Source organism: Amblyraja radiata, chromosome 18 (assembly GCF_010909765.2).
Source record: "Amblyraja radiata isolate CabotCenter1 chromosome 18, sAmbRad1.1.pri, whole genome shotgun sequence".
Classification (NCBI taxonomy): Eukaryota; Metazoa; Chordata; class Chondrichthyes; order Rajiformes; family Rajidae; genus Amblyraja; species Amblyraja radiata.
In genome coordinates, this window is record NC_045973.1 from 15,971,364 (window position 1) to 16,115,542 (window position 144,179).

Below are 144,179 nucleotides of genomic sequence, written 5' to 3' on the forward strand. Positions count from 1 at the left end.
TACACCACTGTATTCCCACTGAACCTTGTCCTATTCATGTTCATGTCTCTTGTTTTCTGGGCATAAAAATAGACCTGACATCATCATTCATGAAAAACATACTTCTGCCTGAACCGACCTAGACCAGACCGAATGATCCACAATAAAACTCATGGAACAGTCTCAGTTAAACTAGAAAACTCCGTTAAACCAGTGGTAGATTATGACTTTTCTTTTGGAGAAACTCAGCGGGTGAGGCAGCATCTACGGAGCGAAGGAATAGTTGACGTTTCAGGTCGAGACCCTTCTTGTCTGAAGAGCGGCTGACTGAGCATTAGATGCACCCACCAGGTTTTAATGTGAAAAGTGAGTTTTGATTTATGAGTCAAAGATTCACGAGTTTCGATTCATGAGTCATTGGGGAGTCACGGTGGCGCAGCGGTAGAGTTGATGCCTTACAGCGAATGCAGCGCCGGAGACCCGGGTTAGATCCTGACTACGGGTGCTATCTGTACGAAGTTTGTAGGTTCTCCCCTTGATCTGCATGGGTTTTCTCCGAGATCTTCGGTTTCCTTCCACGTTCCAAAGACGTCCAAGTTTGTAGGTTAATTGGCTTGGTAAATGTAAAAATTATCCCTAGTGGGTGTAGGATAGTGTTAATGTGCGGGGATCGCTGGTCGGCGCGGACCTGGTGGGCCGAAGGGCCTGTTTTCGTGCTATATCTCTAAACTAAAAGAAAGATTGAACTGTTCCTTTGTGGCAAGTTCTATTTCATGCAGGATGGAACAAATGCCTTGGTGAATCGAATAATTTGATAAGTAGATACAATATTAAAATGAAATTGCTGTTAGGGTTGGGGATCAAATGGGGATAATTTTCAGTTCAATGAGGAATGTTAAACCCATTAAGCAATGTAGAAATAATGATTATAATAGAGCAGCACATAAAGTCAAATCAGAGAAAGTGGTAATGGTAAAATTAAAATCACTTTTCCTGAAGCACAACCCGCTCATAATAAGATGAACAAATTAATGACATGGATTGAACTAACAGGGATTGATCTGAAAATCACAACAGAGGTTCTATGGTTACCATGGTTTTTAACTAAAAGTTGACATTCAATGGACCTTGGTCAGCTGTTAGCATCAACCTATTACGGTTCTCTCAGTGGCACTGTGGATCAACATGAGAATGATTATTTTTCGTGATGGAGTTTCGTTCTTAAAAGTATTTGCGGTAATATCAATTTATATGTTTTCATCGTGCCACGAATCCAAACATCCTGAAGGGGTGACATATACCCTAAAACCCCATCTCTCCCCGCTCCCACCAAGCCCTCTTCGTATACACAACACATCCACAGTTCCCAAACTGTTCTCTCAGTCCCGTTCAACTGCCAATTACTTACAAAGAAAGACACAAAACGCTGGAGTAACTCAGCAGGTCAAGCAGCATCACAGGAGAGAAGTAATGTGTGACGTTTCGGGTCGAGACCCTTCTTCACAATGTCTCTACCCGAAATGTCACACATTCCTTCTCTCCAGAGATGCTGCCTGTCTTGCTGAGTACTCCAGCATTTTGTGTCTATCTTCAGTGTAAACCAGGATTTGCAGTTCCTTCCCTTTTAGTTACCTTCCTCTCATCATTCCCTGCTAGTTAATATTAGAAACATAGAATATAGGCGCAGTAGTAGGCCATTCAGCCCTTTGAGAAAGCACCGCCATTCAATGTGATCATGGCTGATTAACCAAAATCAGAACCCCATTCCTGCTTTCTCCCCATAACCCTTGAATCCATTAGCCCTAAGAGCTACTGTATATCTAACCCTCTCTTGAATATATATATTATAACTGTTGCTTGGTTCTCTTCTTTTGGCAAATATCTCATCTACATTCCAAAAACTCCCCCTTTGACAATCCCACTATTAATCCTTCCAACCTCCAGATTCCTGTCTACTAGCCGAGAAACTCACCAGAATCGCAACGAGCGTTTGCGAACTGTTTCTGGGCAACGTTTTGTCAGCTCACTGCAGACTCCATTCCTCTGACTCAGCATCTTCTGCACTCACCTTATCATTGAAAGCCCATCTCTCAGTTGTTATGGTTCAACGGTTCTTTATTGTCACGTATGCCCAGCATAGTGAGATTCTTTTACACAACCGACAAACACACAGTCGCCATATTCTGGTGCTGTTTACAAAGGAAAAGTCGAAAGTCTAACGTCCGGAACACATGCTGGAAGTATTGGAGCGCCCCCAAACCAAGTAAGTCCCAGGCTGTTGCAGGCCCGTGACCCGACTTGTCCAACCGCCTCTGTGTCCTGGGGGTGGCCAGCTGCAGCCGACCTCTCCATCTGGCGCATTCCTTGTAAAGAAAATAGGTGTATGTGGGTAGTTGACTGTCAATGCAGAATCAATGGGTTGAAGAGCCTTGTGCTGTGTTGCATCTCTCTATGACACAATAAGCTCCAAATAAATGTGTTTGTTATGTTAGAGGCTGCATTCCTTCCTGAGTTATTCAGCCTCAGTGTTTGCTTTATATTGTTCATGAGTTTTACCGGAATACTAATGTAGAAGTGAAGATGTTGCCATGGACACGGTAAGTTTCATTAAGTCTTGGGTAAAGCTGATCTGTCACTCCAATAAGAGCAAAGACCAACGCTGGTGAAAGAAATGGGGGCAGGGCCATGAGACACTATCAGGGTTGCCAATTCCACTTGGACATTATCTTGGAGATCTGCCACGTAACCATTTCAATGGTAGATCTTTGCTTTCCAGACAAATGTTACCCCATCTCCAGTATATTCTTAGCTAATCAAGAAAAAGTTCAAGAAAAATGTAACATGGAGATTTGCATCAAAATTCATCAAGTTTGTTCAGAGTACTGCCGAGGAGATTAACCTTTAATTCTTGGAGATTCCAGAATTGGGCTGAAGGCTTGACAACCTCACAATCCTGACATTAAGAATCGCTGGGAAGTATATGAGACATTCATGCAATAAAGAACAATGTGAGTGACAATGGTAGTTGTGGGAATTACTTGGTCAATTATAATTTTGTGCATCTAGCCTAAAGATTTACCATTTGTGCTTTTCATTTTAGTCCTAAGCATTATGGCCGTGAAATTATTTTTGCAGGATAATTGCAAGGATAAGAGTAACAGATTTCTTGACAATTCCTTTCTCCGTTAATCCTCCTGAATGAAGTCAGGTTTGTGCAGCCGCAGCAACAGCGGAGATAAGAATTTCAGATAAAGCCAGTGAACCTTTGGATCCCAGCATCCTTCAATCAATTTTCCACAGGGTAATTCAAATAGTAGGTTACTAAAGGTGGGACAGGATATTTGCCTAGCACCTCAACAATGTTCTAAAGCATTTTACTAATAGTGATGTGGTTGCTCTAAGAGAAAAATAAGTCATGGGCAGCAAATGAGATATAAGAGTTGATTTGAAGGAGATTAGCTTGCTTGACACTTCCATTCTAAGGCGGGCTGGTGTGCCCGCCACTGTTCATTGCCATTGCAAACAGATGGGTGGCACTTAAGCGAGAAAAGCAATCTCCTTTCTCTACTTGGCTCCCCACTCAGTTGTCCTGGTCATACTGGAAACTTTTCCATGGGGTCAGATGGAAAATGCCACCACGATTGGTGACATGATTCATGATTGGTGCTAGATTCCCTGAGAGGGCACACTGCCATATGCTGCTGAGATGGTTTCATGATCCACTGCCTGATACATCCTCTGATCATCATGAGGCCATAGTCCTTTCACACTGCACAGCTTCTTCTTCTTCTTGCGTATGGCGTGCACAGCCTAAAGTTGTAGGACAACTGTTCTATTTGATCTTATTTGACTGTGCACACCGGGTTGATTGCATTTGTCGAAACAGGGCAGACCACGTGAAGGTTACAATCTCCCACCCCACTGCACAGCTGAAGCAGCAGAAGGCAACAAATGGTCAATGGTTTCTTTATTGTCATGTGTACCAGGTACAGTGAAACCATTTTTTGCACACAGATCGCAAGACTATCCACATACATAAACATAATCACCCAGTTGGTCCACAGAGCCCTTAAGCAAAAGGAGCCATTTTGGTGCCATTTTACAGTCCCAGCTGCAGTTGGCCACAAAGACCCGTTGCAGCCAAAAGGGTTGCCCCTTTGAATATGGAGCAGATATTACCTCAGAAAATCATTTTAGGGTTGCTTAACGAACATATAACGAACAAATTCAGCAACGCTTTCTCGTCATTTAGACTGGGAAGGATATTCTAGTGCCTGACAGTGAACATCTTTGAACATAGGGCAGCACAATGGTGAAACTGGAAGAGGTGCTGCCTCACAGCACCAGAGACACAGGTTCGATCCCAACCTCGGATGTCATCTGTGTGGAGTTTGCAAGTTCTCCCTGTGACTGCGTGGGTTCCCTCTAAATGCCCCAGTTTCCTCCCACATCCTAACAAAATACGTGTTTGTAGGTTAAATTGCCCCCAGTGTGTAGGGAGTAGATGCAATAGTCCCATAACATAGAAGTAATGTGAATGGGTGATCAATGGTCGATGTGGACACGGTGGGCTGAAGAGCCTTTCATGCTGTGTATTTTACTTCGGAGTCACGTGAGTGACTACGTGAAGAACCCGCTTCCAACGCATGCGTGTCGTCTATGGTATTACAAACAGATGCCAGCGCCATTGGTTGGGGAGCCACTAATTGTGTTTCTAGTTGTGGAGGGAGGTGGAAGACAGAGGAGGCAGTATTACTTAACACACGTGGTATTAACTGCCTAGAGATGTTAGTGGCATTTTATGGCCTAAAGTCATATTGCTCAGCAATTAACCACCAGCATGTACGATTACAAATTGATAATACCACCGTGGTGGCATATATAAATCACATGGGTGGAAATATATCAACATCTTGTGATCAATTGGCAAATTTAATTTGGCAATGGTGTATCCAAAGAAACATTTGGATATCGGCAACATACCTACCAGGTAAGCTAAATTCAGTGGCAGACACCAGATCACGCAAATTTAACGAAAACACGGAATGGATGTTAAATAAAAATGTATTTGCTGAAATTACAGCAAAATATGGTAGACCAGATATTGATCTTTTTGCATCCAGGTTGAATCACCAATTACCAACGTATGTGTCCTGGGAACCAGACCCTGGGGCAGAAGCTACAGACGCTTTCTCACTGCATTGGGGGAAATGGCTTTTTTATGCATTTCCCCCGTTCTGCCTCATCAATCGGGTACTAAGGAAAATTCAACAAGATTCGGCTTCTGGGATTCTCATAGTACCCGATTGGCCTACTCAACCGTGGTATTCGGTCATACAGGGGATGGTGTTAGAACCATGTGCCCTTATTGGACATAGCCCAAATTTATTAATTCATCCAGTGACTGGGGGCAGTCACCCATGCCATAAGACAATGGATTTGTTGATTTGTAGAATCTGAAAGACCCACTACACGGCATGGAGCTGTCAGACAGGACTATGAATCTCATCACATCCGCACAAAGACTGTCAACACGGAAGCAGTACCTCGGACACATCAACGGCTACAGTGCCATCAATAGTGCCAGAAGCGCACTCTCCAATTACCTATCGCAAGGAACAGAGCGGCACACGGTGGGAACGCACCCCCTGGTAACAAAACTTATGAGGGGCATATTCAATGCAAAACCCCCTAAAACCAGGTACTCCAGAATCTGGGATGTGGGTGTCGTTTTGAACATGCTGAGGAGCTGGTCGCCCATAACAGCATTATCACTTCGGAAACTGACCATGAAGATGGTTATGCTCATGGCGTTAGTTACCGCACAACGAGTCCAGTCATTAAACAAACTGAGCCTGGACTGCTTGATCATCTCACCTGAGAAACTGGTGTTTGTCATACATGATTTAATAAAACAAACTATCTCAAGGTGGCTCAAATGTGTCCTAAAGATGGCAGGAATAGACACTAATGGTTTTCAAATCTCATTCCACCAGGGCTGCAGCAACATCCGCAGCAAAAAATGTGGAGGACTTTCCAAAGGTTTTATAACAAACCAGTTTTGGAGCCATCATCGTTTTTCTGAAAGTGTTTTACGCTCAATAATATAACTTGCCCGAAAGGTTACAGGGCTATGATTTCAATTTAATAAATTTATTTTTCGTTATACCACACAAATCTTTGTATAAGTGTGTTTAAAAAATTACTAATGATACCTTCTCCCAATACCCAAGGCAGTTGTGAAGCATGGACTCGTTCCACGGCATGAGGTCACAGAGCTTTGAAATCTTCACGTAGTCACTCACGTGACTCCGAAGTAAAATAGTAAGATTAAACGAGAACTTACCAGTTTGAAGTTTGATCTGTATTTTATGAGGAGGAACGTTGAGGGAATACGTGCCCTCCGCTCCCACCCTCCTATGATCATATCAAAACTGGTATCTCTTTGATAATCTTACTATGTTAGGTCATTATAGTTTCTGTGACCTCACACCGCTGCTTTGAAGAATGACACGCATGCGTTGGAAGCGGGTTCTTCACGTATTCCCTCAACGTTCCTCCTCATAAAATACAGATCAAACTTCAAACTGGTAAGTTCTCGTTTAATCTTACTATTTTAATCAATAGCTCCTCAACGAATGGAAAGGTATTTCTCCCTGGCATTCAATGGCATCATCATAGCTCTCTCCCTCAATACCAACATTCTGGGAGTTGGGATTGTCCAGAAAGCTACCTGAATCAGACACTTTAAGAGAGCTGCTAGACATATCTGAGGCCAAAAAAGCCATTCTGATAACTGAAATGCTCAAGTAATGGTCAACAAAGGAAGTCTCTGCAATTCCAAATATAACAAACAATGATTGAGAATGCTCATCGATCAGAACAAGAGAGATTGCAAACACTCAGAGGCTAGGAGGCGATACTGAAATGAGTACTAGAGACTTTAATTCTCTTGACTTACTTCCTTGATGGTACCTTCAAAGGTACTTAGTAATGCCCTTCCGTGATTCAGAAGGCAGCTGCTACATTGGCATCCCAAGGAGCCATATCGTAGTCTAGCATTGCCACTATGGGTGGCACAATAAGGGCTTTCCAACACAACATGTTAACTTTTGTGTGTCTTGTTGCTTTTTCTAGTGTGACTGTATGGTAAATCGAGTTTCACTGTATCATAATTGGTACACGTGACAATAAAATATATTTGAACCTTTGAACATGCACATCTTCATCAACCCCCCCTCTGCCCACATCGCAAAGAGAAGCCTTAACTCTTGTCACATGGAAAGGCAAGTGCAGCTTTCATTGGGTATATTATGAATGGCAAAATGGGTTTGAAGTCAGACACAGTCCTCAGATTGAAAGACAGCCGCTGTGTTTTGCTCCTATGTTGGAGCTGTTGCTGCAAAGTAGCATCCGCATCATTTTGGGCCCTGGATAATTAGCATATTTGATTTATGATCAGAGAAGCTGAATTAATATCACGTTGTCATTTAAAATGCTTAATCTTTTATCAGCTGCAGGATGTTAACGAATTAAATATGAAAGGCTGCAAGCAATTACTGTGTGAGCAAATGCAGTTAATGCTACAGGATTAACAGATTCACCTTTGATTTGTGGAATCTATTCATCATTTTCCTCCAATATGAAAACCAACAGAAATGCCTCAAAGGTGGGGGCAGATCTTGCACCCATCTGAGCTATCAAGTCTCTGGCAGCTATGGTTGACTCTGTATTGTAAAAGGCACTACCTTATTGGAACCAAACTGTCCACAAATAATAGTAGGCCATTGACCTGGGAACAGACACAAGGGAATGCAGATGCTGGTATCTTGCACAAAACACAAAGTGTTGAAGTAACTGAGTGGGACAGGGAGCATCTCTGGAGGACATGGATAGGCGACGTTTTGAGTCAGGACCCTTCTTCAGAATGACTCGTGGAAACGCGATGTCTGAAGAAATCAATCTGAAGAAGGGTCCCGACCTGAAAGGTCGCCTAACCATGCCCTCCAGAGATGCTTTGGTTTAAACCAGCATCTGCAGTTCCTTCCTCCACATGCTTCCTGACCCGCTGAGTTACTCCAACACGTTGTGAAACAGAAACAAGAGCAGGTCATTTAACCCACCCAATCACTTCCTTCCATCCCTATCAACCTGTTACTCCATTCAATTAAATCATGATGGGACCAAAATTAATTAAAATACGTGTCCTTACAGTTTGTGAACACTGGATTTATATACAACACGTCTCAGAGACTCATGATATTGATCTGCAGCTACTGTGGTACTGGAGGCATCTTCTGCTATGCGGGAACTTGGTTTGTGGTAAATCTGTATGGTTGTTAAACTGCTCTGGTATAACTACACAAGACTCCTGCTGGCCTTTGTTTTTTATTTAAATATGATGCCAGGCATGATATTTCCCTTATCATGCATCTGTATAGTGTGAATGGCTTGATTGTAATCATGTATTGTCTTTCCGCTGACTGGTTAGCACGCAACACAAGCTTTTCACAGTACCTTGGTACATGAGACAATAAACTAAACTGAACTGCTCATTATCTCACCAATCCCTGCCCTCTGGCTTCTACATGGGCACTAACCAGGCAACTGCCACCCTTGAGCACCATTGATAAACTTTGACACATTTGGAAAGTTGTTCGGGAGATTGTTCTCTTATACAAGACCTGGGGATTGCATAGGAATGGATAATTGACAGTGAACAATGCAGTAAGAGTTGAACTCATATATTTGAAATAACTTTCCCTGCTCTCTAAGATGCCCTCGGCAATCTTATGTTTGATGCTGACATTGACCTTAGTTATTACTGCTTTGCTTTCTTTTTCCTCCTCTTCATCTCAGAGATTCTTTCTATGATTTGATAATCTTTTGTTTACCTTGAATACTGTTCGTCATTTTCTAAAATAAGTGCATTGACCTTTTTATATAAACAATAAAATATTCAAGTTAATTCTTGTACACAGGCTGAAGTAGTTCATTGCATTACCATCCTCAGATGCAGAGCACTTCTACCTATGCATCCTTATAGAATCATAGAATCATAGAAAGTAGGTGCGAGAGTAGACCACCAGGTCCGTCGAGCCCGCACCGCCATTCACTCATGGCTGAACACCAAACAGACACACTTACCCACAAACAGTAGACACAAGACACAGAACACAAGACACTACCCTCCCCTTTATACCGCTATCACCCCTCTCCACCCCAAGAACCGCGTGATCTCCTGGGGGAGGCAAAAAACCGGATAAAAACCCAGGTCCAATTCGGGAAAAAAATCCGGGAAATTCCTCTCCGACCCCAATCCAGGCGATCGACATTTGTCCAGGAGATCACTCAGGTCTACTATACTAACCATACCTAGGTCCATATCCCTGCCCTCTCCCCGTAGCCCCTTATCCCCTTGGCAGCTAAAAAACCATCTATTTTCGACTTAAATATATTTAACGTTTCTGCTTCCACTGCTCCCTGGGGCAGTGAATTCCACAAACTAACCACTCTCTGGGTGAAGAAGTTCTTCCTCATCTCAGTTTTAAAAGAGCCCCCCCTCACTCTGCAACTATGTCCCCTAGTTCTAGCCTCCCCGATCATTGGGAACATCCTCGGTGCATCCACCCGATCAAGGCCCCTCACGATCTTATACGTTTCAATGAGATCGCCTCTCATTCTTCTAAACTCCAAAGAGTAGAGTCCCAGCTTACTTAACCTTTCCTCATATGTCAATCCCCTCATTGCAGGAATTAATCTTGTAAACCTTCGCTGCACTGCCTCCAGGGCTAGTACATCCTTTCTTAAGTATGGACCCCAGAACTGTACACAGTATTCCAAATGTGGTCTCACCAATACCGTGTACAGCTGCAGCAAGACCTCCGTGTTTTTATACTCAATCCCCCTAGCAATAAAGGCCAAAACTCCATTGGCCTTCCTGATTGCTTGCTGCACCTGCATACTGACTTTTAGTGATTCATGTACTAATACCCCTAGATCCCTTTGCGTTGCATTACAACGCAGCTCCTCCTCATTTAGAAAATAACTTGCCCTATCATTTTTTTCCCCAAAGTGAATGACTTCACATTTATTAGTATTAAATTTCATCTGCCAAGTTGTTGCCCACTCACCTAGCTTATCTATATCCTTTTGCAGACTCTTCCTATCCTCCTCATCCCCTACTTTCCCTCCCATTTTCGTATCGTCCGCAAATTTTGATATATTACACTTGGTTCCCTCCTCCAAATCATTTATATAAATCGTGAACAACTGGGGTCCCAGCACCGACCCTTGCGGAACCCCGCTAGTTACCGGTTGCCATCCCGAGTATGAACCATTTATCCCCAATCTCTGCTTCCTATTCGTTAGCCAATCCTCTACCCATGCTAATATATTACCCCCAATCCCATAATTTTTCATTTTTAGCAATAGTCTCTTATGTGGCACCTTGTCAAAAGCCTTTTGGAAGTCCAAGTATACCACATCCACCGGTTCCCCTTTATCCACCCGAGTTGTTACTTCCTCAAAGAATTCGAGCAGATTCGTTAAACACGATTTCCCCTTCACAAAACCATGCTGGTTCTGTCTGATGAAGTCATGTTTATCCAAGTGGCCCGTTAGCGTTTCTTTAATAATTGTCTCCAACATTTTACCCACCACCGATGTTAGACTAACCGGTCTATAGTTACCCGCCTTCTGTTTACTTCCTTTTTTAAATATAGGTGTTACATTGGCCATTTTCCAATCCACTGGGACCGTTCCTGCCTCCAGGGAGTTTTGGAAAATTATCACCAATGCATCCACAATCCCCACTGCTATCTCCCTCAAGACCCTTGGATGTAATCCATCAGGCCCAGGGGATTTATCCTCCTTCAGTCTCATTAATTTCCCTAATACCACCTCCTTGGTGATCTTAATAGTATTTAGCTCCTCCATTCCTACCGCCTCCTGTTTATCCAGCGTTGGAATATTTTTTGTGTCTTCTATGGTGAAGACTGATACAAAATACTCGTTTAATGCCTTTGCCATTTCCATGTTCCCCACCAACAACTCTCCAGTCTCACCCTCCAATGGACCAACGTTCACCTTAGCCACCCTTTTTCTTCTTATATAGCTATAAAAACTCTTACTATTAGTTTTTATGTTGTTCGCTAAATTCCTTTCATAGCCTATTTTCCCCGTCTTAATTAATCTCTTAGTTACTTTTTGCTGACCTTTAAATGCTTCCCAATCCTCTACCCTCCCACTACCTCTGGCTACCTTATATGCCCTTGCCTTCAGCCGAATACTATCCTTTATAGTTTTACTGAGCCATGGCTGACTGTTCTTACCCTTACCCCTTTTTTTCTTCATAGGAATAAATTTTTCTTGAAGGTTATACAGTAGATCCTTAAACGTACACCACTGCTCATGTACCGTCTTATTCTTGAGTCTGCTATCCCAGTCAACTTTGATCAGCTCAGTCCTCATACCTTCATAATCCCCCTTATTTAGACTAAGCACCCTAGCCTGAGTTTCAACCTGCTCCCCTTCTATTTGAATATGGAATTCGACCATATTGTGGTCACTTGTTCCCAACGAGTCCCTAACTATGACATTTTTAATTAATCCTGCTTCATTACACAGGACCAGATCTAAGATTGCCTCCCCCCTTGTCGGTTCCGTGACATACTGTTCTAGGAACCCGTCTCTAATACATTCAATAAACTCTTCCTCTAGTCTACCCTGCCCAGTTTGGTTTGCCCAATTAATATGAAAATTGAAGTCCCCCATGATTACAGCAGTTCCCTTTTTACATGCGTCAACTATTTGCAGATTTATGTTCTGACTAACAGCGTCACAGCTATTTGGAGGTCTATAAATTACACCCACTAGTGTTTTTTTCCCCTTGTTATTCTCTATCTGTACCCAAGCTGTTTCACTATCCTGATCCTTCAACGCAATATCCTTCCTCTCCATTGCCGTTATTCCCTCCCTTATTAAAAGGGCCACCCCTCCTCCCTTTCTTTCCTGTCTATCTTTTCTAATTGTCGAGTACCCCTCTATATTTAACTCCCAGTCCTGATCCCCTTGCAGCCATGTCTCCGTAATGGCCACGATATCATAACTATATATACTTAATTGCACCGTTAATTCATTTATCTTATTTCGAATACTCCGCGCATTTAGATAAAGCACTTTCAGATGATTTTTACTACCCTTCCTTTCCGTTTTTGCCCCTTTTACATCTAGAGCTTTATCTTCACACATTCTGAGAAACCCCCCGTCTCTTCTTCTCTGTTTATTTCCCTTTTTTTCTTTCTCCTCTTGTGTCCGAGTGCTTCCCTTTTCTGCTTCCTGCCTCCCATTCGGTCTACCAGCTTTCTCTATTTGAGTCCCTCGCCCCAACCATTCTAGTTTAAAGTCCCCCAAGTGACCTTTGCAAATTTCCCCGCCAGGATGTTGGTCCCCCTCGGGTTCAAGTGCAACCCATCCTCTCTGTACAGGTCCCACCTTCCCCAAAAGAAGTCCCAATGATCCAGAAACTTGAATCCCTGCCCTCTGCACCAGTCTTTCAGCCACGCATTTATCTTCCACCTCGCTCCATTCCTACTCCCACTGTCGCGTGGTACAGGCAGTAATCCTGAGATTGTTACCTTTTTGGTCCTTTTCCTTAACTCTCCTCCCAACACCCTAAATCCTCCCTTCAAGACCCCCTCACTCTTTTTACCTATGTCATTTGTACCAATATGTACCACGACCTCAGGCTCCTCTCCCTCTGATTTCAGGATATCTTGGATGCGTTGAGACACGTCCGAGACCTTGGCACCAGGGAGGCAGACCACCATCCTGGTCTCCCGACTGCGGCCACAGAAACGCCTATCCGACCCCCTAACAATAGAGTCCCCAATTACTATTGCCCTCTTCTTATTTTCCCTACCTTTAGGAGCAACAGGGCCGGTCTCTGTGCTGGAGGCCCGTCCGCTGTTGCTACTCCCGGGCAGGCTGTCATCCTCATCCGTACTCAAACAGGAGTACTTATTTGCAAGGTGTACCGACATTGGAGTACTCCCTCGTTCCTGCCTCTGCCCCTTGCCCTTCCTTAGCGTGACCCACATGTCTCCCTCCCGTGGTTTTGGAGTGACCACCTCCCTATAACTCCCCTCTATGACCTCGTCACTCCCCCTGACAAGACAGAGGTCATCGAGCTGCTGCTCCAGGAACCTAATACGGTCCCTTAGGAGCCCCATCTCTCTGCACCTGGTGCAGATGTGGACGTCTGGAGGGACATCCGACACCATGACCTCCCACATCTGACATCCAGAACAGTACACTGCTCTGACTGTCATTCTCTCGCCTTACCCTGGATCCGATACCAGTACAATACAATAGAAACTGCTGGGAGAAATCAGCAGGTATCTGACTCACAACAACTGCTCCCTCTTGCACTGTACCTTTAACCAGAAAGCAGAAATGCTAACCTGAGGTTGCACCCAATCAGCTGCTTCCTCTAGTCTGCTCCCACCAATCAGCGGCTTCCCCAGAAACCCACCCTATGGAGTGTGGAACGTTACGGGATTTGGTAAGCCCTGACCCTCCACCGCTGTCTCCAACGGTCCTGGGTCTCTGTGAGAACAAGCCCCGTGCCCGATTCAAGTACTCACCGCCCTGACCCTCCACCGCTGTCTCCAACGGTCCTGGGTCTCTGTGAGAACAAGTCCCGTGCCCGATTCAAGTACTCACCGCCCTGACCCTCCACCGCTGTCTCCAACGGTCCTGGGTCTCTGTGAGAACAAGCCCCGTGCCCGATTCAAGTACTCACCGCCCTGACCCTCCACCGCTGTCTCCAACGGTCCTGGGTCTCTGTGAGAACAAGCCCCGTGCCCGATTCAAGTACTCACCGCCCTGACCCTCCACCGCTGTCTCCAACGGTCCTGGGTCTCTGTGAGAACAAGCCCCGTGCCCGATTCAAGTACTCACCGCCCTGACCCTCCACCGCTGTCTCCAACGGTCCTGGGTCTCTGTGAGAACAAGCCCCGTGCCCGATTCAAGTACTCACCGCCCTGACCCTCCACCGCTGTCTCCAACGGTCCTGGGTCTCTGTGAGAACAAGCCCCGTGCCCGATTCAAGTACTCACCGCCCTGACCCTCCACCGCTGTCTCCAACGGTCCTGGGTCTCTGTGAGAACAAGCCCCGTGCCCGATTCAAGTACTCACCGCCCTGACCCTCCACCGCTGTCTCCAACGGTCCTGGGCCTTCAGTAATTAAAACATCTACAACCTTGGTTGGGGATAGTGGGAGTGACTGGGAAGGAGGTTACCAAGAATTTGCAACAATAGGCCCAGGCCCCATCTATTAGTTCAGGAAGATAAAACAAATTCCAAGAATTTGTTTCAAAAAATATCCTGTCACCATTCCAACTATTTTTCCTGAACTAACATCAAAAACAGATTAACTGGGGATTTAACTGCTTCAATCTTGGTGAAACCATTCTCGGTGCAAGTTTGACTGTCGCATTTACCGACACATGTTATGCTTTAACAATAAATCATTGGGTTGGAGTCATAGAGTCTTACGGCATGGAAACAGGCCCTTCAGCTCACCCTCCCCACACTGGCCAACATGCCCTAACTACACTGGTAGACAAAATTGCAGAGAAACTCAGCGGGTGCGGCAGCATCTATGGAGCGAAGGAAATAGGCAATGTTTCGAGTCGAAACCCTTCTTCAGACTGATGGTCTACACTGGTCCCATTTTGCTGTGTTTGGCCCATATCATTCAAAACCTGTCCTATCCATATACCTGTCTAATGATGTTTTTGGGATTTGAAAGGCTTGACAAACATGCAATCCAATTTCTTCTTGACAGTGTGACATCGTGCACATCAACTACGTATATTGAGTAGACGATGAAGTAGTCTACTTGATACTTTCTGTATTTATGTGGTGATTGTGGCATTCAGTTTCATAACAAGATACATGGATAGGACAGGTTTGGAGGGATATGGACCAAATGATGGCAGGTGGGACTAGTGTAGCTAGGGCATGTTGGCCGGTGCGGGCAAGTTGGGCTGAAGGGCCTGTTTCCACACTCTATCACTCTATGACTCCAAGATGGTGCAAAGCTGCTTGGAATGCAGGGCAGAGTTGTTGGATTAGTACTGATATTAATGCAATAGCTGTACACATTACTATGGCGATCATAATGTAAATAATGCATATATCAACACATTGTATGTCTCCACTTCAATGCATCCTGATGATATTATAGAATCATTAAATGACCAATCAGTTTCAGTTCAGTTTAGTTTACTGTCACGGTGAAAAGCTTTTGTTCAGTGCTTACTCGTCAGTGTAAAGAAAATACATGATAAGTCGTTTTGTGCAAGGTAAAGCCAGTAAAGTCCGATCAAAGATAGTCCGGGTGTCGTCAATGGGGTAGATAGTAGTTCAGGACTGCCCTCTATTTGTGGCAGGTGATTCAGTTGCCTGATTACAGCTGGGAAGAAACTGTCCCTGAATCTGGAAGTGTGCGTTTTCACACTTCTGTACCTTTTTGCCCATCATATCTGGCTATGAAAGAGCTGTTCATTCAATCCCTCTCTCCTCCTATTTTCCAACAGATCAACAATTGGTTCCTGTTCAGGTACTTTTCCAATCTCTTTTGAACTGTCCTGTTGAATCTGCTTGCACAATCCTTTCAGATGGTACATTCTGAATTTCATTAACTCAGGTAATTAAATCACCTCTCTTCCTAGCCTCCCGAGTTCTTCTGCATATTATTCCAATTGTGCTTAATTTCAAATGTTAATAGCCAAAGTCATTGTTACAAAGATATTTTAGAGTGCATTATATCTCAGTAATAAATCACATTTTGTTCTCTAAACCATCATTTCACCAGAGTCTTGGAGCTCCACACCTATCGACTTACATCAGGCATTGTAACTTTTACAATGCCTTCAGAGTGAGCATCTCCTAATAAAATTTAAGCCCATTCCTTGGATTCTGTGAGGATTTGTTTGTCGAGAGCTTGGAGATCATTATTTCGCCTGGTACTAATGCCAAGAATAACACCAAATAATTCTCCCTCTTAAAACTCAATTTTTACTCTAATAATGAGAAGATTGAATCTTCAGCAGTTTCTTAGAAGAGAAAAAGCTTGATTAAATTGAGCAGAAACACATTCCAGATTACTGAAATGCGCAGACATTCTGAATACACCTTCTGAATTTTAACTCCACAAATATATTGTACATCTTAAGAGATAATTCCAGCCTCTCAGGACCGAAGGATGAAGGTAAATCCAGTCTTAATTTTAAATTGACTCAATTTCATGCTAATTAATTTATGTAAAAAAAGGGAGTTTTAGAATTTGTGGTCTTGGCAGCTGAAGGAATGGCAGATGGTGGCAGACTGATTAAAATCAGGGATACCCTCAAAGACAGAATTGGAGAAATGCAGGTATTAGAAGCTTGCGGGCAGGGGACAATTACGATGGTGGCACGGTGGTGCATCGGTAGAACTACTGCCTTACAGCTCCTGAGACTCGGGTTCAATTCTGACGATAGGTGCTTGTCTGTACGAGTTTAATAGGAGTTTGTACATTCTCCCCGTGACCTGCTTGGGTTTTCTCCGAGATCTTCGGTTTCCTCCCACACTCCAAAGACGTGCAGGTGTGTAGGTTAGTCGGCTTGGTATAAATTTAAATTGTCCCTAGTGTGTGTAGGATAGTGTTAGTGTGCGGGGATCGCTGGTCAGTGCAGACTCGGTGGGCCGAAGGGCCTGTTTCTGCGCTGTATCTCTAAACTAAACTAATCAAAATTACAGATTTAGGTAAGTCAGATAGCAGGTAGGAAATGGTGGAATGAAATAATATGAGGCAGGATGAGGACAACAGAGTCACGACCTCTACAGAAGGAAAAACAGGTTGGAAATGGTCAAATCAGTAGTTACCAAGAGAATGGGTTAGGCCATAAACAAAGCAGGCTTTCATCAAAGGCCATGTTGATGGTATGGAGGTTAAAATAGACAGTGTTAGTGGTGGAGCGAATATGGGAATGGCTTGAATAAGACATACAGGCTGGAAATTGTAGCATTTGCTTTAAGTAGCTTAGGAGAAGTATGGAAAGTGAGGATAGGGTCATACTGTACAAAGATGCAGGGGCCAAGTATGTTTTATTTTTTGAATTGAGAACTTTGTGAGAATGTGCCACAGGACATAAATTGTATCAACAAATGCAGGGGCAGGAAGGGTAGCTATGTAACGTGAATGGGGTCAGTGAGAGCATTTGTTGAGCCTCAAGGACAAATTGCGGAAAAGAACATAGGAAGAAAAAGAAGTGAGTTCAGAGATAATGAAGAAGCACGTGGAGAAAGTGGGCTCAGTAGGCTAGACAGAGGGGTGGACAGAGCCATTAATCAAAGGCTCTGAATCATTCAAAGTCATCGGCTTTCTCGTTTATTGTTACAGAAGTGGAAGAACACGAGGTGAGGCAGTTACAAAGACAGATTGCAGCAGAGAGTAGAAGTTAGGGATAATCATCGCAACTCAGGATGGTCCGAGCAAAGTAAGTGCCTGTGGCCAAAAGCGCTTCACGTGACTCTGCCAGAGACATGTCAATCTATTCAAGATCACATTCTTCGGCCAAGAGATCAGAGATGAGGACTGTACTAGAGTATGCGGGATTATGATTTAAATAGGTTATCATCTCTGGAGGTAAGAATGTGATTAAGTACAGTGGCTTGCAAAAGTATTCATACCCCTTGAACTTTTCCACATTTTGTCACGTTACAACCATAAACGTAAATGTATTTTATTGGGATTTTATGTGATAGATCAACACAAAGTGGCGCATAATTGTGAAGTGGAAGGAAAATGATACATGGTTTTCAAATGTTTTTACAAATAAAAAACTGAAAAGTGTGGCGTGCAAAAGTATTCAGCCCCCTTTACTCTGATACCCCTAAATAAAGTCCAGTGCAACCAATTGCCTTCAGAAGTCACCTAATTAGTAAATAGAGTCCACTTGTGTGTAATCTAATCTCAGTATAAATACAGCTGTTCTGTGAAGGCCTCAGAGGTTTGTTAGAGAACATTAGTGAACAAACAGAACATTAAGCCCAAGGAACATACCAGACAGGTCAGGGATAAAGTTGTGGAGAAGTTTAAAGCAGGGTTAGGTTATAAAAAAATATCCCAAGTTTTGAACATCTCACGGAGCACTGTTCAATCCATCATCCGAAAATGGAAAGAGTATGGCACAACTGCAAACCTACCAAGACATGGCCGTCCACCTAAACTGACAGGCCGGGCAAGGAGAGCATTGATCAGAGAAGCAGCCAAGAGGCCCATGGTAACTCTGGAGGAGCTGCAGATATCCACAGCTCAGGTGGGAGAATCTGTCCACAGGACAACTATTAGTCGTGCACTCCACAAATCGGGCCTTTATGGAAGAGTGGCAAGAAGAAAGCCATTGTTGAAAAAAGCCATAAGAAGTCCCGTTTGCAGTTTGCCACAAGCCATGTGGGCGACACAGCAAACATGTGGAGGAAGGTGCTCTGGTCAGATGAGACCAACATTGAAGTTTTTGGCCTAAATGCAAAACGCTATGTGTGGCGGAAAACTAACACTGCACATCACCCTGAACACACCATCCCCACTGTGAAATATGGTGGTGGTAGCATCATGCTGTGGGGATGCTTTTCTTCAGCAGGGACAGGTAAGCTGGTCAGAGTTGATGGGAAGATGGATGGAGCCAAATACAGGGCAATCTTGGAAGAAAACCTGTTAGAGTCTGCAAAAGACTTGAGACTGGGGCGGAGGTTCACCTTCCAGCAGGACAACGACCCTAAACATACAGCCAGAGCTACAATGGAATGGTTTAGATCAAAGCATATTCATGTGTTAGAATGGCCCAGTCAAAGTCCAGACCTAAATCCAATTGAGAATCTCTGGCAAGACTTGAAAATTGCTATTCACAGACGCTGTCCATCCAATCTGATTGAGTTTGAGCTATTTTGCAAAGAAGAATGGGCAAAAATTTCAGTCTCTAGATGTGCAAAGCTGGTAGAGACATACCCCAAAAGACTTGCAGCTGTAATTGCAGCGAAAGGTGGTTCTACAAAGTATTGACTCAGGGGGGCTGAATACTTTTGCACGCCACACTTTTCAGTTTTTTTTTTGTAAAAAAATTTGAAAACCCTGTATTATTTTCCTTCCACTTCACAATTATGCGCCACTTTGTGTTGGTCTATCACATAAAATCCCAATAAAATCCATTTACGTTTGTGGTTGTAACGTGACAAAATGTGGAAAAGTTCAAGGGGTATGAATACTTTTGCAAGCCACTGTATGTCAGTGGCTGCAGAAACGTTCATGATGAATGGAGGACAAGGACTAATGGGTCAGGATTTTATACAGCAATAACAAATGAATTGGGAGAGAACTTTTGCCAACTATGAACATAGCAAGAATTAGGAGTGGAGGACGAGATAGAGCATGATGGTGGAAAGTAATACTGGGCATAATCAGAGATGACTTCATCATGATTAAGACATTTGGTCTCAAAGAGCAAAACTTCACATTTCTATGTATTGAAATTCATCTATCATACTTATCATACAGTATATATATATTCACTTTATATATTAATCTACATTCTTCCTGCGGGGACCAAAGGCAAGCAGCAACTCTGGCACTATCTCGTCATGCCATGGACCCAGATCACCTCCTCCATCAGGCTATCAGCAGAGAGCAGAGGCCACCCCGACTGAAGTCCCGTCACCCCTTTGCTCCACATGGAAAACAACTCCTAGCATCCATCCAGCCAACTGAGACAAAAGCACACTGGATAGCCACCAAGTGGTCACAGGAGTGGAAGGCAACCTCATCTCCATTACACAGCTACATCTCTTCACCAGATAAAAGCTGTCCAGGGTCTGACCTCCCCAGAGGAGCACGGGTGAAGCTCAACAGACTTTGTACTCGAGTTGGCCGTTTCAATGCCAGCGTGTGGAGATGGGGGCTCCGCCAGAGCCCAACCTGTGAATGCGGAGCAGAACTACACACAGCACTCCATGTCATCTCTGGGTGCCCGCTCTACCACCCACCAAATGGAACTCAGGGCCTGGCAGACATTGACGCAGAGACAGCAACCTGGCTGCTCAACACCCGGCTTGAGATCTAACTATTCCTTTGGTTTATTTATGTTTCATTCACAAGAAGAAGAAGAGGAAGAAGAAGAAGAAGAAGAAGATCTTCAACATCCCTGCATCTCTCCCAAGCTTTATTTAATAACCTAGTGAAACTTGAAACATTGCACTCGGTTCCCTCATCTATGTTACTGCTATCATTTGGACATGGAAAGGGTGTTTCCAGTAATGGGAGAGCCTAGCACCTGAGGGCACAGCCTCAAAATAAAAGGATGTACCTTCAAAATGTAGATGAGGAGGTATTTATGTTGTCAGCAGCTGGTGAATCTGTAGAATTCATTGTTACAGGCGGCTGTGGAGCCCAAGACATTGGATATTTTTAAGGTGGAGATTGATAGGTTCTTGATTGGGTCGGGTGACAAAGGTTACAGGGAGAAGGCAGGAGAATGGTGGTGAGAAGCAAAAATAGATCAGCCATTATTGTATGGCAGAGTAGACTCAATGGACTAAATGGCCTAATCTTGCTCCAATGTCTAATGGTCTTATGGTTATTTGTAAAAAGGTCAACAACTGGTTTTGGGTACAAAACATCTTCAGTCTATCAGCTGAAATATTACCCATGTAGTCTTTCTCCTGGTTTTCTGTCCATTTTAACATATTTAACATATCAACACCAAATCCCTCAGCTTAGTTTCAGGCCACAACTTCTGGTGTGGCACCATATTGAATGCTTTGTGAAAATTCAAACATAACGTATCAATTGGAAAGCAACAGTTTTGCAAACCACCAAGGTTTTTTTTTCAAATCTCTTTGACATAGCCCAATAATCCCCAAAACAGGAAAGTTTGGGTCTTGATAGACAACAAGAAATTACAAAGCCTCAAACGTGGTGGCCACTTCTGGTCACTGGCATCGAGCCGGTTTATCATTCATGGATTCTAACGATGGCTCATGTTTCATTTTTCACTAACCCATTACTATCCAAACCATCATCTGCTCTCTGTTATCATTTTTGAGTTTGTATCCCCATGATCGAGATGCTATTTGCAATTCAGTCTTTGCATCCTCTGCAATTAGGACCATCTGACCACCGAGCCTACTCAATAACCAAATTATTTCTCCATTTGTGAATTGGTTTAGTTCTGTTTAGTTGAGAGATACAGCATGGAAACAGGTCCTTCGGCCCACTGTTGACACCGATCATCAATCATCCATTCACACTAGTTTTATATCATCCCACTTTCTCATACACTCCCTGTGCATTAAGGGCAACTTTTTTTTACAGAGGCCCATTAACCTATAAATCCACACATCTTTTTGATGGGGGAGGAAACCAGAGCCCCCGTAGGAAACTCACGTGGTCACAGGGAGAATGTACAAACTCCACACATCCAAGTTCAGGTCGAACCCGGATCACTGGCGCTGCGAGGAAGCAGCTCTACCCGCTGCACCACGGTACCACTTCAGACAGATAGCAAACATTAGGGAGGAGTGCACAGTTCTATTGGGGTTTGCAGTCTGTTACTGGTGGGGTACATAATAGCCAGGGAAATTACAGAATGAATACTGAATTAACAGTGACACAGCAACTGGCACCAAAATCCCAATGTCAGACACTGACAGGATTCAACCAAATATTGAAATATTAATATTTATGATTTTTTAATGTATTAAATATTTCTTTAAACCATGGATAATTAAGCATTTTCAATATAATCCCTAAAAGGAGGGGAGTAATCTTTCAAATCTGTTTTGTTCACAAGAGGCAATGAAATAAAATCCTTGGATGAGAAAAATAGCGCAGATTTACTTTTTCTTGTTATTTATCACAAAGCTCAAACAATGAGTCACAATTCCACGTGGAGGGGAAAGACTATCGTCCCCTGAAGCCTTGTTTCTCTGAAACAAAGAAGCCCTGCCAACCATTTTCTCGTACAAGTGCCCTTTCTCAGAGAACAAAGGAGGAGGAAAAATATCAGCCCTTTCGGGAAGATTAAAAACTCTCCAGTGCAATGTGATCCATGCACTGCCTGATAGCACATTCAACATGATTGCTAAAAAACACCAGCTAAATTGAAAAGCTGAAGCTGGTTCTGCATTATCAGCCCAGACCTGCCCTGCAGACTTCCCTATCTCCTATTAACACGCTGCTCCAGACTTATCAACCGTACAATGCAAAGCAACAGTTTGTCAAAGGAGACTAATTTTTCACATTGTTTTCAAATACGAAGACATTTCAGTTCAATTGGGGGGGGGGGTGGAGTCCATGGTTTCAAAGGTATTTAGGAATTTTGGTTCCTGTTTCACTTGGCAGAAGGACTAATAACGTAATGCTTTCTGTATAAATTTACCTAACGATTACAGATGATGTCTCTTGCTCCAATATAATCAGCCTGCTTGCAGGCACTTTTGAAAATGGCTTCATGGCTGTTTGTAATGATGGAAATCGATGTAGATAGAGGTGAGCGACATGGTGTAGATGGAGAAAATTAAATATTTTCCAGGGCAAGCACAATCCATAATAAATATATCCTCTGCACAAGCACCAGGACAAAGTCGAGATATCAATTGAAGCAAGGTTAAAGACATCCGAAAGAAAATTGAAGGAGTCAGAATGCAGATGCAAGTATTTTAGCAGTAAATGCCTTCATTTAGCATCTAAATAGAATCCTGAAATTTCATAAATATCACTGCTGATGATTTAAAAACCACAATCAGCCCACAGACACAATAATAATAGTTGAGCGCTTCAGACACAATCTCATTTTGCCAACAATTGGAATAAACTTCCAAAAGAATACTGACCCACGGTGCAGAGATGTAATGAAAGCTGGCTCTCAGGATGGATTTGCGTGGTTAGGAGTTCAACAAATATCCTGACACCGGGAAAGAGATAGCCTCGGTGATTGAACAGACCTTCAAAATAACACACCAGATTTCACAGTACCTTGAAAGCACTGGCCCACGTCAATTCCTCCTCTGACCCTCCACTAGTTCTGATTTGTTGCACTGCTTTATAACTAGGTCGTAGAGTTATACAGCATGGAAACGGGCCCTTCGGCCCAACTTACCCATGCAGACCAAAATGCCCCATCTACACTAGACCCACTTGCTCACATTTGGCCCATATCTTTCTAAACATTTCCTGTCCATGTACCTGTACAAATCCATTTTAAATGTTGTTATAGTCTTTATCCAGAACTATTTTAAAGCTAATGGAACAGTGCTCGCTGGTCCCAAAAGGTTCAGCCACAGACACTTCAGTCACTTGCCCTTCCCAATTTCCTAGGAGTAGATCAAACTTTGCCTTCTCCCTGGTAGGGCCCTCTCCATATTGCCTAAGGAAGCTATCCTGAATACATTTGACAGATTCCACCCAGTCTAAGCCCTTACACTAGAATAGTCTCATCCTATATTAGGAAACTTAAAATTCACGACAATGACTACCTTGTTAGTCTTTCATATGATTGCAATCATCCTAACATATTTGTTCTTCTAATTCCCATTGACTATTTGGGGGCCTTTAGAACACTCCCAGCAAAGTGATCATCCCCTTTTTATTTCACAGCTCCACCCATGTAGCCTCACAAGATGAACCATCAGTAATGTCATCTTGGACGACTGCCGTGACATTCTCCTTAATCTATAAAGCAACATTTACTTGTTTGTTTACTCATTGCCCGTCCACTGTCCACTCTTTCATGAGTGAAAATGTCCTTACAATAGCCGATAGGGACTGCTGTTGTCTCCGTTCACTGGAGTCATGTCCCAATCCGAACACTGTTCCATTTTGTATTTGAGTCTGAAATGGTTTTGATAATCACAATCTCGCCAACTACCAAGATTGCCATCGTAGACCTCCATAAGATGGTCTGATTCTGCTCCTGCCACAGCTGATCTAGGTTGACATCTCATCCAAGTCTTTATTAATGCTAAATTTGACAGTTTAGAGATACAGAGTGGAAACAGACCATCCAACTAACAATTTCCACACTGACCACAATCCAACCCATACACTGGTTCTATCCTACAACCTAGGGATAATTTACAGAAGTCAGTTAACCTACAAACCTGCATGTCTTTGGAAGATAACTCTGAGAAAAACCCACGCGGTCACAGGGAGAACATACAAAGTCCACACAGACAGCACCCAGAGTCAGGATCGAACCCAGGTCTCCTGCGCTGTAAAGGGCCTGTCCCACTTGGGCATCATTTGCGCGTCATTTACGCGACATCATTTACGCGTGATGCGCACGTGATGTGTGCATGGCGTGCATTATGCGCGTATGGCGCATGGTGAGGCGTGGTGGCGTAGGCAGTGACGTGCAGTCACTCGCGGCGCCACAGGATTTTGAGATGCACAAAATCTTCGCGCGCCACCTGTGTGACGCGCAAAAGACGCCCAAGTGGGACAGACCCTTAAGACAGCAACTCCACCACCACTCCATTGTACCGCCTTGACATGTTCAATATATTTCTGGACATTCTCCCAACTTTCACCCTCCATAAACCTGTCATCCAAAACCTTAAAATCAAATCCCTATTCACACTAAATCCCCATCACTGTTAATTCACCGATGGTTTGGTAAACTTTCACTCTGTTTTTAAATCCCTTCATAGTTTCAAGTCTCCCCATCTCAAGTCAAGTCAAGTCAACTTATTTGTCACATACACATACAAGATGTGCAGTGAACTCTGTAAACTCTTCCTGTCCTGAAAACGTCCAAGATCCCTGTGCTCCTGAAATTCCTGGCCTCTTGCATTATGTTTTCAAGGCTTTAGAGTTCTGAATTTCCATCCTAAAATAGCTCTATCCCTCTTTTCAACTTAAAGTCCAGCTCTCAATCTATCCTAATATTCCTTTTGTGACGGTAAAACAAAAATCTTCTCTGATAATGCTCCTGAGAAACACCTTGTGATGTTTTACTGCATTAAATGGGCTGTATAGATCAAAGTAGTTATGCTCATTGTATAGCTCAATATCATACGATTCAGGGAGCCTTTGGCTGGATTTTCAATATCCTCCCTCCAGAACATGAAACTCCTATCCATCCTCTGCACTAGAAATGTAATATTGGCGTTAATTTTTTTTTCACTCTATAAAGCATCATAGAAGCAATGGAATCCAAAGGACATCAGAATTAGTCTTTGATATTGCTTCAGTGTTTAATCTCCAAATTGGTAATCTCCTGACAATCTTCCAAAATAAAATTGATTACATTCCAGTGGAACCTCCACAAATCTCTTTCACGCAAAGAACTCTCAGACAGGAACTGCAGGCAGTCAAATTACAAACAGGCTAAGGTTTTGTCTCCTCAACCATACCAAATGTAGTTATTCTTCATCTCTACAAATTTAGGTTAAAAACATGTATACTACTGATAAACCTGCACAATCTGTTTTGCCACATTCCATGCAGCCGGTGAAGTAACTCTAAATATTTCTACTTCTCCTCTTGATAAAGGTATTCCTTAAAATCTACTGCTTTGACCAAGCTTCTGGTTCCTTTCCACATATCCCTTTCCGCAACACAGCATTCTGATTATGCAAATGCATAGTGTAGGAAGGAACTGCAGATGCTGGTTATGCTGAAGATTGACACAAAATACTGGAGTAATGCAGTGGGCCAAGGCAGCATCTCTGGAGGAAAAGAATAGGTGACGTTTCAAATTGGAGCCCTTCTTTAGAGTGAAAGTAGAGGTGGGGGGGGGGGGGGAGGAAATAAACTGGAGGCGAGAAAAGTCCAGAACAAATCAGTGCCAGCAACAGATGAGCTCAGGAAGGGTAGAGCCCATAATGGCTCATTGTTGGCTGGGACTGTGTGATAACAAGAGGGATACTAGGATGCGACCAGTGGAACAGAAATCAACTTGAGAAATCATTCGCTTGGACAGCTTACAACCCAGTGGTATGAACGTGATTACTCTAATTTCAAGTAACTCCTGCATTCACTCCTCTACCCTCTCTCCCCACCCTCCTATCAGTTCCACTATGCGTAGACTAGTATACCTCTTGTTATCACACCTTCCCCCCCGCCAACAATAGGCAATTATGGGCTCCACTCTTCCTGAGATCATCTGTTGCCAGACCTGATTTGTTTTGGCTATTCCTTACCTCCAATTTATTTCATCCCCACCCCCAACTTTATTTTCAGTCTGAAGAAGGGTTCCGACCCAAAATGTCACCTTTTCTTTTTCTCCAGAGATACTGCCTTACCCACTGAGTGACACCAGCATTTTGTGCCTATCTTCCATTCGTGGTATCCTTGATTATTCGTAACAAACACAACTTCTTATTATTGATCATTTCTTCATCTACCTTCTGGTGTTCCTTACAATTTCGTCCCCAGTTTCTTCAGCTCGATTCTATGATATTACTGGTCTTTCAGAACTTCTTTCTCTTTCCTTTAGAACTCCAGATCTCTGCTTTACAATTCACAAGGACAAAAGAGAAGCAGAAGTGGGAATAGGTCATAAGGTTTCTTGTGCTTACTTTGTTATCTAATAGGATTATATCTGATTGTTTGCCTCAGTTCGTTATCCCTGTAATAACACTGTATCTGTGGGTTGCTTAATATCCAAGAAACTATTGATTTCTGTTCTGAATATATTCAGGGGCTGATCCTCCATAATTCTCTTGGCTGGCGAATCTTGACAATTCCAAGAATTATTTGCCATAGCTGAAAGATAATTTCTTCTCATCTCTAGCCTGAACGTTTGAACCCTTATTTTAAGACAGTGTTCCTGGTTCTGGACATCTCAGCCAGTCGAAACATCAACTCCACATCTAACCTGTCAAACCCAGTAAGACTTTTGGACACGTCTATGACATTGCCTCATCTCACTTTTGGACATGTCTATGACATTGCCTCATCTTCTTCTGATGTCTAGAAAGTATGGATCAAGGCTGCTTAGTCTCTGCTCATATAAGAAACTCACGGGGCAGGAACGGGGTACTGATTGTGGATGATAAGCCATGATCACATTGAATGGCGGTGCTGTCTCGAAGGCCCAAACGGCCTACTCCTGCACCTATTGTCTATTGTCACCATCCCTGGAATCAATCTGGAATTAATCTCCTTGTATTATAAAGATCTAATCTTATCTAATCCTGACCCTTAGCTAGGGAGGTGAGGGGGCAGACCTGTACAGAGTATTTCAGGTGCAGACTCACCAGGCCCCTGTATAAGTGGAGTGAGACATTCTCCCATGCGGGTGAAGTTAAAATCGAAAAATAGATAGCCTACAGTTTACCTACATCCTATCATTGAACTTAGATCCGATAGAGCAGTACAGCACAGGAACAAGCCTACAGTGTCTATGCCGAACATGATGGCAAGGTCAACTAATCTCACCTGACTGACTTCGCCTGACCGATATCCCTCCATTGCCTGCATATCCTCGTGCTCACCCAAAAACTTCTTAAACGGCACTATCGTATCTGACTCCACCACCACATCTGGCAGTGCATTCAAAGCATCGCCACCCTCTGTGCCAAAACATACCCCTCACACCCCCTTTAAACTTTGCCCCCTCTCGACTTTCACCTTTCGTCACAAGGATTCAAAACCAGGTGGGTGGTGTTTTGGCTTCCCCCTGCAAAACATCACCCGTCACCTGGTCAATTGATTTTGATTTTCGCCACATTTCTCACTCCGATTCATGCCTTTACCCTCACTTTCTCAATGGATCAAAAAAAGTAACTGGGAGAGATTCAAATCACATAACATTTCCATGAGGATTGTCATAAGGAGCATGTACATTTCACCCAAAAAACCATATCTAAATCATTCATGATCAATATAAGGAATGTCGCTATTGTTTTGCTCCCCAGATCAATAGAAAGCAGCTCATAATCCATTCTGGCACAGCGATAGCAGATTATTTAGTAAATCCAAAATTAAATCATCAAAAGTTAACCAACAACTTATAAGGAATGAATTACTCAAATATGAATAAAACTCATGACATGAATAAAAAGTAGTGCAAAAAGTACTGTAAATTGGTCAAAATGTATTATTTAAAAGCTAGTTGTACAAAAAATTTACCTGACTATCTCTTGTCACTTGCAAGAAAGAAATACACAATGTTCTTAAAAATGTTTGCTGTGGATCTTCCCCAAAACTGTAAATATTATATATATATATATATATATATATATATATATATATATATATATTTCTTAGTGTTGACCATGCTCTAATGGGCAATGACTGGAGAGGGGGGAAATATGTGTCTGAAAGTGGATGCAATTGCTTTAACCTTAGGATCGCCACACTTTCAAAATCCCAATCAATATCCGCTGTTGCTGCTGCTGTGATGTACTTAATCTATCCGGACATGCGTGACCTTGTCAATATGGTGATGAAACTGACTGATCCTTGTCTAGCCTTCTATTGCCTTGAAGGGAGTGAAGGCAGAAAAGAAAAACAAGTGCTTTTCACAAAGCCACTGATGTTGCTTGTGGTTGTGGATCTGATGGAAGACTTCACTGCTGAAGATATAAAAACTCATTCCATTTGCTGGCTGGGCTAGAACTCGGCCTGGTCATTTGGTCTTTTGGTTACTCTTAAGTCAATCTTGTTTTTTTTAATATATAGTTCCTGGCTTAGATCCTGCCTGTCTTTAACATTTCTCTACTCAAGGATGGGAAAAGGCCGGTGTTACACAATTTAAATATCTGCAGAAAAATGTGTTGTTTCCTCTTATAGTATGAACACCAATCATCCCACTGCTGCACTTTACATGTTTACTCACAGTAATGCTCCTGTTACATATCCACATAAACTCTCTGCATTGAATTTATACCCAAGTTGAGCCCTGGAAATTAATTTGAGAATCATAGCTAATATTGATATAACATGGCAGTCTTGCGTAACCTGGATTCCTGCTTCCTTATATAGCACAAAACCAGGCCCTGTAGCCCACTGAATCCGCACTGACAATCAAGTACCCGTTTACACAAATCCTACACATTGTGTTTCTCCACACTTTCGAAGAAACTTTTGCAGATTAATGAAGGATCTCCATTCAACCTGAAACATTAATTCTGTTTCTCCACCCACAGATATAGCCAGAGTGCGAAGAATCTTCAACACTTTTTTTTAAAATTTCAGATTTCTAGTAACAGCAGCTTTGTTGTATTTTCATCAACTCCTCCAGATTCTACTACTCATATAAACGCATAAGGCAATTGGCTGTGGCCAATTAACCCACCGACCTGCGTGACTTTGGGAGGTGGGAGGAAACCAGAGCACCCGGAGGAAGCCCACAGAGTGATAGTGCAAAATGTGCAAACTCTACACAGGATAGTGAAGCAGCAGCTCGACTAGCCGTGTCAATGTGCCTCCCTCAATACTGTGCCTTCAAGAGTCAAGAGTGTTTTATTATCATATGTCCTAGACAGAACAATGAAATTCTTACTTGCAGCAGCACAACAGAATATGTAAACATAGTACTCTGTAAATAATATAATAAATGAAAAAAAGTTCACACACCCATATATACATATACATAAAAACAATCAAACAATAACAATGCAAAAAGATTAAACCAATGTCCTCCAAGTCTATGTAGTTCAGAGCTTATTTGGAGGTTGTAGTGTTTAATAGCTTGATGGCTGTAGGGAAGAAGCTGTCCCTGAACCTGGACGTTACAGTTTTCAGGCACCTATATCTTCTTCCCGATGGCAGGACTGAAATGAGTGTATGGCCAGGGTGGTGCGGCTCTCTGATGATGTTGGATGCCTTTTGAGGCAGCGGCTTCTGTAAATCCCTTCGATGATGGATTTGATCCTTGACAAAAGGCACTATACTTGCTCTTCCCGTTCCTATTTTCTGTTCCAGTCCCAGCTCGACTCCTTTGGTACTTGAATAATCATTGACTGAATCCCATTGATTGAAACCCTCTTGATCTTGATCTCTTGATTTGGCAGTTGTGCTTTATTTATGGGGATCATATTCAATTATGTTGCTTGCAGTTCAATACTGAATTATTCTATCTTTTCCTATCCATAGAGCTAACCATTAAATCATTAATAACTTTTCTTATTTCAGCACTTCTTTTGATAATTGCTCCCTTCAGTGTTCATTACCACAATCTCCCAGGGGGGCCACATAGACTTTACAGCTTTCATTACGTACTGCTGAAAGTCTCAAGAGGGCTCATATCTTGCCTGTCGGAGAGCAGGTGCTGCAGGAGATCAGGATAAAACTTGGCTTTGATGCCCATGACTGTCAAAATCCCGTTGGCATTGACATTCAGAATCGAGCATGAAGAATGGCCACTTTGGTGATTTCAGAGAAAATCCTCGCTGTTCAAAATCCTCGCCCTGACTGCTTCAAAAGAGCCATCAAAAAATGTTAAAACAGCAACAAGCTGTGTAAAAAATAAAAATGCCATATTGAAAATGACATCAACAGACTATCAAATAACATCGCACAAACTTCTTCAGATGTGATAGGATGCCGATGCTGCATCCCAATTAAAAACCAGGCAGATGTCAGCTCAGGTTAAACACAATGTAAAGCTCAAGCTCGTGGGTACAAATTAAAAATTAGGTCTAGGTAATGCGTGTCAAATTTCAGATGACAAGACCAAAACCGAAAGCCTAACTGGAACCAGAACATGATTAATACAACCCACACATTACAGGAGGAATAATCAGTGGTGAGTCATCTCCATCACACACCTCACTCAAAACAGGAAATTGAGGAAAAGCAGTCTGATCAGTTACTCGTTAGATATAGATTAAAACTGGAAGTTACCTAAAATGTTCCTGACTCACCTCAAGCTAATTAACCCTCTTCTTAAATTTTTTGTTTAGTTTTGTTACAGCATGGAAACAGACACTTAGGCCAAACAAATCCACGCGGACCAGCAATCACCCGAACACTAGTTCTATCAAACACTGACCATGTTTGGCACAGACGTTGTTGGCCGAAGGGCCTGTTCCTATGCTGTACTGTTCTAGCTGTGTTCTAAGAAGTATTCCTAATAAATATTAATTAAATACTAATAAATATTCCTAATAAATATTCTATTCCCCTTCTTACATTAAAAAATAGATGGAATATTTATTCAACTTTATTCAGTTTACAAATAGGAGGAACAGTATCTCATTTTTCGCTTGGGCAGCTTACAGACCAGTGGTCCGAATTTTGATTTCTCTAACTACAAGTAACCCCGGCATTCCCTCTCCCTCTATCACTCCCCCACCCTAGTTGCACAGCTTCTCAGTTTCACCCAACAAACAGCTAACAATGGCCTGTTTCCATTATCATCATAACTTTTTTGCAAATCTTTCATTTGTTTTTCTTTATCTCTCTACATCATCGTCTATATCTCTCGTTTCCCTTATCCCTAACCAGTCTGAAGAAGGGTCTGAAATGTCACCTATTCCTTCTTTCCAGAGACGCTGCCTGTCCTGCTGAGTTACTTTTTGTGTCTATTTACAAATAATTTTACATTATTTCCCACACTAGGATTACTGTTTCATCCATGCCTTCAGGAAATGAAGAAAGAGAAGATGCCTGAAAAACAATAGTTGCCGAGAATCAGATCTTCTGGGAATAAAATACTTTGGATGGTGTGAACATGGTTTGATCAAGCCAACTCAATTGGAGATATCCATTTATTTTTTGGTGGGGAGGTTATTTAATGCCAGGATATTTTGTGTGAATGCCATTTTATCTAATACGAAACCAAATAGAATTAAAACAAATTATTGTGAAGCTAAGTGCATTGTTAATTGGAGCCACTGCTGCTGTTTCTGTGTTCAGTTCACTCAGTAGGCAGTATAAGATTTGCAAATGTGCTTCCTCCATTCCAGCTGTAATTAGGAGATGCAATTAGCTGTTGGCTTTGTGCCACTTCCACGGATACTTATTAAGATAAGAGAAGAGCCACAGCATGTGATGGTAGACTCGAATCCCAGAAGTTGTCACGTTGTTGAGCTTTTACAAAATGTTTTGGCAAATTCCATGTCAACTGAACCGCAAATCCTTATAATCCGGAATACACCTTTTCCAGCTGAGGGCTGTTATGACGTACAGAACACAGCGGGGATTGCAGCTGAGTGATATTTCTTATGTGCTGACACATGATTCTGATGAAATCATAATCTCTTTGAAATTAGAGTCAATATTCTCGTTTACCCATATTAGATACGATATCAATGTGACATTTCACTTCCATAACCGAGCTGGATAAACAAGAAACAATATCTCAAAATGCACATTACCTTTCTCTCTTTGAAGCATTAGATGCCATTTTCTTCCACTAACTACAGAGCAGACACACAGCTTGCCCTATGGAGCCAATTACTACTCCGTCTGACTTAGTTATCTTGTCAGGTTTTGCCAAAACTCTTAAGAGACAGACAGCCTTTCTGTTACTAGCTATAAGCATGATTCTGTCTGTAGCCTCGCCCCTCTGCCTTATTTTATTCTTTAATTGGGGGGTTTCTATCAATCTGTCTGTCAAGGCAATTAATGGCACTGTTCTGTTCTCAAAGGATTCAGGAGGATGCTGTCAGCCAATTCCTCTGCTCCAGGCTGGCCCTACTCTCATCCGTGTCACACAGCTATAGAACCCATCCCTCACAAGTATCCTGAAACAAAAGTAGTTGATGGCTGCTCCCTCATAATTAGATTGTCATTTATCAATATTGAATGTAAGCATATTTAAGCATCACAAATATATTTGTGATTCACTATAATGCCCCAGGCAGATCAAACAATTAATGCACTAGACCACATTGTAATCTGTATTTATGTGTTTTGCTCAGAGAATTCTCGTTCAGATTTGCGTTAGGATTAAGATTTCTCATTATCAATGGTCCACGTGCGTATGCAGCAATAAATACACCTTTAAAACTTGACAGAGCAGCAACGTAGTTTTACAATTCCTTCAGTACATGCCTGAAACTTCCTACAGCATTTCAGACGGTTGCAAACAAGCTGAGATGGTCAGTCGCAAAACACAGTATCAGGGTGGATAACTAAGCACAATAAAAATGGGAACCAAGGAACTGCAGATACTAGTTTACAAAAAAAACACATAAAATGCTGGAGTAACTCAGCAGATCAGACAGCATCCCCAAAGAAGACGAAATATGTAGGAAGGAACTGCAGATGCTGGTTTACACCGTAGACACAAAATGCTGGAGTAACTCAGCGGGTCAAGCAACATCACTGGAGAAAATAGGTGATGTTTCGGGTCTGAAGAAAGGTCTCGACCCGAAACATCATCTATTCCTTTTCTCCAATGATGCTGCCTGACCCGCTGAGTTATTCCAGCACTTTTGGTCTATCCTGGGAGAACATCGAAAGATGATGTTTTGGGTCGGGTCCTTATTCAGAGAAACGTCACCTGGCCATGATTTCCAGGGGTGCTGTCTGATCCGTTGAGTTACTCCAGCGCTTTTTTTTAGTCTTTTTTTTTACAAAACAAATATATGTTTTAAGAAGAATTTTAAATAAGGCAAAAAGAGGAGAATGACATTGATGCTCAGAGAGTTAATTCCACAGTTTGGGACTACAGGTGCTAAAGTCGTGACCACTGGTGGTGGTGATCAAGGAAGCAACATTGGAAGAGTGCCGATATGTTGCAGCATTCTGGGAATGAGGGAATGGAGAGAATTGAAAGTGGCTGTTTTCAGCTGGGAGGCAGCTTAAGTCAATAGGCACTGAGCTGATGTGATTAAAACCTGGTGGAAGCTAGCATGTGGACCAGAATATTTTAGATGATTTGGGATTGGGGTTGCTATGAGGTTAGGGTGGAGGTTTTCAGAGAGGACTACCAATGGAATAGACAGTTCGAGAGGTTGCAAGGACCTGAGTAAGCAGCAGATGTACTAAGCCAAGAATACTGTCAGTGAAGATTGGTGGTCTGAACAAAGATGTAGATATGTGTTTAGTGTCAAAAATCACACTATCTTTGCAAAGTGTTTAGTTTCATGGCCAGGGGATGGCTTTAATCTTTCCAATATTGTTGAATGAGTTGAAAGGGTGGGGGTGGGGGGGGGGGGGGGCAGTCTTTAGATGAGTTGGGATTGGGGTCCTCCGAGGGAGCGCTGTATTTATGTATGTATTGTTGATCTATGTACCACTGTTTGTAGCATTTTGGTCAACGAGAGTTGTTTTTAAATGTGCTATAGAAATAAAATTGACTTGACTTGACTTGACTAGATAGAGCCACAAACAGTCCAAAGGATTCAAATGCCAAAGGATAAATGCGGCCTCACCAACGTCTTATACAACTGCAACATGACCTCCCAACTTCTATACTTAATTCTCTGATTGATGAAGGCCAATGTGCCAAACGGCTTTTTGACCACCCTATCTACCTGTGACTCCACCTTCAAGGAACCATGCACCTGCACTCTTAGATGCCTCTGCTCTGCAACACTCCCCAGAACTGTACCATTCAATGTGTAGGTCCTGCCCATGTTAGCCTTCCCAAAATGCCACACCTCACATTTCTCTGTTATGAGACAATAATGTACAAGGCTGTGTTACCCACTCTCTGCAGGTCCAGCCAGCCAAAAGCAGTGCAGTTGCCATACCAGGCTGAGATACATCCAGCCAGAATCCTTTCTATGTAGAATTTCACGAGAATCATCATAGATATGAAATTTCTTCTCATACATATAAGAAAGTAAATATATTGATTGCTTTCTTGATCACCACATCAGTGTGAAGGGACTAGGTAACGTTTCTGGTTATATTAATGCCTAGGAGCTTGAAGCTGATGACCAGCTCTAATGCAGCTCTGTAGATGAGGACTGGGCTCTGTATATCCTCTTGTTTCATTAGTTCATGTAGTGATGTATTCAAGAGAGAGTTTGATAGAGCTCTGAGGGCTAATGGAATCAAGGGATATGGGGGGAAAGTAGGAACGGGGTACTGATTTTGAATGATCAGTCATGATCATATTGAATAATGGTGCTGGCTTGAAAAGCCGAATGGCCTACTCCTGCATCTATTTTCTGTGTTTCCTTAGTTCAACAACCAACTCTTTTGTCATGCTGATGTTAAGGGCTAAGTTATTGTTCTGACATCATGATACTAGTTTCTCGATCTTTTTCCTGTATTTGGTCTCATTGTTGCTGTAGATGCAGCTGACAAGAGTGGTATCAACAAACGTAAAGGTTGAGTTGGCATGGCATTGGGCCACACAGACATGGATGTACAAGGAGCAGAGAGTCAAGGGTGTACAATGAGTAGAGCAAGGTACTGAGCACACAGTCATGAGGGGCACCTTTGCTAGGGGTCTGGTCTGGGTGGAGGAAATGTTGTGACCATTTCTAACCAACTGAGCTCTGATGGTCAAGACATCCAGAAGCCAGTTGTAGATGGAGGCCCCAAAGCCAAGGCGTTAAAGTTTAGTGATGAGTTTATTTAGTATTCTGGTGTTGAAGGGCGAGCTGTCCTCCATGAATAGCATTTGGATGCAGGTGTTCATACTGTCTAGGCATCCAGGGCTGAATGTCATACAAGGGAGATAGAATCCTCCATTTACCTATTTTCCTGCGTAAGAATTGCACGTGGGCCCAGTTTGTTCGAAGACTGACGCAAATGTGGGCCATTACCAATGTTTCAAGGCACGTCAATATGTTCGATGTTAGAGCAACTGGGCAGACCTCCACCTCATGTAGGACCTGCTACTGATGGGCCCATGTTTTACCGTTGTCTATCAAAGATACGGTGGCACAGCGGTAGAGCTGCTGCCTTACAGTGCCAGAGATCCGGGTTCAATCCTGACCCCGGGTGCTCTCTGTATGGAGTTTGTACGTTCTCCCGCAACGACGTAGACTTTCCCCGGAGGCTCCGATTCCCGCGCACACTCCAAACATGCACAAGGTTGTAGATTAATTTGACCGGTAAAAATTGTAAATTGTCCCTTGTCTGTAGGATAATGCCAGTGTACGGGGTGATTGCTGGTCGGCTTGGACTTGGTGGGCTAAAGGGCCTACAAAACTAAACTTATCAGAGTGAATCTGAGGGTGATACCAACAGTAAATTAAAAAATGTTTGTAGCTGGGAAAAGAAGCCATTCACAATGATGCCTGGTCACCTTACATCTTTTATTTTGAAATAAAAATCTACACACAGCTCTTTTAATAAATTCTGTATGTACACAGTGTCATACACAGAGGAGATACAATCCTACAGAGTAAGTGTATAATTTTATGCTTAAATGCTTTCGATATCAGAGAATATAATTTTGTCTCATATACCCATAGAAACATTGCCATTAGCTTGTGAATAAGGAAGTAGGACATTGTTTTTGGTAATAGTAAAGACAGCAGGAGGCAGATCAAATGCCTTCCTTGTACATATTTGGAAGAAGAATTTACTAATAACCACATTTTGAGATACGGTTATTGCAAATCACAGCTGGCTCAGTATGCCTAGGACTATTTTAATTGATATTAAACTAGGCCTATCTCCTGTGGTATTGGTTTGGGTGGACTAGAAAATTATCTGGGCTTTAACAATGAGGATGTCTGTACCATGCAGGGGTGAGTGCTTTACAGCAAATAAAGTAACCTAAATTGATTTGAGATGGTACTGTACTCTGGTTAATTAATTTGTGCTCTGGGATCTAGTTCCACAACTTTGCCTTTCATTCCACAAATTGCATTTATTTTATATGGATCTTTTCATCCATGAATTACATCCATATAATTTTTCATCCATTTGTTTTCTAAATGCTCTTGGATAACAGGAAGGTGCACAACATCCCAGATCCCAAAGATTCTGCAAGAGCTTCTGTGATCAGCTGTCATCTGTGTATGTCATATGGTAGTTTCCCACGGACATTCCGGCTCCTCCACGTCAGTTAAACCACAGTACTGGGTCCAAGGACCAGTTCCATCCCTTCATTGTCACATACAAGGAATCAACGCCATTTTTAATAGCTGTAGTGGACTGTCTCAGCAACGCCACCAACATAATCAAGGACCAGTCTCATCTCGGTCATTCTCCCTTCTCCGCTCTTCCATCAGGCAAGAGTTACAGAAGTGTGAAACTACATACCTCCAGATTCAGGGAGTCTTCCTAGCTGTTATCAGGCAAATAAACCATCCTACCAACAACTAGAGAGCAGGTCTGAGCAGTGGCGGACTGGGTCTAAAAATATTGGTTGCCAGGAGACAAAGGGGGCCACCCACAACTACAATGCTATCATTTAACAGTGGCCCACTTGCCATCACTTGCTATCACTTCATCAGGGGCCCACTTGCTATCGGGCAAGCTGACACCCTGGCCAGTCCGCCACTGGGTCTGAGCTACTATTGATCTCATTGAAGACCCTTGGAATTTCTTTAATCAGACTTTACTGGATTTTATATTGCACTAAATGTTAGTTCCTTTATCATGTATCTGTACACTGTGGAGGGCTCAATTGGAATCAGTAGAATTTACTGCTGACAGGTTAGCAAGCGACAAAAGGCTTTTCAATGTAGCTCGGTATAAATAAACTAAACTATAAGGGGACAGGCATTTTTGAAACATTCTTGGGGCATGGGACACAACTCCAGAAAAATCGATCCCTTCCCTTTACATTTTTTGGGCACTAAGCAGGCACAACAGTATAGTACCCCAGTAAATAGAACTCCTGGCTTACAGCTCCAGCTACCTAGATTCAAACCCATCTTCCAATTCTGTCCACGCAGTGTTTGGCTGCATGAGATTACTCATAGTGCTCCCCTGTTTTCTTGTTCATCCCAAAGATAGATTTATGTTAATCATTGTAAATTGCCTGTAATCTGTCAGCGAATGACAGAATATGGGAGGAATTGATAGAAATGTGGGGATTAAAATGGGATTGGTTTAAATCGATACCTGATGGTCAGCATGGGCTCGGTGGGCTAAAGGACCTGTTTGCGTGCAGTGGCTCAAGGTCAAAGGTCAAAAACTTTATTTGCCATTTGTGCTTACACACATAGGAACTCTTGTGCGGTTGTTCAGAGAGTCAAGTCAAGTCAAATTAAAAAGACACACAGAAAGACACATAATCTATAAAAACATATACATCTCTAGAAATAAAAAATGAAAGTGCCTAAAACCCTATATAAAGGGGAAAGTGAGAGCATTGTAACTTGCACAAACCCTATATAAAAGTGTCGATTGCATTGTAAATTGCACAGGTCCAGAAGACAATATAATATGATATGCTATGAGGTAGGTCAGGACCTCAGTTCATTTTGTTTTGGCCAAGAGTCTCACTGTGGCAGGGAAGAAGCTCTTAAAAAAGCGTGTTCTGTTTGTGGCGATGCTGTCCGCTCGTCTGTGCCTGAGGTTGTATGTGCAGTTTTTGTGTTTGAGCAGGGAGTGAGCTGGATGTAGTGTGTCTCTGATGATTCTCTCTGCTCTTTTTTGACAGCGCTGTGTGTAGATTGTGTCCATGGAGGGGAGTTCCGTTCTGATAATCCTCTCTGCAGTCTTTATGACTCTTTGCAGAGCCTTCCTCTCTGTCTGTGTGGTGTTTCCATACCACACCGTGATGCCTGTGGTGAGGATGCTCTCTATCAGTCCTTTGTAGACCTGGGTGAGAGGGCGACAGTGCAGACCAGCTTTTCTGAGCAGCCTGATGAAGTACAGTCTCTGCTGGGCTTTTTTCACTGTGGCTACAGTGTTCAAAGTCCAGTTCAGATCTGATGTTACTTGTAATCCCAGGTATCTGTAACTGTCAGCCCTCTCCACCACAGTCCCCTTGATGATGAGGGGCTGCAGGGGGGGTGGATTTTTTCTGAAGTCCATTATTATTTCTCTTGCCTTGTCTGTGTTGAGGCTTAGGTCGTTCACCTCACCATAGGCAAGAATGTCGTTCACCAGACTCCTGTAGCCCGACTCGTCCCCCCCCCTTGATGCGGCCCAGGATGGTGGTATCATCCGCATACTTAATAATGATGGTATTTTCCTGGGTGGAGACACAGTCGTGTGTGTACAGGGTGAAAAGTTTGGGACTGAGACAGCAGCCTTGTGGTGATCCTGTGCTGACGGTGAGCTCTGCAGACACCCTCCTTCCCATCCTCACCACCTGTGGTCTTTCAGTCAGGAAATCCAAGATCCAGTTGCAGGTGGGAGTCGGGACGCTGAGGTCTGTCAGCTTCTCAGTCAGCCTGCCCGGGCGAATGGTGTTAAAGGCCGAGCTGTAATCCAGGAACAGCGTTCTGACGTATGTTCCTCTGCTGTCCAGGTGTTGCAGGATGTGGTGTAGAGCAATGGCCACTGCGTCGTCCACTGAGCGGTTGGGGCGGTAGGCGAACTGGAGGGGGTCGATCGTGCCCGGGACCATGTGATTGATATGTGTGAGAACCAGTTTTTCTAGACACTTCATGGCAACTGGCGTGAGTGCCACTGGCCTGAAGTCATTCAGGGTGGATGGGTTTGTTTTTTTTTGGAACTGGTACAATGGTGGAAAATTTAAAAATACGGGGGACCACTGCTTGGTTTAAAGACAGATTGAAGATGTCTACATACACTCCCGTGAGTTGTTCTGCACAGGCCTTCAGAACTTTAGGAGGGACGCCATCTGATCCCACAGCCTTGTGGGGGTTCACCTGCCTCAGAGCTTTCAGGACCTGTGTGGGTGTCACCTGAAAAACAGTGTCCGTGGGGTTGCAGGGGGCTTTTGAGGGGGTGTCTGTGTTCAGTCTGTCAAACCTGGTGTAGAAGGTATTAAGGCTGTCTGGGAGGGTGACATCCTGGGGGTCTGTGGTTGGTACTGTTTTCTTGTAGTTTGTGACTGCTTGGATTCCCTGCCACATACTGCGTGTGTTGTTACTTAGGTAAAAGCTTTCAAGTTTTTGGGAATAAGCCCTCTTTGCAGCTCTGATGGACTTCTGTAGCTCGTTTAAAAATAAGTTCAAAGTAACTATGTCAACTGTGTTCAATCTTTCCCCATTAATTTTTCTGTAAAATAAATATTTCAAAATCTAATTTGATTCATTTGGCTCAACTTCTGACTTTGAAAAAAGATGATTCTGACAAATGATTACTTTGAACTTATTTTTAAACGATGACTTTGAATCTGACGAAAGGTCCCGACCTGAAATGTCACCTATCAATTTTCTCCAGAGGGCACAGAGAAGATTTATGAGGATGTTGCCAGGACTAGAGGGTCTGTGCTACCGGGAGAGGTTGAGTAGACTGGGACTCTATTCCCTGGAGTGCAGGAGGATGAGGGGTGATCGTATAGAGGTGTATAAAATCATCAGAGGAACAGATCGGGTAGAAGCACAGTCTCTTTCCCAGAGTAGGTGAATCGAAGACCAGAGGACATAGGTTTAAGATGAAGGGGAAAAGATTGAATAGGAATCTGAGGGGTAACCTTTTTCACACAAAGGGTAGTAGGTGTATGGAACAAGCTGCCAGAGGAGGTAGTTGAGGCTGAGACTATCCCAACGTTTAAGAAGCAGTCAGACAGGTACATGAATAGGACAGGTTTGGAGGAATATGGTCCAAATGCAGGCAAGTGGAACGTGTAGCTGGGACATGTTGGCCGGTGTGGGCAAGTTTGGCCGAAGGGCCTATTTCCATTCTGTATCTATGACTCCATGACTCTATGAGATGCTGCCGATATGTTGAGTCCTTTGCCTTCTTAAAGCTTTTCTTAATTTGATGAATGGACCGAACACTACATCTAATAAAGTCAACTTAAATTTTAACGATAAAATAAAATGTTTCGCAGAACCTAAATAATAAAGTATATGCATATACAAGTAATAGTTTTGTAATTATGAAAATTCATTCTATAATTTAATTTACAGGAAAATAACAGAAGGATACAATCCGCATGTTATAAGTTGATGTATAACTGTTATATTCTACATGTTCTTACATTTCTCACTGCAGTGGATATACTAATCTAAATGGTCTTAATGTTAATATATTTCAAGGCTATCATCATCATTTTTTTCTTCCTCTAACACTGTTTTTATCTCTCATATTTCAAACTAACCAATTCCAATCCTGGACTGTGATTTCTTGAATTGTGTATATCGAGTGATTCAAATTTAAAGAAGAAAATGTCAATTGTGTGCAAATTGAACCACCCACGCAGCAATGTTAAAGTTTAAATTATTCCTCTCTCAAGGCAGTAACCAACAAAGCAGGCAACGTTTTATTGAGTTAAGCTCGAATAACTTGTAGGCGATGTTATTGTTTCATGCAAATTATAATAACCAAACCAAACAGACAAAATATTCATTTTTGTTAGTCGTGAACTTCATAGCTGTGACATCTGAGGAAGAATAAGTTAGTTCAGGAGACAGAGCAATAATTGATTAGTACGGGTGTCAGAGGTTATGGGGAGAAGGCAGGAGAATGGGGTTAGGAGGGAGAGATAGATCAGCCATTATTGAATGGCGGAGTAGACTTGATGGGCTGAATGGCCTAATTCTACTCCTATCACTTATGATCATGACCTTATGAATAAAACTTGCATTCAACTCAGCGAGGAAGTGGGTGGAAATGGGTGTGAGGATTTCACATTTGGAGGAGAGAGAAAACAACATAGGGCACTGGAAAAGTAATGTCAGCTATATTGCCAGTACTGACTGAAAACCCCTGACAGAGATTAGAGGCGAAATGAAATACTACACAATTGATAAGATTTCTTTGGCTTTGCATGATGTATTTCAATTCTTGACAAACTAAGAAACTTGAAATCTTGCAAGTCACAGGGAGTTCAGCTTACATTAAACAAATATTCTATGGTATCTTATTCGTGACGCTTTATATTGTAATTGAAAGAGATGTGGTAAATGTGGATTGGAAACATCAACAAAGATTCAACATCAATATCAACATAAGGGGGAGCTCACTGATCTGAAGAGGAAATGATGAACAAAGACAGTACACTGGAAAACATTTGCGTTAATGGCAAAAGGGTTGAAGCCTAAGAATTTTGAGTATAGAAGTTGGGAGGTCATGTCGCAGTTGTATAAGACGTTGGTGAGACCACATTTAGAGTATTATGTTTTCAGTTCTGGGAACCGTGTTATAGGAAAGATGTTGTCAAGCTGGAAAGGGTACAGAGAAGATTTACAAGGAGGTTGGCAGAGGTTGACTAGAGGGTGTGAGCTATAGGCAGAGGTTCAGTAGGATGGGACTATTCCTTGGAGCACAGGAGGATGAGGGGTGATCTTATAGAGGTGTATAAGATCATGAAAGGAATAGATCAGGTAGATGCACAGAGTCTCTTGCCCAGAGTAGGTGAATCGAGGACCAGAGAACATAGGTTTAAGGTGAAGGGGAAAAGGTTTAATAGGAATCTAAGGGACAACCTTTTCACACAAAGGGTGGTGGATGTATGGAACGAGCTGCCAGAGGAGGTAGTTGAGGCAGGGACTTTCCCAACATTTCAGGAACAGTTACACAGGCACGTGGATAGGACAGGTTTGGAGGGATATGGACCAAATGCTGGAAGGTGGGACTAGTGCAGCTGGGACATGTTGGCCGATATGGACAAGTTGGGCCAAAGGGCCTGTTTCCTCACTGTATCACTCTATGACTCTCTGACTTCAAATAAGATGATGGAAGTGTTTTAACTTTGGGAATTTTAATCACAGATCAATTATACATTTGAAAGCAGTACGGTGAGTTGAGATGTTAACAGTCATGTATTCTTCCACATGTGAATGTGTTAAAAACATTATATATCAGTTACAACTTTACAGAAGCTTGGGGAATGGATGTCTTCTTCTGTGAAGCAAGAAGTTGCTGACTGCAAAAACATGATATTTTTACTAAATAGCGATATATTAATTTTGGAAGGAAGGACACAATTGCAAAGGGGAAAAAAATGCGCTGAGTTTTGCTCTCAATGGGGAAGGAATGACACGATCTATTCACCTTTCTGAGTTTTGCTCATCCAGTTTTCCCAAACATTAGGGAAATTTAGGAAGCCGTTAGTCCAGCCTCTGCTACAATTTGGTCCCTCTCTACAGTGGGTCCATGCCATCTGTGAGTGGACAAGAAAAAGTGAAGGTTGTCAACTAACCTTACTAAATAATCCGTATGAGAGAGAAAGATCAAAAATCAAAATGAAATTTGGTAAATATTGGTAGGGAGGCAGTAAGATTGAAAGAAAAACATATAATATTCTGTGGAAATAAAGGGGCTGTCCCACTTGAGCGACCTAATTGGCGAGTTTAGAAGAGTTTAGGAGAGTTTGAAAATTGTCATGTTGAAGACCTTCTTCGACTATGTAGAAGACTAGCTTCGACTAGCATCAGGAAAATTGGACACCGAATAGTGGAGAGTGAAGATACCTCCATCGATCTCCTTCGACCTCCCTTCTACTATGATGAAGGCTATCTACGACCAACTTCGACTACCTACGGTCTGACTTCTTACGAAGGCTTCATGACCTGAAATATTAACAGTTTCTCTTTCCATAGGTGCTGTCGGATCGGCTGACTGTTTCCAGAATTTTCTGTTTATATTTCTTATTTACAGCATCTGATGAATTTTTCACTCACTCGGGATGTTGTTTTGCAATTTCTTTCAGTTTTGTTAGATGAAACAATGCATTGGCCAAAATCCAAATATAATAATGAATTCAACATGTAACAGTCCCTTTGGTCCAATATGTCCATGTTGAAAAACAAGCACCCATTTTATTCTCTACACATTCCCCACAGATTTTAATTCATTAGAGACCCTTGGACTATTTTTCATCAGAGTTTTCTAGCTTTAACTTGCACTAAACTTTATTCCCTTTATCATGTATCTGTATGCTGTGGATGGCTCGATTGCAATCATGTATTTCCGCTGACTGCTTAGCACACAAAAAAAGCTTTTCACTGTACCACGATACACGTGACAATAAACTAAACTCAAACACAAATGCTGTGAAGACCTTCCGCCAAATATTATGATGTGCCTTCAACCTTTTTCTAACCTGATCCACGAGTGCTGTGCTTAGATTAAAAATTGAAGCAAGCCAGGTAGTTACAGCCAGAATAAAGATGAATTGAAATATAATAACTGTCAGCCTTGGCTCATTTGGTTGCAACCATCTAAGACCGATAGGGGTCTATTTGGAGACCCCTTCAGAAATGCAAGTGGAAAATCCAGGTTGATAAAATACTGCAGTCGAAAACACCAAAAACTGGAGATGCTGTAAATTTAGGGAAATCAAGGATGGTTACAGCATCTCATTAATATGTTTGTCACATCAATAGCCATTCATACTTCAGTCCATTCCTAACATCAGACAGCACAAAAGCAAGCCAACATTTGGTTAGTTAATACAGTATATACTAGACCAGAGGCTAGATTAAGAAAGTCTCTGCTTCTGTTCATCGGGTCATTTTAGTTGACATTGGGCCTAACTTTGCAAGTGGCCATGCATTGAATTTTACCCAAGTCAAATCAAGGCAGAAAATGTGATTGCTGGCCTTCCACCACTTAAGATAGACACAGCTGGAGTAACTCAGCGGGACAGGCAGCGTCTCTCAAGAGAAGGAATGGATGACATTTTGGGTGTAGACCCTTCTTCAGACTGGTTAGGGATAAAGGAAATGAGAAATATAGACAATGATGTAGAGAGATAAAGAACAATGAATGAAAGATATGCAAACAAGTAACGATGACAAAGGAAACAGGTCATTATTAGCTGTTGGGTGAAAACGAGAAGCTAGTGCGACTTGGGTGGGGGAGGGATAGAGAGAGAGGGAATGCCGGGGCTACCTGAAGTTAGAGAAATGAATATTTATACAGTTACTCCAGTTTTTTGTGTCTATCTTCGGTTTAAACCAGCATCTGCAGTTCCTTCCTACACCTTCCACCACTTGAACTGTGCTCCGAGACTCTCGATAATGCCGTTGCCGGTTAACGGAATGAGCAGCAAAGGGGAATGAGCTCTTAGTACTTTTCAAGTTAGGAAAGTAGACTTCCTTCCCTGAAGAGCATTAATGATTCATATGGGGTTTTACAGCGATCAGGTAGTTTTCCAATCATCATTACTGAGAGCTCCATAACCACTTAAATTGCAGAAGGGCTGTGGTGGGATTTGAATTTTCTTCTCTACATTATAAATCCAGGAATCTGAATTATCAGTCTCTTAATTGGACCACTGCACCATTGTCATACCTTGCACTCGGAATTTCATGTTCTTCTTTATGATATGAGCACTAGATAATTGGCCCACAGGCTCTTTAAAATACCTTTTAATGTTTTGACTTGGATAATCTGCAGAAAACACACAAAAACCTGCAAAGCCAGCAAATGATGAATTCCTCAGGAGGTATTCAACATGAAATGGAAAGAGTGCTGCACTGATGTCAGTGTCCTCAAAAGGTCAGCATCTTCACTGTCCTGAGTGGCCAGTATTAATGGAGGACAAGTAGGCACCATACTGCATGCCAAAACAATTGGTGTGCACCCATGTTGTCAATGGAAAATGAAAACATAAGAGCAGATAAAATAATTTAAAGACACTCTCAAGAAAACCATCAAGAGATTGATCCATAGAAACATAGAAAATTGGTGCAGGAGTAGGCCATTCGGCCCTTCCAGCCAGTACCGCCATACAATATGATCATGGCTGATCATCGAGAATTAGTACCCAGTTCCTGCTTTCTCCCCATATCCCAGATGTGACGGCAACATCACACACTGGAATCCAACAGGCTCGAATAGAGCGATATAGCGAAATGAGCCACTGCTTTGGGGAAAAATCATCTTGCTCTGGTCTCAAAAAGCCCCTGTCCCACTTTCCCAAGTTACTCACGAATTCTCCCGAGCTTTCCCCTTGATTCAAACTCGGAGAATGTCCGTAGCGAGTCCGTAGGAGTTCTTAGCGGCTCGTAATGTCAGCCATAGGTACTCGGGGCATCAGGTAAGTCGGGACGTTTTTTCAGCATGTTGAAAAATGTCCTCGAGTAAAAATAATAGCCCCGAGTACCTACGGCTGGCATCTCCGAGTTTGAATCAAGGGGAAAACTCGAGAGAATTCGTGAGTAACTTGGAAAATGGGACAGGGGCTTAAGTGCAATTACAATCCACCTCTGCATTCTTAAACCATTGATTGATACTTTATTATCACATGTGACATGTCAGAGTGTAATTATTTGTTTTGCATACCATAAGAAGGTATACAAAGAGCCGCCAAGTATAGGTCACTGATCTACCACTTCTGCCAAAGTGTGTAGGAGTGAACTTCAGAGTTACCCGAATACACATAACAAAATTGAGATATCATTCAAAGGGATCAAGCTAGTAAAATAGCAACAACAACAGAAATTGCTGGTATGGTTTCGGGTCGAGACCCTTCTTCAGACTGATCAAATAAATCCGAATCAGTCTGAACAACCTCACTGGAGATCATTGGACAATCTTTAATCGGACTTTACTGGACTTTATCTTGTGCTTAACGTTATACCCTTTATCTTGTATCTGTATAGTGTGGATGGTCGATTGTAATTATGTATGGTCTCTCCGCTGACTGGTTAGCAATCAACAATAGCTTTTCGCTTTTCACACACAATAAATTAAACTAAACTCTACCCAAATGCTATCTGACTTGGTGAGTCTTCTCCGCAATGTTTGCTTGCATTTCAGATATTAATCGATAATGTTTTATCATTAATGTTTTATGTGCCATTCCTAACTTTCACTGCATGTCATGTTGTCACTTGCGGGCGGAGCACCAAGGCAAATTCCTTGTATGTGAATACTTGCCAATAAACTTATTCATTCATTCATTCATTCATTCATATCCATTCAAATTTAGATTTCAAACTAAATCTTCAGATTTTATTTTAGATTTTCAATATAGATACAATATACTGACCTTGATGGAATGGGTGGGATAGTGAGACTGAACATTGTGGTTTTAGGCTGATAGCTTTGGTTTGAATCTAGATAAGGCAACCTGAGATAGTAGATTTTTATCAAATAAATGTTATGGGTGATACAGTGATCTCAATGGATGCAAGTTCTAAGAAAACACTTTTTTTTTAAAGCAGTAGTGTGTTTGAAGAACAGGTTATATATAGAGTTTAGTCCTTGTGGGGGGGTTGACATTTTACACAATTTACTTATTCACCTGCAGGAGATGAAACATCCAAGTAGGGAGAGCTCTAACATTACCATCTGATCAACAAAGACAATCCAACAAATCTCCTGGAGGTTAATCTAACCAAAATTGTTCAACCGGCTGGGTTCTTTCTGGTGTTTGGACTGAGCCTAGAGTTAGCACTGGGTGCCCGATCCAAGAAAGCATTGGGAGGTTGTGATCTAAATGCCCCCATTGCCTGTCAACATCGCCCCTCTTATGCTCTCGTCCTCCCTGATGGATTTGGCTATTTGTCTGTACAGCACACAAAGAAGACAGGGAAGAGTGGACAATTCTGCCCGACTCTAGACCTGAGGAGGAAGCTATCCGATTGCCACCCATTGATTTTCACTGCGCTACGGATATATGTGTAGAGACGTTAGGTCCAGTTTCTGATTCCCTCAGCAAAGGTCATTTTGGAGAGCACTTCCATTGTTTATATACACACACACGCACGCACGCACGCGCGCGCACGCGCGCACACACACACACACACACACACACACACACACACACACACACACACACACACACACACACACACACACACACACACACACACACACACACACGCAATATCCTGTCGAAGGCCTTCTTCTGGTCCAGGCTGACCAGGCATACGTCCGTCCCACTGTCCTGCATGTAGGCAATGGTATCCCTGAGCAGAGCCAGGCTGCGCGAGAATGATAACGGTGTATCCTCAAACCTCAGCAGCGTACCGTGATTGTGTTGATAGTGGGTTGTGGCTCCTCATGAATTTCCAGCCACATTATGCACAGTGTGATTTATCCGTGCTGTATCTCTACACTAAACTAAAAAGGGAGTGACCAGGGTGTGACTCGTCCTTGATTATTCTGCTGGCCTTGCTGAGGCAGCATGAGGTATAAATGTCAGACTTGTGTATGAAGGCCATAAATCTGTTCATAACTCTTCAGTGCTTATTACTTCATAACTTTCAGATATAGTAAGAACAAATTAACATAATTATTAGCTTTTGAGGGTACTTAATATTCTGTTCTGATGTTCTGTGAAAATTTAAGCCTTAGAATAATTGTCTGATCCTGGTTGTTAAGATGACTGGTATTGTTAGCTTTCAGATAATTCACCATGGCTCATTGATAGATCTTTAATATGTAAGTCAGAGTATTAAAAATTCCAAAAACATAAGAGCTTAATCTAGGCTGAGGCTTGAATACAGCACTGACAACATTCTCAAATAAAGCATCCTCCCAATGAGGGATAATACTCTCATTGCCCTCTCAAGCAGGTGTAGATAATTCCATAGCGTACTATGAAAATAAGCAAGTTACTTGTCCTGGTGTCAGTGCTTATATTTACCCCTCAACCTATCAGGTCATTTATCAAAGATGGACATAAAATGCTGGAGCAACTCAGCAGGTCAGGCAGCATCTTTGGAGAAAAGGAACAGATGAAGTTTTGTGTCAAGACCCTTCTTCAGATTGAGCGTCAGGGGAGAGGGAGAACTAGAGTTATAAAAAGGTACAAAAGAACAAATGAAAGAAAGGTCTCATTGTCGTCGTCATGGCTATCCCTCGAGGTCGAGGCCATTCTGTTGTTTTTATGGACTCTCAGGTGGCTTATAGTCCAATCCTGGCTTTGAACGTTCTTCTGCGTTCAGGACAGGTAATACCAGATGGCAGATCAGGTTTTGGTTGTTGCTGCCTCTCTTTCCGTTTTCTTCTCTTTTCTCAGACATGAATACTGCCTCCGAACAACCTTCCTGCTTCTGTCCAAAACTGAGCGATTGAATCAAGTATTTACCGCTTCCATGCCAGTTCTTGACTAGGAGCTTCTAGCCATCACGTGGCCTGCTCCCGTTGCCCTTCCCCGATCGCTGAAAGTCTTGAGAAGTTTTGTGCTCGTCACAGAACGAAGACGCCTGTGCGTGTGTTTGTTTAACGTGTAGATGTTGCACTCCAAGAAGCACACGGTCCTTCACAAATCCAGACTGAGAACGATCCAACCCACAAGACCTCAACGGCGGACCAGGCGGACAAAGTTATCTTGAACTCAATGGCTGTGAAGGCGGATAAAGGCTGCAACAGATCCATCGCTCCAATCGTCTTGGTCCCTTGCCATTGGAATAGGTTGATTGAAAGAAAGGTATGAAAAGAACAAATCAAGGCTAGCACTGATGATCAACGAAAGGTGGAGCCCACAATGATCCATTGTTTGCTGTGTAAAAGGTGATGACGAGGAGAAACAAACAGTGTAACTAAGCAGGACGGCAGTGAAACTAGTAGGACGACTAGGGTGGGGAGGGACAGAGAGAGAGGGAATGCAAGGGTCACTTGAAATTAGAGAATTCAATATTCACACTGCTGGTTTGTAAGCTGCCCGTACTTATCATTTGTCAAATTGTTTTCTCAGGATCCAGCCTGTGAGAATATGTGTTTGCATTGCAACAGTGATGCTTCATCAAAGAAGATATAATTGACCTGAGCAGTAAAAATTACAATGTGAATGTAAATGAACTTCTCCCTTATACTCTCACATACATACAGAAATAAATGGAAAATAAGAAAGCCCATGAAACTAAATATGTGACACACAATAAACACATACACAAGAATGTATTCTCATAAGCACGTATTCTGTATATTCTCATATGCCGCTTGGGTATCTTATAACCCAAAGGTATGAATAATGAATTGTACAATTTTAGGTAATCCCCCCCTGCCTCCACACTTTTCTCCCCTATATTTCCTCCCCTCCCCCACCCCGCCCCTGGTACACACTAATTTCTTCCACTATCCCCATCTCCCTCTCTCTCCCTCTGGCTTTACATTTCACTCCACCCCTCTCCTTATCTGACACCCTTTAGTCTCTTTGTCTCCTTTTTGTCTCCTTTTGTTTCCTTTTGTCACCATTTTATCACGTTTACCTCGCAAGCTTTTGACTTCCCATATGCCAATCAAAGTCCCCTCACCGATATACACCTATCACTTGCCTGTAGAAACACGGGACTTCAGATGCTGGTTTACAAAAATGCTGGAGTAACTAAGCGGGCCAGGCAGCATCTCTGGAGAACATGGATAGGTGACGTTTCGGGTTGGGACTCTTCAGATGATGAACAGGCGTTTGCAGAAGGGTCTCGATCCGAAACGTTAGTCAGTGAAGGGTCTTGTCCCAAAACGTGCCCTATCCATGTTCTCCAGGAATGCTACCAGAGATGCTGCCTGTTCCGCTGAGTTAATCCCGCATTTTGTATCTATCCTCGATGTAAACCAGCATCTGCACCTCCTTCCTACACATGTTCCCTGACCTGCTGAGTTACTCCAGCACTCTGTGTCCTTTTGTGCAGTTCTTTGTTTCTACAATGAACAGTTGTTATTTGGCAGATGGATATTGGTCAGAGACACCAGCGAGAACCACCCCTGGTCTTCTTCAAAACGGTGCCCTGAATCTCATATATACATCTCCGAGAATGGATATGTCCTCACCTTAACATTTAATGTGAATCTCCTCTTCTAACAGTGCAGCCCTGGATGCTGTACTCAAATCCCCATGTGGGGGCTGGAACGCGTAAAACTCTGGCTCAGAAGCTAGAAAGCTATTAAGCAGAAGGTACTACAGTGACAAGCAAATCACAATATGGTACTTCTAAAATTCTACAGGTTTGATCAACGGGAAGCTGTACAGAGATCATTTGATTTAATTTACTTCATTCTGGTTTGTACCTGTCCTAATATTTGAAGAAAAAGTAGTATTTTTCCATGCTTCACTAATCAAATAAAGGATTAGTGGTGAAATACAATAATGCCCTGTGATTAATCAGCTGAATCTGTTGCTTAGGCACCCGCACACGTTAGAAATGACTTCATCACAGAGATAGATGGGACCAGTAGATTGCCCTTAACAATTATTGATACCGAATACATTTTGAAGCTTTGTACCAACTTGGAGCTGAATTGAAACCATTTATCCTGTGATTAAATTGTGCACACAGATACAATTTATTGTTGTGCCTGGGCTGGAGAGATATGCGAGGCATGCATGTGTGACTAAGAGACACTATCGTAAGCTGCTGCAGCTCTCTTCCTGCAATGCTGGGATTTTAGGATAAGGGTTTCTATGCATCACAGCGAACGATGACAACACTGAAGAAATTTAATAAAAGAGAAGTGATGGGTTAGACAGTACTTCATATAGGGAGGAAATCCAGCTGCTATCTCACTGTCCCATTTTAACTCAATTAGATAATGTCAATAGACACCTCCAAAAAATATTTATCTCCTAAAATTCATATAAGAATATTGCAGTGCGGTGATTACATTACTGGAATAGTGCACCATAGGCTTCACTGATAATCCAGGGAACTGTGTCAGTTTGAGCAAATAGCATCAGTAAATACATCATGATCTTGCTGGTAAGATCAACCTGGTTCACTGATGCCCTTTAAAGAGAGAAACTTGGTCTGGATAATAAGTGACTCCCATGGGTTTGTTAAATTGTTTTCTTAACAGATTAAATAGCAACAATACCAGATAGGCAATTACAAATAGGCAATAAATGCTGGCTCTGCATGCAATGCTCATATCTCAAAAATAAATAATTAACCTGTACCTGCACAGTGCACAATTGATGTTTTTTTCAACTTCATGAAGGGAAAATAAACTGACATGGCTCAATGGCATTAAACTCTACTCCTGCTGCACGTTATGTGATTTGCTACTTTGTACCATTATTTTGCATCAGATATTGAGAAGGCATTAACAATGTCAAATTTCATGTGAAATCACCAATAATTGTAATTCAAGATTCAAGATTCAAGAGAGTTTATCGTCATGTGTCCCAGATTGGACAATGAAATTCTTGCTTTGCTTCAGCACAACAGAATATAGTAGGCATGAATAAATACAGAACAGATCAGTGTGACCATATACCATTGAATATATATATATATATATATATATATATATATATATATATACACACATAAATAAAGAGATAAAGTGCAATGGGCTATTTAATTATCAGAGTTTTGTTTGAGTTGAGTTTAATAGTCTGATGGCTGTGGGGAAGTAGCTATTCCTGATAGATAGCTATTCCTGATGATGGACATGCCGACTCTCCGTAATCTTCTCAGGAAGTAGAGACGCTGATGTGATTTCTTTATAATTGCATCCGTGTTCTCGGACCAGGAGAGAACTTGAGAGATATGCACACCCTGGAATGTGAAGGTGTACACCCTGTCCTGAGGTGTCCGAGCACACACACACACACACACACACACACACACACACACACACACACACACACACACACACACACACACACACACACACACACACACACACACACACACACACACACACACACACACAAACACACACACACACACACACACACACACACACACAGCCTACAGCTGCCTTCGAGTGCCTGTAACTAAATAGCGACCCCACTCCACTGCACTACGAGTTAAAAAGAACCATGCCGACCAAATTTTACTTGCAAACATTTTTTCAACATGCTGAAAAAATTTCCGCGACCTAGCTGAGTCCGCGAATATTCGGGAATTTCCCTCGAGCATGAAGGAGAGTTCCAGTGACCTCATAGGATCTCCTAGGACCATGTGTCGACCATGCTGCAAGTTTGAGTCGAGGGCAAACTCGTCTAAACTCACAGATTAGGTCGCCGCAGTGGGACAGCCCCTTAACCCTACCACAGCAACGGAACACTATGGACTATGGTGGCACAGCGATAGAGTTGTTGCCTTACAGCACTTTCAGTGCCGGAGAGGCAGGTTCGATCCCGACTATGGGTGCTGTCTGTACGGAGTTTGTACCTTCTTCCCGTGACCGTGTGAGTTTTCTCAGAGATCTTCAGTTTCCTCCCACACTGCAAAGACGTACAGGTATGTAGTTAATTGGCTTGGTGTATGTGTGTAAAAAAAGAATTGTCCCTGGTGAGTGCAGTGTTAATGTGCGGGGATTGCTGGTCAGTGCGGACTCGGTGGGCCGAAGGGCCTGTTTCTCTAAACTCAACTAAACTAAACGTCTTTCACCATCTTTATTTTCGCTGCCTTGTGCAATTGATGTACAATTTATGCTTTGTGTTTTGCCTGAGTCAATGTGCCTGTGATGCTGCTGCTCCTGTACATTTTTCATGTACATTTGACAATAAATTCGACTTGACTTCTTTGAAAGAACTGCCCAACTAAATCTATTTCCCCTCAAGGATAATTAAACAATAGGTTTCGGTTCATTATTGACATATGTACTGAGGTTCAGTGAAAAGCTTTGTTTTGCTTGCTATCCAAACAGATCAGATATACCAGACATAAATACAATTAAGTCAAACTCAAATACAACAGATAGAGTAACGGGAAAGATACAGAGTGCAGAATGTAATTCTCATTGTAACTCTTCAGTCCCATTAAAAGTCTAATGTCCTCAATAGTGTAGAGGTGATAAGGCAATTCCTTAACTCGTCGAAAGACGATTTTGAAGCTTAAAACAGATGGAAAGAAGCTGATTTTCCTACGATGCTGCATAATTCTATAAAATCAACTAATATTGAACTGTCAGGTCCTGAACTTGATCCAGAATAAAAAAGAATGATGAGAGGATATGCAATCTCCGGTTGATGCTAAGCATTGCTTATTGCACCACAACACCTCGACTTGGTTAAAGGGCATGTGAACGAGGGGGGGCGGAAACACCTTACATAGTATGTACTCATTTTATGTGCTCAACCCCATTACATAAAACAAGCATAGACCCCTCCCAACGGTAACAGTTCCAGTAATGCTTGAAGGTATAAAACACCTTCAAGCAGCAGGGTGGCGCAGCGGTAGAGTTGTTGCCTTACAGTTTGCAGCGCCAGAAACCTGGGTTCGATCCCGACAATGCTGTCTGTATGGAGTTTGTGTGGGGATCACTGGTCGGTGCAGACTCGGTGGGCCGAAGGGACTGTTTCCACGCTATATCTCTAAACAAAACTAAACTACAACAATCTGTTAAATATTGTTTCATCACAAAGTCATCCAACACTACAGAGTATGACACTATTGAATGTATAGACACTGAGAATGTATGAAGAGTTTTTTTTGTTGCAGTTTTTACTTTGTATATGCTTTTTATTCTGAATAAAATTTATATTTGGGAAAAAAAAGCAACCATTCAAAATTGGGCCATTAATTGTCCAGTTGTTATTTTAATCACGTAGGTAATCAGAATTGTTTTTTGCTCATGTAAAATGACGCAGGAGAAAACATTGTCAAACTGAAAAAAAATGTTGATCCATTTTCAACCTCATGCTACTGCTAGTGTTCCATTTGATGGTGAGGTATTTTATAGATGTGATGCTTTTTATATGCAGGATTAAGCACAAGGATAACGGGTTATCATAACTCTGAATGTTACCCTAATAGTTTCCAGAAATATCTTCAATGTTTTATTTCCCATTTGATATGATTATGTGAGAGGGTTTAAGAGTGCAAGGTATCATTCACTATCACGGCAATCCAATCAGATTGTTTCTTTATCCTTGGAGCAATATGTGACAATAACAACCATGATCACATTATTTGATAATGTGTGCTGAAAGAATATCACACTGTGTGCCATTTTAGTGTCGCTGTGTGAAGGAAGTATTATATAAAACACGACAAATGTCTTGCCAGACGTACATTAAAGAACAGGAAACTTTGAAGTATAGTTACTGTAAGACCATTCTATGCATCACATCTATAAAATACCTCACCATCAAATGGAACACTAGCAATACATGAAGAATTAATGTCATTTTGTACTTTGTACGATTACTTATTGGCTTTTACTTTTAAGTAAGTGAGACAGACTCCAAGGATTTGAGTTCATAAGATCATGTGATAGGAGTATAATGAGGCCATTCAGCCCATCAAACCTACTCCGCTATTCATTCTGATTTATCTCTCCCTCCTAATCCCATTCTCCTGCCTCCCTATAACCTCTGACACCTGTACAAATCAAGAATCTATCTATCTCTGCCTTAAATATATCCACTGACTTTGCCTCCACAGCCTTCTATGGCAAATAATTCCACTGATTCGCCACCCTCTGACTAAATAAATTCCTCCTCAGCTTCTTCTTAAAAGAACGTCCTTTAATTCTGAGACTATGACTTCTTGTCCTAAACGCTCCCACTCGTGGAAAAATCCTCTCCACATCCACTCTATCCAAGCCTTTCACTATTCTGTACATTTCAATGAGGTACCTCCTAATTCTTCTGAACTCCAACAAATATAGGCCCAATGCCGTCAAACGCTCATCATATGTTAACCTACTCATTCCTGGGATCTTTCAAATCACATCATACAGAAGGGAAGTATGATAGAAGAATGGACTAAAGGGCCTGTCCCACTTGGCCTTCATTTGCGCCTCATTTACGCGTTATATGTAAATTAGGTCGACTCGTCGTGACCCGTGGGGTGCGCATGCGTTGCGCATGGTGAGGCGTGAAATAGTATGCAGTGGCCCGTGGTATCGCGCGGCGCTCCAGGATTATGTACAGGAACAAAATCCTCACGCGCCACCTGCGTGACATATCGCGTACGCACGCTGACGCATTGGCGTTGTACGCTGGTGTCCCAATGTCTCACGTGTATTGCGTGGTGACGCATGGTTACGTCACCGTGCGTCAACGTCCTTACGCCCTTGCGTCAACGTCCTGTCGCGCACCGCAGGGTATTCTAATTACCTCACCCGCACCAGACGGCTGTGCTGACGCGTGATTTGCGCGCGACGTCGCGCATCACGATGCGTCAACCTATTTTACATATGACGCGTAAATGAGGCGCAAATGACGGACAAGTGGGACAGGCCCTTAAGCCTGTTAACAATCAGACAGCAATAAGTTATTTGCAACAAAGTAGCGATGTACAAATAATTTTCCCGAGAAATAAAAAAAATCAATGCAACTCAAGATATGGCAGAGTTTGGCAGATGTTTCTGTCAGAACACAAACAGGAGACAAAGCATAACATTGTTCTAATTAAGTATAAAGCAGCAAAAGTGGAGTACTTCAGAAGGAGAAAATTAAGGTAGCCTGATACCAAGGTGGAAATCAATACAGACAAGAAGTCTAATCCCATTCAATATCTGTCAAGTACTCTCTGCCCAGGAGCATCACAGATATCGTATCTGCTTAATGTGGTAACCATCATTTGATTGTCGAATTGCAAGAGTGTACAACAGGTAAAACAAAATCACTTTTCATACAAATGCAAGGTCGAATTTCATATCAATTGATAAACAAACTCCTTTCTAGAATTGGGAGCTCCTTTTTCACTATTTCTTCATTCCTACAAAGGCACAATGTGTCATTGCATCAGATCACACATCTCAACAGTATTTCTCTCCTGCACTCCATATTCATAATTGCACTATTACCCATTTTCTTGATTAAACTCTTACCTGCCATACTTTCACAAACAACTATTTTGTTCTCCATCTCATTTTTTTTTACCTTCAACTGAAATCTTGGTTTATTAGAATATAAAGCATGGATGAGTGCAGTATAGGAGCAGCCCTTTGCCTCACCGTGTCTGCAGGACCATGATGTCAATCTAACCTAATCCTATCTGCCTGCTCGTGGTCTGTGTCATTTTATTGCTTGTTTATCCGCGTGTCTGTCCAAATGTCTCTTAAATGTCATTGTTGTAATTGCTTTTATAACCTACCCTGGCAGTGTATTCCAAGCACCTACCACTCCGTGTGAAACAAAAAACTTGCCTCGCATACCTCCTTTAAACTTTTTCCTCTCATCTTTCACCAATTCCCTGTAGTATTTGGAATTTCCACCCTGGGGAAAACATCCTGGCCATATCTGTGCCTCTCATAATTTTTAGATACTTCTATCAGGTTGTCCCTCGAAATCCAACACTCCAGAGAAAATAATCAGTTTATCCAACCTCTCCAGATAGTTTGTACACACCAATACAGGCAATACCTGGTGAAGCTCTTGTGCACCCCCTCAAAAGCCTGCACTTCTTTTCTAACCAGAACAGCTACTCTAAGTGTGGCCTAAATAACATTTTATACAGTGGCGACATGACTTCCGGACTTTTATACTCAGTGCCCCCACTACTAATGCAAACATGTTGTATGCCTTCTTTACCATCCTGGTTACTTGTGTTGCCACTTTTAATATCTATTCTTGCCAACAGATCATTGACCTAAAATGCATAATCAATTTATTTTTCGCTTCACAATTTGCAATCGCCCACACCTTCTGTCTTTTCATCTCTGGCCTTTATCCTCCATCTGCCCATTAACAAACCCCATCACTCGTACCAACCTATTACCTGCCAGGTTTTGTCCTACCCCTCCTCTCTTCCAGTTTTCTTCTCCCCTCCACCCCCCACAATCAGACTGAAGAAGGATCCCGACTCAAAACAACCCGTTCATGTTCTCCAGAGATGCTGCCTGACCCACTGAGTTGCTCCAGCACTTTGTATATTTCTTCATAGATGTTGCCTGGCATGATGAGTATGCCTTTTATTTTTTGTCTTTGTTTCAAATTCCCAGAAATCATTTGTATTTGATTGTATGCCTTTATTCCTTGATATCATTATAGTGTAGGGAGCAAGATACATTTTCTCTACTTTTCTGATATTGTATTCTTTGTCTCCAAGGCAATTTTCATCTGATTGCATTCCAATAATGTTCCATGGGATGATTCATTCTATTAAAGGGGGTATATCTGTTCAAGTTGTTATTGCAGACACCAGCTATTCATTGGATTTCTATCCACCACTGGTTAACCTTTACAAGAAAAATTCAGACCAGAATCCAAAATAAGTATTTTAGTCACCAGTAATAACCAAGAAGTAAAATTCTTTGAAAACATATAAAAACAACTGAGGGAAACATTAACTCAAATAGTCATTGGAGATCAATTCCTAGGTGGGATTTGCAAGAGTAAACCAATCGTCTATTAACTTGTTCGATCATATTGAACATTCCATTGATCATAAGAAACAATCCATTAACTTGTCCAGATCATATTGAACATTGGGAAGGAAATATGATTTGCAGGAAATGATTTACTCTAACTCCTTCTGTGATTCTGTGGTTCTTATGATTATAAATTGACAAGTTGAGCCTAAGGGCCTGTTTCAATGCTGTACGACTCTATGACTTTGGTACAAAAACAAAGACACTTTTATTGTTCAATAAAGGCAATTTAAATGAGAAATGTGATGCACAAAGAATGCTTCGATACAGTCAAGCACACGTCACCTTGTCAAATGTAACTAGATATGGTGGATTGAGGAGTTTAACAATTGTCCTCATTTTCACATACAGTAAACTTTGTGTGGGTTATTGCTCATCTCATTTTATTGCACCAAAGTACACTGCCCGCTGTCTAGCCAGCAACCCACACTCAGTGAATCAGGGTGCTTGGATATTGCTATCAGAGCACAACATTTTCTTCCTCAGTTATATGATATTTTTTCATGCGGTGAATGCCATACATTTCCTACATTCAATTCAGTGTAGATGAGAAAAAATAAAGGAAGTGTGTATGGGTGTGTTCCTTTATCAGCAATAAAAGGTATACTGCTCCTTACTGTGGTGATGAATATTGCTTTCTACCATGTTGCAATGATAATCGAGGGACGTGAAGTTTATTTAGCTGGTCTAGGAACAAGTACTTGACATTTTGACATTGCCTACATTTGTTTGTAAGCAAGGAAATAGATAATATACTGCAGAGAAGCTCTTACATCTGTCAGAACATTTTGTCCCCATTGTGACTCAATGGCCCAGGAAAAAGAGAATAAAAATAGCCTTGGTTTGAAATTAAAAAATGGTTTAAATACATTCTCTTCATCAAGATAAACTGGTTATAAGGCTTTCTGCATCACAATAACTTATACTGAGAATATGCCAACCTCACATTTTCTATTGCAGATAGCTCAAGTTTGTTCAAAGAATTTGGAATCTGCAAATTATGCAGTAGTTTGTTGGGTATTAAAGATACATGTGTCAATGAAGGTTTGCCAAAGTGGGTTTGGGGAATGAAACTAAAAGCTCAGCAGTTTTACGTGTTCATTGAATATGGGCATTGCAGAATAGACCTGCATTCATTGCAAATCCCTAGCCGAATCACTTGCTGGTTAATGAGGAGGGCAGGTGAGAGTCAAATACATTGCCGCTTGCCTGGAGTCATGTCTAGGCCAGACCTAATATGATTTCTTCCCTGAAGAAGATTTAATAAACCAAATACATTTTTTATCACAATCCATTAGTTTCATTGTCACTACAGCTGGTACAAGCAATTTAATTCTGGTATGATTTAAGGATTTAAAATTTAAACTTCATGACTGTCCTTTGGCACAGTCCCTCATGGTAGGCTGGTCAAGAAGATTGTTACAATGGGGTCCATGGTGAGTTGGTAAATTGGATATAAAATCGGCTTGGTTACAGAACACAGAGAGCGTGGTGGTGAAGTGGGTTATTCTGACAGGAGGTCTGTAAACAGTGTCGTTCCACCAGGATTAGTGTCATAACTGTGTTTGTGTAGGTCTCTCTCTATATATATATATATATATAGAGAGATATATATATATAGCAAATAGTTGGACACTTAGAAGCATGGATGTACTGAGGGGTTCAAGCCCATAGCTCCCTGAAATAGATAGGATGGTAAAGAATACATATGAGTACTAGCCTTCATCGGCTGAGGTACCGAATAGTAAAGCTGGAAAGTGACATTGTTAATTCAGAAACAATGGTTCTGAACTTAAAGAAAGGTAACTTTGAGGGTATGAGACGTGAATTGGCCAAGATTGACTGGCAATTAATTCTAAAAGGGTTGACGGTGGATATGCAATGGAAGACATTTAAAGACTGCATGGATGAACTACAAAAATTGTTCATCCAGTTTGGCAAAAGAATAAATCAGGGAAGGTAGTGCATCCGTGGATAACAAGGGAAATCAGGGATAGTATCAAAGCGAAGGATGATGCGTACAAATTAGCCAGAAAAAGCAGCATACCAGAGGACTGGGAGAAATTCAGAGACCAGCAGAGGAGGACAAAGGGCTTAATTAGGAAAGGAAAAATAGATTATGAAAGAAAACTGGCAGGGAACATAAAAACTGACTGCAAAAGTTTTTATAGATATGTGAAAAGAAAGAGATTAGTTAAAACAAATGTAGATCCCTTGCAATCAGAAACAGGTGAGTTGATCATGGGGAACAAGGATATGGCGGACCAATTGAATAACTACTTTGGTTCCGTCTTCACTAAGGAAGACATAAATAATCTGCCGGAAATAGCAGGGGACCGCGGGTCAAAGGAGTTGGAGGAATTGAGTAAAATCCAGGTTAGTCGGGAAGTGGTGTTGGTAAATTGAATGGATTAAAGGCCGATAAATCCCCAGGGTCAGATAGGCTGCATCCCAGAGTACTTAAGGAAGTAGCTCCAGAAATAGTGGATGCATTAGTAATAATCTTTCAAAACTCTTTAGATTCTGGAGTAGTTCCTGAGGATTGGCGGGTAGCAAACGTAACCCCACTTTTTAAGAAGGGAGGGAGAGAGAAAACGGGGAATTACAGACCAGTTAGTCTAACATCGGTAGTGGGGAAACTGCTAGAGTCAGTTATTAAAGATGGGATAGCAGCACATTTGGAAAGTGGTGAAATCATTGGACAAAGTCAGCATGGATTTACGAAAGGTAAATCATGTCTGACGAATCTTATAGAATTTTTCGAGGATGTAACTAGCAGCGTGGATAGGGGAGAACCAGTGGATGTGGTGTATCTAGACTTCCAGAAGGCTTTCGACAAGGTCCCACATAAGAGATTAGTATACAAACTTAAAGCACACGGCATTGGGGGTTCAGTATTGATGTGGGTAGAGAACTGGCTGGCAAACAGGGAGCAAAGAGTAGGAGTAAACGGGTCCTTTTCACAATGGCGGGCAGTGACTAGTGGGGTACCGCAAGGCTCAGTGCTGGGACCCCAGCTATTTACAATATATATTAATGATCTGGATGAGGGAATTGAAGGCAATATCTCCAAGTTTGCGGATGACACTAAGCTGGGGGGCAGTGTTAGCTGTGAGGAGGATGCTAGGAGACTGCAAAGTGACTTGGATAGGCTGGGTGAGTGGGCAAATGTTTGGCAGATGCAGTATAATGTGGATAAATGTGAGGTTATCCATTTTGGTGGCAAAAACAGGAAAGCAGACTATTATCTAAATGGTGGCCGACTAGGAAAAGGGGAGATGCAGCGAGACCTGGGTGTCATGGTACACCAGTCATTGAAAGTAGGCATGCAGGTGCAGCAGGCAGTGAAGAAAGCGAATGGTATGTTAGCTTTCATAGCAAAAGGATTTGAGTATAGGAGCAGGGAGGTTCTACTGCAGTTGTACAGGGTCTTGGTGAGACCACACCTGGAGTATTGCGTACAGTTTTGGTCTCCAAATCTGAGGAAGGACATTATTGCCATAGAGGGAGTGCAGAGAAGGTTCACCAGACTGATTCCTGGGATGTCAGGACTTTCTTATGAAGAAAGACTGGATAGACTTGGTTTATACTCTCTAGAATTTAGGAGATTGAGAGGGGATCTTATAGAAACTTACAAAATTCTTAAGGGGTTGGACAGGCTAGATGCAGGAAGATTGTTCCCGATGTTGAGAAGTCCAGGACAAGGGGTCACAGCTTAAGGATAAGGGGGAAATCCTTTAAAACCGAGATGAGAAAAACTTTTTTCACACAGTGGTGAATCTCTGGAACTCTCTGCCACAGAGGGTAGATGAGGCCAGTTCATTGGCTATATTTAAGAGGGAGTTAGATGTGGCCCTTGTGGCTAAGGGGATCAGAGGGTATGGAGAGAAGGCAGGTACAGGATACTGAGTTGGATGATCAGCCATGATCATATTGAATGGCGGTGCAGGCTCGAAGGGCCGAATGGCCTACTCCTGCACCTAATTTCTATGTTTCTATGTTTCTATTCATTGAAACAGGGCGGACCACATGAAGGTTGCAATCTTCCATCCCACTGGCTAGCTTCAATTTACATTAACCTACTCTATTTAAAGGGGAAAGATGGCCTGTGGCTCCAACAGGTGCTTGAAGCCATTGTGGCTATATGTGACAACACATGCCTCCTCCTCTATATGAGACACAGAATGAACCCAGGCTCCTAGGCTATGAACTGCTCAAGGTCATCCTCCCAGGTCATGTTCCATGTTCCATGTCCCCACTGATACACAATACCCTTCTACCAACTATGTTGCAGCCACATCAGTATCACCACACGAAGATTATTGGCAAAGGCAATTCTGTGATATTAGTTCAGTTTATAGAGAAAAGTTAATATTGCAGATCTTCCATTGACATATTTCCAGTAAGTGCCGCAAAGCCTCAACTTCACATTTTCTCTGGCACCACGCAGGTTAATGCCCTCCACAAGATGATCACTAGTACAATTGTGCATACAAAACTTGGCCCACTGTACTGAAAACAAATCAATACTGTAAGATACAAACTGTTGGCAATGTGCAGTCAAATTTTACATCCAATATCTGTCGAGAGTATTTTCAATTCCACACTACACCAATTCTGACAAATGTACTAATAATCATTTCTGCTCATTGCATCTTCCAGGTCATTTCATCACTACTTTGTAGTAGCAATCTTTTCAGTCTCCTTCCACATCTGGCAAGAACATTGTCATAGTACTTCCGCCTTACACTTTACTGTTCTTTGTAATATAATGCAAACCTAACTTGTGGCCATAAATTTACTCGGGAGATTGTTCACTGTCCTTCCTGTCCAAATATTATTCCATTCAGAAATTCTCCTCTACGCCTCGGCGATTTTAAGGGCTGTTTCTGATTTTGTTAAGATGTTGAATGCGGCATTCATAATTGCTGGTGTCAGCGATCTTCATTTTAGTTGCAGTTCTGACCGAGAAAGCAAAGATTGGCACCCATCATCTGGAGTGTGGAAGATGTAGGGGTAATTAAATGCAGATCCTGTGTATCATCAGCAAATTCAAAACCATTAGAATCTGGTTCAGTTCGTTACCGCATCACATTATATGCTCCATTAGCCAACATAAAAAACCGGCCGGCATATGCCTACTTCCAGCAATCCAGTTACAAAAGAGATTGAAATAAAAAAGCAGCAACTTGTGGGTGGGAATGGATTAGTGTTGTAACTTTTCCTCGCCTGCAAGTACAAAAATCTGACAGCAATATGAAAACATGTCAGAAAGAAAATAGCCTGCCAATTTATGGTTCACCAGCACTGGCTCTTGACTGTGATGCTGTAGCTGCAGTATAGCAAGATGAATCATCACCAGAGGTTCTTGAGACCACCCTTCTCAGTCAAACAACATATCTTCCTCGTGTATACAGAGATAATGGTTCAATGTGTGTGCTGAAGATCAGCAGGGACTTGACATTCAGCTGCAGGAAGCAGAGGCTTGTCTGAGCAATCTCGTGTGAGTGTGACCTTCATTACTGCTTGTGTATTCTGAAGAAGGTTCCTGACCCACCACCTATCCACACCCTCCAGAGGTTCTACCTGACCCGCTGACTTACTCCAGCACTTTGTTTTCTTTTGGTAAAACCAGCATCTGCTGTTCCTTGTGCCTCCATTATTGCTTTACTAGACAAGTTACAGATAGAAGATAGACACAAACTACTGGAGTAACCCTTCTTCTAGGTCTCAACCATAAACGTCACCAATTCCTTTTCTCCAGAGATGCTGCCTGACCCGCTGAGTTACTCCAGCGTTTTGTGGCTCTATATTTGGTGTAAACCAGCATCTGTAGTTCCTCCCTACACAAGTGACAGATAGAATTGGAGTGAGACACTGCATAGAAACAGGCCCTCGGTCCACAGTCCATGAAGATCATCAACCACCTTTCTTTACACTATTCCTACCCTACCCACTTTATTCTCTCCACACCCTCATCAACCACCATTCCTCTGCACACTCGGAGCAATTTACCATGGCTGTTTAATCCACCTTTATGCACGCCTTTGCAATGCAGAAGGAAAATAAAGCACCTGGAGGGAACTCATGTGGTCACAGGAAGAATGTGCAAACTCCACGCCAACAGCACCTGAGGTCTGGTTGAACTCGAGTCACTGGAAGTATGAGGCAGCACCCCGACTAGCTTTGCCACAATGCCACCCTAAAATCAACTGTTAATTTGTTTTATTTTTAAAAAAGTTTATTAAATACTTCCTGCTTAATTCTATTACACATGTCTAACTTTCCTGGGAAGTATTTTAGGGCACACAGTGGCGCAGCGGTAGATTTACTGCCACAGTGCCATAGATCCAGGTTCGATCCTGACTACAGGCACTGCCTGTACAAGGTTTGTACCTTCTCCCTGTGACTGCATGGGTTTTCTCTGGGGACTCCGATTTCCACTCATACTCCAACAACGAAGAGGTTTGTAAGTCAATTGGCTTCAGTAAATTGTAAAATGTCCCTAATGTGTAGGATAGTGCTGGTGTACGGGGATCATTGGTCAGCGCAGACCCGGTAGGCCAAAAAGCCTGTTTCCGCACCGTATCTCTGAAGTCTAAAGTAAAGTCCAAAGCCAAGAGAAGAAAAATCATCTCCCTTGCACAAATAGTTTTCACTCATCTATTCTAATAATCACTTATCCTAAATGCCGAAACCCAGACTTTAGTTAATGGCGACATAAGGAATCGGTCAGCTAAACCTTGCTACAAATTTATATTTCACATTTCCACAAGGAAACTTAAAATTAAATTTTGATCTTGGTGATCCTTTAAGCAGAGAAGTTACGGCATGGCAATTAATAAGTGTTGTATTCTTAGTTAAGAATGATTAATCCCTCATCCAGCTCGCAGGAATTCCTCAGCCTAGTAATAATGAATTGGGATCTGCCTACCTCATTTCAGAATTAAGGGACAGAAGTTTAGGGGTAACATGAGGGGGAACTTCTTTACTCAGAGAGTGGTAGCGGTGTGGAATGAGCTTCCAGTGGAAGTGGTGGCGGCAGGTTCGTTGGTATCATTTAAGAATAAATTGGATAGGCATATGGACGAGAAGGGAATGGAGGGTTATGGTATGAGTGCAGGCAGGTGGGACTAAGGGAAAAAAATTGTTCGGCACGGACTTGTAGGGCCGAGATGGCCTGTTTCCGTGCTGTAATTGTTATATGGTTATATGGTTACCTCGACAGCAATTCTTGCTCTATTTTAGCCGATGAAAAGGAATGGTGGAATGAATGTCATAGTCATAGAGTGATAGAGCGTGGAAACCCGCCCTTCGGCCTAACTTGTCCACCCAGGGCCGGATTTACATATAAGCTAGACAAGCTTAAGTTTAGGGCCTCGAGATCTAGGGGGGGCCTACTCACCTCGCTGCCTCACCGGACCCGTCGAACCTCGCCGCCCCACCGAGGAGGCCAATTCACTGGATGTGTTCAATAGAGTTAAATATAGTTCTTAGCACTAATGGAATTGAGGCATATGGGAAGAAAGCAGCTTCTCCAGAGATGCTGCCTGACCCGCTGAGTTACTCCAGCACTTTGAGTCTTTTTTTTCCCGTTGAATTACACTCTGCTGACTCATGGTTGACTATCAACAGGGAATATCTTTCTGCCCCCGATCCTCACAATTGCTCCAGGTCCCAAATCTGGAATTTTCAATCCCACCTCCCCTCCCCCAAGTCCCCAATCCCTGGACTCCCCCATCACAGGTGTATAATCCCCTCTGCTCCATATCCCAGGCATTAGGCATGGACATGTTGCTCGCATGGGTGAGTTGGGCTGAGGGGCCAATTTCCATGCTGCATGACTCTATGACTTGACCGGTGCAGAGAGGTATAGGTTAGTGGAAGAAAAACTAACGGATGCTATTACCAGCATTCACAAGGATAAGATCTGGACTGGATGAGATAGTGGATGTGACGTGGAGATTCCAGTGGTGCCGTGGTAGAGTTGCTGCCTTAAAACGCTTCACAAGTCGGAGCTGTTGGGGGCCTCACAAGTGAAATAGCTTAGGGCCTCTCTTCATCTAAATCCGGCCCTGCGTCCACCCTGCCTGTACTTGGTCCATATCCCTCCAAACCAGTCCTATCCATGTATCTGTCTGTTTCTTAAAATGATATGAATATTGACTTCTCTAACTTCAAGTAATGCTCGTTTTCCCTTTCTCTCCATCCCTCCCCTTCCTAGTTCTTCGACCAGTCTGACAGTTCCCAATTAAATGTTATCTCTGATTGCTTTGTTGCCACCTTCTCCGAGGTAACAATGATCTATTCGACATTTACCTTGAATTTCATCTCTTTTGATGTATTGTTTTCCACCTTACCCTTCCTTATCTCTGTATCTCCCTCTCCCCTGACTCTCAGTCTGAAGAAAGGTTTTGACCCGAAATGTCACCCATTCATTCTATCCAGAGATGCTGCCTAGCTCGCTGAGTCACTCCAGCATTTTGAGTCTATCTTTGGTGTAAACCAGCATCTGCAGTTCCTTCCTGCAGGAAAAGGAAAGGTGGACAAATCTATTCCCCCCCCAACCCTCTGTCTGTACCGTAGGATTATGATTGAATGAGCATCCGTAAGGTTATTGCTGAGATCTAAACCAATGGTGTTAACATTTTGGGAGGTTCTATCTCCATTGTCAGATAACGGCACTTGTTGCTTGACAAAACCACGAGTGTAAGATTAACAATTAGGTCCATCCGTCTTGCTCTTTGCTGACTTATCAGTGTAGAGCACGGCCTCTGTTAGTAATGGGGCCATTTATTTTCTATCTATTTGGGGATCCTCTTGTCATGCCACCATTCACACAGAACAGGTTGACGATGTATTTTTTCCAAATAAAATTGCTTTCGAATGTTGGGCCGATGACAGTGAAATATGGCAGGTCTTTCATGAATGGAACACAGCCATAACTTGCAGCCGCAGTGAACCAAGTGAGTTATGGCCACCTTTCGCACTAAATGAGAGAACAGCTGGTTCCCTATTGTTAAGAAGATCCGCTCTTCATTGTAGATGTGCGCAGGTCCTGATGCAATCAAAAGCAAACTGTGAGCACGTCACTGGAATTAATAATAAGGCACAGTGTTGTTCCAGACCAATTGGAAATGAGTTGAGCTCTGTGATTAAACTTCAGAGAGCCTGCAAACTCATCTCCTAGTCTGCAGGCAGAAATATTATATCTGCAAGATTCAGTAGATGCATCAGGAAAGCAGGGTCTAATCAGTTTTATGTCATTCAATATCAGTCTTTGAAATTGTTCTCAAGGACTGGTAAAATATTACTTCGGGAAGTGTCACCAGCATTGAGTTAGGGAAGGATGGTCACATCTGCTGAATTTGTAATGGACAAATCAACATCGAAGAAATGAGAAACACAATCATTACAAATGATGTGTGGGGTATGTTTTATTACACAGAGAGTGATGGGTGGCTGGAATACACTGGTAGGGGTGATAGTGCAGGCAGATATGATGGTGGCATTTAGGAAGGGCCAGAGACCTAGTTTCACTCCTGACCATGGGTGCTAAGTTTATATGACATGAGGTCTGACATAAATTTATAAGGTCCGTGCAAAGTTTCTGCGTTCTCCCTGTGAGCGCATAGATTTTTTCTCAGGGTGCTCCGGGTTTTCTCCCACGTTCCAAATACATGTAAGCTTGTAGGTTAATTTTCTTCTGTCAATTGTCCCTAGTATGTATGATGCGAAAGTGGGTCAAGATGGAACTAGTGTGCAGGTTATCGATGGACGGCATGCTCTCAGTAAGCTGAAAGGCATGTTACCACGCTGTATCTCTAAACTAATCTAAACTGTTTGAAATGTCTTAACCCTCTAAGAAAGGCCCACAGGACTTTCGAATAGCATTAGTTATAGAATAACGAGAGTACTCTGACAGTGCATGGAAAACTGACATAAGAATGCTGGTTCAATCCTAATGAGGATGCTTGCTGATGATTGCACAATGTTCATTTCTGAGAATAACAGCTCAATGCTGCAAGCTGAAATATCTGGACAATTTCAAGCATGAGTTGTAAGCCAGAAGATATGTACTAAACAAGTGCCAGAATTGATTATCTAGAATGAGAGACTCTTGTTGATGCCCCACCAACAATATCTTGGTGGGTAACTGGTGTCAGATTTATCTATAGTAGACATGTGGCAATATGAACAGGTCAGACAGTGAATATCCCATGATGACTGTCTCCCCTCCTGACACCCATTCCTTCCATCCATAGAGCAATATGGGATATCTTCCATTTATTTGGAAGAGTGCTGTTTAGTTTAGTTTAGAGATAAAGCACGGGAACAGGCCCTTCAGCCCACCGAGTCCACACCGACCAGTGTTCCCCGCACATTAACACTATCATACACATACTAGGGACAATTTACATTTATACCAAACTACATTATACCAAGCTAATTAGCCTACGTCTTTGGAGTGTTGGAGGAAACAAAAGATCTCAGAGAAAACCACGCAGGTCACGGAGAGAACGTAAAAACTCCGTACAGTCAAGCACCCGTAGTCACGATCGAACCCGTGTCTCTGGCGCTCTAAGGCAGCAATGCTACTGATGTGCCACTGTGCTGCTTCAATACATTTGGCTCTATCCTGGGCAGAAGAGCCCATTTGATCAGTATTCATTCATTCACACCCTCTGTCATGTTCCAATGTGACTGTAATCATAGTATTAACAAAGTACAGCAATTGAACAAGGTTTCCTCAACTGTGTGACTTTTGCACATTAGAAAAATAAAAGCTACAACTGTGCTGGATTGCAAGTTCCCTTCCAATTACACCCCATACATTTTGAAACAGTTTGTTCTCCTCTTTCGCATTGCTGATTATAAATATTGGACTTGACTAGAAGCCATTGTACCTTCAATATACAGGTCACAACATGGACTATCTTGGTTGCGCTAAGGATGAGGATTTTAGCAATAGCACGCCAGTGATACCACTTTTCAAACCCACCACATGCAAATATGACTATATCGCACACCATCCTGCACTGTAAATATATTGCAGTTCCTGGAGCATCTTGCCTATCAGCATTCGGGGAATATCTTCATCAGCTGTTTATGCGACATGATCACTACCACTTTCTTGATGGCAATTGGAGATGGCTATTAAATGCTGACCTTGTTTGTGATCTCCACATCCCAGGTCAGAATACAATGAACACTTTTCTTAACTTAATCCAGAGAGAACTGAGAAATCAGTCCACAAACACAGCTGTACTCAGATGACACAAGTGCAAGTTTCAATACCCTTTGGTATTTCATCAATTCTCCCTGCATTGAACTGATCAGAATTCCAAACTCTGGAAACCCATTCTAGTCAGACTAAACACCAATCTTGTTAAAATGCAATAGAAAATTACCTTATTAAAAATCTACGCTTTTTTAAATTTTCCAATAATTAGCCACCCACCTGTACTAATCAAAGGTCTTATTGTGTATGCAGGAACTGCAGATGCTGGTTTGAACCAAAGATAGACACAAAATGCTGGAGTAACTCAGCGGGACAGGCAGCATCTCTGGAGAGAAAGAATGGGTGATGTTTCAGTTTGAACAAGGGTCTTGACCTGAAACGTCACCCATTCCTACTCTCCAGAGATGCTTCCCGTCCCACTGAGTTACTCCAGCATTTTGCTCGCTGGCATTCAAATATATTTTAGTTAAATGTGAAAGTGGTGACTGATTGGGACTGCCATTTAATTGCCCTTCATCCCCATTCTTGACGCCTCCTCAGTAATTCAATGCGTCGTCCACCCTAAAATAATCGCATCTTCATGCAGAACAAAAATGTTTGCATTTGTTAAGTAGATAATTTTACAATGGGACACAATACGTTGCAAATGGAAGTTACATAAACAACTGAAAAAAATGGTTGAAAGCATTACTCATTAAGGCTTTTCCTCATTTCTGCTTATGGCTATTTGTACATGTCACAAAAAAATTGTGTCTATTATGGACTTTATATGTCTTCAGTATGTAATAGCAATTTTTTAGTCGAGCAGTAATAAAGGATGGAAAACCAATTGGGACCAATAAAATATTACTCATACAGATCCAAAGAATTGATGTTTAGTTTCAACCAGTCCTGATAGGAGGGAGAATTCCTTTCTGCTGATAGGAAAAGATGAGAGTAATTGCTTTGGATTGGACTTAACCATGTTGCTACGGAGATCAAATTGCAGCATAATATTTCCTTCAACACAGCATCCACTGGCATAGCTTTGACAGTGGTTGAGGCATATATGATAGTAGTACTTAAGAGACCTTTGGATAGGCAGATGTAACTGCAAGGAATGGAAGGATATGGATTATGTGCAGGCAGATAAGAATTAATCTTGGCATCATGTTCGGCACAGATGTTGTGGGCAAAAGGGCCTGTTCTTGTGCTCTGCAATTCCATGAAACTTGTCAAACGGCAAATTCACACAACAAAAATACTGTTCCAAAATGATGACATTAGTATTTGTTCCAAAACTTTGAAATGGTTCCTACTTACTAAATCCCTATAAACCCTTTCAACAGATCCCGGACATTCTTGTTTGGCTCAGTAATAGTTCAAAATGAAGACCAGCAGACAAAATGACGAAGTGGGCTTAAATTCTGATGAAAGGTTATCAATCTGAAATGTCAAAGCTATATTGCTCGCTCCACAGACCCACTGAGGTTCTGCAGATTGGATATTTCAGGAAAGAATTGATGCAAGGGTATGAAGGAGGAGCGAACCTCATTGCGCTTCACACCCATTTGTTCTACTCTACTTACTCATTCTAATTTGGTCATCACAAAATCAGAGTAAATGTCCACTGTTACAGAAAATGTAATGTAAATGTAGGCTGATATATTTGGAACTGCAGAGTGTTGCAAAATCCAAAGGGTATGAATTGGAAATTGCAGTGCTTATATCAATTAGAGAGCTAATACAATAATTCTACTTTACTTGCTTTTAAATGCGTGCTTTGAAACTGGCAGATGGAGATTGTGATGTTCCCTGAATAACCATGTCATTTTGAAGAGTGGAAGAAAGCTTGCCAGAAATCTCCAGTTTAAAATTGTGACAATCTGTCTTCCAGCTGCCTCCGTAGTGCATGGCAGAGACTTTCTGACATGGTGACATTAATTTTCTTTCCAACGCTTTTAAACTATTCCAATTTAATCAGCTCCAAGCAGTCTTTTCAACAGATCCGTGACTCTGCTGTAGCTCGGTAAAAGCTGAAAGTGAAGGCAAGGGAACTGTGGCACCAGACTGATCAAATGGACTTGATGACAAATTAGCATTGGACATTTGCACAACAGCTAGAGTTAAGACCGTGACAAAACAGCTTTGTGTGAACATTGTGGTACAGAGAAAAGAATGTCAGGAATGGGCTGTCATTTTGAAATATGCCAGCTATTTCTATAAACTTTAGTTCCCTACTGGGCATCCTGAAAATCCTTTTCGTTCTACAGCCCCTCTTTCTTTTGAATCTTAATGATATGTCCATAAACACATGTATCGAGAAACCGCTATGTAATTCATAAAGCCTGCACCTTTAACAGGCCACATGGACACCATTCCTATTAGGGCATTGCTCAACATTGGGTCTGGGTTGTCATTTCCATTTGTATCATGCCACATACAAGAAGTGACACAAAAAAAGTTCCATCACATTTTTAATAATCCACCTCCTCTACAGTTGATCAAAATACTGAATGGGAAATTAGTTTTGAGTTCATGAAGTATGTAAAGTAGAAAAAAACGGCAATTCTCAAAGACAAATTAAACAAAACGCTAAAATATCTGATGCTACATCCTGATCAAACAATCCGAAGATAATCTTTACCTAGAAAGATAATTGGCACTTTCCCACTTAGTTCATATTCATGCACTAATTCATAGTCACTGGTCTTGGGTCAATTGAATAAACTAAGGTCTAGAATAAAAACTGAATATGCTGGAAATAATCGTCAGACCAGGCAGTATATGTGGCAGGAGAACCGAGAGTTAATGTTTCATGTCAATGATCTTTCATCTGCAATTCGCTCTCTGAACATCTTCACCCTCCACCTTTCTTCCCTCCCCAGCCACTTTTTAAGACCTATGTCCCTGCCAAATCCTTTATTCCCAATGCTAATCTCTCTGTCCAAACTATGTTCTTATTAAACTCGTATTAAGACCCCTGGATGGCATAGTGACACATCGGTAGAGTTGATGCCTTACCGTGCCAAAGACCCCGGGTTCAATCCTGACTATGGGTGGTGTTTGTGCGGCGTTTGCACGTTCTCCCTGTGACTGCGTGGGTTTCCTCCCACATTAGAAAGATGCACAGGTTTGTAGGTTAATTGGCTTCTGTAAATTGTCTCTAGTGCGTAGGATAGCGTTAGTATATGAGGTGATCGCTGGTCGGCGCAGACTCTGTGGGCTAAAGAAGGACCTGTTTCTGTGCTGTATCTCTAAAGTCTAAAACCTTAAAATATTTTAGAGGAGCCGTACAAATGCAAACTGTTATTGGTCATCCAAAACATTGTCCCTTATTTTACAATACAATACAATACAATACAAATTTATTTGTCATTTGAGCCCCAGTGAGACTCAAACGAAATTTTGTTTCCACAGCCATACAAACAAAAACAATGTCCTACAGACATACACACAATTAAGTTCACACAAACATCCATCACAGTGAACCCACTGTGATGGAAGGCAAAAGTCTTTTCTCTCCCCTGCTCTCCATGTCTCTCCCGATGTCCAAGCCCCAGGCGGGTGATGATAAGTCCCACGGCCATTTTAGGCCGTGCCGGGCGATTTACGGCCCCGCTCCCGGTCTAGAAGTCTCGAAGTTGGAGCCCCCGGCGGGCGCTGTAATGTCCCACGGCCACGAAGCCGTGCCGGGTGATGTACTTCCCCGCTCCGGGTCGTTCCAACCCCGCGACACGGGCTGGAGAAGTCGCGTTGCAGGAGCTCCGGGAAGCGGTCTCTCTCTCCCCCCGGACCCGCGAGCTCCCGATGTCCCAGTCCACCGGACCTGCGGCTGCGTTGCTGGAGCCTCCGAGCCCCAGGAGTCGAGTCGCAGCAGCGAGTCACCACCGCTCCCCACGTTCCGAGGCCGGCCAGCCCCACGATGGTGAGTAGTCCGCAGCTCCGCTGTCTCCCGAGCCCCCGGGTCGTTCAGGCTGGAGGCCGCTCCACGGTGCTAGGCCCCAATGACAACGGAGACCCGACAGGGAAAAGGTCGGGTCTCCCGGACAGGGAGACTCTCTTTTGAGAGTCGGAGAAGTATTTTGTACTTATGACTTTCACCTATCGAGTCAAATTCTGAGCATTTGCAGCCTTCTCTCCCAGTTTTTATTGCAATTTCTGCTCGTCCCATACACTAACTGCGTTATTCAGATTCAATTTCCTGCCAGTAATGGAAAGGGCAAAGAGAAATGGAATTGGAAAACAACTAATGCAGTAGGCTAGCATATTTTTTTAATAAAAACCAGTGTTCAGCAAGTCAACTTTCCGAAACCTTTCAACTCAGTACAAACGATTCACAGTAATGACAAGTGAATAGTTACAATTGGTCATTAAATGGAGAGTCCAGTAAAACAAAAAGAGAATAGTAAAAAAATAAGAACAATCAAAACCAATTCTGAACTAGATAACCAACAGCGACTGTCCCAATGACAAATAAATGAAAGACTGATTTAGACAAACAGCAAAAACGTAATGCAGTGGTCAGAGACACAGGTTGCCAGGACAACGGAAGTAAAATGTCAAACCTACCAATCGTTGACCAAAATGTTTCCATGAAGAAAAACATGGCAAAACTATTAGATCTCAAACATTGATGAAAACACAATTTCAATGTTTTGATCATTTTATATATTAGATTTTGAAACAAAATTGAAGTAAATTATGTTTCTAGCTGTACAAATGGCAGATGGGTAAGAGCTACCAAAAAGAAAACTACAGTGACAGTTTACTGTTCTGGAGGCAGATATCAAGTGGAGCTCTCTATAGTTCAGTCCTAAGACTGCTGTTTTTTGATAGTTCAGGATTTCTGTGGTCAAACACACTTCTGTAGAAGCATGAACTGTTTAACACCTAATGCTGTAATGAGTAAAGCTGGCAGTTCCCAACCAACTGCCTGGGTTTCTCGTGAAATTTCAGCTTGATATATAATTAATTGGAAGTTTAGTAAATCGTGAGGATTATTGTCATAGACCTCATTTATTAGAGGTAGGTGGTAAGCAAAAGCATGGCTGATGAAGTTCAATACAGAAACGTGTGAAGAGATTTCTTTTGATCAATAGAGTAGGAAAAGTAGTCGAACTAAACAGTCAGTCTGAAGAGGGTCTCCATTCCTTCTCTTCGGAGATGCTGCCTGTCCCACTGAGTTACTCCACCATTTTGTGCCTACCTAGTCAAACTAAACGGTATTATGTTAAAATGTATATGAGCAGGAACAGAACAGCCCGGCCTTGCTTCAAATCATTGAAGCAAAGATGACAGGAGAACCATTTGGTTAATGAAGTGGTTCAAAGCCTAATACAAAAGCAAAGAGTTAAGCCCCTGTCCCACTTTCATGACCTAATTGGCGACCTCTGCCAAGTTTGCCCTTGACTCATACTTGCAGCATGGTCGCCAAAAGTTTGTAGGAGGTCTTGGTAACTCTTCCTCAAGCTCGTGAGTGGTCTCCACGTACTCGTGGCCTCAAGTAGGTTGCGGCGTTTTTTCCAGCCTGATAAAAAATGTCCATGAGTAAAAAAAACGTCAGCATGGAAAAAATTGATACTTTTTACTCGTAGGTAGGTCGTAGTAGATCGTGATGGTAGTCGTAGGTAGTCGTAGATAGTCGAAGGTTGGCGTAGGTCGGTAACTGGGCCGAGAAAAAACATGCAAACATGACATCATTTTATCATGTGATCACTTTCCACTTGTAGCTAGTCGTAGTTGGTCTTAGGTGTGGAAGACTGAGGTCGAGGGGGGGTCGTAGGAGGTCCTAGACATAGTCGTAGGAGGTCGTAGGAGGTCTTTTACGAGTCACACGACCTTGCCATTTTTTTCAACTTGTCTAGGGTCTTCTAAACTCGTGCATTAGGTCGCCCAAGTGGGACAGGCCCTTTATGATACTGTGCAAAATAATTGTGTGCTATTGCAGAAATTGGGAAGGATATAAGGTTTGGAGATATTTACTCTAATGATTGATGGATGAAGGATAACTGTTATGTGAATAGACTGGTAGATAGATAGATCTACCATACTGGTAGATGGATAAGATTCCTCTTCCTATGGCAGAGGAAACAAGGAGAAGACTGGAAATGTTTGAATGAAGTTTTAAGTGGCCCCACTGGCCATAGGGTCAATAACCAGGGGTAATATGTCGAATAACATCTAACTTATAAGTGGCTAGAATTTGCAATGGGTGAGCCAGATTAAATCATAGCTTCCAAGAATTAAATGGAAAAGTAACTGAAGCAGAATAAAATTACTGGGATATACAGAAGTTGTGGGGAAGTGGAGTTAACTAGTCTGCCCGATGAAAATAACTGGCAGAGGCTCAGTGACTTTAGGTACTGCTCCACTTCATAATTCTATGAGTCGCTTTTGGACAGCTCAATGCTCTACACCTCCATTTTAAAAATATGCCACTGAGAAGGCGCAAACGTGTATAATTCAGACCTTAAAAAGTTGTCATTTTTCAGTGTAAGCCATGTCATTCTATTTACATTGTTATCAGCATGATGTAAATTTTCTTTTACATACAGTCTTTGAGCAAGCCGTCCAGAGGTTTTACACAGGTTCCAGTCTCAGTGGCAGGAAAGCTCTAAGCTGTGGCCTTTCCTCATGGTTATACCACAGGCGGCACGGTGGCACAGCGGTTGATTTGTTACAGTGCCAGAGACCCGGGTTCAATACTGGCTATAGGTGCTGTCGGCATGTAGGCTCTCCTGATGACCACGTGGGTTTTGTCCAGGTGCTCTCGTTTCCTTCCACACTCCAAAGACGTACAGGTTTGTAGTTGATTGGCTTTGGTAAAAATTGTAAATTGTCCCTAGTGTGCAGGATAGTGTTAGTGTATGGGGATCGCTGGTCGGTGCGGACTTGGTAGGCCGAAGGGCCTGTTTCTGCGCTGTATCTCTAAACTAAACTAAAATTGGATCAAGTTTCAGTGCATCTCCCAGCACATAACCCTGTACCTTGTAATAATAATAATAATAATAATAATAATAATAATAATAATAATAATAATAATAATAATAATAATAATAATAATAATAATAATAATAATAATTAATAATAATAATAATAAATACTTTATTGATCCCCTCAGGGAAATTCAGATGTCCAGAAGCCCCCAACCAACAAACCCACAGATTCAAAACGAACGCAGACAGAAAATACATAGAATACAATGTGGACACTACCTGAGAGCAATAAATACTTAAAAAGACCAATAATTAACAATTAAAAATTAAAAATTGCAAAATGCATCCCCCTACAGCCTAGTGGTCCGAATTATAAAATCTAATGGCTGCAGGGGTGAAGGATCTCCTGAACCGCTCCGTTCTACAGGGCAGGGAGAGGAGCCGGTTGTTGTTCCGAGTGCTCTTTTGACTCTCCAGAATTACATGGAGGGGATGCCCGGGGTTTTTCAGGATGGCCTGCACCTTGTGCCTCATACGCCTCTCAAGCACATCCATCCCAGAGTCTACTCTCCTTTCCAGCACTGAGCTAGCTCGTTTAACCAGTTTGACCAGCTTCTTGTTGTTTTTTTGCACTAATGCTGTTGCCCCAGCAGACAACAGCGTAGAAAATAACACTTGCAACCACAGTGTTGTAAAACATGTGCAGCATATCATTACACACATTGAAGGATTTGAGCCTTCTGAGGAAAAAGAGTCTGCTCTGGCCTTTTTTGTAGAGGGAGTCAGAGTTGACAGACCAGTCCAGTTTGTTATCAAGGTGCACTCCAAGGTATTTATATGTCTGCACCACCTCAATGTCAGCCCCTGCAGCGTTGACCGGCTGAAGGGGGAGCTTGGACCTGCCAAAGTTAACCACCATCTCTTTAGTCTTAGTTGTGTTCAGGATGAGACAGTTCTCTTCACTCCAGGCACAAAAGGCACTGGTCAAGTTCCTGTATTCCTCCTCCTGCCCTTCCTTACACATGCCACAATCGCTGTATCATCTGAATATTTCTGTACGTGGCATGTGTCAGACTTATAGTTAAAGTCTGCTGTATACAGGGTGAAGAGGAACGGGGCCAGAATGTAACAGTCTGAGACATTTAGTAATGGCCAGCCCCTTGTTATGAAAGACCAATAAGTTTCAGTGAGCTCAAAGGACAACTTTCACCAAGTTGATGACCTTAAAGAAGCAGTTTGTATTTGTCTCAGCATGTGTCCATGGGAACAGCCCATAAAGCAGATTCCTGTGTTACACAGCTGCTCGGGATGAACCTCAACAAAGACCACAGCATTGCTTTCCAGAGCTTGTTGGCAAAGCATGTATTCCACAAGGAATTGGATGGCAGTCTCATTTCCAGTACAGCCACTTGCTATATTTAAAGGGACAGACTGGGAAAGGCCTACTTACCACCAAGCAAACAAGGCCTTGATCGCCAGTTTGGTCAAACACAACAACCATCCAATAATATTCATGACTTTCTTCTCTTACAGAACTTAGAGGACAGTCGATGCAGCCCACTGTCTGATTGATTGAAGCTCAATAGTCTTCTTCTGTACCCAATGTTCTACAACGACAAGTGGAAAATAATGTTTTGTAACAATATGGTTAGACCACGCCTTTTCAACACCAAAGGCAGATGACATCTCAGCAAGTTATGACATGGGTTCCCACCTTAAAGAAAGAATCTATTTAAGAAAGGAAATGAGTGCTCACTTTAGCAGTGTGACTCTTGCAGTGTTTAAAAAAAAGAAACATCAATAATTTTTTTCTCAGCCAGTTATTTTGTCAGTTTTCTTCATTTTTAACTGTTTCCTCTTCTTCTAAAAGAACAATTACAGGAGTTGCACAAAAGTATATAAATGAACAGAATACTATGCTAATCAACACAGGTGGTGCAGCAGTAGAGATGCTGTCTAACAGCGAGACCCGGGTTGGATCCTGAGTCCTGACTACGGGTGCTGTCTGTACGGAGTTTGTACGTTCTCCCCGTGACCTGCGTGGGTTTTCTCCGAGATCTATGGTTTTCTCCCACACTCCAAAGACGTACAGGTATGTAGGTTAATTGGCTTGGTAAATGTAAAAATTGTCCCTAGTGGGTATAGGATCGCTGGTCGGCATGGACCCGGTAGGCCGAAAGGGTCTGTTTACGCGCTGTGTCTCTAAACTAAACTAAAGGTCCCTAAATGTATTTTCTCTCTAAATGGAAATTTAATGACTGACTTAATGCAGGATGTCATTCATATCACTCTGTGGTAATGTTCGGTGAATGTATGTTAATTATGATGGGCTTTCTCACAAAACAGTAGTAAAGCCCTGACAACGTGCCTGCTAATAAAATTCAGAACTGTCAGCACTAAAACCATTGCTCCATGCACGTCTCTAATTAATATTTTATGACTTTCTATGTAACTCAATAGGGAGTAGGTCTTAAGTGCCCACGGACTCATGTAAATGAAGGAACATGATAATTATTGTTAACTAAAGCAGGAAAAAGGTGTAATTAACATTTTAATTGTATTTTACCGTGGAAACTTTAAAAAGCAAGCCTGTTTAAAAATGCCTTTAAGAGATGCAGGATGTGGCAGTTATCTAAAGCATTAGAATCCATTTAATTGTGTAAGGAGTGAAATCACAGTGGCCAAATTACATTTCATTTAGCTTCATTTAATAAACTTCCAGCTGTCCAGGCTTTTACGACACTTCCCTTACATCCCCATTCAGTAGAATCTCAGTAAGTTAACAATATTCCTATTAATTTTCACCAATACATTTTCAATACACCTACACCTTTCTTACCCAATTCTATTGAACAGAATAAAATATGTCCAACTTCTATCAGTTTCCACTCGTAAATTGCAAATGGAATTAAAATCTGCCCCCTTTGCCCAGTTAGAATGCAGATCCTATATATAGGGTCTTCAAACAGAGCATATTATATTTTACAATAAAGATCGTGGCCCAGTTTAAGAATAAAGTTTTAGATCTACTGCTGTCAGACTAAACTTGAATATTCTTAATGATTCATGATATTGTAGATGTTTTCTATGTTTGAGTGGAGAGCTTCAAATGCTATCTATCCTACACCCATAACCAGTCATTCTCCAATTAACAATCATGTGGAGACAATGTGCTTCAGTTAGCTGGAAAAGCAAGCAGCCAATTAAATGATATTTAAGAGTTGAAAGTTTGCCGAAACTGCTGAGTAGTGACTAATACTTGTTAGTAATGGAGCTGAAAAACCAACCCTTTTCAATGCAGTTGACTATTCACAGACTCCCTGGTGTGTTGAGTAGACTGGCAAAGTTTGAAGACAGTGGAGGGGATTTCAACTTATTTTGGGTGTTCAGATGGGTGCAGTGGGTAGGGGTGTCCTCAACCGTTGAAACTTCTAAATTTTAAACTTCTAAATTTGTGGCAATTTTAACTACCGGTCAGAGGGAGATGAATCTGTGGAATTCATTGCCACAGAGGGCTGTGGAGGCCAGGTTAATTGATATGTTTAAAGCAGAGATCGATAGATTACTGATTGATAAGTGTGACAGGGGTTATGGGGAGAAGGCAGAGGAGTGGGGTTGAGAGGGAAAGATAGATCAACCATGATTGAATGGCAGAGCAGACTTGATGGGCCAAATGGCCGAATTCTGCTCCCATCACTTATGGACTTATAAACCAGGAAATGTTACCAGTTGATGGTGATGCCAGTAGGGTCATGTGGGTTGGAAGTGGAAATGGTATGGAACCCAAAATTCTGACTTTGCACATTGAGCCCAGAGGAGCATCCAAGCTCTTCCTAGTATATTGTTGCAACGTTTTGAGAGTTGTGCTTCTTACCTATAGAGGTATCAGGGTATCAAGCACAAGTCTCATAAGGTTGCAGATTGATCAGATGGTTGAATTACCATTGTGATTTCCAATCACTTCATAAGATTATTACTGAACTGGGGAGGAAGGGTGTCAGATCGAATACCTGAAAAAAAAAATAGGCCCAGCTTATATAGTGGTGGGAGGAAATGGTGGAAGGAGAGAGTAGCACACAAATGGTGGCACAAGTTTTGCAGCAGGATTTGAAGAAGGGTAAGGGTTTAAAGATGGAGATCCCAAGACTTGGCAGTTAAAGGTTGTTATCTTGTCAAAGTCACCACTTTAGTACTTCCATATATTTTTGGCAGAAAGTTTGCATTTTGTTAAGATCTCGTAAGTTGAACATTAATGAACAAAACAATTCAGACATAGCTAATTAAACCAACTATTTAACATAGAAACATAGAAACATAGAAATTAGGTGCAGGAGTAGGCCATTCGGCCCTTCGAGCCTGCACCGCCATTCAATATGATCATGGCTGATCATCCAACTCAGTATCCCGTACCTGCCTTCTCTCCGTACCCCCTGATCCCCTTAGCCACAAGGGCCACATCTAACTCCCTCTTAAATATAGCCAATGAATTGGCCTCAACTACCCTCTGTGGCAGAGAGTTCCAGAAATTCACCACTCTCTGTGTGAAAAAAGTTCTTCTCATCTCGGTTTTAAAGGATTTCCCCCTTATCCTTAAACTGTGACCCCTTGTCCTGGACTTCCCTAACATCGGGAACAATCTTCCTGCATCTAGCCTGTCCAACCCCTTAAGAATTTTGTAAGTTTCTATAAGATCCCCTCTCAATCTCCTAAATTCAAGAGAGTATAAACCAAGTCTATCCAGTCTTTCTTCATAAGACAATCCTGACATCCCAGGAATCAGTCTGGTGAACCATCTCTGCACTCCCTCTATGGCAATAATGTCCTTCCTCAGATTTGGAGACCAAAACTGTACGCAATACTCCAGGTGTGGTCTCACCAAGACCCTGTACAGCTGCAGTAGAACCTCCCTGCTCCTTAACGATCTTTAACCTGCGTGTCACAATATTATTTGCTCATACTGCCAGGATTCAATGGAGGAATGTTAAAACAAAGCTGCAGATGCTGGAAATGAACACAGAAAATGCTGGAAACACTCAGCAGATCAGATAGCATATGTGGGAAGAGAAATCAGAGTTAATGATTCAGTTTGAAGACACTTTGTCAGTTCTGCTTTTCTTTCCACACATGCTGCCTGAGCTGTTGGATGTTCTGTGCATTTCCTGTTTTATTTAGCCACTGGAGTTCTGATCTTCCTGACTCTGCTATCTCCATGGTTCTTATGCAGACAGTCAGTTTTGAGAGAAAAACCTACAGCGCGCAAACTATACAAACAAAATCAGTGTGCATTTCTATGTAAAGTAACAATGACAAGCTGTCCAGATTTCCTCGCAGGTATTCGATGCTCATTCCAAGGTTTGAATAATCTACAGTATGGAGAAACAGGGAAGAGAGCCAGCAGCAGATTCACAACGAGGCATCTCGCTGTTCCAGTGATACATTGCTCTCTATATCTCTCCTCTCAGTTTTAATTGCTAAGCACTCTTGCCACAGCTTTGCTGAGTCGCCACTTATGGATGACTGCCCTTCCAGAGAATTACTGCTGCAGTCTCTGGCAGAATGAAAAGCTTATGCCGCAGTAATATAGGGCCACTCTCAATATGGGAATGGATGTTCATAGGGGGAGTGATAGTTAGGCACACGGATGGTACATGTGCCCACACCTCAGATACTTTCCTCCCCAGCGCAACAGCCTATTTCACAACTGATCCATGATTGCAATGGAGGGAATCTTTTTAGGTGGTCCGTCGGGATCACCTTTGTCCATTCTTCGTCCATTCTGTTTTGCAGGTTTACTGAGGCCAGTGTGGGTACTGCAGACTCATCCACGGTTAGGGCTGGAAACATAACCATATAATAACCATATAACAATTACAGCACGGAAACAGGCCATCTCGACCCCTCATACATAGAAAATAGGTGCAGGAGTAGGCCATTCGGCCCTTCGAGCCAGCACCGCCATTCAATATGATCATGATGGATCATCCAAAATCTGGAGATGGCTGGAGAGGCAGTTTGTGAGGCAGTCCATTCCGCTCACTGCTCGACAAGTCCATATGTGTTCACAATACATGGACTCAAGTTTCTCAATACTATCCAAAATGCAGTGTCTGCATTTTGAGCATTCATGGACTTGAGATTCCCAGGAGACAGTGGGAATTTTGTATTTCTCCAATATTTTGAGTGTACAATTGAATATTCTCCTCAGCCTGTAGGGAGTACCTTTACGATTTTTTTGTTTTAACATTTTTATTTATTAGAAGCAGTGTACAAAAATATAACCAGCGGCATATGACATAATACAGTTATTGTAGCTTCAATTTTAATTTTTAGCTAAAGTTAAGAGAAAAGAAGAGAGAGAAAGCAAGAGAGAGAAAAAGTGGATGTGCAAGGATAGAACCCCTAGACTAGACTACCAAATTGTGTGGCCAAAGAGTGAGTAAGTAAAAGTAAGTTTAAGAATTTGACACTGAATTCATAGCTATTATTGGAAGCAAGCAGATTTCATTTCAACAAAGAAATCTGATTGAAAAACAATTTGGTTTCTTTCTGCATAAGCTATCCACAAAGTCAATACTTTTTTTGTTGCAAGTTACCAAATTAACATTAGCACTACCCATGACACCTGTTTCAGGCTCTAAATAAGAGCAAAACCACATTTTGCTTCCAAACCAACATCTGAGTCACCAGCAACGTATACAAATGCAACAAAACTCCAAACCCTTTGCAGTAAAGGGCAGAGAGCCATTGCCTTTCTTAACATTTTGCCCTGCAACTGCAGGAGAGGTAACGCCGAGAGTCATGGAGTGATACAGTGTGAAAACAGGCCCTCCAGCCCAACTTGTCCACACCAACCAACATGTTCCAGCTACACTAGTCCAACCTGCCCACATATGGTCCATATCCCTCCAAACCTGTCCTATCCATGTACCTGTCTAACTGCTTCTTAAACGTTGGGGTAGTCCCAGCCTCAACTACCTTCTCTGGCAGCTTGTTTCAATAGACCCACCACCCTTTGTGTGAAAATGTTACCCCTCAGATCTATATTCATTCTTTTTCCTCTTCACATTAAACCTATGTCCTCTGGTCCTCTAGGTCCTCTATTCACCTACTCTATAGATTGGGTAGATGCACAGTGTCTCTTGCACAAAGAGACACTGTGCATTTACCCAATCTACAGTATTCCATCTATCTCCTCCTTCACACCCATCCAAGGACCCTAGCAGTCCTTCCAGCTGAGCAAAGGTTCACATGCAATTTCTCCAACCTCATCTATTTCATTTGGTGCTTCTGTTGTGGCGTCCTCTACATTCCTCCTCTCTCCCTCCCTTTCCACCTTCTATCCACATTCCTTCCTCTGGCTTTACAATTCACAACTCTCCTATCCTTGTCTCGCACCTTCTGTCTTTTCATCACTGGCCTTTGTCCAACCATCTGCCTATCTAACAGACGTCCCCGAGCTCTGGCATACCCGCTACATTCATTCTCCGTCCTTACCACGAGTTTGATTTTTTTTAAACTCGGGAGAGCTCTTGGAATGAACTCGTACAGTGGGACAGGGCTTTAACTGGGACATCAGGTAGGTGCAGGCGGACTGAGCGAAGGTGTTCAGCGAAACAATCGCCGAGCCTGCGCTTGGACTCACCGATATATAGGAGTCCACACCTGGAACAATGGATACAGTAGATGAGATTGGAGGAAGTGCACATCCAACTTGTTTAGAAAGGCCATTATAAGAACAAGAAATGCATGTAGGAGCAGGCCATTCAGCCCTCTATAACTGCTGTGCTATTCAATAAGATCATGTCCGATTTGTCACCACAGTGCCACATTCCTGCACGCATTTACCTTGATTCTTTTAATATCTACAATATAGTAGGTATGTTGCAAAGCCTACCTGAAGCGTCGATGAAAATCTGCCGTTGCGGGTGCGCGCGATTTTGGCGCCGTTTAGAGGGGGGCGGGTTTAAAACGCGATTTTCTCTAGGCTGTTCAAATCGAAAATGTTCAGCCTAGTTAATTATTAACGAAAAATCGCTGGAAGACCCCGTCGCAAAAGCTATTATTAGGTTTAAAGGCCTTGAATAATAGTTATAGTAGTTTAAAAATCAATCTCTAAACCCGCGACCGCCAGCAACCGCAGGGTCTCATAAAGCAAACCACTGAAGTTAGACTGTATATTTTTACATTAAAAAGGGCTTCTAAAGATCCCTTTATACAAAGTTTAATATTGCGAGTAGCTCAATTTGGGCCCATTATATCCCGCAGTATTTTTCTGGGCATTTGGGGCACAAATCTACCGCAATGTGAACGTTCTAAACCAGCGCGTTCCACAGGGACCCACTGGAAAGCTGATTTAAATGGGCATTTATTTACAGCAATTAAACACTAAATTCCTTCCATTTGGCCTATAAATTAATGTAAATGAGATTTAAAAATCATGTTTTATTGTGAATTATTTGTGAATATTATTTGGACATTTAGGCTATTTAAAAATGTTAATCATTTATTAAGAAATGGATAGATGTTTAGATCTAGTAATTGAAGTATGAAATTAGCTACAATTAGGTAACTAACTAATTATATGCTTTAATTTCAGGTCATCCAAGTAAGATTATTTTATATTTGTTTCAGAATGCTTCAATCTATGATAACTGAAAATTTCATTCAGTTCTCTTAATTTTTAAGAAAGTTATGGGCTTTTGACTGTTCACGATCACAGCTTTTTTGTTATGTCCATAGAAAATCAATAGGGAACAAGATGCTCATTTCCCAGTATGAAAATGGCCATAACTTTTTAAATACTTGAGATATGAAAGTGAATTAGGTGTCAAATTAAACTTATTGTTATGCTTTATCTGATGGGATAAATTACAGACTTGATTTTTAAAATCTCAAAATTTTGTAACATTGCTAAATATAGCAGTCCCTTTCTTGAATATATTTGATAACTGGGTTTTCATAGCTTTCTTGGGCAAGGAAACTCAAAGATTCACTATCCAATTAATTAAAAAAAGATTTATCTCTATCTTGAAAATGGACACCCCAACAACAGAAAACATTAATTTCCTATCTGCCCTGTCAAACACCAAAAAACTCAATTAACTCAACTCTCATTCTTTTAAACTCTTGAGAATATTGGCTTCAAGTTTCCCCATGTAATAAACCCAGCATCCCAGGAATTTGGTGCATCTTTGCTGCACTCCGTCTATCACAAGGACATCTTTCCTTACATAATGTATATCAGACCCCCACAGTATCTTGATGTCGTCCATTGGGAACATGGAATGATTTACAGAAGAAATTCCAGCTTTGCATCAATAATGTTTTCTTTAAACAATCTTTTCATCTTATCCACTGCTGAGGATCAAATAAAAACATGAAGTGGGTGAATTCTCCTCGATAAATTAATGGCACGGTGGCGCAGCGTTGGAGTTTAGTTTAGTTTATTTTAGAGATACAGCGCGGAAACAGGCCCTTCGGCCCACCGGGTCCGCGCCAACCAGCGGTCTCCGCACATTAACACTATCCTACACACACACTAGGGACAATTTTTACATTTACTAAGCCAATTAACCTACAAACCTTGAATTCTTTGGAGCGTGGGAGGAAACTGAAGATCTCAGAGAAAAGGCAGGTCACGGGGTGAACGTACAAACTCCGTACAGACAGCACCCGTAGTCAGGATCGAACTCGGGTCTCCGGCGCTGCATTCGCTGTAAGGCAGCAACTCTACCTCTGTGCCACCTTGATTGCCCAGGCTGCCTTACAGCATTAACAGCGCCAGAGACCAAAGTTCGATCCTGACTACGGGTGCAATCTGTATGGAGCTGATATGCTCTCCATGTGACCGAGATCTTCTGTTTCCTCCCACACTCCAAAGACGTACAGGTTTGTAGGTTAATTGGCTTGGCATGAATGTAAAATTCGCCCTAGTGTGTGTAGGATAGTGTTAATGTGCGGGATCGCTGGTAACTATAATTGAGTGCAAAAAAGTTTTTGAGGGAACTCTTGTTGGTCTTGCATTTCATAAAAGCTCCATGCTGGTAGAGGATTTGGAACCAGCAGTAGAAACAAATGCCCAAAAGCTCGCTCAGGGGCTAATTGTCGTGTTAAATGTCCACAGCAGCTTGTTAAAGAGGCTGCAAAGCATTTTGCTGGCTGCAGTCTTATCCGAGCAAACTTGCCCAACAGCAACCAGCAGGTTGGAAGCAAGTGCTATACCGTGGATGATTTTAAGCATTTTTTAAAGTAATCCTCATCTTTTCAAACACGCTGTTAGATGAGAAGAGAACTGAAACACTGAAGAAGATTTGGCCATGGCTTTATTTTAGAAACTCTTTAAGCCCTGATAAAATGCTCAGCTATTCCAATGTTTAGTATCGCCAAGAGAAAGAGAGCTGTAGGTCAAGGATAGGCACAAAGTGCTGGAGTAACTCAGCGGGTCTGACAGCATCTCTGGAATAGGTGACATTTCGGGTTCGAACACTTCTTCAGACTGGGCGGTCAAGAATTCAGACTAGCTTTTGGCCTCACTGAGACCCCTATCAATCTCCATGGCCCCCGGCGTGTCCCTCTTCGCTCTTGTCAGCCGCACCACCGTTCCCCATTCAATCTCGGCGGCTCCCCCACCGAGCGATGTACAAGGCCTGCCACATGTGGCAAGCATCTGTCCAAGTCTCCAGTTTAATCCAGAAGTGTCTCTTTGGATTCTCAATGGCCTTCTGGAGGTCATAGTTGGATTCTTGTATGACGTGAAAGCCACATGTCTGAACCTCAGTAGATTCCCAATCTCCTAGCTCATCCAAGGCTTGTATTTGGGGAATACTCAGTAGGTTTTAGTAGGAGCACTCCTACACACAGTTCCTTATGAAGATGCTAGCAACCGTGGCATAGTCTTTCTGGTCCATTGCCCAATCTACTGGTTCAGAGCAGTCACAAAGTCGATCCTCTGCCCCCTCTGACCAGCTCTGTCCAACCCTCTTCACCGGAGCTGTGCTCTTCAGTCGCTGGCTGTACAGAAGAAGAAGGGGCCCAGCCAAGTCATACGATTTTTCAAAGTGCAGGTGAGGATTGGAGCGATAGGTAGCTTTGATGGTGGAGTAGCAACGGATTACAGTTTGATCCTCTAATGCTGCAGGAGACACGCTGATGCGAAATTTGAAGTCATTTTCTTCAAATTAGCCTTGAAGTCCTCAAGGCAGCAAGGTGGTGTAGTGGTCGAGCTACTGCCTTATAGTGCCAGAGACCCGGGTTCGATCCTGACTATGGGTGCTTGTCTGTACGTAGTTTGTAGGTTCTCCCTATGACTTGCTTGTGTTTTCTTTGGGATCTCCAGTTTCCTCCCACACTCCGAAGATGTACAGGTTTGTAGGTTAATTGGCTTGGTAAAACTGTAAATTGTCCCTAGTGTGTGCAGATAGCGTTAATATACGGGGATCGCTGGTTGGGGCGGAATCGGTGGGCCGAAAGGCCTGTTTCCGCGCTGTATCTCAACAAAAAAAAACAATGATGGAGAATGGCTGGTGTTTGTTCACTGCGGTGTATAATTCCTCAAGCGTAGTCATACATCTGTCTGGGACAGGATGTAGACTGGAGGAGAATTGCCCAGGGAGGTAGAAGGGATGGCACTTCACTGCTACTCGGGTGTGAGCAGGAGTTGGACAAGACCACCAACAAAAAAACATGTACAGAAAATAAAAGAAAAGAGCCTTGACAATATGGACACACGGATGATGTTTGCTTTTGAGGGAGAATCTCGACATAGGGTTTACTGTTTTAAAACAAGGTAGGAGAAACAAAAAAAAATCTTTGTAATATTTTTCTTCAATGCAGTGCAAGCAAAATTGCGAGCTACTTTATTTGCAGAGGGAAATGGGTTTTTGCTAAAGAAGATTACAGTGATTGTACAGGGATTACAAGAGAGTTGAGATTACAATAAGATTACCCAGGATCTTTCCAAATGGCGGAGCAGGTTTGAAGGGCCCTTTAGTTTAGTTTAGTTTAGTTTAGTTTTTTGCCATGTGAACCAAGGTACAGTGAGGGGTGGGAGATTGCAACCTTCACGTGGTCCGCCCTGTTTCAACTAATGCTGTCAACCTGGCGTGCACAATCAAATAAGCTCAAATAGAACAAGTTGTCCTACAACTTTAGGCTGTGTACACCATACGCAAGAAGAAGGTACAGTGAAAAGCCTTTTGTTTTGTGCGAACCAGTCAGCAGAAAGGCAATACATGATTACAATCAATCCAGTGCATAGATACATGATAGCCTCCCCAGGCTCCAGATTTATGCATATGTATATTCATATGCATTGTTAAGCTGACAACCTTGCAGCAAGGCTACTTTCTTTCCCTTTGTCAGGGTATGGAATGACAGCAGGACAAGAGGCAGGATGGGACCAGCTAATACGTGAGAATGGGACAGAAGAGTGAGATGGAATAGATAGACTCCTGCTGAAGGGACAATCAGCCTTGCTGAGTCCAAGAACCTTCTCCCTTCCTGAACCAACCTGCAACATGCTCTTGTGTGCCAAAAGCTTCCACTATAACATCAGGTCAAGTGGGTGAGAGGAGCCCATTTAATGCCGTTTCATAAAACCATGTCTAATTGATCACTGATTGTTAAACCTGCAGGATTCTGGTTAGCATCTTCAGGAAAAATCAAATTACAGTGATCAGACCAAAATGATGAGCTAAGTCTAGAATTTCAAACACTCCAGACTGATTAGCACAGCACCAGTCTAATGACTGTGTTCAACCTTTGTCTAAAATAACTCCTGATGAATGCTCGCAATCTATTCCCGTAAAGACAAATACGGGATTATTTTCCAAGACATGTTCATCGCTGGTTGCATTTTCTACTTGTGTAATAGATAGAACACGAGTGCCAAGTTTGGAAAAACAAATTAATTGAACAACATCAGTAATGTTATTTGAGTCATAACTATTTATGGGCACATCCAGGGCTTTTGACTTAATAGCACTTTGACCAAAATATTTCTTAATATAACTGTTTGCCTTCTATCCCAAGGTTTGGTTGGCTGCCTGCTGTGATTTGTCGACAAATATGTGAGCCTGGAAATGGAAGAATGGAGTATAAGAATGTGCTTCCTTATTAATAATGGTACATGATTTAAGATCATAAAATCATGAGAAATAAGAGTAGAATTAGGCCATTCAGCCCATCAAGTTTACTCCGCCATTCAATCATAGCTGATCTATCTCTCCTTCCTAACCCCATTCTCCTGCCTTCTCCCCATAACTGACACCCGTATAAGAAGCAGTTGTCAATGCAGCCTTTGAAATCAAGTTAAAAAACCCATAACCGATAGCTTAGTTGCAGACAGAGATATATTTAAAACAGGATTGAGCATGACAGATTAGGGCCAACCTTGGTTCCATTTGAGTTAACCACACTCTGTCAGGATACTATTGGGACTTGGATCACACAAATGCAGAAAGAGATTGTGCGAATAAAGTGCATATCTAGATAACAACTGTACTTACAATCTATATTAGTTAGATTTCTATACTCAGAGAGTCAGCAGTGAAGAGAGAGGGACAAGCATAAACCATAATCATTGAACTGGGCCATTTAACTTCTTCGTTTCCAATAAACTTTTTATACATGGAAAGAAATTCACCTCAGCTTCCTGCTGAACTACTCAAGTTTAAATTGCAAATGGAGTGGCTCTAAACTAATTTGCTTTTTGTAATTGCCCATACTCACAGTGTGAACGAATCATAGAGAGATATACACAGAAACAAGACTTTTGGCCCAATGAATCCAATCTGATTATCAGCCTCTCATTAACACTAATCCTACATTAGTCCCATTTTTTATTTGTTCTCCCCGCTTTCTCATCATCCAGATTCAACCACTCACCTCGCTTAACACACTAGGGGCAATTTACAGTGGGTTGAAACCTACCAACCCACATGTCTTTGGGATATAGGAGGAAACCAGGGTACACAGAGGAAGCTGATGCAGTCATGGTATAAACTCCGCACAGACTGTACTCCAGGTCAGGATTGAACCCAGGTCTCTGGCACATTGAGACAATGGCAGTGCCAGCTATGTCACTGCAGATAGACAGGTTAAAATCAATCCAAAAATGTTTCCTCAAAAACTTACAATAATCATTTCAAAGGGCTAAAATAGTTCTTCATTTTTTTAATGTTCTTAAATTGCATCTGGTCCCTTTCTACACAAACTGCTGCATTTCAAATGATTGTGAGCCATTAAGAGCCTGGCCCACTTGATGATTTTTTTGGCGACTGCTGGCGTCATATCAGTGTCGCCAAAAGATTTTGAACATTTCAAAATCCAGCAGCGACAAAAAAAATGTTGCGACACTTTGAAAAAACACCCCGCGCCATACGTCATCACGGTGCGTCATATGTCATCACGCCGCATCACGCCACAAATATTTTGGTGACCTGATACGTCAGTTAATGATTCCGGCAGTCGCCGAAAAAATTGCCAAATGGGATAGGCCCTTTAGGGACAGATTTACACAAGGCAAATATCTATCAAAGAACTTCAGGTGGACTGGTTCATTGAAACATGAGACTACAACCATCACTGTGTCCCAGCAATAATATTCAGCCTGAATAATCAAAAAACATAAAGGAGCTGACTGCACATCAGACTTAAGTGTCATATCAACACCCTTGTTAATTATCGTTACAAACTGAACAAAGAGGTTGCCTGCTGTGGACATCATTAGGGCCATCTGATGTGACTAATCAACAGGTCAGAACATATATAAAAGAATAATTGGTGATAAGTGCATCCTTTGATTTCACTCGAAAGGTATCTGTGGCTAAATGTGCATTTATACAGGCAGTTGCTCAGTACAATCAAGAAATGACCCCATTAATTATCATCCCATGGTTTTGGTCTTCTGGACGTGCTTTTCAGAACAGAGCAAGTCAGATTTCCCAGTTATCTTGTTACTCATACTAATGTAATACATATATTGATACGTGGATTAACAAACAGTTATGGAGAAGGATTGTAACCACTGATGATACTTTGTGTAATCGTTACGTTAGTTGTAACTCATTAGAGACAATATACCTATTTATAGTTCATCCAGATAGTTAATCATTGCTGTCTGTTAGAGTGAAACTCTCTCTCTCTTCACTGAAGCACCCCAGTATGATTATCCAATTTCCAAACCCACTATTCTTATGGACTGCTTGAAAGAGACAGAAGAGCAGTCAAATACAGTGTGTCTATGTTATAATGTTCTGCTTCCACCCATCAAGTTGCACACTAATGTATCGAAAGGCAAGTAAAACTCTCAGTACATTAAATGCATGTTGATAGAATGGAGCGGCTGGGTTTGTATACTCTGAACGTTAGAAGGATGAGAGGGTTCTTATTCAAACCTATAAGATTATTAAGGGTTTGGACACGCGAGAGGCAGGAAACATGTTCCCGATGTTGGGGGAGTCCAGAACCAGGGGCCACAGTTTAAAATAAGGGGTAAGCCATTTAGACTGGAGAAAATACTTTTTCACACAAGGAGTTGTGAATCTGTGGAATTCTCTGCCTCTTTCTACTAAGTCTAGAATTTCAAACACTCCAGAGGGCGGTGGAGGACGGTTCTCTGGATGCTTTCAGGAGAGAGTTAGAGCTCCTAAAAATAGCGGAGTCAAGGGACTTGGGGAGAAGGCAGGAACGGGATATTGATTGTGGATGATCAGCCACTAGGTGCTGGCTCGAAGGGACAAATGGCCTACTCCTGCACCTATTGTTCATTATCTATTGTCTATACCATTACTGTGACACAATTTCTCCTGAATTTTTAACGTGGGGGAGAAAAGGCGAGCACACCTTAAGATGTAATCACGATGATTCCTTGATACTTCAATGGGTAAGTCTGCTACAGAGAGAGCAAATATGTTGTAGACATGTATATTTGAGCACAAGAGATCAGTAGGATTTAGATTCAACCGATGTTCAATCTGGAGTTAACCACTCTCAACCAGGAAGCTATAAAGATAACAGCTACAGAAACAGATTCTCTCCCACTGCCCTCGTCTTGTTGAAAGCTCTTGGATCTGTTTCATTTTCCACAGACGCTTCCAGAGCAGTTGAGTTCAGTTTAGTTTAGAGGTACAAGACAGATACAAGCCCTTTGGCCCACCGAGTCCGCGCCGACCAGCAATCACCCCGTACATTAGCGTTATCCTACACACTAGGGACAATTTACAATTGTACCAAGCCAATTAACCAACAAACCTGGACGACTTTGGAGTGTGGGAGGAAACTAGAGATCGCGAACAAAACCCACGCAAGTCACAGGAAGAACGTACAAACTCCGTACAGACAGCACCTGTAGTCAGGTTCAAACCAGGGTCTCTGGTGCTGGTAACAACGCTACCACTCTGCCACTGTGCCGCCATTAGTGTTTCCAACATTTTTAAAATTTTAATTCAGATTTCCAGCATATTTGTCACTTTGATTTCCGTCTCCTCCCTCTCTCATCTCCACTCTTTCTCCACTCTACTATGCCCTTTATTTTCATTTCTTCCAACTTTCCATCTTGCTCCCAACCTGCTCCCTCATTTCCATCCTCTATATTATTAGCAGAGCCTGTTTCTGCTCTACAACTCCAAGCAACAAAGGAATAGCAAGACTATTTGGTTCCTTAAGAGTTTAAAAGTGATTAAAGGCAGAGTTTTTTAAATCTCAAGTGATTGGTATGACTGGCCTGCTTGCAATCCAGAACTCCTGATGGTAATGTTAGACTGGGAACCAACTGGACAATGTGTAAGAACACAATGTATATGCCTCTCCAACCTCTGCATTCAATTACCCTGCCAATATTGATTGCCTAAACAATTTGGGTGATATTGCCAAAGGACTGTGGAGCAAGCCTTCAAAAAGAGAAAAAGTAGAGATATATTCAAGTGCACACATGTGAACATTGTGGCTTTAAATCCATACATTTTTCTTTGTCTTGTATGTGCTTAAATCTAACATCTTACTTGACCCAGTTTGATATCTACTTTCATTGCACCGGTGTGTATTAACACTCTGGAGAGTTAATGCAAATGTCACTTTCAATGCTTTTTGTGTCATACAAATGACTGCCTGTGGAAAGCCTGCTGGCTGTGTGAGTTCCTCGTTCAGACTCTGTTCTGGACTTTTATATATTGTGGCTCCCATCAAATACACATCAAGTTTAATGACTAGTCATACCAAGATCATCATTCATTCTCAATGCCAGACACACTGCATTTTTCATGAACCACCTTTAACATAACTCCTTCCCTATCAAGAAATCGTGAAAGAAATATTATTTTTATATTAGATATGCCAAGTCCTTTTCAAAATGAAAATATATTCTGTCACTGGATTGAATTTTCAGTGCAGGTGCATCTCGTATTATTCAGTCTGCACATTGGTACAATAACCTGTCTGAACTAGGATGGGGATGATGAGATATTTCAAAGAACAGACACATTCTAATGTGCCACAAAATCAATTTTGAAGAAAAGAAAAAAAGAGGAAGGTGTGTTAAAATTAGTAGATGTCTACAAGGAAAGTAGTGACAATGATATTTTTTGTCGGCTGAACATCTAAAACTTGGCAGAACAGGAAATCAATCATAAATTCACAACCTTTTCCTAACTTCTGGGAAGAAGCGGACATGCTAGGAGTTCTCTGAGATGCTGTAATGGTGACTATCTTCATGAAAGAAGACAAATCGCATTGCAATTGTTACTGAGGGTTCTCTCAGCTAGCTCCCACAGAAAAAGAGCTCACCAACACCTCCGCTCAGTCTGCCTAAACCTATCTGATCTCCCCCTCCCGTTCCCACACTGACCTTTCTGTCCTGGGCCTCCTCCATTGTCAGAGTGAAGCCTAATGCAAATTGGAGGAACAGCACCTCATTTTTCGCTCGGGCAGCTTACACCCCAGCGGTATGAATATTGACTTCTCTAATCTCAAGTAACCCTTGCTTTCCCTCTCTCTCCATCCCTCCCCCTTCCCAGTTCCCCGACCAGGCTGACTGTCTCCGATTACATTTTATCTGTTTGCTGTTTGCTTTTCACAGCTAACAATGATCTATTCTACATGTTCCTTGATCATCATCCCCTTTGTCTCATTTTCACACCTTACATTTCCTTGTCTCTGTACCTCCCTCTCTCCTGATTTCAGTCTGGAGAAGGGTCTTATCCAGAAATGTCACCCATTCCTCCTATAGAGGGATGCTGCCTGTCCCGCTGAGTGACTTCAGTATTTTGTGTTTATCTTCAGTTTAAAACAGCATTTGCAGTTCCTTCCTACACCCTCCTCAATCACTTCCTTCTAATGGATGAAGCGGCTCTCTCCAACTGGATTCCATCCATTTCAAGACACAAAGACCTGAAGACAATATCATCATGCATCAGGTTCAAGAGAGGTGCAAAGAGCAGCATCAAACATGGCATATCGTCTTTTTATCAACAGACAGATAGACAGAGTCTTTTTCCCAGGGTGGATATATTAAATACTCTAGGGCTTAAGGTGAGAGGGGAAAGTTTAAAGGTGATTTGCGAGGCAAGTATTTTGTCATCAGACCGTGGTAGGTGCCTGAAACACCTTGCCTGGGGAGGTGGTATGATATGATACAAGCATTGGAGAAGCATTTAAACAGACACAAGAACAAGCAGAGAATTAAGGGACATAAACTATGTGCTGGCAGATGTGATTAGATGGATTAGCATCATGGTCATCATAGACGTGGTGGGTCAAAGGATTTGTCACTCCACTGTATGTTCTATGCACTTATGTACCAAGAAGATAGAGGCAATGATTGTGGACATTCTCAAAGCCTGCTGGTTTAAACTGAAGATAAACACAAAAGTGCAATAACACATTATTGACTGTTCACATTGCAGAAGAAACATTTGGCATGGCATTGGGAACTTTAAGTCTGGTCACTCGGATCACCGAGACTTCCAGCATAAATGGCACAAGGTAACGTTATCTCTCAAACCACCACAACCCTGCCCCATCATCTATCTCCTGTCCCTGCTGTGGCTGAATCTGTGGTTCTTTATTAACCCCAGAATCCACAAAACTGAAGTAAAGGCTAGTCATCCTCAATCTCTGTCTAAAAACTGATGTGTGAAAAATCAGCATCTGCCTATAAAATGAATTATAGAATATTGATACATTTAGTTCACTTGATTACTCAGGAATGATAAGTGTTTTGGATAGAAGCACAGTTCATCTTTAAATTTCAGAGCCCTGTGCTAGATTCCCACAGAGACTTCATCTTGTAGGCCATTTGATGTCCTCCCTTGAGAGAATAACTTTAATCGAGCTGTTTCCTCTTGATGTTAACACAATAAAGAAAGCAACTGAAAGGGCAGAAACATCATGAAACAAACAAGCATTATCAATTTTGACATCAAATGAATTTTTTTTAATATTTCAAAGACATTTATATTGTCATTAAAAGTCTTTGGGAACCTGCTGTTCCCCAGGAAAATCTTTAGGTAAAGTTTTCCACAGCCATGTAAACATCTAATTCATCCAAATAACATGGGCAGCACAGTGGTGCAGGTGGGAAAGTCGTTGCCTCACAGCGCCTTGAACCTGGGTTTGATCCTGACCTTGGGTGCTGTTTGTGCGGGGTTTTTGCACGTTCTCCCTGGGATCGTGTGGGTTTTCTCCAGGTGCTCCAGTTTCTTCCCACTTCCCAAAGACATGCAGGTTTGTAGGTTAATTGGCCTCTGTAAATTGCCCCTAGTGTGTAGGGAGTGGATGATAAAGTGTTATAACCCTGGACTAGTGTGAACGGATAATTAATAGTCGTTGATCAATTGTCATTGTGTAAATGGCTACTCCAGTTCAGTTTCTGGTCAATGGTGACTCCACGATATTGATAGAGGGTAATCAGTGATGGTTATGCTATTGAATGTCAAGGCGTGATAGCTGAATTTTCTCTAACTAGATATCATCATTGCCTGGCACTCATGTGGCATCAAAGCTGTATTCCACCTTTCATCCCAGGCCTGGGTGTTGTCCTGGTCGTACTACATTTGGATGTGGACTGTTTCATTATCTGAGGAGCCTTGAATAGTTTAGTTTAATGTAGTTTTCGTTTAGAGATACTGAGTGGAATCTGAGTATCCACTCAGATTCGGCCCAGTGAATCAATACCAACACATCAGTCATCCATTCACACTAGTTCCACAGTATAATGTAATAAAGTACTGCAGATGCAGATACCAAAGTAAGACAATACAATACAATACAATACAATACAATACCGTTTATTTGTCATTTGAACCTCACATGAAGTTCAAACGAAATTTGGTTTCTGCAGTCATACAAGAAAAGAACCAAGACACACACCAACACAATTTACACAAACATCCATCACAGTGAATCTCCTCCTCACTGTGATGGAAGGCAAAGTCTTGTCTCTCCCCTGCTCTCCATTCCTCTCCCGAAGTCAAAGTAAAAGCCCCGGGCGGGCGCTAGCAAGTCCCACGGCCATTTAAAGCCACGCCGGGCGATGTAAGGCCCTGCTCCGGGACACAGGATGCTGAAGAAACTCAGCAGATCAGGCAGCATTTCTGGAAAAAATGTATAGGCAGGTGGTCCAAGTCTGGACACTTCTTCAGACTGATTACAGGGAGGATGAATTAGGGCCGGCAACAGATGACCTCAGACAGGGAGGTCCTTGATAGGCCAATTGTTGGTTAGGGACAGTGTAATCCCAAGAGCGATACATTGTTGTGAACTGTGGAACTGGTTAATAGACTTTTAATGGAGGAAGGGATATAAGGGGAGGAAGTGGGAAAAGATTCTAGTTCTATATCAAATCAATTTGATTCACACTAGCTCTATGTTATCCAAATATACTGTGCCAACAGGCTTCTCTGGGGAACAGCGTGGCAGTATTTTCATTAAGGGGCTGTCCCACTGTATGAGCTAATTCAAGAGTTCTCCCGAGTTTCCCCTGATTCGAACTCAGAGAATTACGGTAATAGCCGCTCGTAGGTACTCGGGGCTCTCGTGGACATTTTTCAACATGTTGAAAAATCTTCACGAGTCTTCCCGAGCTTACTGCGTTTCCCGAGTACCGGCTGTTAACGTTACGAGCCGCTAAGAGACGTCCCGAGCTCCGACGTACCCGCAACATATTTTCTACGTGCTTACCACGAGTTTGATTTTTTTTTAAAGCTCGGGAGAGGTCTTGAATTAGCTCGTAGAGTGGGACAGGCCCTTTAGACCAGGAGTACAAGACAGCAACAATAATTCCAAGTTCCTGTCCAGCTACTGACAGCTGAATTGCACAAAGGCAACACAGAGTTTCACCTTGATGTCTCTTATAGGTGAAGAGCCCACATATTCTCAGTGTCTAAATGGGCTTCTGGCATCATTAGCCCCCAAAGTGAGCAGCAGCTCTGGGGTTGCATTGGGGAATGGGAGTTTTTTTTATTCACTCGGCAATCTGTTCTCTGTTACGTACCAGTAAATCAGGGATATTAAATAAGGAGCAGAATTAAAGCTGCTGCTCCAAGTGTTCTTCCACAGTGCAATCGTTGCCATGAATGTCAGGCATCAGAGACAACTTTGATCTTATCTAATCTTTTCCTTTACAATCTAGGATGTCGAAGATAATGGCACAACTTCCCAACCTCACAAGAATAAAACTGTGTCTGCAATTGGAACTCAGTTGATCCCCAGTCTACAAGGTTTAGTTCTACAAAACTTGATTTAATCACCACATCATAAGAGGGCATTTTATTTTTTGTCCGAAGTGGACAATAGATTCCTCCAATTGATGTTTCTGAGTAGGATCTCGTTAAATCGTAAATTTGGATGCTTAAAAAAAAACTACCTTAAATATGGGAAGTTAGGAGGAAGTGGACCATTAAACATAAACACAATTTTAAACGATTTTTGATCGCAATGGAGACATGTAGAAATCATCCCATTTATTAAAGTCACACATGAGGATTGAAAATTGCAATACTGTGATTTCCCTGTATTGTTGACAGATGCCAATGTCATTAAAAACATTCAGAATTTAATCATAAAGTTTTATTGCACAGACAGAAGCCAATCAGCCAGTTGTTTCTGTGCCAGCTCTGTGAAAGGATGGTCTAGGCAGCATCACTGCCCCACTCTTTTGCCACATTTCTGTAGCATTTTCTTTCTTTCATGATTGTTTGTAAGCATTAAGTCACCTCATAAAGTTTCACGAAGAACTGTGAGATAAAAATAACGCACGCTGTATCGAGCGCAAGGAATCACAAATTGGAAAGAGAGCACCAATTTACCCTGACTAAATCAAGTTCAGTTTATAATGATATTGACTTTCCTCCTGTGTATTGGGCATTGCAATATATTCCATCGACATCTCACAAAATCTGCAAACCGTCGGCATGAGTGACTCATTTCTGTCTGGGCTAGGGGAATATCACTCAGAATAATGACAGACAAGTTTCCAGGGTGTAATGTGAGAAAATTATAAACCGGTGGGTAACAGTTTTATGTCTTGGAAAACACATTTGTAAACATTAGACAATGAATTTAGTGCATGAGAGCTGCTTTAGACCTATTGCAACTGTGCAGAATCAGTTCAAAGAAAATACCAGGACTCAGTTTTGTGAACGGACAGCTGTTTCTCGAAGCAGGAACCTATCTGAACTGAAAGCTGTATTGTTATTTAATGTGGGCACTTTTCATCTCAAAAGAACATAAAGCTGGTTTGCAGCAGCGGACACATAATTTATTTCTTGCGGTGCGAAGCCCGCAAAGCCTCGGAGAAAGTCGTAACACACTCAGGAAGGGGGTTCCTGTCGTGTTCTAATTCTGCAAAGGGTATTTGGATAATTTCATTTTAAATCCGTTAGCTCGTGTGAGAAAACAAAAAAAAACCTTCCCAAGATATTAGCTAATTATTTTTGCAGCAACACGGAAAGCTGCTGGACAATGCCCAATGGCCTTGCCCTTTGTTCACAATGCACCAGTGGTGATGATTTTGCTACTCTTTTTGTACAGCCTCTGCAGGCAAATCTCCATGCAGGACAGAATAACATTAATTTTTAATGAGCTTAATTGGCGTCAGGTGTAAATAGGGACAAAATACCACAATATGCACACTCTTGATTAAAACCTCTATTTCCAAGAATGTTTTAAACTCTTTAGCTTCACCCACAACCCAGCCACAATCATCCGAGTTTAATTTATTCCTAATTAGCTATGATTAACATACACATAATAAACAGGCTGGATGGAGTGGAGCTGATTAATGTAGATTGAATCTGTGCCGCAGAATGGAGCGAGCACTGGGACAGCTCTCCGATGCAAATTCACTTTTCGTTTCCAGACAAAAGATAAAGGAATAGAGCTCTTAACACAGAATGGCCTGTAGGTCATTCTGTGTTAAATCTAGTACGGTGAAACTGTATGTCAGAAAAAGAAAAAAAAACGAAAAAGAAAAAACTGTTGGAAATTCTCAGCAGGCCAGGCAGCGTCTGATAGGAAAGGAACAAGGGAGTGTTCTATAACTATAGTGTTAGAGTCATTTGTTCTATATACTCTCTATATCACCATCTATATCTCTTGTTTCCCTTTCCCCTGACTCAAGTCTCAAGAAGGGTTTCGACCCGAAACGTCACCTATTCCCTTTCTCCAGAGATGCTGTCTGACCTTCTGAGTTACTTCAGCTTTTTGTGTCTATTTCCGGTTCAAACCAACATCCGCAGTTCCTTCTTACACCCGTTAGTGTCCAAGAAAGACACAAAATGCTGGAGTAACTCAGCGGGTCAGGCAGCATCTCTGGAGAAAACGGAATAGTTGACTTTTCGGATTGGAACCTTTTCAGGTTCCGACCCGAAGCTTCACCTATTCCTTTTCTCCAGAGATGCTGCCTGACCCGCTGAATTACTCCAGCAGTGTGTGTCTATCTTCGGTATAAACCAACATCTGCAGTTCCTTCCTACACAAGTTAGTGTCTGAACTCCTCTGAGAAGTGGCCTCAGTGCTTTGCAAGCTATTATAGCCATGGATTGGATAAAGACCAATGTTAAATGTGTGTTTCAAAAGACCAGCTAAACAGGACTCTCAAATTGTAGGCTATTTAGAGGTCAATTATTGCCATTATTGCAGAAGGAATTATTAGATTCCTGCTGTGCATTTGCTTAGAAAAAGCAGTGATTATCAGACAATTTCAAATGTTCAGAAATGGTGATCCTCCTTAGGCTGCTTTTATATTAAAAGATCATAATTGTGGTGATTGATTGGTAGTGGAGAGAGTTCCTGGGCAGGCATATCTCTGAAGATCTGTCCTGGACCCAGTACAGTGATGCAATCATAAACAAAGCCCAGCAATGTCTCTACTTCCTTAGAATATTGAGGAGATTCAATATGCTGACGAATACTCTCATGAACCTCTACAGGTGTACGGTAGAGAGTGAATTGACTGCTTGCATCATGGCTCGGTTTGGAAACTCAAATGCCCAGCAATGAAGGAGATTACAAAACATGGTGGACACTGCCCAGTCCATCACAGGCACTGAACACCCAACCATAGAAGGTATGTCCAGAAGTGCTATCTCAAAAAGGCAGCCAGCACCATCAAAGATCCACAACACTCTGGCCACGCTCTAATTTCGCTCCTGCCATCAGGAAGAAGTTATAGGAGTTCTGAAAACCTTGACCACCAGGTTCAAGAATAGCTTCTTCTTAACAACATCAAGCTCTTCAACACTACACGACACAAACTAAGCTATGAACTATGGACTGCCTTTGGTTACATCAAGAACTTTGGGCTTTTTTGCACTAGTATTGTGGTTGTTAATCTATTGATTTTTGTTTATTATATGTTATCGATGAGTATTGCTTTAACCGGCTTGTTACAGTATGCTACTGTTAGTTAGAATTTAATTGTTCCATTGTCAGTACATATAACAATTAAACACTCTTGACACTCTTGACACTTACTAGAGTCATACAGCATGGAAACAGGACCTTTGGCCAAAATTGCCCATACCAACCAACACTTCCCAGCTACACTTGTCCCACCTGCCTGTGTTTGGTCCATATCTACCTAAACCTGTCCTATCCATGTACCTGTCTAAATGTTTCTTAAATGTTGCAATAGTACCTGCCTCAACTATCCCCTGCAGCAGCTAGTTTCATACATCCACCACCCTTTGTGTGTAAAAGTTACCTCAGATTCCTATTATTCCTTGATTGGTTGCTTCAGGCAATGTGTGTTGTGATCTTCAAAAGTCCTTTGATGAGCTGAGTGGACATGGATTGTGGACAGAAATGCAAATTCAGCATAAGCAGAAGATTGGTACTAATAGTGAAAGTTTACGTAGGATGTACTGACAGGTGGAATTTGCTGTTTCCAAATATATTTTTCAAATATATTTCCAATACATCTATTGAAAGACAATCAAACAACATTACTAATTAATGGACACAAAGTACTGGAGAAACGGCAGCATCTCTGGAGAACATGGATAGGTAACATTTCGGGTCAAGACCTTTCTTCAGTCTGAAGAAATGTCTCAATCTAAAATATCACCTATCCATGTTCTCTAGAGATGGTGCCTGACCTGCTGAGTTACTCCAGCACTTGGTGTCCTTTTGTGCATTAACCAGCATCTACAGTAATTTTGTTTCTACATTATTAATTGATGTCACGGATGAAGGTATAATGGGTAAGACTATTAAGTCTTAAGTTAACACAAGTATAACATGATACAAAGTAAATACACAAGCTGCTGGAGTAAAGGGCCTGTCCCACTTTCCCGAGTCCTCTGCCGAGTTGAAAGGACCTTAAAAAAATATCAAGATTTTTGAAATCTACGAACTCCTCCTCCCGACTATCTTTTTACTCGTGGACTTTTTTGCCATGCTGGAAAAAGCGTCCTGACTTACCTGATGCCCCGAGTACCTATGGCTGGCATAACGAGCTGCTACGATATAGCTACGGACTCGCTACGGACATTCTCCGAGTTTGAATCAAGGGGAAAATTCGGGAGAATTCGGGAGTAACTCGGGAAAGTGGGACAGGCCCTTAACTCAGCAGGTGAGACAGCATCCCTGGAGAACATGGATGGGTGACGTTTCAGATCAGGACCCCTCTTCAGCTTTTTTTCTTGAGGAAGTCAGGAAAGTGAAGACACGTTGATTGAAGTGGTGGATTTGTCAAAGGATAAAATAAAGTAGATGTCCATTGCAGATCTGGGTGAGTGAGGCCTGGAGCTGTGGGAGAGTCACAATGAAGGCCTGCTATTGCCAGCGCATGGCAACCTGTGCAGAACGCAGGGTACAGAAGGAGAAATATTGTGAGAAGCAGTGGATTGACTGTAGAGCCGGATAGCAGCAGGAATCACAGAGGAGGGGCAGTGAGAGAGGCTCTCGAAGAACTCGAGTTGGAGAGAGGAGGAGAACTTCTTCAAAGTAGCTCTTCTCTGTGCAAAGTAAATAGTCTGAGAATGATCCAGTTTGGCGAGTCGAGACGGTGAGCAAGCAAAATTGTTTTATTTTGAAAACGAAAACAACAAAATTACTCAAATCGTTAGAGACAGCCAAATACAGATGTTGATTCCACACGTGTGGCGCTAGAATGAATCAATGCAGTAGAAAACCCGCGAAAACAAACACCCACGCTCATGTGGCTTCTCCAGCCAATCACGAGGGTTCGATTACCCAGGGCCACCACCAGGTGTCGCTGCACCAGGCACTTTAGAGGAATACACTCAGAAGTGCCGTGGGCTGATGTAAGGCGGTGGGAGTTATGGGAATATCAATTCACAGAAAGAGATCAAGGAATGAGGTTAAATCCTCAGAAGTAGATCTATTTCCAGCAAGTCATCAATCAGTGGGAATAGTTGGCTGAAACATGTGTTGAGAAGGCAGTCACTACTGGCCTTTGAGACAATGTTTGATGTATTTTAAGATAAGGTGGAAGCTATTTTAAGTTCTGGAAGATAGATTAACTGTATTAAAGCAGTCAATTGATGGGAGTCTTGGAGCATACTTGGTTGCCTTTCTCTTTCTTCTTCGGGAAGACACAATCCGGAGGCTGGGATGACAGTTGACAAAAATAAAGGACAAATCCCAATTGGTAGGTTACGTTAGATGATGCACCTTATCCTTGTTCTGAGTTACTGGGCCAGATCACATAGATGGGAGCTGCAATGCCTGTGTGAAGGATTCATAAGTTCATAAATTCTAGGAGCAGAATTAGGCCCTGTGGCCCATCAAGTCTACTCCGTCATTCAATCTTGGCTGATCTATCTTTCCATCTCAACCCCATTCTCCTGCCTTCTCCCCGTAACCTCTGACAACTGTTCTAATCAAGAATCTATCTACCTATGCCTTAAAAATGCCATTGACTTAGCTTCCACAGCCATCCGCGGCAATTAATTCCTCAGATTCACTACAGGGCCTGTCCCACTTGGCCATCATTTACATGACAGGCTGGTAGTGACTGACGTGCGACGGTCGCGCGCGTCATCATGCGTCCGCACAGCCGTCTGGAGCGCGTGGCGTCATTTAAAGATAGACCCAAAATGCAGGAGTAACTCAGCGGGACCGGCAGCATCTCTGGAGAGAAGGAATGGATGATGTTTCGGGCCGAGACTCTTCTTCAGTCTGTGCCAGGGCTGTCATTTACGTGACAAGCGAATGGGATTAAGAGGGATAGATCAGCCATGATTGAATGGCAGAGTAGACGATGGGCCGAATGGCCTAATTGTGCTCCTATCGCTTATGAACCTATGAACATATCCATCCTCCTGTTCCACCAATACACTCAGCAGTAATCAGAGATGACCACAACTCGCTGACTGCATGAGTTATGGAAGCAGAAACAATCGGGTCAGTCAAAGGAATTGGATAGACACTGCATAAATTGCAGAGAAATAGGAATGATTGGATTGCTCTGCTTGAGGTCAGCATCGGCACAATGGGCAGATTGGCCTCCTGTCCTATAATCATTATATATTTCTATGATTCTATAAAGGCAACTTGTAGGAAGTGATCAGCAGCTCCCCTAACCACTGCAGGAAACTCTCAATCTAATGAACAAGTATCTATTATGCACCAACGCCAAAACGTATACAGGACCACCAGTACTTTAGATGCTGAGCACAGACCACCCAGGTTTGTAAAGAGTAGTCTACAGCAATGGGCAGTGCTTCAAAATGCCCTGCTTTCTCAGAGGGACTTTTTTGTTCACCTTTAGCAGTGTGTGAATTGGAGATTGTAATGCCTCATATTGCATGTGTAGTTCCATTAATTCAGAAATAAGGCATAACAGTAGCAAAGAGCTGCGGCAGACAATGCTGCTTTTTCACGGCATGCAGCCCTTCCGATGAGACATTAAGTCATGGTCTGCTCAGAGCTACCTGCTCAGAAGCACGCTAAGAACCCGTGGCATCAATCAAAGATTAATGAGTTTACACAGGATCCCGACAAATCTTCCTTTTGAAACTTACATGATCAGCTTAACTGGTATTTCGGTTCTCTTGCTGGACATAAAATGAAAAATAAATGAAACATTTCTGATGGATGAGATAGAATGTCAGATCTTTGTTCTGACATTGGACGTTTGCAGCTCATATTAAAATTAATAACCGCATGACAAGTCGTATTGCTGAGATTTGTTGTTACTGAAGATATCAAACCTGTTAAAGTGGGAGTTTTCAACCATAGGTCTTGTTACCTTCTTGCATGCAAGCAAGTACACTCTCATGCTGCCTTATTCTATTATTTTCCATGCTTTCCTCATTATCTCCTAATCCCCTTTTCCTCCCCCCTCACCCTTTTCTCTTTTCTTCCTTATTTCACCTGCTGGGAAATCAGACTGATGAGATTGCTCTGCTTGGGATCAACATTTTTCTTTCCCGTTACCAAGTCCCATTCTGAATCTCCTGTTCCAAAGGATTCCTGGAACAGGTTCTCAGAAGGACAACATATTTTTAACCATGAAAAGCAAATAAAGAGATTTACTTGACGGCTCTAATTCCCTACCTGCCCTGTGGCAACTGCCTAAAAGCCCTATTTATATATTTTTTTAATTCATACCCAGCATTTGTTGTTTTCCAATGACAGATATGCAAATAATCTAATGTGCAATAGTTTAGTTTAGAGATACAGTGTGGAAACAGGGCCTTTCTACCCAATGATCTGCGCCGACCAGCGATACACTCACATTAACACTATCCTACACACACTAGGGACAATTTACACATACAACAAGCCAATGAACCTACAAACCTGTACGCCTTTGAGGTGTGGGAGGAAATCGAAGATCTCAGAGAAAACCCACGCGATCACGGGGAAAATATACAAACTCTGTACAGACAGCATCCGTAGTTGGGATCGAACCCGAGTGATAGAGATCACTAATAAAAAGAGAGAAGGGAAAGGCTTGGCACAAGAGCTAACAAGCTATAGGTGGAAGATGTATTTTGCTAAGGCAGCTTATAACCCAGTGATATGATTTTGATTTCTCTAACTCCAAGTAACATTTGCATTCCCCCTCTCTCCATACCTCCCCCACCCAAATCGTAACAGCTTCAAAATCGTCTTGTTGAGTTTCATTGTCTGCACTCGTTATCACTTAGGCCACAGCTAACAATGAGCTGTTTCCTTTATCATCGTAACTTTTTTGCATATCTTTCATTTATTTGTTCTACATCTCTCAACGTCACCGTCTATATCGCTCGTTTCCTTTCCCTCTGATTCTCAGTCTGAAGAAGGATCTCGACCCGAAACGTCACCTATTCCTTTTCTCCAGAGATGCTGTCTGACCCGCTGAGTTGCTCCAGTTTTTTGTGTCTTATCTTCGGTTTAATCCAGCATCTGCAGTCCTTTCCTAAACAATAGTTGGATCCAGGTGAATAGGAGTTCACTGGTAGACATGGACCATTAAGCAATCTTCAAACGCAAAGAACAACTTCATTACATAAAGGTATCTGTGGTCCTACTTCCTGAAAATCATTGCATCCGTGAAAATGAGAGATGAAAATTCAAGAATAAAATGCATTCATTGCCACAGAGGCTTTGCCAAAATCTGTCCCGCCACAAGCTTTGATGATGATTTTCTACATCTTTTTCTCGACAGACACTTCTATTGAGGTTGAATCTATACAAATATATGGGCAAAACAGCTTCAAGGAATAATTGTAATAATATTTTTCTCCTGCATTAAATTTCTCTATTTACTATTTTAACAGTTGGCAGAAAAATGCGAAAATTGCTAGACGTGGGAATATACCACAAATTGTTTTAAATTTGATGTAAATTATTTATATTCCACTTTATTCCCATTGGTTATAGGAAATGTATTGTGTTATTACACCTGTAATGTATTCTTATTCCCCAAAAATAAGCCTGGCCAAGTATATATATATTAAAAAAAACAACATCAAAGCCCTGTAAACTTCACACTTCTGTGTAAGAAGGAACTGCAGATGCTGGTTTAAATCGTAGACACAAAAAGGTGGAGTAACTCAGCGGGACAGGCAGCATCTCTGGAAAGAAGGAATGGGTGATGATACTCCAGCTTTTTGTGTCTAACTTCACACTTCTGTTTGGTCTAAGTCTGAAGTTACCAAATAGCAACCCTGCAAGGTCGTATGAATGAAACCAACAAATATCCACAGCATAAAAACCTGCCAGATAACTCAGATTGTGGAAACAGAGAACTGCAGATGCAGGGTAATACACAAAAGGACACAAAGTGCTGGAGTAACTCAGCGAATCAGGCAGCATCATTGGAGAACATGGATAGGTGATGTTTCGGGCTGAGACGCTTCTTCAGACTGATTGCAGGGAGGGGAGGAAGAAAGCTGGAAAAGGGAAGAGGCAGGTTCCTGTCTCCACTCACTAATCCCTGTACATCCAGTTAAAAATAAAAACTATAACATAAAAATTCAGATAAATTTAGAAATGACACACTGCATATATACTTCACAATATAATTTTTAAATAGTTTTAAAATTTCAGTTTTGTTGACCAAATTTTCTCTCTCTTTGTTCTCTCTCTCTTAGGAGTATATTTTCCATTGTGTTAAAATATTACATCTTGTTTCATGCACATGTTTAGGATCTTGTTTCAGGAGCATATTTACACGCCTTCTTTTAGATCAGAGCATGTCCATATAACTATATGTTATTGAGTGTAATGTTTTGTGCTTTCCTTGTGCACATAGCATGGCTTTTTTCTGATTTTTCTGATTATCACGGAGCTTGACAGCGACCTCTCAGCAGACTATTATGGTACCTGCAGTTTTTCCACCCAGTCCAGCCACTCCCCGCTGACTGCACTGACTTGTGGATGGTAATGCACAGATTAACCCAACCTACAAAGGGAGAGACGCTGAGGCATAGAGAAGAATGCTGGGTCACTTGTGTGAAAAACATGGTACAGCAGTAGCTGTGCATTGTAGATACAATGAACTGCAGAAGCTGGTTTACAGAAAAACACAGTGTGCTGGAGTAACTCAGTGGGTCCGGCACCATCTCTGGAAAACATGGACAGGTGATATTTTATGTTGGGACCGTTCTTCAGACTGATTGTAGGAGGAGTGGGAGAAAAAGCTGAAATAAGGGAAGGAAGGACAAAGCCTGGCAGGGAATAAGTCTGAAGGAAGGCCTTGACCCGAAACATCACCTATTCCTTTTCTCCAGAGATGCTGACTGACCCGCTGAGTTACTCCAGCTTTTTGTGGAGGAAATGGATTGATACAGGAAATGGATTGGATACAGGTGAAGGTTTCTAATGATAGGTAGAAGGTGGAGATGAAAAGACAGGGATTGGCGAGAACTGTGAAGCTGGAAGAAAGAATGTAGGTGGAAAGGGGGGAGTGGAGAAATAGGTGGGCCACAGAGGGAGCTGAGGGAGGGGGGGGGGGGGGGAGAAGGACAGGGTATGGGGAAAGAAGGGAGAGGGGGTGGGTTTTGTATTTTGCTAATTTGCGAGAATTAAATGTTCATTCTGTTGGGTTGTTGGCTATGAGATGCTCTTCCTCCAGTTTGTGTGTGGCCTCACTCTAGTATGGAGGAGGCCCAGGACAGAAAGGTCAGTATGGGAATGGGAAGGGGAGTTAAAATTGTTAGCAACTGGAGATCCAGTAGGCCTCGGTGGACAAGGTACAAGTAATCGGCAAAACGGTTGCTTGGTCTCCCAGATTTACAGGAGGCCACATCAGGAACACTGGATGCAGTAGATGAGTTTAGAGAAAGTGCACAGGAGTCCCTGTCTCACCTGGAAGGATTGCTGGGGACCCTGGATGATGGTGAGGGAAGAGTGCATTGTGCATCTTGTGCAGTTGCTGGGTTGCATGGTTGCAGTGAAGCTGTGCATTGTACATTGCTTCTTGAGCTGCACAGTGGCACAGCTGGAGGAGCTGCTGTCTCATAGCTCCAATGACCTGGGTTCAATCCTGAACTCGGACGCTATCCATGTGAAGTTTGCACGCTCTCTCTGTGACCATGTGGATTTCTTGAAGGGGTTCTAATTTACTCCCATATCCCAAAGACACGAAGGTGACATGTAAATTGCCCAAAATGTGTAGCTGAGTGGTAGAATTTGGAGGGAGTCATTGGGAATGTGGAGAGAATGAAATGGGATGAGTGTAGGATTAGTGTAAACAGACGGCTGATGGTCAGCACAGACTTAGTGGGCTGAAGGGCCTGCACAAAGGCACAGCTGGTACAGTTGCTGTCTCATGTTTCAGTGCTATATGATTCTATGACTCAATCCATTTTAATGAAGCCAGGGGGGGGAAAAAAATTGTAAGTGGAGTATAAAGCTAAATCTCTACGATATCTAGCACAGATGATCAGGGATGCGTTTCGACCCTGTTAAACCCCCAAGCCAGTAAAACAAAAGTCTAACAAATCCCTCTCTGGCTCCCTTAGGCAATTGAAACCTGCGTAGGTTCGGTGAGCTTTTAAAAAAAATACAATATAAGCTCTCGTCCTGTCAAAGAGAAACCCAACTATTATTTGCAACAATTGAATTTCTGTTGAGAATTACTGGAGCAACCTCCAGAATTATATTTTATTTTTGCAGCATTGCTGGCATCACAAGGCAATATACAAATCCACTGAATCCAATCATGAAAATGTAAAGATGCTTCCCAGACAAGCGACCCAGCTCTGGAGGAATACTCATGCACGAACACCAGATTGTGAAAATAATCAGCTGCCATATCTAATTGCAATTTGGATGCACTCGGAACATAATGAAATATATTCGAGAAGGTCTGAGAAAAATGACACTCCAGGTAACACGAGGAAGGCGTGTGCTGGGTCTGTTAATGCCCCCCAAAAAATAGGAGGACAGTTTGTAATCAAAATAGAAAATTGAATCTGGTCTGTTCCATTAGAGACCGTGCAGCTGGAAAGATCCTGCGCAGTTTTCATTAATTCTGTGAAAACGTCGGCTTTGATGATGATGGACGGACTCTGCAATTTACTCTTCATTCTGGCAATTTATTTACGATGGTTAATTAGAAGCATGTGTAGAATTTTACAAAATAACTGCATCGGAGTAATGAAATAAAATGAAGCAGAGAAGCCATGTTGCCAGGGAAACAGTTCTGCGCCTTCTCTTGGAAAGGCAGGGGGTGCCGCACCCCGCAGTTCCCCACCATTCTGGGTCTCCAACTCTCCGTGCAGGCATTCATTGCTCACAATGCAAGCACCTCACCACTGGGGAATCCAAATGGTCTGAAGATTGCAAGAGGGATGCAGCTTTCTGACCTCTTTGTCTTCAGCCTTCACATTGTCCCACTGGAGCTCAACAGATGATCAAAGAACAGTACCGTGGGCTGGGAATCACATTGCTACATTCTTCTCAGGCAGACACTCGGGATCGAGGATCACTTGCTTCTACTCTGGTTCTGAGGTGTGGAAGATATCTGTGCACAGGTTGTATGCTGCTCGAGTAGTTAAACGGCATGAACTTAGGGTACTGCGGTCTTGGTCCATTGGCACACTGGCACGCACTGAAACGCACATGCATGCATGCACAGAGGCACACAAACATGCATCCATAAGGACGCTTGTGCACACTTGTGCTCACACATATACACACACACCGACACACTGATATTGGATGCGCGCTGTCAAAAGCTTCCATGCTGTAATGTCACAGCCAACAGAATTGCTGTCCCACACAAGATCCCTGTCCAACTCACGCCTAGATGAAGCCACAAGGAACTGCAGATGCTGGAATCTTGAGCTAAATCCAAGGTGTTGGAGTAACTCAGTGGATCAGGCATCAACTCTGTGGAAGGGATAGACAGTGTGAAGAAGGGTCTTGACTCAAAACATCATCTGTCCGCTCTCTGCACAGAGGCTGCCAGACCCAGAGTTACTCCGGCACTTTGTGTTCTGCTCACCCCTAGAGGAGATTGACTAGTTCAAGGCAAACCGGAAGTTGGATCCGATTCTAGGCTGAATGATTCTCAAAAGTGGTGTTAAATTAGCCTCTTCAGTAATGCCTCACGCAATGTATTCCAGGAAATCAAGAATAGATGTTACAGGGTTATTCCCCAATAATTGATGATTTCACACAATGCAGCTTCAAACAGGTTTGAATGAGGAGAAGCACAGATGAACTTTTGGGATGACGATCCTAACGATTAATGAGTGCGATTGTCCTGGGTGTGTACAATGCGGATCTTGGCTGCAATGCTGTGCACAATTGAGGCTTTTGCTGACACTATTATTGTCTGTTTTTTGTGTGTAAGTGTGTGTGTGTGTGTATGTATATATATATATATATATATATATATATATATATACTGACTGAACTTTTTTTCTCTCTCTTGTTCTTATATAATTTACAGTGTATTATGTTTACATATTCTGTGCTGTTGCAAGTAAGAATTTCATTGTTCTCCCTGGACCAATAAAACACTCTTGACTTGTGACACGCACATCATGAATGGTTCCATGGATATGAACTCCCACATTGACCCCGGCATCAAAAAGAGAGAGAAAATAATGTAGATATCTGACGTCTTTGTTGCTACCCTCCTTCCTGTATTACACCTGTTGTACCTTTTACCTGCTTCTCTTCCATACCCCAACCCCCATATACTCTCTTCAAACATGTCTACATTACCCCTTCCCATTGTGAGCTGTTGAGTTACAGGCATGAAGCCCAGACTGCCCCCACTGATTCCATTTACTTGCTCTTCTGAACAAAGCAGCATAGATCCGTCTTCATTACGAGTAGCATTATCGGCATATAGTGGCTGTCCACCACCTTGGTTAACAATAAAATGCAATAGATATGGGTCCAGACTTTCTCTTGCTTTTCAGAGTAACACAATAATAACAGGTTTGTGGTGTACGGCTTTCCAAGTCACATTTCTTATAAAAGATAATAAAAATGTGCTTTCCATTTCAGGGGAAATGGAACCCATTTGAGTTTATATAATGGACATCTTGAGGGCTTTGATTGAAAATACTGGCACTTTTTATTGAAGAGGATTCAATCCCATAATTACTTCAAGGGCAGACACAGTAAAGGTGCTTCGGATGTATGCTGTCAAAAGCTTTCATGCTGTAATGTCACAGCCAACAGAATTGCTGTCCCACATTATCGTAAAGCATCACTATCCTCTGCTCAATACTCTCAGAAATTAGTTTTTCATTTCTCCACATCAAATTATATACAGCTCTTGTGATGACAATCGTGCTCATTCTTGTTAAGAAAAGGCCGAGCAGATCAAAGAACAGCATCAAAAGGAAATGGTTTTCGTCATCAGTGCTGCACTTTGTCTGATGTGCAGAATGCAGGAGTGGGTGACTTTGCTGGTCACCTCAATTCCACAGAAATCATATACAGAATAGTGCAAAGGAATAGAGACAGGGTCAGGCCACCTATAACTACGCAGCAAGCACAGCAGAACACTTGACACATGCACATTCTAAAACAGTAATACCGGATATACACAAGTATAAATACATGCTGACCATACTTATATACTGAACATAAATATAATCATTGTGGAATTCATTGCCACAGAGGGCTGTGGAGGCCAAGTCAATGGATGTTCTTAAGGCCGATATTGACAAGATTCATGTTTAGTACGGTTGTCAGAGGTTTTGGGGAGAAGGCAGGAGAATGGGGCTGAGAGGGACAGATGGATCTGCCATGATTGAATGGCAGAGTAGACTTGATGGGCCGAATGGCATAAATCTTCATCTTATAACTTATGCTTACAATATTGCACCACACACTGGATAAAATGTTCAGCATTCAGCCTCACAATGAGTCACAACAAATGGTCCCCAAAATGGTCAAGTGTCTGAATAACCGAGACGCCAACTCTACCAATCACCCCAGATGAAGGCAAGAGATTCTCTGATGGTGGAGTTAATCCAGGATCTGGGCTGACGTCAGCAGGAGAACTTCACAAAAATAAAACACTGGAAAAGAGCAGAGGGTGCAATCCAACCCAGCCGATACGCAGACATGACATCCAATTCATGTTCCATTCAAAGATGACTTCACTCCAAAAATACTTTGCTGGCATTGGAGTTATGACTGATTTGGGATGGGTTGAATAGCCCTTTCAAAGAGGGAGGCACAAGAGCTCTACAGAGGCTGGAACCTTGAGCAAAAAGAAAAGGGGAGGTGGAATCACGCAGGTCAGGCAGCGTCTGTGGAAGGAAATGGAGGGATGAAGTCTGGAGAAAGGTCCCTCCCTAAACTGTAAATATTTATTGACATCAGTAATGTTGTAAATTGGTCCAGAATGCAGTAATACCTGGAATTAATGGTGATGGGAAAGGATGACTCACCATGATTTTGCTCTATTATTCAAGAGTGACTAAGGGATGTACTGGCATAAGTAACAATACAATTCAAAATTGTTAAAGCTCTCTATAAAATCAAATTAATCAAGAAGTTTAGTTTAGTTTAGTTTATTGTTACGATTACCGGGGTACAATGAAAAGCTTTTGTTGTGTGCTAACCAGGCAACCTAGCCATACCCTGAAAAAAAACCAAGGGCATTATTTCAAAATAGAACACTAATAAAAAGAACATCCAATTTATGGAACTATGAGATGGCAGCTCCACTTCCAACAACCCGAAGCACTTTGCAGTCAATTAGGGTAGTCGCTGTGCTTAATTCTCTCACCACAGCAAGCACAATCTGCCAATGACATGAAGATGGGCACAAAATGCTGGAGTAACTCAGCGGGTCAGACGGTATCTCTGGAGAAAAGGAATAGGTGACGTTTCGGGTCGGAATAATTCTTCAGACTAATGATATAAAGGACCTGGCCAGTCTAATCAATGTTAAACTTAGAGTCAAAACCCTAGATTAATTTTCTGTGCCTTTGCTTCCCTCCATGTTTACTCCAAGTGGTGTTCAATGTGATAGAGGATTGATCCATCACCTGAGGCAGAGCAGGAGATGGTGACAAGGAGAAGGTTTCATTGCCTATGTTTGGCCTGATTCATGAAATTTCATGGAGTCTCACGAGTTTAGAGTGTTTTATTGTCATAAGCTCCAAGGAACAAAGACATTTATACTTGCAGCAGCACAATAGATATGTAAACATAGTACTTTGTAATCAACATTGAGGTTACCACAGATATTTCTTCTGGACTGTACATAGTCTGGTAGATTTGTCCTGCTGGTGAGGCAGGACATAAGCAGGAATGGTGATGATGCAGTCTAATGCATGGGCTAAAAGGAATGATTCCCTGAGTGTAACTATATCAGGCTGTTGATCATTTATCTATGGGGCATATGTCCTGATTATGACATGTTTCCAGAGATTAGCAAAGAGGACATCTCAATATTGATTGGACTCAGTGTGTCTTTGTCAATTCAATGCAAAAGTTGGTGTTGGATGGTCCTTTTAGTGTTGCATTTATTTATTATCCCTTAAGACTGACACTTCAGTCCAATGCAGAAGGAATCCTGCTATTTCCAATGATATATCAAACTGAAACCTTTCTCTGTTCATTTGAAGAACTATTGTTCTCCAATAGGTCATTTAAGCTGAAAATGTAGGATTCCTTCTGGGCTGAACAGAAATGTTGTGATTATTTTATTTAATTATAACTTTGGGACTTAAACCTTCAATACCCAAACCACAGATAAGTTCATAAATTCACAGGTTATAGGAGCAGAATTAAGTCATTCGGCCCATTAAGTCTACCTCACTATTCCATCGTGGCTAATCTATCTTTCCCTCTCAACCCCAATCTCCTGCCTTCTCCTCATAACCCATACCAGTTTTATTTTGATGAAGCTAATGGCAGCGTCACGCATATGGCCACAGAGACAATAGTGGGGAGAATCTCGAGGAGTTAATGTCTTCCAATAAAAATACAAATGCAGACAAACTTCATTTTGGACTTTTTTTCTGTATGACCACAATGAAGAGGAACCACAGGGAATATTATCCCCCGACTCATCAAGAGGAACTTTATACAATTACAGACAAATCTAAAATTCAAATTCATTTTAATTATTATGACTGAATGGTCTATTACAAACCATGGCACCAGAAGACAATTAATTATAGCAGACAAATCCCAAATGGTGAATAATGAATGCTTTCTTCAAACCTTCCATTAAAATAAGTCACGTTTGTAAATTGGGAATCAGCCTTGTAATCAGATAAGTGCCAACAGAATGACCTGAAACTAATGAGGCACTGGTTTTATTGCTCACATCATATTGGCGGCATCTGATTACATAGCTAAATATTTATTCTACTGAAAAGATTAACGATATCTCCTCAGATACAGGTATGAAGTCCATGGCCATTCTGTTGTTTGTCTTCCAAACTTTTCTTTCCTTTGGCACTGACAAAAGTGAAGGCATGTTTTCCCATTGTCGCAAGACTTGGGGGATGCTTGCCAAGTAGCCACTTCATGTAACAAAATCAGCAATTTGTACATTGAATTTTACCTTATCCACAATTATCAGCTAATGTTCAACAGAGACAAAAGGTTATTACAAAGGAAAGTCCCAGGGGTGCATAATGGCCCTGTCCCACTGTACGAGTTCATTCATGTGCTCTCCCGAGTTTAAATAAAAAATCAAACTCATGGTAAGCATGTAGAATGAACGTAGCGGGTACGTCGGAGCTCGGGGACGTCTCTTAGCGGCTCGTAACGCTAAAGGCAGGTACACGGGAAGACTCACTAACAGCAGGTAAGCTCGGGAAGACTCGTGAAGATTTTTCAACATGTTTACTCTACTAGATTTACTCTACCCCCAATACCATGTGCTCTAATTTTGCCCACTAATCTTCTATGTGGGACCTTATCAAATGCTTTCTGAAAGTCCAGGTATACTACATCCACTGGCTCTCCCTTGTCCATTGTCCTAGTTACATCTTATAAAATTCATTCCCTTCCTCAAAATCTTTATTTTTGAGATGCAGCATAGAAACAATAACCAGGCCTTAAATGTTAGGTTTTTAAATGCATTAAATAATAATAAAAAAAATACAACATAATAAAATTAAACCATGCACAATTGAAAATAATAATTTGCATCTCCAGGAATGAAAACAATAACTGCTTTCTTACATTAAAAAAATCTATCCTCTTCAACCATGAAAGTTTATGTAATTACTATTCGCTGTACAGCAGTCAAGTCCTTCATTTATAGGCCTTAGTGTTTGAAAAAAAAACGACTGGCTGATAAAATTCTCCCAAAACAGTAATTAAAACTTCAAGTGATTGTCTACCAAATTCAAAAAACTGACAGCACAGCTCTACAAACTAACAGAGTGCGTGTTTGTTTTGAATTGCAACCGAGCTTTTCTTCGAGCTGAATGCTTTATGACCAACTGAATAATTGTCACAATGCACCACAAAACAGGGACATGAGCGGAGCTTGTTTTTGGCTCCAGGTACTGACGGAGCTAAAGAAACCAAAGCCAAGCTAAGGGTTGATACAAAAATGCTCTACTTTTGGCAAAGTGAGATTGAAAGGCCTTTTTTGAGGATAACCCATTATCTTTGACCTTGCAAATAACCTTACAACAGTGAGAAATGGTGGCAAACTAAGTAACTTCCCAATATAAGAAAATCTGTCAGATATAACAAATGTTTCAACATTTAAAACAAGTTGGAAAGGGTACAGAGAAGATCTATGAGGATGTCGCCAGGACTCGAAAGTCTGAGCTATAGGGAGCGGGTGAGTATTCATTGGAACACAGGAGGATGAGGGGTGATTTTATGGAGGTATATAACATCATGAAAGGAATAGATCGGATAGATGCAGAGTCTCGTGCCCAGAGTAGTGAATCGAGGACCAGAGCACATGTTTAAGGCGAAGGGGAAAAGATTTAATAGGAATCTGAGAAGTAACTTTTTCACACAAAGGGTGGTGGGCATATGGAATGAGCTGCCAAAGGAGGTAGTTGAGGCAAGGACTATTGCAACGTTTAAGAAACAGTCGGACAGGGACACGGATAGAATAGGTTTTGGAGGGATATGGGCCAAACGCAGGCAGGTGGGACAAGTGTAGCTGGGACATGTTGGCCCATGTGGGCAAGTTGGGCCGAAGGTCCTGTTTGCACACTGTATGACTCTGGCTCTATGACATACTGTATTGAGTTCATTTCAGGATTGAATCAGAAAGTACTTATTCAGGTCAATGGCAAAAAGCAGTGAAATAGTAATGGGAACTAGGATAATTGAAGTTATGATGAAAGCATCATAGAGACACAGCACTGACATGTGCACCCACCATCAAGCACCCATCAAGCGACCAATCCTACCCTAATCCATTTTATTCCTCTCACAATCCTAATAATAATTCCACCCCCCTCGCCCCACCCTCTAGGTCGCTCAGTTCTACCACAAACAGGTTTACAGTTGTCAACTAACCTACTAACCTGCAGATTTTTGTGATGTTGGAATAAAACTGAGCAGCTAGAGGTTTCTCATGTGGTCACAGGGAGAACATGCCAACTCCACGTAGACAGCAGCAGAGACCAGGATTGAACCTGGGCCACTGCAGCAGGGAGGTAGGGCCTCTACCAGCTGAGCCACAAAGTTAGAGCCTTCAAGAGTTCAAAAGACCAGAATATTGGTGTCAGCAGAGGTTAATGTTGACCTCAATCAAAATTTGAGCACCTTCAGCAATCTTATGGGAGAAACTTTTTGACGAATGTTGGAAGATCATTCCATGGGATGCCCTTTGACCTAGTCTCATGAGGGCATAAAAGTGATGTCATATCCGACTGTCAAATTTAACCCAATTTGTAGAAATCTAAAATAAAGATATTCTCCAGACCTGCCCCGAACTGTTGAAGAGTTTGCACACCCAGAAACATTCAGAAATATTTAGAACTTTAAAAAACTTAAAAGGTAGTCAACATAGGGCTGGGTAAAAAAAACTACTTCAAAACACTTAAAAAATCTCTAAGATATCAAGCCATTAGAGAGATTAAAAAAATAAAATAAAGAGTGATTTTTAATAAAAGTCTTCTTAAATTATTCAGCCACTGGCAAGTCTTTAAAATAACGAGCTGCTAACAGATCTGCTATTTGGGTCTCTCACAACTTTACTTTCCCAATACAATCTGTTGAAACAGAGTCCTTGCAACTTCTCAGATACTTTGGATAAGATGTAGTTTAGCTCAGAGATACAGCGCAGAAACAGGCCCTTCAGCCCAAAAAGTCAGCACCGACCAGCAATCCCCACACATTAACAAAACCCTACACACACTAGGGACAACATTTACATTTATACCAAGTCAATTGACTTACACATCTGTATGTGTTTGGAGTGTGGGAGAAAACCCACGCAGGTCACGGGGAGAACGTACAAACGCTGTACAGACAAGCACCCGTAGTCAGGATCGAACCCGGGTCTGTGGTGCTGTAAGGCAGTAGCTCCCCTGCTACACTACCTTGCCGCACTTTACCTGAGAATGTGCTGGGGAATAAGCTCACGTTCGTGCAGCCACATTGGGGTTCTGTGCCGGTTTCAACTTCAGAAGCAAGACACTAAATTAACACAGACACTTGAGGGGCTGTCCCACTGCGGCGACCTAATTGGCAAGTTTAGAAGAGTTTAGGAGAGTTTGAAAAAGTGTCATATTGAAGACCTCCTTCGACTATGTAGAAGACTAGCTTCGACTAGCTTCGGGAAAATTGGACACCGAATAGTGGAGAGTGAAGACGACCTCCTTCGATCTCCTTCGACCTCCCTTCGACTACGTTGAAGACTATCTACAACTACCTTCGATTACCTTCGACTACCCTCGATTACCTACGAATAACATGCCGACCTACTACAACCTACTTGACTAAACTTACGAGTAAACAAAATATCGATTTTTTCCATGGCGTCCTCTATTTATTCGCGGGCATTTTTCAGCATATTGAAAAATACGCCGTGACCTAGTTGAGGCCTCGAGTTCGCGGGGACTACTCTCGAGCATGAAGGAGAGTTACAAAGACCTCCAAGGAGATTTAGTCTTTAGAGAGTCCTTTAGAGAGCGCGGAGGGGGGAGAGAAGGGGGGAGAGAAGGGGAGAAAAGTGGTGAGACGAGGGGGAGAAGGAGTGGAGACACTTTTAAGAAGCCAGACAACTTTTAATAAAGTTTAGCGGGCATTTAACATTACCGGTCGGTTTTCCTTGGTCCTGAAAACTCCAATGAGCCAATTAAAATGCCCGGTCAGCAAAGGAGATTGTCTACCTCGACTGCCTAGCGACCCCACTCCACTGCACTACGAGTTCAAAAGAACCATGCCGACCAATTTTTACAGCATGCTGAAAAACTTTCCTCGACCAAAATGAGGCCGCGAGTATGCGGGAACTTCCCTCAAGCATGAAGGTGAGTTCCAGTGACTTCCTAGGACCACGTGTCGACCATGCTGCGAGTTTGAGACGAGAGCTAAGTCTTCGAAACTCGCAAATTGGGTCGCCGCAGTCGGGCAGGCCCTTCAGGGCAGCAAACTACTACCATAAATCCAGGTCTTAGAATTGAGGGCAGCACAGTGGTAGAGCTGCTACCTTACAGCACCAGAGCCCCAGGTTCAATCCTGATTATGGGTGCCATCTGTACAGAGTTTGTACATTCTCCCTGTGACTGTGTAGGTTTTCTCCGAGTGCTACGATACCCCACACGGTAAATTGTCGCCAGTCTGTAGAGCAGTAGGGTAGTGTTAATACACAGGGTGACTGCTGGTCGGCGCAGACCTGGTGGGCCGTACTTTCTATTTCCGTGCCGTATTTCGAAAGTCTAAAGTAAATTTTGAAAAACAGGGATGTTGAAAGTACAAAGTTCAAAAAAACGAGTCGAGATAATAGATCAATCGTAATCCACTCGAATGGGGAAAGGAAATGTAGGGGCTAAGTGGCCTTTTTTTAATCCTGATTGCGGCTGTAACTTTATTCTTACAGATTTGTTTTCCCTTCCACAGTACTTATGCATAAACGTGATAAAGAAATGCAATTGAAGATCCCGTCAGACACATCTCTGCTTTTATCTGGGCCTCCGTGGTTTGAAGTAATTAAGATGATGATGCACCTGGTGAGGAAACAAGGACACAGCTGTAGCCAAAGAGATAGTGGGTAGATGCCTACACAACTGACTGCATCCACTTTGAAGCCAATCCTAATTAATGTTTGGCTCCATGGTGTTTTTGTACCACAGCGAGGACTCAATATATTATAGTGATTGCACTTCAAAAGGTTATTGACGCCTCCGCAGAACACAAGGCTTGCTTATTTGCAATGTCAGTCACAAGCTCACCCTTGGAGCTCGACTCGCTTGCAGGGAAGGAGAAAGGAAATGAGGAGATTGTCACAGCTCAGGATGAAAGAGGAACTTGGCTTTCAGGCACAGTGTATATATTAATGACTTGGACTTATTTCAGCAATCTTTTCAGAAATCTCCCTGGCATCCCCCTTAGAATAAAGAGCAGTAGATGCAAGTTGTGTTTATTGTGAAGACTTGTTAATCAACACCAAAATCTGTAGCAGGGGATGAATTTGCTCAGAGTTTCAATTCCTTTGTAACTGTGACTATGGTTCCATTTGACAGAAGTTTCTTTTTCATGCACAAACTTATTTCCACATCAATTAAAACTACAGAGCAGAAGAAGTCCTGAGGAAATTCTCCCCTTTATCTTCACCCACATTAAGCAATAGAATGATCTCACAGCAGTATTTACTGGACTTGCTTTATTCATCAATAACCTCGACTGGAAGTGGATCAGTCATCCCTACACTAGTGAGTAAAATGGACCTTTTACAATCTCTATTCTCAAAGTGTTTCCGGGCCAAGGAACTGTTTCTGAAGTTTGCATTTGAGTAAAATGTAATATCTCTTCTTTGCACAGTTTAATTCAGTTTAGAGATACAGCACGGAAACAGGCCTTTCGGCCCACCAAGGCCACACTGACCAGCGATCCCCACACATTAACACTATCCTACACACGCTAGGGAGAATTTACACTTATAACAAGCCAATTAGCCTACAAAGCTGTACATCTTTGGATTGTGGGAGGAAACCGAAGATCTCGGAGAAAGCCCATGCGGTCACGGGGAGAACGTACAAACTTCGCACAGACTGCACCTGTAGTCGGGATCGAACCCGGGTCTCCAGCGCTGCAAGCGATGTAAGGCGGCAACCCTGCCACTGTGCCACCGTGCCACAGCAAGGCAGCAATGGGATAAAGGCTAGACACACATTTCCATGCATTTAATATGGGGACAGAGGCCTCATAAGCTTAGTGCTCAAAGGTGATGATAGCTTAGTGAAATGTTTCTGCTGCTGCAGGTTGAATTGGTAGAGGTAAGAAGACAGAGGGGAGCAAGAGGACTGATGCCGGAGTGTGTGGTTGCATCAGTAAAGGGGCAAGATCGTGTGTGTGTGTGTGTGTGTGTGTGTGTGTGTGTCCATGCATGTGTGCATGTGTGTGTTTGTGTGTGTGTGTATTCATGCGTACATGAGTGTGCACATTCTACTCTCCAATCATCATAGATCCCAGTGCCATTCGACCAAGTCAATGTTAAAAGAACGCACACAAAGGCATCTACCATGCCTCAGCCCTGGAGTGGAAACGGGTTACCCTCAAACCTCGATGTTGATGTTGGATGGCATATTAAACAGAATCCACTTAATGTTGTTCAAAATGGCAGTGACGTACATTGACTTCTTCTGGGAGAACAGACTGACCTTTTGTTTAGCACATCATTTGAAATTTAACATCTCCAGCAGTGCCGCATTCTCTCTGAACCCTGCAATCGAGCCACCTTAGTAATGTTCAAATATCACGAGCAGGACTTACCACTGAACAAAAGCCAGCTTGTTAGCGTTACATATATTATGCAACTGATCCCTGAGTCTAAAGAACTATCAAGCTCACCGTTCTGGATTCAACCATTATTTTTCCTAGTCTTGACTTCCATTTCAAGGTAACATTTATAAAGAAAATCTAGATTGGACAAAAGGATTGCCATTTGATAGATGTTGTATCACTCCTAATTCAAGGATGAATCTGCAGTGTGGAAGATAAATGCTTCACTTATTGCAATAAATGGTGGTCCTATCAAAATACAGCTTCTTCCCAACAACTATCAGGCTATTAAGCACTACAACCTTCAAATACGTTCCAAAGTACATAGACTTGGAGGCCATTGTTTTGTCTTTGCACTACTATTGTCTGTTATACTGAACTTTTTTTGTTTATTATGGTATTTATGTTTACATATCTGTTGTGCTTTGATTTAGACTTATAGACTTTAGACTCGAGATACAGTGTGAAAACAGGCCCTTTGGCCCACCGAGTCCACGCTGACCAATGATCACTCCATTCACTAGCACCATCCTACACGCACTAGGGACAATTTACAAAAGTCAATAAACCTACAAACCTGTACATCATGTGGGAGGAAATCAGAGCACCCAGAGAAAATCCACATGGTCACAAGGAGAACATACAAACTCCGTACAGACAGCATCCGTAGTCAAGATCTCTGGTGCTTTAAGCAGCAACTCTACTGCTCTACCACTGTGCCACTGCCCATTGTTCGGTTTAGGGACATATGACAATAAAAACACTCATAACTCTCTTGAATGACTTCTACAGTGTTACCAATCACCTCTATCATGAGTTCCATCCAACTCGTTACATTTCCTAAACAAACACCCTTTAAGCATTTATCAAGCATACATCAATCCCCACAATACCAACCAAAAGTAATATTCAGCAGTTCATAATTATTAAGGCCTGCTCTTTGCAACAAAATCCTTTTGGAAGGAGGAGCCATAATTAGCTGTGAGACTTCAGATGGATCAGTTAATTAATTATATTTTAAATCTAATTGATGATGGAACAACCATGGTTGAGTTACTGCCTCACAGCGCCAGACACCCTAGTTCAAACCTGACCTCGGATGCTGCCTGTGTGGAGTTTGCTTGTTATAAGGTCATGAGGAACAGGAGTAGAATTAGGCCATTTGGCCCATCAAGTCTACTCCGCCATTCAAACATGGCTGATCTATCTCTCCCTCCTAACCCCATTCTCCTGCTTTCTCCCGATAAATCTGACACTTGTAATAATCAAGAATCTATCTCTCTCTGACTTAAAAATATCCTCTGACTTGGCCTCCACAGCCTTCTGTGGAAAATAATTCCCCAGATTCACCACCCTCTGACTAAAGAAATGTCTCCTCATCTCCTTCCTAAAGGAACATCCTTTAATTTTGAGGTTATGATCTCTAGTCCTAGACCCGCCCACAAGTGGAAACATCCTCTCCACATCCTCCCTGTGACCGTGTGGGTGCTCCGATTTTCTCCAACATCCCAAAGGCATGTGGGCTTGTAGGTTAATTGGCTTCTGTAAAATTACCCCTAACGTGTCGAATGTGGACGAGAAAATGGGATAACATAGAACTAGTGTGAAAGTGATTGATGGTCGGCATGGACTCAGTGGGCAGAAGGGCCTGTTTCCATGCTGTAGCTCTAACTAATCTAAATTAAACCCTCAAAGGGTGTGATCCGTAGTATTAAATTGATCTGCCAGTGGCGAGCCATTCTAATAGAAGTAATTTCTGCATGTAAATGTTGCAGATCCACAACTTACTAAGAGACTGGACTGTGACTTTATATTTAATCACTGGACACTGTAAGGAGCCCACAGCACAACCAAGTCTTGCTGTGAGTCTGCAGCCTCGCACTTATCATTATCTTTATCATTACTGAAATATTACTCCTGGCAGAGGTTCTCAATTCCCACGAACCTCTTGGGCCTGTGGTAGCAGACCCAAAGGAGAAGATAGGTTGCTTTTAATGTTTCTGTGTCTTTATGCGTCTTTAATTAACTTTTATTTTTTTTATGTTTGAATTCTATATTTTTTTAACTATTCCTCTTTGTTTTATGTACAGTGCCCTCCATAATGTTTGGGACAAAGACCCATCATTTATTTATTTGCCTCTGTACTCCACAATTTGAGATTTGTAATTTAAAAAAAAATCACATATGTTTAAAGTGCACATCATGTCACATTTTATGCAACAAAATACTAAACATGACTACTTTCATTTACATGACATTGCTGTGCCCCAAACATTATGGTGCCCTGATATGGGGGGGGAACTATGTATAATTCTACATGGTGAAACCAGAATGTTTAAAAATGACAATGTGCACTTTAGCCACATGTGATTTTTTCTATTACAAATCTCAAATTGTGGAGTATAGAGGCAAATAAATAAATGATGGGTCTTTGTCCCAAACATTATGGATGGCACTGTAACTCTGATAGTCAAACTGTTTTAAAAGCTATTAAAATCTTTCTGTCAACATTTGCAGAGGGAAGATTCTGGGGACAGGTTCCCCACATTGCTTTGCTTTAGGTCTACTCACTGTCTGCACATTCACCCCTGACTTAAGGATGCAACGGACCAGTGAACTCTCCATATCGGGGAAATAGAGGCAACATTGGTGAGGTCCATTGCTGGGCTGCAGATCTGTCCGACCAGATAAACCTGGTTCACAAGTTCCCAAGTGATAGGAGTAGAATTAGGCCATTCGGCCCATCGAGTCTACTCATGGCTGATCTCTGCCTCCGAATCCCATTTTCCTGCCATCTCCCCATAATCCTTGACACCTTTTCTAATCAAGAATTTGTCTGGTTGAATGGGCAGTTGTTCGAGTCATGTGGATTTTTTAAGAGAAGGGATAGAAAAGGAATTATATCAATAGAAATCAATGATATTTAACGGAGCAATGGTTGTCTTATTCACTAGTTTACTGCTAGGATACTGGAAAGTCTGAATGCCTGTCTATTTTAGTCAATGCTATTTCACTCCCAATAATGTGAAACTACAGTGCTATAATTGCATGTTGGTCATCCTTTTGTGTTAAACATCCAATGTTTAAACTACACCAAACATTTTGTACACAATGTTTGGTGTTGTTTAAACATTACAGATGTTGTTACTTTTGATCTCAGTGGTAGGCAAAAAGTGCCAGTGATCTGGTGTTAGCACCATGGAGAGTAATACTGTTAAAGCACTTGTTTATTTGTATCTTTGTCACCATGAATGAACAAACACACTTGACTATATTTGCCTTTCTCTGCTTTAATTCTTACTGCAGGCCAGCAGGTACTAATGATTTACTGGCATCACCATTCTTACCAGATGAGTCTGCCTCCAATGCAAAAGAACATGGATTCCATAATACCTGACACCAAGTTGTGGCTAGTTACTGCTGTCACCTCCAATAATTGACTCCAGTTAATCCTTCAGACTGCCGGTGCAGTCATAATGCAATCAAGCTCCTGGACTGCACTTCAAACAGCAACTTCATCTGCCTTCAGCTGTCATGGCTGCAACGCACGAGATCGTTGCGTTGCATGGCAGCAAATCCTCCAGGGTTTCTTTGTCAGCGTCGCTCAAATCCACAACCTTCGCCTGGCATTATAAATATGGGGATGTCATTAACCCCATGCATCCTTCCCAAGTCACAACCTGTCCAGACTGAGAAATGTATCCCTGATCCTGCATTGGATCAAGATGATGGCCTACCATTATTTTCCCAAAAGATAGACACAAAATGCTGGAGTAACTCAGCAGGACAGACAGCATCTCTGGAGAGAAGGGATGGATGATGTTTCGGGTCCAGACCTGTCTTCACGCCAGTTTTTCTGGTTAGATTAAGTTAGAAAAAAAGATAATGTCAAAAAACACAGACAGAGACACAAAGTGCTCGAGTAACATCTCTGGAGGCAGCATCTCTGGAGAAAAATGGATGGATGACGTTTCGGGTCGAGACCTTTCTTCAAAGAATGAATCAGGCAACAGTCATAAAGGAAGCATGGCAATTTTGCATCTTTATTTCCTTTGGAGGGATGTGACTAAGGTTGAAAACAGTGAATGGACGTATTAATGCACACTTGATGCCTTTAAAACAAACCACATGCATAATTTCTATCTTCCCAATTGTTTGTCCATTTACACGTCACGTCTCCCTGTGACCACATGGATTTCCTCCCGGTACTTTGGCTTCATTTCACATCCTGGATCTGGATGTAGTACGCTGAAAAGGTCTAGATAGAGCATTACTCAGCACTTTTTTTTAACACTATCCCACACCCACTTGGGACAATTTTTACATTTACCAAGCCAATTAACCTACAAACATAAACAATGCAGAATGGTGGGCTAGTTAGTCTCTGTAAATGGCCCTTATCATGCAGGTGAATGGGGGGTGGGTGCAGATGAGAATGTAGAGAGAATAAAAAATGTGATTAATCTAGGATTAGTATAAATATAAATATCGGGCCTGTTTCTGTGCTGTATTTCTTTGTGCTCTTATAACTCCTGGATCGTATTACTTGCCAATGAGACTGACCAGTCCACCATGCCTGTCACAATATCTAAGGCAGACCCAAAGCTGACAGCATCGAGTAAGTCGACGAGGTATGATTTATCAGTGGTATCCACTGTTGATGTATGTTTACAGGAATCTGGATATTGCCACCTTAATTCTCTGTCAGATTATGATATTTGATGAGAAACAAGGTATCACACTAACTGGTTCCATCAAGACAGGAAAAGTGTAAGAAAGATTGATATCCGCACAGCTGCAGATTATCTTCAGTCTTCGAATAGATTGCAAACTATAATCTTTCTACCAAATAGAGATTCTGACATCTAGAGCTGACACAATATAAATTATCTGTTACTTTGCCAAATGTCAAAAGTAATCCATTGAGAGTTGCTGTAGATTAATTAAAAAGGGTAAGTACTAAATGCAAATCTAAAAAAAAAAGAAATAAACTGAATTTTATTTTAAAAGGTTAAGGATGTTGTTAAGTAACAAGCAATTACACCTAATTATAACATTGTTCTCTTTACAATTTTGCTATCAGGTAATTTTAAGGTCAGAAATTTAAAAATATAATGCATTTATAAGCTTGTCAATGACTGAAAATTGTGTTAAGAAATAGATTAGTTGGAAAACGTCATTCATAAAATAGTAGACACAAAATACTGGAGTAACTCAGCGGGACAGGCAGCATCTCTGGAGAGAAGGAATGGGTAACATTTCGGGTCGAGACCCTTCTTCAGAGTTATTCCAGCATTTTGTGTCTACCTTCGATTTAACCCAGCATCTGCAGTTCTTTCCTCTTCATGAAATAGTAAATACATTCCAAGTAAAGTTTAGCATTGTTCTCTAATGGGAAGGATAAGTAAATGTCCTAAAAAATGCAAATGAGGCATTAATCTTTCTTTCCATTTTCACGAAAAAATGCATGTTTTAATTTTACTTCAGTATTAGAGTTGGAAATCAAATGATAAGCAAGCCTGCTTCTAAAACTAAACATGAGAGGAATAGATCGGGTAGATGCACAGAGTCTCGTGCCTAGAGTAGGTGAATCGAGGACCAGAGGACACAAGTTTAGGTTGAAGGGGAAAAGATTTAATAGGAATCTGAGGGGCAACTTTTTCACACAAAGGTGGGTGTACGGAACAAGCTGCCAGAAAAGGTAGTTGAGGCAGGGACAATCCCAACATTTAAGAAACAGTTAGACAGGTGTATGGATAGGACAGGTTTAGAGGGATATGAACCAAACGCGGGCAGGTGGGACAAGTGTAGCTGAGACATGTTGGCTGGTTGGGCCGAAGGGCCTGTTTCCACACTGTAGGTCTCTATGACTCTAGGTTGTATAATAGTCAAAAGTGACAGATCAGGTTATTGCTTGCTGACATAGTGGAGGTGAAGGTGGATGAGACCAGATGTGGCAGATGCCAATATCAATTATTGTGGCACTACACAAAAGCAGCAATGTTATCGATGGAAACACTCCCATTTTAAGTTCCTGAAATGCCTGATTCATTCATGACCTGAATATGGGCAAACAGTCAAGCATGCCACGAGACCTCACAAAAAGTTGGCATGGAAAGTTAATCATGCCAGTAATATACAAAACGCAATAACTTCCATGCAGATTGATGACATAATTGAAACACGGCATATAGATCAATTACATGAGGGATATGAAGGACGAACCTGAAGAATCAGTGGGACATTGGAGAAAAAGTCACTGGGGGAGATATGCTACCTGCCTTGAGTTGAGTGCGAATATAATATGTGAATGTGGTGCGATTATGATGCTGGAGCCTGGTGCAGTTGTTCATGTGAAAAGCTGTAGAAAGGACAAGAAGGTACAATGTTCTACAACTAATACCAAACAGGATATCACCGTCAAGTAGGCCTGAGGCAGCCCTGGTGCTGGAGTGAGACAGAGTGAAAAGTTTGAATTGGAAGCAGTGGGAAAGTTGAACAAGGTAGACCAATCGTATAGCATATGATCGTATAATTCAATGAACTTTTTAATGCATCTTCATTAAAAAGGTTGATTCCCCTGTGGTTGACTATTCTTCCTCAAAACCACATGTGGTGACGTTTGCAGTAGTCCATAATTTATAACAGCCCACAATTCAATGTCCAACCATGGAGGTTGCTCTTTCCAACCTCTTGGTTTCCATTCACCCACCTATCAGGCTTTTATTACTTATCCATAGTAAGCTTCTCTGAAGAAAGACACAAAATGCTGGAGTAACTCAGCAGGTCAGGGAGCATCTCGCGAAAAAAGGAATAGGTGACATTTCGGGTCGGGACCCTTCTTCAAACTGAGAGTCAGGGGAGAGGGAAATTAGAGCTATGAACCGGCACAGAGAACAAATGAATGAAAGGTATGAAAAGAACAAATCAAAGCCGTCAACGATGATCAAGGAAAGGTGGAGCCCACAATGGTCCATTGTTGGCTGAGGAAAAGATGATAAAGAGTAGATACAATCAGTGCAACTAAGCAGGCGGACAGCGAAACTAGCAGGACGACTAGGGCGGTGGAGGGACAGAGAGAGAGGGAATACAAGGGTTACTTGAAATTAGAGAAATCAATATTTATACCACTGGGTTGTAAACTGCCCAAGCAAAATATGAGGTGCTGATTTCACTCACCCCTTCACTGGTTCCTTCTCTCTGTGTCTTTTTGACTTGCTGTTTTGCTGCTGCTTTTCCTAGCTTTGTCAAAAATGCTGGAGATCTGACCCCATGGCCACCCCACTTTCCCTCATAGACCCTGTTTCCATCTGTGCCCCATTCCAATTTCCCTTTTTTGCAAATTCCCTCTCTTCTCAAAATCCCAATCCTATCCCTGCACCATAAATCCTCCAGTCCTTGAGACCTGCAGGTTTCAGTCAGTCCCATCTGCCTGATTTCAGGACAAGCCCCATCTCTCTCTCTCCGATTGCAGGAACCCCAAATATTGCGTCTTCCCAACTGCAGAACACTCAGTGCAGTCCCTGTGCCTGAGGGTGGCGTAACTGAAAAAGAGAGAGTCTCTTTTAGCCTGAGCCTGTGACAGTATGGTTGGAGAAGACATATTGCAACAGGAAATTTAAATCTGTTAACTCTCCCACTGCAAGAGGCACGCATTATTCATGAAACCTCTAATCAGCCTGAGAGAATTAATAACCCAACACGCAAAGTGTTCCTATGTGTGCAGAGGGAGAAAGTGATGGTCTAAAGATGCTGGACACATTTACGTATCCTTTCTTCCATAGTGATTACATTTATGGAAGCCACAAATCTGTGATTCTCGTTATTATGTTCTAAATTACATCGTTATACTTTTATATATAATAAAAAAGAGATTGAATTGCTGTTAATGTGATTTAGGAAATCAATGTTAATCTGCCACAGGATAAAGAGACAGACACACAAAGCTGGAGTAACTCAGCGGGTCAGGCAGCATCTCTGGAGAAAAAGTCTGAAGAAGGTTCTTGACCCAAAACGTCACCTATTCCTTTTCTCCAGAGATTCTGCCTGAACCGCTGAGTTACTCCAGCTTTTTGTGTCTGTCTTCAGGTTAAACCAGCGTCTGCAGTTCGCCCCTGCACAGGGTAAAGAGAGATGGGGTTGTTTATATTACTGAGGCCACCAATGGCAGGAAGACCCTGCTGCTGTCAATAGAACTTTAATGAGGGAATAGTTCCTGAAGACCAATTACAGTGGGCTCACAGCCTCCCCAGCTGAGATTAGCTCTCAGTAAAGCCCAGAGATCACAATCGTGACCTTGTGGAACTGTACAGCTCAGTATGATGTGGAGAAATATATTCACTCCTTAAAGAAAAGGAGAATCGAACAAATAAAGGTCCTGGAAAGCTCTTTTGCTCTGCAGTATGCTGAGAAGGCCTTTAGATTAAACAAAGCAAGCATGTATCGCACCAAGCATGAGCTGCTTGCTTTATTTAATCTACAGGCCTTCTCCGCATGCTGTGTGGCAAAAGAGCTTTCCAGGACCATTATTTGCTCAATTCTCCTTTTCTTAGCATTTAAAGTCACCTCCCCAAGAGGCAGGGGGAAATCCTTATTTGTTACACAGCACACTACAGTCCCCAGGACAAGAGCCACTGTAGTGTGCTGTGTAACAAATAAGGTTATCCCTCTGCCTCTTGGCGAGGTGACTTTAAATGCTATGTAAATATATTTTAAAAGGAGTTAGATGTCGCTGTCAGTGCAGACAACGGATGAGGCTGTGACAAGTTGCAAGCACAGAGTATAATCAGTCTTCCCTGTCAGTGGAAAGGCAGTGGAGGGCATCAGAATAATGTGATCCGTATTTTGTATGCAGTCCTCCCAAGAAGATGGGAATGCTTAGTGCAATTGGAAGCAAATTGACTGAACTTTGTTCCACTGCCTGTAACACCCATTGTCATTGGAGGCTTCTTTCAATGTCTTCTGCTGTGCGAACAAGCAGCTTTGATCAAAGAAAACTATCCATGTAATTTATTATATTTGTGAAGATGAGAGTCCGGTAATCACTTTAAATGATGCACACTGGCTGCTTCATCAAGACAGGAAGAATTGAATACTCAGTGGGTCAGGTAACACCTCTGGAGAAAAGGAATAGGTGACATTTTGGGTTGAGACCCTTCTTCAGAGTCTGAAATGTCAAAATATCACCTATTTCTTTTCTCCAGAGATGTTGCCAGTCCCACTGGGTAACTCCAGCATTTTGTGTCTATCTTCGGTGTGAACCAGCATTCCTACACAGGAAGAATTGATATGGTTCAGTATATATATACCTGTACATGCTTAATTCAAGGACATTGGACCTTACAACCATTTCATGAGATCTAACTCCTGAAGTATTTTTCAATTCTGTGCAGTCAGTTTGACAGGTTATAAGGGCACACGTTGCTCAAGTAACTCAGTTGATCAGGCAGCATCTCTGGGTCCCAACCCCAAACATTGCCTATCCATGTCTTCCAGAGATGTTGCTCAACCCACTGAGATATTCCAGCATGTTGTGTTCTACGTAAGATTCCAGCAACTCCAGTTACTTTTTCTAAGTTGTAATGGACATCATACAAAGACCATCATTTATTACCCATGTTTGAAAAGGTCATGATGAGCCACCTTGTCAAAGCCACGGCCATGCCTCTGGTGAAGGTATCACCACAAGGCCTTTAAGTGTGAAACCCTGGGATTTTGTCCAGAAAGTGAAGAAAGGGGAATATATTTCCAAGTCAGATCACATAGTTCCACATTCTATTTTACAGATTAACCCCATCCATCCACTCATTTTTCCAGTAATCCATCAACTCCTTCCAGATTCCACCATGGGCATTTTGAGTGGCATATTAAGGTGCCAGCATTCAAAAGAAAAGCAGAGCACGTAGAGAAAGCCCATGTGAATATGGGGAGAACTGCAAATGCCATATGTGGCCTGGGAACCTCTCCCTCTCTTCTCCTCTCCCTTTCCCTCTTGTTACACCCCCCCCCCCCCCCCCCCCACCCCCCACCCCCCCCACCCCCCCACCCCCCCACCTATCCATTTTCTACTTCAGTGTCAGAAATCTCCAAAAAGTTATGCTTGGACAATAGCCATCTTTAGGTTGGAGCCGAATATCTCAGGGTGAAATTGTTGGCAGCATTTTGGTGAATGTAACACACTAATGCACAGAGCCCTTGGAGTGCATCATGTCATGTCAAATGGCATGCAGTACTTGTTTGATAACATTTTTGTTAAATTATATTATGTATAAGTGTTACTTAAAATACTTGACAAGTTTGATAAAGGGTCCCACTCCATCTGGGTCACTGTTAGCGTAGTCCTCGGCAACCCCCAAGAGGGACCTTCTGAAAATGTCCATTAATACTGATTAAGCCCTCTGTCACCTTGCAATTTATGCCCATAATATCACCCTTTCATCATCGGCCTTGCCTGTCAACCAAGCATCTGTTACTTAACAGCCCCATCATCTGCCCGAATCCAACCACCCATCATCTGCGCAACATACCAGCATCCACCCACCTTCAACATCTGCCCATCTGTCCACCAGGGTTGCATGGTGGCGCAGTGATAGAGTTGCTGCCTTACAGCACCAGGGACCCAGACTCGATCCTGACTATGGGTGCATGTCTGTACGGACTTTGTACGCTCTCCCCTGTTTCCCTCCATAGATTCTGAGTTCTTCACTTCTGTTTCCCTCCACACCTGCTGAGTTCTTCCAGCACTTTGTTTTATTGCTCAACCATTATCCTTTGTTCTAGAAAGATAATGGCAGTTTCCCTTTAACTTCATAGTTTACAGCCAGCAGTACTTAGCTTCTTTTCATTAAGTCCTGTGTAACTTAAGCTCTAAATTGCACAGAATATTTAACACTTTAACATACCCTTTCTTCCAAACCAACCAAAGGATGAACAACCAAACTGATTAAAGAAACTCCCTTTCAGCACAGTGACTACGAAACGTAAAAAACATAAAACATTTTACACATACATTACGGTACCCAACCTTCTAACTCATTGGTTGGATCTTTTAGATGAAGTGTTTTTTTCTTCCCATTTCTCTACTATCATTTGCCTTATGTTGTCATGCTCAAAAATATATGAATCTCAAAACCAGATGGGAATCTGTTTTGAATATATGTATTATTCAAACAGATTGCCCATCTGGCTTCATGATCTTTTATTCACACACATTTACATATACATCAATCTATCTCCGGTGGCAGTATACACATGGTACATGAGCACAGGCCTTTAGATCAAGCAGGGTTAGATGGAGACCAAAGGACAAGTGGACCAGAGTCTGCGTGGTAATTCAGTCCTCATTATAATGGGACTCATTCTGTCATTATTATTTTTCCATTAAGCCTCCCACTTCTGTCCAAATCCACGTTTATAATGAAAACTGCCTGTGAAAAACTTGATGGCTAATCGTATCACTCTAGTACACCTCACTGGCAGAAGTGCATTCCTATAACCTGACAAGATTAGCTAGACTTTTTCTATTACTGACATAATCATGTGTTTTTTTTTTGTGGAAAAGGCTGTCAGGAACTGTGTGCGTATTTAGCATTTTATGTAACTCACGGTTATCATGCTTTAGGTTATTGAAGTAAATAATTTTTTAAGAGCCAATGGAAGAGAAAGCCAGCAGCCGTTTTATGACATCTAAAATGAATTACTCAAAAATCTTCCAGCCGTATAATTTGCCACTTTAGAATCAGCTGACTATCTTCCTCCAGGCAGGCAAGCACCCGAACCAAACAATTCTCAATGTCACTCCCTTCAATTCTACAAACTATCAGAACAGTCTGAAAAAGGGTTATGATCTGAAACGTCACCTATCCATTTTCTCCAGAGATGCTGCCTGACCTGCTGAGCCTCTTGCATTTTGTGACCATCTTTGGTATAAACCTGCATCTACAGTTCATTTTCACTACAAACTATCTGTAGGCTTCTAACATTGAACAGTAATCACTGCAGTGCAGAGAATATATTGTAGGTAAAATGCTATGCTACGAGGTACTCCCAGAACTGCATCCTCCTGCAGCCTGAATTAAAATTACTCCATACATTATTTACGGGACAGTCTGCCTGACTTAGGCATTTTTTAGAAAATGCCGTGCATTTTTTCCTAAATATATTAAGGTCATATGGGGAAGTCAGCATGGCTATAAAACTAAAAGGCAATGCTTCACAAAAACCACTGGAATTCTTTGCAAAGCTGATTAAACTAATGAGGGAAGTCCAGTTGATAAAACCTACGAGCATTTTTAAAAGGCAATTATGAAAGTTTTGCTTCTAAGTGTTTAAAACTAATAACATAAATGATCAGCAAATTGGACATGCAATTGATTATGCACAGGATTCTAAATTAACTTCTGTGACTCGTGGTGATCCACAGAAGTCTCTTCCAGTCTCGCTTCTCATTTAAAAATGATGCAGAACTGAACGTTACTGATGTTGCCAATAAATAAACTGATGGATATCAAGTTGTGCCTTGATATGTCCAAAGCCAAGATGGAAGATTTCAAATTGATTTGGATAAATTGTATACCAAATACATATGGCAAGGAATAGCAGATGGATTTAAATGGGATAACTTTCAGGTCATGTACACAGATCCAGAGCCAGAACTAAACAACCCGTGGGAATTTACATGATTTAATATCACCGACCAATCTGGAATTCTTAACACATGCTCGTGCCATGACAACCTCTCGACTCAAACCAGTTTTCACTCAACCCAAGAAAATTCCCAACAGATTTGTGAATACATCTTTTTAAAAGACTTCAGCTCTTGATGAGCTTTGCACCGGAAAGCAAAGGAACAAAATAATGTTAGGAGGATACTTGGGACCGAAGGTGAATTTTTGCTACTGTCGATTCAAGATTAAAAAGATTTTATAGAAGGCACATTGGGAGCATGTTGTCTACTTTTCCTTCATTTATTAATATTTCAGGAATCAAGGCCAGCATTTACTGCCCATCCTTACTGCCAGCATTTACTGCCCTTGAGGGTGGTGGGTGGTGAGCCACCTTCTTGAACTGCTGCAGTCCCTCTGTTGAAGTTTCATCCATGGTGTAATTGGTAGGGATTTAGCAGAACCTTTGGTTATTTTCACATCAAGATGTTGTGCCGGTTGGAGGGTAACTAACAGGCAATGGCACTCCCATATGGTTCAATGGTGCTTTATTGCCATATGCGCAAAACGCGATGAAATTCCTTTTTGAGTCGTCAGATTTGGTGCCATTTCCAAAGTCCGGTCCACATGCGAGAACGTATGGAGCGGTGCCCGGTCCAGGCTGCTGCAGGGCCTCCTTCCGTCGCCTTTTCCTGGATCGCTCAGCGATCCGACGTCCCTCTCCTTGACCGGCCACCTCTGTACCCCGGCAGCACCTCCCGTAGCTGACTTTGAGGGAGCGGAGGTAAGACCCCGATTCACTTTCCTACCGGCCTTGCTCCTCGCAACCGTCGTAGCCGGCTCCCCCTCTTCGATTCTCCGGTCTTCGGGGGACGAGTGGCGTCTTCCTCCGTGCCAGGTCTTTCTGCGTCCAGCTGTGTGGCCCGCTGGGTCTTTCCATGTGGGTTTCCAGTTTCACGGCGGGGAAAGTCAGACCTGCCATCAGGTACGGCCTCAGCTCGTCGGGATCCTTCTGTTTGAAGCTCATGTCCTTGTTGGCGATAGAGGTCACACAGGTTGGGGAGGTGATTTTGGATTAACCAAGGTTAGTAACTGCAATGTGTTTTGTGGATAATGCACACTGCAGCTACTGTGCACCAGCAAAGGAAATGAGAGGAGTGCAAAACAAGTAGCTCACATTGTCCTCGATGCCCCCATGGTGTTGTTGGAGCTAGGCAAATGGAGAGCATTCCCTTGCACTCCCTTGTAAATAATGAATTGCATTGGCATATGAAAAGGTGAGACACTCATCACATAATACCAGGCCTCTTACCTGCTCTTGGTCATGTTACATACTCAGCTGGTGCAGTTGAGATTCCAGTCAATGTTGAACCATTGGGTGCTGTTACTGGGGGCACTGGTAAATGTCAAGAATAGTTTAGTTTAGAGATACAGCACAGAAACAGGCCCTTCGGCCCATGAAGTCCGCACCAACCTGCGATCCCGCACATTAACACTATCCTACACACACTAGGGACAATTTTTTACACATACACCAATTAACCTACATACCTGATCTTGGAGAAAACTCACGTGGTCACGGGGAGAATGTACAAACTCCGTACAGACGGGATCAAACCCGGGTCTCCGGCGCTGAAAGCGCTGTAAGGCAGCAACTCTACCGCTGCACCACCGATAAGGCAGCAACTCTACCGCTGCGCCACTCTACCGGTCGCTCATCAAGAGTTGATTTGACTCTCATTTTTGGAGACAGTTAAAGGATGACATTAATGAGTAGGAAGATGATTTTATTCAATAAATTATTTGAAACGTTGGACAGGGGCACCAGCAGCACTTAGAAATCTGTGAGTGAAAGGAAAACTGGCAGAAACTTTTAAAACTGGCAAATACAAAGTGCCAAGGCAGCACAGCAGCATTGCATGATCTTGGCTAAATTGGAGTAGCTAGGACTTCAAAATGGGGTTAAGTTTCAGGGTTGCTGGGAGATTTGGTCAAATTGGAATGACTCTCTGCAGAGCTGGGACAAGCTGCAGAGAGGTGCCAGAGTGCCTGGAGCTTAGATACAATTTGCAAGCAAAGAATGGGAAGATCTGCAAACCCTGTCAATCTGGTGCAAAATGCATAGAATGGATTGGATGCGCTGCAAACCATCCTTGTAAATAGTTGTAAATAATGTTGCAGAATTTAACTTTGCCAAGTGTTGATTGGATGAGATGTTGAGCCTTGTCTGGGTTTTCTGTAAATCAGGGTCAATGTTTCCAAGTTGACTTCCTCTCGAAGTCCGTTGTGAATACAATGTATTGAACTGTTGTATCATTGGGTTAGGGAAATGGCTGTTATGTATGTGGTTAATCAATATCTGTAATTGGGTTATTGTGGGATCACCCCCATGTGGTTTGGCCCCTCGAGGTCCCGGGACATATAAAAGTCTGCGATCACGAGGCTCAGCGTCGATCTTCTGGAAGAGCACTCAGGACCGCGTAACCTTCTGGAGTGCCTCTGTCTGAGCGAGGCCTAGAGGGCTTGAACAGGTAGACGCGAGCATCGAACTCGCGGTAGGATAGGTACAGTGTTTGATCTGTGACGCGCTTTTGGTAAAATAAAATGTAGTTGTTTCATGTGCTTGATTCTGTGTTTTTACTTAAACTAGACCTGGGGGAAAGCTTAGAAACGAGCAATTATCACAGATCTGGAGGAACAAATGGAGGAGAGAAAGATAAGGGGTGATATTCCTGGCACAGAAAACATTTTCCATTAAGAGTATTAAATAGCAATCCGTACAATGCATGCATCCAGAGTGATTGATGCTCTCAGTGTCCCAGTGTGGGCAGAACACAATTTTCTGGGCAATGCGAGTTTATCGGGACGTTTAGTTTAGTTTAGTCTAATTAATTCAGTTTAGTTCAGAGATACAGCATGGAAACAGGCCCTTCGGCCCACCGAATCCACGACAACCATTGATCACCTGTTCACACTCGTTCCATGTTATCCCAATTTCCCATCCACTCCCTGCACATTTGGGGCAAATATTTCACCCGGTAAAGATAGTCATTAATTCATGTTCATAAGTCATAGGAGCAGAATTGGGCCATTCGGCCCATCGAGTCTATTCCACCATTCAATCATGGCTGATTTATATTTTCCTCTCGACCCCATTCTTCTGCCTTCTCCCCGTAACTCCACAGATATATATCCTTTCTAAAGGTACATCCGTTTATTCTGAGGCTGTGCCCACTGGTACTAAACATCCTCCCCACGTCCACACTATCCAGGTCTTTCAGTATTTGTCAGAGAGCTAAAACAACATGGAAACAGGCCCTTCAGTCCACCTTGTCAATGCTGACCAAGGATGCACTTGATCAGACCCTGGGGATTTATCCACCTGAATGCACTGCAAAACTGCCAATGCCTCCTCTTTGATAATTCTATGCAATCTAAGACATCTATCTTTAACAGGACCTATTATTTCCATGCCCACCTTTTTACTCTTAACATTCCTGCAGAACCTCTTTGGATTCCTCTGAAGTTTGCCTGCCAGATTCATTGAAGGTTCTCCTGACTGCCTTCTTGTGTGTATTCGTACACTTTAGTTTTAGTTCAGTTTAGTTTAGAGATACAACGTGGAAACAAGCTCTGCACCGACCAGCGATCCCCGTACACAGCACTTGCTACACAATAGGGACGTCTTTGGGGTGTGGGAGGAAACCGGAGCACCAGAGGAAAGCCCACATGGTCACTGGAAGAACATACAAACACCATACTGACAGCACCCATAGACAGGATCGAACCTGTGTCTCTGGCTCTGTAAGGCAGCAAGTCTACTGCTGCGCCACCGTGCTGCCTCTTCTTATACTCGCAGAGGAATTCTCTTGATCCTGTTTGCCTGAATCTGACCTAAACTTTCTTCTTTTTCCTGACCTGAGTCTCAACATCTCTGATCAGTTCGAGTTCCCTGAACCTGTAAGTTTGCCACTTGCCTCTCCTGCTATTCCACCCCTCACTAACATGTGACAGCGGGAATGATCCAGAGACTATGGGTAGTCTCGAGTCGACTGCTACCCTTGAGGTCCTGCTTTTCAACTTCATTCCTAACTCCCTGTATTCACTTCACAAGAACACATCCCTTTTACTACCATTAATGCCAATGTGCACAATGACTTCTGTCTGTACACCTTTCCCCCCCTTGAGAATGTTCTGCAAATGCGCAGAGACATCCTGCACCCCTGTACCAGGAAAGCAACATATCAGCATACGTTAAAGCAACATAAGTAGAGTAGGTATGTTGCAAAATCTACCTTTAGCATCGCTGAAGATCTGTCTCAGCCCGTGTGTGCGATTATGGTGCCGTTTAGAGGGGGGCGGGTTTAAAACGCGATTTTCCCTAGGCTGTTCAACCCGAGCTTGTTCAGCCTACTGTTGCTGACGAAAAATCGCTTCGAGTTTCGCTCGCTGGAGCTATTTTTACATTTTACGGGTTTATTTAATTATTATAGTAAGTTAAAAATTAACCTCTAAACCCGCGACCGCAGACAACGGGCCAGATCTCATACAGGGGACAACGGAAGGTAGGTTGTTTATTTTTACATTAAAAAGGGCTTCTTAAGATCCCTTTATACAAAGTTTTATGTTGCGAGTAGCTAATTTGGGGCCCCATTAAATCCCGCAGTATTTTTCTGGGCATTTGGGGCACAAATCTACCGCAATGTGAACGTTCTAAACCAGCGCGTTCCACAGGATCCCACTCGAAAGCTGATTTAAATGGCCATTAATTTACAGCAATTGAACACTAAAATCCTTCCATTTGGCCTATAAATTAATGTAAATGAGATTTAAAAATCATGTTTTATTGTGAACTCATTGTGAATGTTATTTGGACACTTAGGCTATTTAAAAATGTTAATCTTTTCTTAAGAAAGGGATAGATGTTTAGATCTAGTAATTGAAGTTTGGAATTAGCTACAATTGGGTAACTAACTAATTATATGCTTTAATTTCAGGTCATCCAAGTAAGATTGTTTTATATTTGTTTCAGAATGCTTCAATCTATGATAACTGAAAATTTCATTCAGTTCTCTTAATTTTTAAGAAAGTTATGGACTTTTGACTGTCCACGATCACAGCTTTTTTGTTATGTCCATAGAAAATCAATAGGGAACAAGATGCTAATTTCAGAGTATGAAAATGGCCATAACTTTTTTAATACTTGAGATATGAAAGTGAACTAGGTGTCAAATTAAACTTCTTTTTATGCTTTATCTGATGGGATAAATTGCAGACTTGATTTTTAAAATCTTAAAATATTGTAACATTGCTAAGTAGAGTCCCCATTTGTAGCCACTAAATCTTCTGTTTGTCCCTCTAACTACCGAGTCACCTATTGCTATAGCGTTGTCTGACTTCCTCTACCCTGCTGTGACTCAGAGCCAGACTTGATATGCAAACTCCTCGTTAAACTTTTTTTTTAAACCATGAGCATTGTGCAACATTGTATAATCTTTGAGCTCCAGGAGATGGAAATGCTAAGTTAATTATTTCCTTACATCACTGAGTAAATGTGCAAGTGAAATCAGTTGCCGATTATCTTCCAGCCCAAGAATTCTGCTGTTGTTAACAATGCCTTGGAATGTTGATTTGACAGGTTCTTCAGCACTTAAGGGAAGAAACAAGGGAATTGCTAACCCTATTGTTACTAGCCATACTTCAGCAGCAGCTGCAAGCAGGTAATAGCTTTTCAAATGACAATGTTATCCTCGGCCTTCTAGTTAAATGGCCATGTGCTGTCATTAATCTGTGCCTGCAGCACCAGAAAGCTTTTTTTTCTTGTCATTACACTTTTTTTACAGTGCCCTCCATAATATTTGGGACAAAGACCCTCATTTATTTATTTGCATCAGTACTCCACAATTTGAGGTGTGTAATAGAAAAACAAATCACATGTGGTTAAAGTGCACATTGTCAGATTTTATTAAAGGCCATTTTTATCCATTTTGGTTTCACCATGCAGAAATTACAGCAGTGTTTATACATAGTCCCCTCATTTCAGGGCACCATAATGTTTGGGACACAGTGATGTCATGCAAATGAAAGTAGTCATGTTTAGCATTTTGTTGCATATCCTTTACATGCAATGACTGCTTGAAGTCTGCGATTCATGGACATCACCAGTTGCTGGGTGTCTTCTCTGGTGATGCTCTGCCAGGCCTGTATTGCAGCTCATGCTTGTTTTGGGGGCTAGTATCCTTCAGTTTTCTCTTCAGCATATAGGTAGCATGCTCAATTGGGTTCAGATTGGGTGATTGACTTGGCCACTCAAGAATTGACCATTTTTTAGCTTTGAAAAATTCCTTTGTTGCTTCAGCAGTATGTTTGGGATAATTGTGTTGCTGTAGAATGAACCGCCAGCCAATGAGTTTTGAGGCATTTGTTTGAACTTGAGCAGATAGGATGTGTCTATACACTTCAGAATTTATTATGCTACTACCATCAGCAGTTGTATCATCAATGAAGATAAGTGAGCCAGTACCTTCAGCAGCCCAGGCCATAACACCCCAACCACCGTGTTTCACAGATGAGGTGGTATACTTTGGATCCTGGGCAGTTCCTTCTCTCCTCCATACTTTGCTCTTGCCATCACTCTGATATAAATTAATCTTCATCTCATCTGTCCACAAGACCTTTTTCCAGAACTGTGGTCGCTCTTTTAAGTACTTCTTGGCAAACTGTAACCTGGCCATCTTGCTGTATTTTTGCAGCTAATCAGTGGTTTGCATCTTGCAGTGCAGCCTCTGTATTTTTGTTCATGAAGTCTTCTGCAGACAGTGGTCATTGATAAATCCACACCTGCCTCCTGAAGAGTGTTTCCGATCTGTCGGACAGGTGTTTGGAGATTTTCCTTTATTAGAGGGAATTCTTATGTCATCAGCTGTGGAGGTCTTCCTTGGCCTGCCAGTCCCTTTGTGATTAGTAAGCTCACCAGTGCTCTCTTTCTTCTTAATGATGTTCCAAACAGTAGATTTTGGCGAGCCTAAGGTTTGGCTGATGTCTGTAACAGTTTTATTCTTGTTTCTCAGTCTCATAATGGCTTCTTTGACTTTCATTGGCACAACTTTGGTCCTCATGTTGATGAACAGCAATAAAGGTTTCCAAAGGTGATGGAAAGACTGGAGGAAAGACTCGGTGCTGAGAGCTCTCTTATACCTGCATTAAGATGGCAATTAAACACACCTGAGCAATTACAAATACCTGTGAAGCCATGTGTCCCAAACATAATGGTGCCCTGAAATGCCCTGAATTATGGTGCCCTGAAACTGTGTATAAACACAGCTGTAATTTCTACATGGTGAAACCAAAATGTATAAAAATGGCCTTTAATAAAATCTGATAATGTGCACTTTAACCACATATAATTTTTTCTATTACAAATCTTAAATTGTGGAGTACAGAAGCAAATAAATAAATGATGGGTCTTTGTCCCAAACATTACGGAGGGCAATGTATATAGCTTGTTATTGCATTTTTGTTCATGATAGATTACCACATCGTTACATCCTAGCTGGCAAACCGCTGGGTTCCTTGGTAAATGCAAGCTTGGTTTTTCCGTAATTGGAGATTCAAGATCCAAATTGACCCTTAAGGCCACAAAATTAGCTATAATGTCAATGGAGCATTTGGGGAAACCTCGGTATATTTCCAAGACATTGAGGGCAGAAAGTGCATTGGGCATAATTCATTGGCAAAAATAATTGATGTCAAGACCCGATTTCCAATGCTTCAAGGTGATTGTCTGATTTGAACATCAATGATAGCACTCTAAATGGGTCTCGGGGTCACTAACTTGTCAGTGGGTTTAAAGCAGTGAGATAGGAACTGGATCGAGACCCAGTGACCGTTCTAAGGCCTTGAACACGAAGCACTTGGAATTCTCAAGCAGATTTTGCAAAGTAATCAGTGATTAATTTAAATTTAAAATAAGTTGTATAAAAATTTAATTTTGAGCTGTTTTGGTGTTCCAAATAGGTGTTACACATAGCAAGTCAGAAGTTGTAAAACAAAATCATAACATCAGGATATCCTTGTCTTAAGAAATCATTATTGTGGCTTCCCTCCCCACCATCCCCCTTTAAGAACATTAAGATTTAGGAAGTGTTTAGTTTAGTTAAGTTTAGAGATTCAACGTCGAAACAGGCCCCTCAGCCACCGAGTCAAGAGTGTTTTATTGTCGTATGTCCCAGATAGAACAATGAAATTCTTACTAGCTGGTCCGCACCGACCAGCGATCTCCGCACGTTAACACTATCCTACACACTCTAGAGATAATTGACATTTATACCAAGCCTGTGGTGTGGGACGAAACTGAAGATCTCGGAGACTACCCCTCAAGCGGTCACGCGGAGAACGTACAAACACCGTATTGACAGCACCTATAGTCCCGTAATCAGGATCAAACCCGGCTCTTTGGCGCTGTAAGCGCTGTAACGCTGCAACTCTACCCAATGTAACGCACCAACCTATGGTTCAACATTTATAGAGATTTCCCCATGCCAGCCACACTGAAGGGCAGGTCGAGGGGTCTGAGATCTACGACCCATCACCTCTTTACAGACGCCTGCCAAAATCAAATCTATTTTTGATATAAATCACAAGGGATTTTTCTCTTGAACATAACTGTAATGTTCCAGGATGAATGCAAAGTCATCTTAAATCATCGTTTACTTTCAATTCCTCAATTTATTGTGTTAATTATGAAAGCCATAAGTTGTGGTCTTTTGACCCAATTTCCATCGTTGAACAACTAAAGCGACCCACATATTATTGATAACCTCACTGTATGAAATGCAAGAAGGGACAATCCCATTCACCTACTGCAACCTGTTCCCTCTCGCGTCTTCATTCTGATGACACTCACTTACATCAGGAGCAATTTACAAATCAAAAAACTTACTGGCACATCTTTGGGACATAGAAGGGAACTCATGGGGTCACAAGCAAAAACATGCAAACTCCACTTAGACAGCACCGGAGATCAGGATTGAGCCCTGACTGCGGGTGCTACATGCCAGTAGCTCAACATGTTACACCCCAGTGCCTCCATTGTTCCTGTTAATTATATCTGTAAGCCAGGTGGTTCCTAATATTGTGTAAAAAACAAAATCTAATCTAAAATCTGGGTGGCTTGCATAAGGACTAACAGACACCTGCAACAATTACAAAAGTGAACCTAATCAAGGCTTTCAAGTATCTTAATTAATCGGCAAAGAGCAACTTGAGCCATTGTTAGAGATTGTCAAACCTGCTTTTGCAGCTGCTCCCATATCATGCTGGTGATGCTATATGCAATGGAAAAGTTGTGGGGGGATAATTTTTGACATAGTGGTTATGAATGCTGAGAGCTCTGACGCACCTGTAAGTTTCCTGGCGGTGCTGCTTGCATAAGCAAATAAGCAGAGTTAGAGCTGTAAACATATCATCTTTTATTTGTAGGCAGCAAATCTTATGTAAATTCAAGTCTGAAATCGTGGAGTTATATCATATAATAAAACCCAGTTCTTATAGGTTAACTACACAAATATTTTTCCTGTTCGCAGTAGGTAGGTGGGTTGGTTTCAGCACACAGGTTGCTACCAATGGAGGCAATTATATTCTGTGGGAGTGGGAGCCTCACACTTGGTCACCATCATTATCACTCCACATATTAAACTCAGCAGACGTCTGTCTTCCACTCTCCCCACCAAACCCCACTGAAGATTCACATACACAACGCCAGGAGACCACAATCTTCCAACTTTGGGCAACACTGGGTGGTCAGCTGAAGTTTCTCCCGAGATCTTCCGGAAGGGATTCAGGAGATCTGGGCAAGCCTTGGGTGGTGGGACCTGGGTTGGGATTTAGAGGAGGAT